At 38.9% G+C, this 119,680-nt stretch overlaps 2 protein-coding genes and 1 pseudogene across 2 annotated transcripts; 2 read left to right on the top strand and 1 right to left on the bottom strand.

The window, feature by feature from the left end:
* The first annotated feature begins 5,451 nt into the window (after positions 1-5,451).
* LOC148852954 (uncharacterized) lies at positions 5,452-10,213 on the top strand (annotated as a pseudogene).
* Positions 10,214-17,537: 7,324 nt separating this feature from the next.
* LOC148852953 (RING-H2 finger protein ATL58-like) lies at positions 17,538-33,972 on the bottom strand. The gene is made up of 3 exons (XM_088943713.1): positions 32,929-33,972; positions 32,724-32,809; positions 17,538-18,081 (listed from the first exon to the last, which is right to left on the bottom strand). Exons 1-3 carry the CDS (start codon positions 33,136-33,138, stop codon positions 17,652-17,654), a joined length of 726 nt encoding a protein of 241 aa, XP_088799839.1. The 5' UTR covers positions 33,139-33,972; the 3' UTR covers positions 17,538-17,651.
* Positions 33,973-49,323: 15,351 nt separating this feature from the next.
* On the top strand, positions 49,324-118,709 carry LOC148852952 (uncharacterized). Its single transcript, XM_088943711.1, has 5 exons — positions 49,324-49,915; positions 50,392-50,462; positions 60,443-60,548; positions 98,722-98,854; positions 118,363-118,709. The coding sequence occupies exons 1-5, from the start codon at positions 49,848-49,850 to the stop codon at positions 118,525-118,527; spliced, it is 543 nt and encodes a 180-aa protein (XP_088799837.1). The 5' UTR covers positions 49,324-49,847; the 3' UTR covers positions 118,528-118,709.
* Positions 118,710-119,680: the final 971 nt, after the last annotated feature.

Below are 119,680 nucleotides of genomic sequence, written 5' to 3'. Positions count from 1 at the left end.
ATCGGCAATAGATTATTTCTATCGAATGAGTAATGGATCCTTTTGCTTAATTAATGAAAATAATCATCACAGGAAATCACATAAAATATACAAATACTCATAAACAATGAACTGAACTAAAACCAATTAGATCTCACGATTTTATAGAACCAAAGCATCCCTAACCTTCAACCAGAAAATAAAATCTTACACACACTCCATGGGGAAATCGCAGCTTCCAGGTGAAGAGGGCGTATTCTGCTTCTTCCTCCTTGGTTGCTGATTGCTTTCTTGGAAGGTTGCTGCTATCTTGGATGATGATGCCCCCCTTGCTTGTCCGCCCCCTTATATATAGCCTTAGGAGGGGATTGTTTCTAGCTCCTCTTAGGAATTCTTTCTCCATTGGGAGTCCAATTCCCTAATAGATAATGCCTAGATTAAATCTAATCTATTCTTATCTCTAATTAGGAATTTTAACTAAGATAGACTCTAATTCTTTCTTTCTTTTTCTTTTTAGAAATACAGCAAGAAGTTGAATCTATTAAGACTCTTTGATGACTCATGTCTCTATCTCAGCCGAATCCTATTAGGATTGATGGAGTGGGCCCACTTCTTGGATGTTGAATTTGTGATAGTCTCCTCCAACGTGCTTGGCTTTGCTGCAAGGTTTCTTTTAGCCCAAATCATGATTTCCTACATAAAACCCAATAAAATTTATTAATTAATATTTCCTACATAAAACACAATAAAATCTACTAATTAATTTACTAATTAAATAAGAAAAAATACAAATAATATGGAAATTATGCACACTATCAAATCCCCCACACTTAGACCTTGCCCGTCCTCGGGCAAGACAAAACTTAAGCAAAAACGAGCAAATTATCCTACCAAACTTTAAACTCAACTTTCCTTTATCTTTTTCCACAAATATTCTAGGTTAACTATTGCAAACTGTTAAATCAACACAACCAAGTCATACACAACTCATCCATCAACCAATCCAATTTTTTCCACTACAAACTAGGCAGTAAACTAGGAAAAACATTTTTATCTTTTCTCTTTTTTTTTTTCTTTTTCTCTCCGAGGTGGAAGTGAGTGCATTTTATGCTCCATCTCACTTTTAGGATTACTTGGCCAGTAGGTGCATTTTATGCTCTATCCTACTGTTTGAATTGCTGGTTAGTAGGTGCATTTTATGCTCCATCCTACTATTGATTTGCTAGTTAGTAGGTGCATTTTATGCTCCATCCTACTATTGAATTGCTAGTTAGTAGGTGCATTTTATGCTCCATCCTATTATTGAGTTACTAGTTAGTAGGTGCATTTTATTCTCCATCCTACTAAGTTGTATCAACCCTATTTACTTAAACTTGAATTTAGGACTAGCTTAACTGGAAATGGCTTCAAATAAGTCATGTACTCACTAATCGTACCTCATTACTAGGTTCACAAGAATTTTCCCAAAATATTGTTTCAATTGATTTCAGAAGAGTTGAGTGTTTTTTTTTTTTGAACTGAATTAAAATACTACTTATCTAAAATCCTGAATCAAATCCCATACTCCCCCCCCCCCACACACACACTTAATATTTGTATTGTTCCTAATATGTTGAAAGCTTACAGAATTCAGTAGTATAAAGATAAGGGAGACTTCCCTGACTAGTGAGCTTTGATGTAATGGAAGGTGGGTGAGGAGAACTTAATCGGCGTTGAGCTCCTTTCTACTTCTTAAAACACTAGCATTCTGCTTAGGGTTGACTATGGTCTGGGAGGGTAGCTTTCCTGATCCTTGAGATTCCAATTGACTCACAACAGTTGCCAATTGGCTTTCATAAAACACTAGCATTCAGCCACGTCCGCCCACGTCTGAAGGCAAATGGGACTGGGCATTGGATGGTCGAGTGCTCGATGCCCCCAACACAAGCACTATACTGACCATTGGATCATTCCATTCTGGTATGTGTAAAAAGTAATCCACCAAATGTGGACTATACATGGATGAAACACACAACAATACTACTGTCATGCAAATCACAATTCTACACCTATCAGCCACATCCGCCTGCGTCTGAAGGAAAATGGGCCTAGGCTTTTGATGGTTGGGTACCCGATGCCCCCAACACAAGCACTATGCTGACCTTTGGGTCATTCCATTCGGGTATGTACAAAAAACAATCCACCAAATGTTGACTACACTAGGTTGAAACACACAACAATATTGTTGTCTTGCAAAACCACAATTCCACACCTATCAGTCGTGTTTGTTTGCATCCGAAGGCAAATGGGTCTGGGCTTCGGATGGTCGGGTGCCCAAGGCCCCTTGACACAAGCACGATACTGAACATTGGGTCATTCTATTCTAGTATGTGCATCCACACTAGGCTGAAACACACAAGAATACTGTTGTATTGCAAACCACACTTCCACACCTATCGGCTATGTACGCCCACATCCGAAGGCAAATGGGCCCGGGCTTCAGATTGCTAGTTGTCCGATGCCCCCAACACAAGCACTACGTTGACCATTGGGACATTCCATTCCGATATGTGCATCCACACTAAGATGAAACATAAATCGGTACTGGAATCACACAAACCACACTTCGACACCAATCAGCTGCATCCGTGTGCATTCAAAAAAAATGGGCCCGAGCTTTGGATGGTCGGATGCCTGATGCCCCCGACGCAAGCACTATGCTGACAATTGGGTCATTCCGTTCTGGTATTTGCAAAAAATAATCAACCAAATGTGGACTATACTAGGCTGAAACACACAACAATACTTCTATCATGCAAACCATAATTCCACACCTATTAATCGCGTCCGCTCATGTCTGAAGGCAAATGGGCCTAGGCTTTGGATGGTCGGGTGGCCAATGTCCCCAATACAAGCACTATGCTGACCATTGGGTCATTCAATTCTAGTATGTGCAAAAAATAATCCCCCAAATTTGGACTACACTCGGCTGTAACATACAACAATACTGTTGTCATGCAAACCACAATTCCACACCTATCAGCTGCGTCTGCCCATGTTCGAAGGAAAATGGGCCTGGGCTTCGGATGGCTATGTACCTGATGCCCCTGACTCAAGCACTATGCTAACGATTGGGACATTTCATTCTGGTAAGTGCAAAAAATAATCCACCAAATGTGGACTACACTAGGTTGAAACGCACAACAATACTATTGTCGTGCAAACCACAATTCCATACCTAACAACCGTGTCTTCCCGCGTTCGAAGTTAACTGGGCCCAGGCTTCGGATGGCCGAGTGCCTAATGCCCCTGACACAAGCACTACGCTGACCATTGGGACATTCCACTTTGGTATGTGAATTCACAATAGGATGAAAAACAAATCGTTACAGGTGGTATCATGCAAACCTAACTTCAATACCTATAGGCCGCGTTCGCACACATCCAAAGAAAAATAAGCAGGGGATCCATATGGACGGGTGCCCGATGCCCCTGACACAAGCACTATGCTGACCATTGATCATTCCATTCTAGTATGTGCAAAAAATAGCCCACCAAATGTGCACTACACTAGGCTGAAACACAACAATATTGTTGTCATGCAAACCACAATTCCACACCTATTAGCCGTGTCCGCCCTTGTCAGAAGGCAAATGGGCCCGGGATTTGAATGGCCGGGTGCATGTTGCCCCCGACACAAACACTATAAAGACCATTGGGTCATTCCATTCCAGTATGTGAAAAAAATAATCAACCAAACGTGGATTACACCAGGCTGAAACACAGAACAATACTACTATCATGCAAACCACAATTCCACACCTATCAGCCGCATTTGCCAACGTCCGAAGGCAAATGAGCCCGGGCTTTGGATGGCCAGGTGCCCGATGCCCCCAACACAAGCACTACGCTGACCATTGGGTCATTACATTCCGGTATGTGCAAAAAATAATCCACCAAATGTGGACTACACTAGGCTGAAACACACAATAATATTGTTGTCATGCAAAACCACAATTCCACACCTATCTGCTATGTCCGAAGGAAAATGGGCCTGGGCTTTGGATAGCCAGGTGCCAGATGACAAAAAGCATGAAAATGTATATCTAAAGTGTGCTCAATAATTGACATTTGTAAAATAAAGAGATTAAAAGTTATATTTTTCCATAATAATTTTATAAATGTTAGTTTTATTATTTATTCAATTTTTATGCTAGAAGGATTAAGAATTGAATGGAGGAAAGCCCAAACATATGTCCAAGAAACCCAAGCCCAAATTCCATGACCCAAGTATGAGTGCTGATTCGTTTCTCGTTTTACACTGAACATGGTCTAGTATTGTTGGCATATCTTTCTCTACGAATGTCAAAATTGGATGATTCTTGAAGGTATGGATAGCTACGAGATAGGGATACAATTCATCTATTGATAATTTTTCTAAATCAATCTCCATCAAGCTGACAATTGGGGGATAAGACGCAGGTCTGGGCTAAGCAGATTGAGGAGCCTAGTAGCACAGTAAAAATGGAAAAATCTAACCTAAAATGGGGACGACTTCCAGAGGTTGTTTTAGTATTTTTTTCTCAGTTGTTCACGAAGAGAAGAGGGGAGAATGATGTTCAAGCGCGGCTAAAGCTTCAGCAAGGCTAGGGAGGATCTTGATTGATGAATTTTACTTGTTATTTTACTTTGATTCCTTGAGAGATTTCAATGTTTAATTTTGTTCTTGAGATATTTCTTTTATTATTTTTATTTGATAAACCCAGAAGTTATATTCTTCAATTTCCATATAAGATTAGTCATTCTCTTTTTATGTGCAATTTGTTAGAAAATAATTGATTGGGTAGGTTTATTTCATGGGTTGATCCTTTACTACAATATTGTCAGTTTGACATATTGTCGTTCCTAAATAGCTTGCAAGATTAGAACATTATATTCTTCATTGAAAATTAATTTTCTTTGAACAAATGCTTTGTTCTTGTCATTGGTTTTTAAAGTTATATTTTCCAATTGCTTGTTTGGGATGTAAAACCTACAATTGAGTAATAAATAGGAATCAAAGTCGAGAACAGTTGAACAAACCGATCAAGTGAATCTTGAAGCCTTGTTCATCACAATACTACTTTTCATTCTTTAATCATTGTTACTTTTATTCAAATATTCATGTTCTTATTTTTCTTTTTAGAAAATCATTTTTTAGCTTATTTACTCTTAGCGATAACTCCTCTTGTTGGTTTAATTAGCTTCTTTGTGGTTTCGACACCTAAAGCTATGCATCAATGACCGCTTAGCCAAGGGTAATAATTTTTGGGCAAGACACAAAATTTGGCACCGTTGCCATGGAATCCAAACCAACAACTAAAGTTTGAACATTCTTTACTTCTCTTTTATTTCTTTTATTTGTTTTGTTTTCTTTAGTTTCATTTTATTTTCTTGGTCTCTTTTTTCTTTTCTTCTTTTTGTATGTTAAAAAAAATTAAGAGCTTAGGGTATATGAATAGACCAAGGGACAAAAGAGGGAAATTTGCTAGACATATACGAATAAACCCACCACCACTCCCTGAAGAAGAAGTAGCATCTACTTCATCTAGTTCTTCCTCTGATTCTAAAACCATGAGTCAACACGATGACAACTCAATTAGGTCTTTAAAAGACTACCTGCACTACACCCAAACAGCCACACCATCATGCATCATGTTCCCTCCGAATACACCACAATTTGAGTTCAAACTTGGAATCGTCCAACTCTTGCCTAATTTCCATGGTTTAGACAATGAGAATCCATATGAGCATATTAGGGAATTTGAAGAGGTAGTGGCCACCTTCCATTACCGAGTTGATATTACAGACATTGTTAGGTTGAAAAATTTCCCTTTTTCCCTGAAAGAAAGAGCTAATAGGTCACACATGGACTGGACCTAGTGCCACTGATAGTACTAATAGGTCACGTCCAACCGAGATTTACCATCTTAGAGAGGAAGACAACCTCAAATCCCAATTAGAAGTTGTAACTAGGGAACTTGATATCTTAAAGATGAGAAATAATAAAGTCACCCACATGATTGCCAGGGTAGAAACTCAAACTTCATGTTTTGTCTGTGGGGGATTGGATCACTTAGCTCAGGATTGCCCAGCCTAAGGTGAGATGAGAGAGGTTTATGAAGAACAACGTAATGCCTTAGGGATGTATAGGAAACCTTTCTCACCCTATTCAGAGACCTATAATCCTAGCTAGAGGAACCATCCAAATTTCATCTTGCACCTCAATATAATGTTGACTGAATAGGAATCCTTTAGAGGAAACACTTCAAGCATTTATGGAGGCACAAAATAAAACTAACCAAAAGTTTGAATCTGTTCTTATGCAGGTGGTTGAAGAGAACAATGATATCAAGAGCCAGATAACTAAGCTAACAAATGCTCTTATTGTACAAGAGAGAGGTAAAATTCCATCTCAGCCTCAGACCAATCCGAAGGGGGTACATAAGGTACAGGAATCCACCTCTGATCTGGAGAACATCAAAGGGGCCCATGCCATCACTACTCATAGTAGTAAGGTTTTAGATGGGCCTTTTCCGAATCCACCTTGCACAAATGTCACCACTCCATGTGAAACTAAAGATGCTCCCTCAAAAGAACCTGGAAATGATGTTATGATCCAAGTGCCTTTTCCCCAAGCTCTCAAATCTGGAGGAAAAATTTTAAACAACCAATGTGAGATTTTGGAACATTTGAAAGAAGTTAAGATTAATCTACCTTTGTTGCATGTGATTAAGTAAGTACTAGCTTATGCCAAGGTTATCAAGGATCTATGCACCATGAAAAGGAGACACCATGTCAAGAAAACTGCATTTCTGATAGAATAGGTAAGTGTAGCGATTGAGCAAAGAATGACGCCAAAGTACAAAGATCCAGGGTGCCCCACAATTGCCTACCATATTGGGACACAAGAGTTCGGCCAAGCTCTCTTGGACTTAGGAGAAAATGTAAATTTAATGCCTTATTCAGTTTACTTGCAATTAGGTCTTGGAGAGATAAAACCCACGTTCGTGGTGTTACAGCTGGCTGACCATTCTATTTGGAAACCGAGGGGGGGAAGTAGAAGATGTTTTGCTTCATATTGATAAATTCTTTATCCTATTGATTTTTTGGTTGTAGATACTCAATCTATGGTTGACAATGAGTCGAAGATTTCGCTTATTTTAGGAAGGTCATTCCTTGCTATAGCCGATGCTCTTATTAATTGTAGGAATGGTTTGATGAAGCTTTCATTTGGGAATATGATTCTTGAGGTGAACATTTTTCATATTGGGAAGCAGCTCTGAGACGAGGACGTGTGCAATCATACCTACATGATAGACTCTCTCATTGCAAAGTATCTTTAGTACTGAGCAGGATAAGATACATATTTTGAATCTTTAGAATATCTCCTCTGTGATTCTGATTTGAATTCTGAATTTTTGTTTTATCCTATTAATGATGTTTCTAATGTTTCTTCTATTTCTAGTCATATGCAAGATAAGTAGAAGAAGTTTTGGAAACCACACTTGGAGGAGTTGACACATGAAAGAGACTAGCTGAAGCCATCTTCAATGGATACACCTAAAGTAGAGTTATCCCCACTCCCTAAAGGATTAAAACATGCATTTTTTGGGCCAGGTGATACATTTCCTTTTATAATATCTTCTAAACTTAGTATTGAGCAGGATGAGACATTGATGAATCTGTTAAGAGAACATAAGGATGCACTAGGCTGGACCATGGCTAACATTAAAGGTATAAGCCCACTGATATGTTCCCATAGAATTCATTTAGAATAAGGAGCTATCCCACATAGAGACCCCCAAAGAAAATTGAACCCAATAATGAAAGAAGTTGTTAAAAATGATGTCTTAAAAGTGTTAGACACGAGAATCGTATATCCTATATCTGACAGTAAATGGGTTAGTGCTACACAGGTTGTGCCAAAGAAATCAGGGGTCACAGTAGTTGAAAATGAGGAAGGAGTTCTTGTTCCTACTAGGGTAGTGACTGGGTGGCGTATGTGCATTGACTAGGAGACTTAATGCAGCACCTAGAAAGATCATTTTCCATTGCCATTTATTGACCAAATCTTAGAACGTATGGCTGGCCATCATTTCTATTGCTTTTTTATAGTTCTTCAGGTTATTATCAGATTGAGATAGCCTTTAGAAGATCAAGATAAAACTATGTTTACATGTCCTTTTAGTACCAATGCTTTCCGTAGGATGCCATTTGGTTTATGTAATGCTCCAACTACTTTTCAACGTTCCATGCTTAGTGTGTTTTTTAATATGGTTGAAAAATGCATGGAAGTTTTTATGGATGATTTGATTATTTTTTGTGATTCTTTTGATTCATGCCTACTTAACTTGAAAGCAGTTTTGACTAGGTGTGAAGAAAAAGGACTTGTGCTTAACTGGGAGAAATGCCATTTCATGGTGACTTTAGATATTGTTTTGCGACATATCGTGTCTAAAAGGGGAATAGAGGTTAGCAAAGCCAAAATGGAGTTAATCTCTAAATTACTCACACCCAAAACGGTAAGAGATGTCCAGTCTTTTCTCGAACATGCTAGTTTTTACAAGAGGTTCATACAGAATTTTTCTTCTATAGCCTGACCATTATGTAACCTCCTAGTCAAAGATATTGAGTTCGATTGGACCCTAGAGTGTGAAGAAGCCTTTAGAACACTCATCACTAAGCTAACCACTACACCGAACATGCAGTCACCGGATTAGAACCTTCCATTTGAGACTATGTGTGATACTAGTAACTATGTTGTGGGAGTTGTTTTAGGCCTACGAAGGGATGGGAAGCCCTTTGTTATTTATTATGCTAGTAGAACTCTTAATAGTGCTCAAAGGAATTATTCTACAAATGAAAATGAGTTACTAACTGTTGTTTTTGCTTTAAATAAATTCCATGCTTATCTTACTGGTTCGCCTATTACTGTGTTTACTAACCATGCAGCTCTTAAGCACCTTCTTTCTAAGAAGGATTCTAAGGCTCGCTTGATTAGGTGGGTTTTGCTTTTGTAGGAATTTAATCTAACGATCAAGGATAAGAAGGGTGTTGAAAATGTAGTGGCTGATCACTTGTCTCGATTGGAGTTCAATAATTCTACTGATGATGGGCCACCCATTCGAGATGACTTCCCCAATGAGCATTTGTTCACCATTAGCCAATTAGCCAAGTGCCATGGTATGCCTACTTTGTTAACTACTTGGTTTCAGGTGAAGTTTTGTCAAATTGGAATGCACAAGATTAGCGCAAGTTCTTGGTTGAGGTAAGAAATTTTTATTGGGGTGATCCTTATTTGTTTAAGTATTTCCTTGACCAAATCATGAGGCCTTGTATTTCAGAAGGTGAGATTAATAGTGTCCTTAATTTCTGTCATTCTGAAGTTTGTAGTGGCCATTTTTTTATGAAGAAGACTACGGTAAAGGTTTTGCAAAGTGGTCTTTATTGGCATACTTTGTTTAAGGATACTAATGCTTTTTGTCGTTCTTGTGATAGGTGCCAGAAGCTAGGTACATTAACTCGTCGTCACGTGATGCCCCTTGACCCTTTTCTGGTTATCGAGATTTTTGATTGTTAGGGTATTAATTTCATAGGGCCATTTTCACCTTCTTTTGGCTATCTTTATATTCTTCTTGCTATTGACTATGTGTCTAAATGGGTTGAAGCTATGCCCTAACGTACTAATGATAATAAAATTGTTGTTAAGTTCTTATAAGAAAATGTGTTATCTAGGTATGGTATGCCACGTGTGACTATTAGTGATCAAGGGGCACATTTTTGTAATCGTTCTTTTGAAACTTTGATGCATAGGTACGACGTTACTCACAAGGTGTCAAATGCTTACGATCCACAAACCAATGGGCAAGCTGAGTTAGCAAATAGGGAGGTCAAGCAAATTTTGGAAAAGACGGTTAACCCGAACCGCAAAGATTAGTTTTTATGCCTTTCTGATGCATTTTGGGTGTACCATACTACTCACAAAACTATCCTTGGGATGTCGCCATACCAACTCATTTATGGGAAAACGTGGCATTTACCTATAGAGCTTGAGCATAAAGCTTATTGGGCTATTAAAGCACTTAATTTTGATTTAAATGTTGTAGGTATTCAAAGGAAGTTACAGTTGTCAGAGATAGAAGAACTGAGGAACGATGCATATGATAATTCTATGATCTACAAGGCTAGACTAAGAGTGGCTCGTGATAAATAGATCATAAGAATTTTGAGCCAAACCAATGGGTGCATCTTTATGATTCCCATTTGCATCTCCACCCAAGAAAGCTGAGATCTAGATGGACAGGTCCATTTGTGGTGAAGCGAGTCTTTCTCAACGGTGCTGTTGAGATTGAGGATCCAACCGATGGGAGAGTTTTCTGAGTTAATGGACAACGGTTGAAGCATTATGTGGAGAGGGTAGACCAACCTGAGGAGATCACTCTTGTAGCTTCGGTTTACAATGTTCAATCAAGTTCTATTTTTCTACACTACCACTTGTATTTTTCTTTTCTTTTATTAGTTTTTATGTTTCCTTCTTCTAGTTGATTAATTTGCAGGTCTAGTTTCAGCCCGTCACTCAGGTGTCCTCTATCCTTTGCTCTGTTATTTCTTTTATTTTTCTGCCAATGAGGACACTGTCTCGTTCAAGTTGCCAGGTGGTAGCATTGCATGCACATTTTATGCACACTTTTTATATACATTCTTCCTGTGTGAAAAAAAGACTACCAACACTTTGCTTATTGTTTTTATTTTGGTAGTTTTTGTGTGAATAAGTTTGTGTTGCATGTTTGAGAAGCTTATATTGGATTTTCTACTTTTCTATCTAAGTATGATTTCAAAATTGTTTTGTTTAAGTCACTTTTCTATCTTGACTATCAAAGAATAACTTCAAAAAACTTTTTGTGCACAATACTAAGCTTTGTGGTTAGATGGATGTTCAATATATATAGCCAAGAGAATTGTCATGTTTAAGTTCACATTTTTCAATACTCACACATCTTTTGTGAGTGAGTGAAGAATTGAGGAAACAACTTACGAACTTTCATTGATCTATTGAATTGGTTAGTTGTTGTTTAGAATGACATTACTTGGTTTAAGGAATGTTTGGATGATAAGCTGAAAGATGATATTAGTCAATTTCCAAAGAAAGAAAAAAAAAAAGGAGAGAGAAGGGAGCTAGTTCGTGTTATGTATGTGAAGCCTTTGGAATAACATGTGTTATATGAGAAACTCTGCACTTTCCCTACTTTGCAAAAAAAAAAAAAAAAAGAAAAAATTGAAGAAGAAGACTTAGTACAATAAAATCATCTGTCAATTCAGAAGATGAACTTCTTTTCTTGGGGAACAGTCTTTCTCACTAGGCTCTATTTCTATTTGTATTGCTTGCATATTTGACTGATTGGAATCCTGAAGCTAGTTTGTGGTAAGAATGGTGGAGTTCTAAACAACTAATTTTCCTATCTTCTGATCAATGTTCGTTTGTTTGTTTGTCCATAAATTTGGCCTTTTTCTTTGAGTGATTATCTGATTTCCAACTCCATGAGAGAAACCCTTTGCCCTAAAATAGTTACCTTTGAGGATATGGAGTTGAGGCTTTTACATTGATTAATTCTCAAGGCTATATGTATTGCGGTTTGTGCTATGAAGGTTTTGCTTAATTCACACACTTTCACTTTTGGAAAATAGAATTGAAGTAATCTTGATAGCATTTGTAGTCTTTTCTGACTTTTTTGTTTGAAATGCCTAGGTGGTTTTGTTAGATTTCTATTTAAGCTAATTGTCATGCTTTGTCTTTTTATTTGCGCTTAAAGTGCTCGGGATTAGCAATAAGCTGGTTGGGGGTTGTGACGAAAGCATGAAAATGTATATCTAAAGTGGGCTCAACAACTGACATTTGTAAAATAAAGAACTTAAAAGTAATATTTTTCCATAATAATCTTATAAATGTTAATTTTATTATTATGCAATTTTTATGATGGAATGATTAATAATTGAATGGGGGAAAGCCCAAACATATGTCCAAAAAACCTGAGCCCAAGTTCCATGACCCAAGTATGAGTGTTGATTCGTTTCCCGTTTTACACTGAATAGGGTCCAGTATTTTGGGCATATCTTTCTCTACAGATGTCGAAATTCGATGATTCTTGAAGATATGGATAGTTAAGAGATAGGGATACAATTCATCTGTTGATAATTTTTTCTAAATTAATCTCTGTCAATCCGAAAATTGGGGGATAAGACGCGGGTCTGGGCTGAGCAAATTGAGGAGCCTGGCAGCACAATAAAAAGGAAAAATCTGACCTAAAAGGGGGACGACTTCCAGATGTTGTTTTGGCATTTTTTCTCAGTCTTACACGAAGAGAAGAGGGGATAATGACGTCCAAGCGCGGCTAAAGCTTCAACAAGGCTAGGGAGGATCTTAATCAATGAGTGTTACTTGTTATTTTACTTTGATTCCTTGAGAGATTTCAATGATTAATTTTGTTCTTGAGAGATTTCTTTTATTATTTTTATTTGATAAACCCAGAAGTTATATTCTTCAATTTTCATATAAGATTAGTCATGCTCTTTTTATGTGCAATTTTTAGAAAATAATTGATTGGATAGATTTATTTTATGGGTTGATCCTTTACTACAATACTGTCAGTTTGATATATTGTTGTTCTTAGATAAATTGTAAGAATAGATCATTCTATTCTTCATTGAAAATTAATTTTCTCATAACAAATACTTGTGTTCTTGTCGTTGGTTTTTAAAGTTATATTTTCCAATTGCTTGTTTGGGATGTGAAACTTGCAACTGAGTAATAAATAGGAAAAAAGTCAAGAACAATTGAACAAATCGATCAAGTGAATCTCGAAGCCTTGTTCATCACAATACTACTTTTCATTCTTTAATCATTGCTATTTTTATTCGAATATTCTTATTCTTATTTTTAGTTTATTTATTCCTAGCAATAAACACTAGGCTGAAACACACAACAATACTACTGTCATGCAAACCACAATTTCACACCTATCAGTCGCGTCCGCTAGCATCCGAAGGCAAATGGGTCCGGGCTTCGGATGCCCAGGTGCCCAAGGTGCCTAACACAAGCACTATGCTGAACATTGGGCCATTCCATTCCGGTATGTGCATCCACACTAGGCTGAAACACACAACAATACTATTGTAATGCAAACCACACTTCCACACCTATTGGTCGCATCTGAAGGAAAATGGGCCCAGGCTTCGAATGGTCAAGTACCCGATGCCCCCAACACAAGCACTATGCTGACTATTGGGTCATTCCACTTTGGTATGTGCATCCACACAATGATGAAACACAAATCAGTAATGGTATCATGCAAGCCACACTTCGACACCTATCAGCCACGTCCACGCATGCCCAAAGGCAAATGAGCCCGGGCTTCGGATGGGTGCCCGATGCCCCTGACAAAAGCACTATGCTGACCATTGGGTCATTCCATTCCAGTATGTGCAAAAAATAATACTCCAAATGTGAACTACAATAGGCTGAAACACACAACAATACTACCATCATGCAAACCACACTTCCACACCTATCAGTCGCGTTCGCCCGCATCCAAAGGCAAATGGGCCCAGGCTTTGGATGGCTAGGTGCCCGATGCCCCTGACACAAGCACTATACTGACCATTGGGTCATTTCATTCTGGTATGTGCATCCACATTAGGATGAAACACAAATCAGTATTGGTATCACGCAAACCACACTTCCACACCTATCAGTCGTGTCTGCCCGCGTCCGAAGGAAAATGGGCCCAAGCTTCAAATGGTGGGGTGCCTGATGCCCCCGAAACAATCACTACACTGACCATTGGGTCTTTTCATTCCGGTATGAGCATCCACACTAAGATGAAACACAAATCGGTAATGGTATCACGCAAACCACACTTCGATGCCTATCTGTCGCATCCGCACGCGTCCGAAGACAAATGGGCCCGGGCTTCGAATGGGCGGGTGCCTAATGCCCCTGACACAAGCACTATACTAACCATTGGCTCATTCCATCTCAGTATGTGCATCCACACTAAGCTGAAACACACAACGGTACTGATCCCATGCATACCACACATCCACACCTATTGGTCGCGTCGACCTGCATCGAAAGGCAAATGGGCGTAGTCTTTGGATGGTCAGGTGCCCGAGGCCCCTGACACAAGCACTATAATGACCATTTGCTTATTCCATCTTGGTGTGTGCACAAAATAATCCACCAAATGTACACTACACTAGGTTGAAACACACAACGATACTGATCCCATGCAAATCACCCATCCACACCTATCAGCCGCGTTCGTCCATGTCCGAAGGCAAATGGGCCTAGGCTTCGGATGGTCGGGTGCTCAAGGCCCCTGACACAAGCACTGTAATGACCACTAGGTCATTTCATCTTGTTAAGTGCACAAAATAATCCACCAAATGTGGACTACAGTAAGCTGAAAAACACAACAATACTAAACCACACATACACACCTATCATATGTGTTTGCCCGCGTCCAAAGGCAAAAGGGCCCGGGGTTCGAGTGGTCTAGTCCCTGAGGCCCCCAGCACATGCACTAAATGTGGACTACACTAATTTTGATTTGATTTGTTGTTGTTGACTTGTTGTTAAGTCTACGTATGGATATATGTATTTAGGAAGATAAATCATTTATGGTGGAAGTGGATAAACATATTAACATAACACATAAAGACTAATCAAATAAAAATCTGGTAAATGTCGGACATGCGAGATTTATGAAAGGAGTTTAAGAAAGAAAGTACTTTTACAAAAACAAGTTTTCTTAAACAGATTACTGGCAAAATGTTTGAACCGAGATAAACATCCGATCATTTAGACATAGTCCGATCTGATTAATGGTGACTGCTTCCATCATTTCGTGTATCGATATTCCGTAAGCGTTCCACCTCGTCGCGCAATTGCAAAAACTCATGTCTCAAAGATATGTTGTCCTCACGTCCTCTAGTCTGGCCTCCCATTCAAGACAAATACGCTGGTACTCTTTAATGGCATTGAAATTTGCACCCTTTATGTTGACCCGCCAGCGTGATCGCAGATATTGGATGGCCACTCGGGCAGCCATTTCAATGGATGCATGGGAGTATCAGTTGTGTTCCCATAAAGCTTCTCACATCGCCCCACGCAGTCACAGTAACCACTGCGTAAAATTTGTTGCCCAAAGTATTTATGGTAAATCTTGGAGGTGGGAGGTGGCAAGCAACAGCAGTTCGCCTCAGGATATCAAGTAAGGATACTTGAACCTCAAAGGGTTCCTCCATTTGAAACTACAAAACAAAACAAATAAAAAAATTCTAAGAACATGTAAAAAGTGAGAGAAAATAGATACCTAACAAAAATGATATTAGTTTCATTAATAACTTAGAAAACAGGGGAAAAATTCTTGTCATTGCTCAATTACATAGAATAATAAAGATAAAAAAAAAAAAGAGAGAGAGAAAATGGAAAGAGTGACAACCAAGGAAGAAACAAAGAGAGTTAGAATCTTACATTGTGTGAACAACTTGGTTGTTCAAATGCTTCAAACGAGATCAAAATAAAGATAAAAAAATGAAGGGAAATGCAGGATTTACAGATAAAAATGACATAGTGCGAGGAAAGAAATATAGAATCTTATCTTGTCTTCCACTGCTCGAATGAAAAGGTTCGGTCTTCGGATGTCATGTATAAAATAGTGAGTAAAACCAGTAGAAAATAGTGAGTAAAAGTAGATGTTCGTCTCCTTCAAACAAATGCCGGTGAACGGAAGAAATCAAGAAGGAAGTTGGGAGGGGAGAGAAGATTAACGCCGTTGGGAGAGAGAAGATTAACCGCAGTGGGATGTTATGGGCATTCCTGGGTTTTTCTATTGAAGGGCCCATAGTCAATTGGGTATCAGGGGTATTTTGGGTATTTTAATAATACGATAGGACGTTGGACTGACGTGGGTGTGGGTTAGTGGAATTGACGGAAATTTGATTTTGCAGGGTATAAAAAATCAAAATTTGTAAAGTAATACAGTGCTGTTGGAAGTAAATTTTTATGCCCTGGGCGGTAAATTTTCCAAAATAAAAACACCTTTTTCTATACAAATTAAGCCCGTTTTCGGTTTTCCATAATGTGAATGTGTGGTTTCAAATTTATGGAAAATTTCCTTTTCTGCAGGACTTTTTTAAAAGCTAGCTAAAAAGAATGTTCCAGGATTCTGGAAGCAAACTGCCAGAATCTGCCTTTTATACCCTATAGACTTTATGCCAGGAGAATGAACTGTGACCGCACAACCCCTTGAATTGGTATATATGCCACTTCGTGACCCCAAGTCCCATTTGATAAATACAGCTCCCATAAAGTAAGAGGTTGAGATTTTTATCTTTATATCATAGTGGATGATAATGATGTTTGGTATGGCTTCCATTTATTTGATAAATGTACTTGATCTGTCTTCAAAGCTGAGAAAAAGTAGTAGATAAACATTTTTTTTACTGTAAGAACTAAGCATCACACAAGCAGAATAATAAATAAACACATTGGTTTACACATAAACCAAAACAAACGTTTGTTTGTTAAACATACTTACCAAATAGCACTTTGGCACAAACGTCCACATGACAATGATTTGACACCATTTATCAAATAAACAGAACCCCCAAACACCATCAAGGTTATCCATTGCATGCAAGATCTACTGCGGAAGTTGAAATAAAGAAAAACAAAGAACAGATTTTCCCTGTTTTGAAATTCAGTCTTAGAGAGTAGGGAAAACGCAACAACATTCACGAGTACCGCTAATTACCACCTAAGGGTTAAGAAACTTAAATTAGATTGATCAAATAAAACACATATTAGATTTAAAAAAGAAAAAAAAAGAACTGCTACAGGGTACATCAAACATAATTGAGATCAAAGAGACTCTGAAGTCTGAAGAACGAGGCTTAAAGACCGAGTTTGAGGGACGAGTATCCATGAGTTATTCAGCATGAACCGTTTGAGTGGTTGTACACTGATTAAGATTACCTTAACCTATGGGTCCCAATTCCAGTAGGGATCCCTTGATCATTCCTTGTGCATGTGCAACATGTACAAAGATGTGATCTTTGTGGCTCGCCCCAAAACATCTGGCAATCTACATACCACTCCCAAAATGGACGTGTGGGCAATGTTCTGGTCTCTGGAACAGGTAGCTGCAAGCTGCACTAATCAAAAGTTCAAAACCTAGAAAACATATATCTATCTTCTTTTTTTTTATCAATAACATCAACTTCATTAAATTAAGAGAAGAGAGGGAATAAGTATACAAAGGGGGAGATAAAATAACTTAGCTCCCCCAAAACAGAAAACACAGGGAATGCAAAGAAAAAAATTAAAAACTAGCCCAAAAAACAGCCTCCTTATTCACTCCTTGCTTGGCCAACCCATCCGTAAATGAGTTGGCACTCCTCTTCACCCAGCTGTACTGAAAACATGTATCTATCTATATATATGCATGGCCAATATGTACTTGTATATATAGATATACTGAGTACAAGCATGAGCTTCATTATTTTTACTATATATGATTGGTAACTTACAAGATTGAGCTTCAACTTCATTAAAATGATAACCTGATGTTACAAGTTACAACACTACACCTTCAAGGATGGATTGTCATGGCAGTATGTTCGACAGAACCACGAGTTTCAATAACAAGCGCAATTGATTGTTCGTTGCTGAACTCACATTCCTCGTGTTCTCTTCTGTTACCGGATAAGTTGTCTTCACTGCTACTACCAGAATGCTCCCTGTTCTCTCCTCTTCTCCCTCCTTCAGCTCCTCCCTGAGCAGATCTTCCATCCTCTGGGAATCCCTGATTGGTTTGTGCTTCATTGGCTTGCATTTCTCCATTGCTGTCAGAAGGATTAGTTCCTGTTTTAGCAGCGGGAAGGAGGGAGAGGCGGCAGAGAGGGCAGGTGGTGTGGATGGCTAGCCAATGGTCAATGCATTCCATGTGAAATGTGTGGCCGCATGCAGGTAGTTGTTGAAGCCTATCCTCAGCTTGGTAGTCCCCTAAGCATACTGAGCATCTGCAAAAGGAAAATGGATGTATGAAATTTTAAGCCAGGAGTAGGATAAAAACTCCAGTTTCAACATCAAGAATTATCAATTAACTTGTTCCAGTAAGGTAACTTGGAGTCAAAGAAATGGAGTGATTGATTTTTTTCTTCTCTGGGGCCCATGAGACCATTGAAATTGTATCTAGCAAGCTAGGAGATTCTTAGGCTTTTTTCCCACCTTTCTGTCCTAGGAAACTAGTTGATGGTTTTATATTTTACAAATCTAGGACAACTGAATTAGTGCACACAATAAAACCCTAATCAACACCCTGTTTTTTATTCATTTTTCATTTTGTCCCCTTTTATTCATATAAGACTATTGCAACAAGATCCACATCCCAATGTGGCATGTTCGTAGATTTGGTGACTTGGTGTTAAGTTTGGCATGCTAGATAGAGGACTGTTGCACTCTTCGTTTCCAGATTTTGGACCGGTGAAATCACTAGTCTGACAAATTCCTGATTCTTCGGAAGTAAGAAACACAATTCAGCATGCGTGCTCATTAGTGGCCAAACCATGGAAGTGGAAGTTTGAACTTTGAACAAGGATCAAATGATGTACGAGGGGTCCTTCATACAAGTATACACTTTCACCAGTTAATCAGTCCAGTATCTAGTTTTTCAGGCAGTAAGGCTCTTTTATGAACGAAATTCATGCAGTTATTCATCGAAAAAAAAGGAAAAGAAAAAGAAACGGAACAGTTATTCATCAAAAAAGAAAAAGAAAGAAAAAAAAAATCACATTTCAGGCACTATGGGACGGCATGGAAGTGATGAGCCACAATCTGACCATAGGATCTTGTTCTGATTTAGAAAATTGAGGTCCTCTTGTCAGAAAAAAAAAGGGACCTCTAGCTTGTTTTCTTTGCCATTTAAATAGTTCATCTTCCCTTTTCCACAAACATAGAGCTTGGCACACAGAGACCATTCTAATTAGGTATGTCCATCAAGCTTTACAGTGGTAACTTGGACATTAGGGTTATCAGATATTCCCATGAGTGAAACACCAGTCCCTGAGACAATCTTGAGATCACTATTAAAAGACATCTTTCAATAAAAGTTCTCCCTTTTAAACTAGAAATAGTTTCTAAAGAGCAAACAAAAGGGGGCAACAGCAACATATAACTTTCTGAGATGTTCCTACTGCACGCTAATCACCATAACATTCACACATGACACTGCATACCAACCACAGCAGATGCCAAGCCTTAAACAGCCTGAAAAAATAGAGCTGGACACTAAATATATTGAAGAAAAAATTTCACAGAACCTTCAATGCTCATCCAAATCATACAACAGTACTTTCAAATTCCTCCAAAAAGTCAGCAACCCAATTGGTACAACAATCGAATTCGTTATCTTGAGTCAAATCTATATTTTTCTCAAAAAAAATCATCAAAAATACCAAAACAGCCGCAAAATGGCATGATATCTACACCAGAATTCTTCTAAAATCACTCTTAAGGGGCAACCCAGTGCATGAAGCTCCCACCAATGTAGGGTCTGGGGAAGGACAGATGTATGCAGCCTTACCCCTGCACATACAGAGAAGCTGTTGCCAAGATTTGGACCCTGGTCACCCAGGTCACAATGGAGCAACCTAACTGTTGCACCAAGGCCCACCTTCTTCTAAAATCACTCTTGATAAAAAAATATATATATAGGGTTCTTTTTGTTGGGTGCATCAGCTGTCCATGAATTGGGATTTTCTCCTTACAAAGAGCTCCTCACACCGACCTCACAACACATCCCACCATGCATTGAGAACATCTCCCCATGAATAACAAAATACAAAGTTACAAACAATAGGATATGTTCCCAATGTGTGGCTAGGATGTGCTGTGAGGCTGGTGTGAGGAGCAGATCCAGACTCGCTGTCCATAGAGTCTTTTGGTATCATCTAATGACAATGAAAACATCAGCACAACAAGAAGTGTGTAGGGTTGACTAAGAAACTTGAATCTCTACTCTTACACCAACTGGAGAGTTTTGTTGATTAAATAGCTTGTTTAGAGAAGAAAAGAACAAAAAGAGGAAGAAATAAAGAGAGGTCTAAAACATTGGCTGCTAGCCCTTCTCATTAGACAATCCATCTGTGGGAAGGTAGGGTAAGGCAATAATGGAGGTCTAGCTGAAAGACGGTAGATGGCCCTGTGGAGGTGAAGGAGGAAGAGTTGCAGAGAGAGCTTAATGGAGGCTGTAATGGAGGTTGAGAACATAGTCTAGCAGAGCTTCCACAGGGAGAGGATAATTCATGCGTGAGGAGAGCCTTGAGTCTCTCTATTTACAGAGGAAAAGTCCCCCACAGAATAGGAAATCATGTAATATAAGAGGAAACTTTCCCTGAAGCGGGAAAAGTTTGTTATTTGGTTAGATCTGGGATAGAGAGGTCATGAGTAGTCTTTAGCCATGTGTCACTAGGAGATCCCAAGGTCTGCGTTCCCACCCTTCTCCTCGGGGTCCACACATGAGCACGAGCTCAGCTACAGCCTTGCTTCTAAAAGATTCTCATGCCTTAGACATTTGTCTGAAACATTAAAGCATTGGTTTATCATCACAGTTATTTTGGTGTGTTATACTGCTGCTCTGTGGTGCTCAGGTAATGCATTGTCACAGACCTTTGTGAGTACATTATCTGTAGTGCTTTGGTGATACGTCATCGCAGTGTAGAAGATTACTGCACTGATTCATTGAATCGTAGGATGTTAGTGTCTGCAGTAAGCTCAGCCATGTTCTGCAGTATGAAAATGATTTACGTCTCATGGAGAGTATTCATGTTTGTTGTGAAATAACCCGAGTGGGACTGTGCTGTAATTCACCAAACTTGGATTTGTGATAAAACGTGAGTTGTTGTGGTCACTTACTCAAGTGTCTACAACGCACTCTCCATGGGGTCTAAATCCATGTACTTACACCATCCATAACTACTACAAATAAATAAGGGCCAAGTGCTGAGCCTTGGTTAAGTCCCATTGTGACTGAAAATTCCTATGTCTCTCCCATAGGTGTTCTAACATTGATAGTTGCACCCTCGTGCATATCATTAATAAAGTCTAGGGCTGCAATTAGATCAGATTCACCACCATCTGAATCCAATTGGATTTGGGGGTCTCAAATTAGATTTTGATTTAATCTGACTCCGCTTTATTTTTAAATATAGAGAAAAAATAAAAATAAAAATAATTACTTTTTAACTTATATAATAAATTAATATAAATATGAAATATTGAATTTATTATATATTTATATATAACTTTATATGTTTTTATATGTATATGTATTAACAAAGAAAAATAGAAGAAATAAGGAAGAAGAAGAAGAGAGGAGAAAGAGAAGAGAAATATTGAAGAGTGAATCAGTTCTAGCGGCGCTATAATTTTTTATTATATAGTGACACTTAAAAAGAGGGAAAAAGACTCTTATGCCCTTGCAGCACTTACAGAACATAAATAGTATAAAAACTAAGCTATTTTAACACTCTCCCTCAAGTTGAGACATAGATGTCAATCATGCCCAACTTGTCACACAAATCATTATGCCGCATGTGATAGAGACCCTTAGTGAAAATGTTTGCAAGTTGTTCTTTTGAGCTGCCATAGGGAGTGCATACTTTTCCACTCATAACTTTTTCCCTACTAAAATGCTTGTCCACTTTAATATGTTTTGTCCTATCATAGAGGACTGGGTTGGCAGCAATGTTGATTGCAGTTTTGTTGTCCCAATAGAGTGACATAGGGCTGTTAACTGCAAACTTAGTTCACCTAACAGGTTCTTTATCCGCATGATCTCAGCAACTCCATGAGACATAGTTCTATATTTTGCTTCAGTGGACCTAGCCACCACACTTTATTTCTTACTTCTCCAAGTGAGTAAGTTTCCTCCCACAAAGGTACAATACCCACTAGTAGACTTTCTGTCATCGATTGCCCCTGCCTAATCAGTATTTGTATACACTTCAACTTTCTAATAACCATGTTTCTGGAATAACAAATCAGCCCCTGGGAACTTCTTGAGGTATCTAAAGCCATGTTTGGGAGTGCTTATGTTAAAAATAAGTGCTTATTGAATAAGTAGTTAAAAACAAGTGCTTATTCGAATAAGCACATATTTGCATTTGTCTCCCATTTTTTCAAGTGCTTATTTTAAAAAATAAACACTTATTTCATATTGGGCATTTGGTAGTCTTTTTTTTTATCAATCATTTGGTAGTCTTTCTCTTAGAGCTAAGATCTTGGCAGTTATGAAAGGTGTTTAGAAAGCTAAGGAAATGGGCGTCAGAAAACTCATAATTGAAGGGGACTCGGAGGTGGTAATAGGGTGGCTGAGGAAAGACAACTGCAGACTGGAAGTACAGCAATGAGAAAAGAAAGTTCAAGTGGCTGGTGCGGGAAATGCAAATCAGGTTGAGTTGGGTTAATAGATCAGCTAACTTTATAGCTGATGGGCTAGCTAAACAAGAGACTGAAAGGGATGTAATGTTTTGGGCTAAGTTGAAATCATTTTACTTCTTTTTTCCTTTCTTTTTTTGAGGAATTAAGCCTTCTTTGGAAGACAAGAGTGTTTGTCTTCCTTGATGTAACTATTCCTATCATATTTTAATGAAATTTATGAAGTTGTTATTGATAAAAAAAAAATCATTTGGTAGTCTTTTTCTCCAATAAGCACTTAAATAAGCATTTATAACTATTTTGTCCTTCATTTTCTTTCAAATTTTATGAAAGAACTTTTATAAAAATACTTTTACGGAAGCATTTTTACAAAAGTACTTTTATGAAAGCACTTTCGTAACAGTACTAAGTACTTTTATGAAAGCGCTTTTACAAAAGTACTTTATAAAAGCACTTTTATAAAAGTACTTTTACTAAAGCACTTTTATGAAAGTATTTTGATAAAAGTACTTTTATAAAAGTACTAGGAAAGCATTTTGATAAAAGTGCTTGTATAAAAGCACTTTTACGGAAGTAGCTTTATTATAGTACTTTTACGAAAGCACTTTAATAAAAGCACTTTTACAAAAGTACTTTTATAAAAGCACTTTTATAGAAGTACTTTTATAAAATTCAACTAGGGATAGTTTTATAAGTGGTATTTTAAAATTCAACTAGGGATAATTTTGGAAAAGAAAATTGAATAAGTGTTTATTGTATAAGCACTTAAAAAAAGCTAGAAATTTGGGTTTAAAAAATAAGCACTTATTTTGGGCTTATTTTCCAAACACCAATAAGTGCTTAATGGTGTGGTCTTGGCCCAAATAAGCACTCCCAAACATGGCCCAATGATCCTTTCTACAGCTTCAAAGTAGGAAGTCTTGGTATTATGCATGAACTAACTAAGGACACCCATAGCATAAGCAATGTCAATTCTGGTCATAGACAAATATAAGAGTCTCCCTACAAGTCTCTAGAACTTCACATCTTTCATAGCCTCCCCCTAACTGTCACCCAACTGATGATTAGGTTCAATGGATGAATCAATTGGTTTCTCTCCTAACTTGCCTGTGTCCTCTAATAGATCTAGTACGCATTCCCTTTGAGAAATAAAGATGCCCTTTTGAGAGTGGGGAACTTCAATCCCAAGGAAATAATGTAAGGGGCCTAGATCTTTCACCTCGAATTGAGTGGCTAAGAATTTCTTCAACTTTTGTGTTTTAGTCTTCTAATCTCTTGTGACCACTATATCACCAACATGATTAGAGTTGCAATTTTCCCTTCACCTTTCTTCACAAACAGAGTATGATTTGACTTTGTTTAAACCCCATTTGTTGTACAGCCAAGTGAAACTTACTAAACCAGCCTCGAGGTGATTTTTTTTTTTTTTTATGAATGCCTCGAGGTGACTGTTTCAACCCATATAATGATTTTTTAACCTGCACACCTTTTGACACAAAAACCCGAAGGTTGAGTCATGTACACCTCCTCCTCTAAGTCACCATTCAATTGCATTTTTTTATGTCTAATTAGTGAAGTTCCTAGTCAAGATTAGTTGCTAGTGAAAGGATGATTCTGATAATATTCATCTTGGCTACTAGAGCAAAGGTCTCTACATAATCTACTCCATACACCTGTGTTAAACCCTTTTGCCACCAATCTAGCCTTTTACCTTTCTACCATACCATCAACCCATTTCTTCATTGTGAATACCAAATTGCATCCCACTTGTTATTTTTCTTCAAGAAGATCCACCAACTCTCAAGTGTCATTCTTGTACAAGGCATTAATTTGATAATTTCTTCCTTCATTGCATCTGTCCGTTGAGGTATGGATAAAGCTTCCGCCACATTCTTAGGAATAGAAATGATGTCAATGGAGGAAAGGAAAACATGACATGATGGTGAAATATGATCATAAGACACAAAGTGATAGATAGGATGATTAGTAGTAGAAGATATAACACCCATTCTCTTAACAATGGGAACATCAAGATCATCAATAATAGGAGGATCAATATCAAGAGGACCAGTCATATCAATAGGAACAAGTGTTCCTAGTGGATAAGGTTCTACCTTTGGAGTTTGAAGATGTTGACAACATAGTTTTAGGTTCCATGGCTCTTAAACACTATTCGCTCTTGTAGTGACAAAGGAAGACCTGGAATGGAGGATCAAGAAGATGAGGTAATTGAAACTGAGTATGTTTCTCCTCAACCCTACTCTCCCATTGAGGAAAAACTGAGAAAAACAGTTGACTTTCAAAGAAAGATACATCCATGAAGACATAGTACATGCGTGAAGCAGAATCATAGCATTGGTAGCCCTTTTGAGACAAAGGGTAACCGAGAAAAATATAAAGGATAGCACGAGGATCAAGCTTACCACAAGTAGGAGACAAGTCATGAACAAAGCAACGACATCCAAAGACACGTTGGAATAGATGACAAAGGGGCCTTAGGAAACAACAATTGATGTGGGGCCTTATACTCTAGCAACGACGGTATACAATTGATGAATCTTCCTTGGTTACCCTTTGCTAGAGTCTTAGAAAAATGTACCACCCTTCTGCTTTTTTCAATTTTAATGAATTTTCCTTTTTATCCTTAAAAAGTGATATATGCAGCACACATAACAACATCCATCCAGAAGCGTTTCAGAACATGAATATGGAGTAATAAACCATGAGTAACTTCAAGAAGATGACAATTTTTGAGTTCCTAACCTAACCGGGCTCAATCCTGAGTATGATATAGTTAGACAGAATGTATTAGCTAAGGATGAATTTTCCTTTTTATCATACCACCCTTCTGCTTTTTTCAATTTTAATGAATTTTCCTTTTTATCCTTAAAAAGTGATATATGCAGCACACATAACAACATCCATCCAGAAGCGTTTCAGAACATGAATATGGAGTAATAAACCATGAGTAACTTCAAGAAGATGACAATTTTTGAGTTCCTAACCTAACCGGGCTCAATCCTGAGTATGATATAGTTAGACAGAATGTATTAGCTAAGGATGAGGTAAGCATTTCTCAGGCTTATTCTATGGTTAGTAGTGAGGAGAATGGAACACTTTGCTAATGCTGGGACGAAGTAGAAGGGTGGTACCAAGAGAAATGAAGTTTTGTGTGAATATTGCAAGAAGCCAAAGCACACAAAAGATACTTGTTGGAAGTTACATCTACAGCTCCTAACCCCCAGATTCAAGAATAATAGTAACAATGATAGAAAGAATGGGAATGGGAAAGGAGTAATGTAGCCACCTCCTCTGATGGTGAGAAGGGGCAATGTGATGAGAAGTCTGTAGGGCAATAGCTTGCAACTGCCAAGGCCGAATATGAGAAATATGGCTGCATCATAAGTCATTTGGAGTCTACTTCAACTTCCACTCCACCAAGTAACAGCTCCACCTCTACCTATGCTCACTCAGGCATTTGTGCTACTGCGAATCATGCCTCTATCTTAGGTAATTGTAGGATCCCCTAGATAATACATTTTGGTGCTTCCGACCATATGACTAGTGCTTCCACTTTATTCACTACTTACCAACTCTTATCTAGTCATGACAAAGTATCCCTTGCTAATGGTTCTATTGCCCCCATCTCAGGAAAGGGGCGCATCAGAACCTCATACTCCCTTACTTTGACTTTTGTGCTTCATGTACCTAAACTTAATACCAACCTACTTTCAATAAGTAATTTGACTATATCTAAGTGTAACCTTCTTTCCTTCTTATTGTGTTTTTCAAGACATGAAATCTCAGAAGGTGATTGGGATTGGCCATGAGGCGAATGGGATATATCTGTTAGACATGCCTGAACAGAGCCAAGTACTACCTCAAAAATCAGCTTTTGGATCTACAGTTTTAGAGTCAATTAGTTATGTCATGCTATGTAATTATCGTTTGGGTCATCTGTCTTTTTCTTCTTTAAAGCTTTTGTTTCTTGCACTATTTGAAGGAGTCAATCTGTTGAGTCTACATTGTGAATCTTGTGAGTTTTCAAAACATTGTAGAAACTCTTATCCAACAAGTAATAAAATATCCATTTTTCCTTTTAACATTGTGTGGGGGCTTACCATTTACCTTTCATGGGAGGTTATAAATATTTCATTTTGTTCATTGATGACATCTCTCGCTACACTTGGTTGTATCTTATGCATTCATGTGCTGAAATGCATAAACTTGTTCAATAGTTTCATGAATTTGTGCTTACCTAGTTTGACACCCAGATCAAAATATTTTGATTAGACAATGTTAAGGAATATTTTGAGAAGGATCTTGCCTCTTATTTTGAGAAGTTTGGAGTTGTTCACCAAAGATCTTGTCCCCGCACTTCAGAACAAAATGGGGTAGCACAGAGAAAGAATTGACACATTGGGGAAGTTGCTAAAAGCATCATTTTTGCTTCTTGTGTTTCTATAAGGTTTTGGGGTGATGTAGTGATGACACCTACGAAACCGTATGCCTTCCCGGGTTTTGGGGTTCTCCCTTCAATGTTCTCTTTCCAAACCTTGAAGTTTCCTCCATTCCTTTGAAAGTCTTTGGGTACACTTGCTATATTTATGTTCCTAGTTTCCAAAGACACAAGTTTGAACCCAAGTCTAGGAAGTGCATTTTTCTAGGGTATACCTCCACATAGAAGGGTTATTGTTGCTTTGATCCCAATAGTGGCACCCGGTTTGTTTCTATGGATGTCACTTTTGCAAAGTCAACCCCCTTTTATAGCCATTCTTTTAAGGGGGAGCCCTCCAGTGAGTTGTTTGCTTCTCCCCCACCTTTACCAGCTCTTGTTGACTCTTGTATTTGTCTTCCTTCAACTCCTTTGACTCCTGTGGTTGAATCTTCTGGCTCCTCCATTCCTGTACCTCCTCCTCTTCCTCCTAGTCCTCCTATGCTCACTACACCTCCTGTTCTTCAAAGGTGGTACCAACTACAAAGACTAAGGCATGGTCGCATGGACAGCTTGTTCCCTCATCTCCAAGTGAGATTCCAGAACTTCCAATCATTGAAGAGATGACAGGTCCTATAGAACCACAACCAGTACCCTCATTCCTAGACCTTGACCTACCCATTGTTGTAAGAAAAGGTAAAAGGAAATGTACTTTTCACTGCATTTCTAAACACCTTTCTTATAGTTTGTTGTCCCCTTCCTACTATTCCTTCTTAGCCTCCATTTCAGCCCAAACTGTCCCAAAGAATGTATCGGAAGCCTTATCCAAACCAGAATGGAGGAATGCTATGAGAACTGAGATAGAAGCATTTCATAAGAACAATACTTGGGATATTGTAGACTTACCTACTGGGAAGGATCCTGTTGGTTATAAATGGGTTTACACCATAAAACACCATGCCAATGGACAGATTGAGAGGTATAAAGACCCCTTATTGCCAAGGGGTATACTCAGGTCTAAGGTTCAAAATTTCAATACTAAACGCCCCATATTGGGTGTATCATATCAGTGGCTTAACAATACGCCCCTACAAAGGTGGTATCGGGGCCTAACTTGGTTCAAGGGGTAGACCAACCTTAAACTGACCCCCCTAAACTAGTTCCAAAGAAAAAAGAGGGAGAGCGAGCTTCGATACAGCCGATAGGCCAGTAGGGGCGTATTGTCCTGTATCGATATTTTAAACCTTGCTCAAGTCTATGGGATTATGGAAACCTTTTCTCCAATGGAAAAGATGACACCTGTGAGAGTTCTCTTGTCTTTGGCAGTAAATTATGATTGACCTCTTTACCAGTTTGATGTCAAAAATGCCTTCTTGAATGGTGACTTGACAGAAGAGGCATATATGTCCCTTCCCCCTGGAATGTATGGTAAGGAGATGCAAGGTAAGGTGTGTAAACTGAAGAAGTCTCTTTATGGACTCAAGTAGTCTCCTCGTGCTTGGTTCGATAGATTCAGGATTGCACTTATTCAGTTTGATTATACACAGACACAGTTAGATCACACTCTATTTGTGAAGAGGAGAGCTTCTCATGTTACCTTCCTCCTTGTGTATGTGGATGACATTGTTATCACAGGTAGTGATGCACAAGAAATTCATGATGTTAAATACTTCCTTAACTCTAAATTTGAGATTAAATATTTGGGGGAGTTGAGGTACTTCTTGAGCATTGAGGTTGCTAGGTCTAAAGAGGGACTTTTCATCTCCCAAAGGAAGTATGTGTTGGACCTTCTCACCGAGACTGGGAAGCTTGGTGCCAAGACTGCTTCCACTCCTATTAATGTGAATCATAAGCTCTCGGCTAATGATGGGGAGCTCTTGACTGATAGGGGAGTGTTTCAAAGATTGTTGGGGAAGCTTCTATACCTATGTATGACTCGGCCAGACATTTCCTATGCTATATGCATGCTCTTAGAGACACACATATGGTTGCTGCAAAAAGGGTGTTGTGTTATCTTAAGGGTACTCCTGGAAAAGGTATACTCTTTGCTAAGCATGGGCATATTAAATTAGAAGCGTATATAGATGCTGACTAGGCAGGCAGTATAGATAGCAGAAGATCCATATCGGGTTATTGTGCCATGGTGGCTAGAAATATTGTCTCCTGGAAGAGTAAGAAGTAGTCTATTGTTGCCCGATCTTCAGTTGGGGCAAAGTATAGGGCTAAGGCTCATGGGGTGTCGGAGTTGTTGTGGCTCAAATCTCACTTAGAAGAGATGGGAATTGATTATGATAGGTTGCTAATGTTATATTGTGATAATCAGGCTGCCATTAACATTGCTCATAACCCTGTTCAGCATGACAACCAAACACATTGAGGTAGACAAACACTTCATATGAGAGAGAGTGGCCTCTGGAGAAGTGTGCCTCCCTTTCATATCTTCAGAGGAACAACTAGCAAACATCTTGACCAAGGGAGTACCTAAGGAAAATTTCCAACACTATATAAGCAAGCTGGGCATGATTGACATCTATGCTCAGCTTGAGGGGGATTGTAGAGAGATTGGGCCTAATGGGCCTTATTTTGGTGGTTGAATGCAGTGTTTTAAAGGTGCAAGGCGCAAAAAAGGCGAAGGGGTCAATTTGCACTTCAAGCGCAAGGTGCAAGGCGAGGCGCGCACCTTTTTGAAGCAAGGTGCAAAAATACAAAAAGAAATGCTAAAAAATAAAAAAATAAAAAAAGTCAAAATTTTCAAAAAAAGCCAAAAAGTTCAAAAAAATAAAAGAAATATTAAACATAATATTAATAAAAAATATAAACTTAAATTTTAAAATAAGTGTTTTAAAAAACATATTATCTAAAATTAAAATACATAAACATAAGATGTAAAGCATATTCAAATGAGAATTTAAAAATAAAATCAAACATATAAAACATTTTCAAGCATGTAAAACCTCTAATCTCTTTTTTCACTCATTTGCATTACTTCAAGTACCTATTTAATGTAAACATATTACATTCTTGATTCTACAAGCCGCCTTTGTGCCACCCCCCGAAGCAAGCCCAAACAAGTCTACGTTAGGTCTTAAATTCTTAGTTTTCACACAAAAAATAATGATTTTGTAGTTTTAATTGCTTTTTAAGACTAATAAAATGTCTTAAACAAGTCCACATTACCACTGGTTTTCTTCTATAGAGAATCAACATGTAAAAAGTCTTTCAACAGAGGCTAATCGTCTCTTTGATCCTTCTACTTTTCTTTTGTAGAAGAAAAGGGGGAGAACCATGTGGAGATGCATAAGAGTGGAATTGATTTGGACCATTTGGGAAGATAGGAATGCAAGAATTTTCCTTGAGAAGGGAAGACACATGGGTGTAGTAAAACAACGTGTGTTGACTAGAGCAATCCATTAGTGTAATGACATCAAAAACAATCTTGGGAATTTAACTTTTAGTGGTCACTCTCCTCACCAGAGGTCTTCCTAGAATCTCATCAAGTCACCTTTACTAGATCCAGATCTGATGAGGCTGAGGAAAATATCAAAAATAGAGGAAATTTCCATCTGGAGGAGGGTACAATGTTTCCTTCAACACCAGTTTTTCAGCTTATCCTTTTATTTTGCAAAGAAGAAATCAACTACAGGCATAACTAAATATCCAAATGCAGACTCAATCCAGCTCAAAGATAGACTATAAGTTGGATCCAAAAGATTCTTGAATCCTCAGCCGATCAGGTAAAACTAAAATCCTGTCCACAATCATACTGCCAATGTCAGCACAAATCCTTTCAGCCCCCTCTCTCTTTCCATCAAACATTCTTCTATTTCTTTCCAAGCTCCCCAACAAATAGAAAAGGGAACAGAATTCAGAAAAGTTTTGCCTTCTTACTTCCATATAAATGTGGCTAATAAAAAAAAAATCTCTTTAGAACAGCCTGGTTGGATCAATTGAACCATGAATAATGAAAAGAAACCTCAAATGAAGGCTTCCAGTCTACAATGTACAAACAAGTGCCTGACGTCTTCTTAATTCTCACCAGACACAGACAGATCTCAAATGGACTATAATAAGAATGCTATCCAGTGCAGCTAACCATGCATATGCTCCACCCTTGTGGGAATAGCAATGGCTGCATATGGCATGATTATTAGGACCAATTAATAAGAGGCCACAAAAACTAAAGAGTGAAGAAACAGAAACCCTTGCCATGACTCCAGTAAGAAAAACAGCCCAAACTGATGGAGGTGCAGGTTGAATCTGACAAAGTCATGACACTCTGGAAAGCATGCATTGTCTTCTCCATCCAACTGTACAAAATGCCCATCTATTATCTTTTGAATTTGTATAACTTTCTTTTCATAATGACTAATGCCATTTTATTAAGAGGAATAGCCTTCGTACTTTAATGGTGTCACTTTTACAATGTTTTCTTAGGTCAATCCAATTTTTACATGAATCACCAAAATTTATCCTTTACACCCCATTACATAAAAGAGCTAAAAAGGTCAACTACAATTTCTACAAGGTCAAACCAATTTCATTTTCCATTTTTACCATTTAGAATTCTATTATACAGAAGGTAAAAAAAAGTAAACCAACAGTCAAGCCTACTGATATCTTCTTTACAATTCCGTACCAAACCAGTGCTCCCTTTCATCTTTTTTTTATGAGTTGTTCCCTTTCACCTTCTTCTCCAGTTTCCCAACCACAGATAACTACTTCCAATGGAAATTACGAAACCAAGCCAAAGGTAATTAAAGTCAAACTGATTTTCGAAACATACTTAAACATAAGACTCATAACCCAAGTTTAATTCCACCTTCTAATCAACCCTCTCTTAGCATAAATCTCATAAAACTTTCTCATGTTTTAATTTTTCAAGATGAAAGAAGTAAAGCAACAGATTAATGACATAATTAGTGCAAGCAATTGAGTATTATGAAAATCCAAACAAATAGCGAAAGAGAACAATGAATCTAAGCAAGGAAGCATCATAGAATCTAAACATATAAGTAATGAACAACACACTAATATATACTATATGATATTATGTATCGTAGAGCACAAATAGAAAACAAAATAAGATAAGGTGCACCCCTTGATTCTTCCTTTCCTAAGGGGATGTGCAACATTTATGTAAATACAGTGTGGCATAAAGGCAACCCCCAAGAAAACACCTTGCCTTGATAACTATGGTATCATGCTTAACATGTGTAAATGACCTTTATCTATCAAAAAATAATAATTATGGTATGATATGACTTTTGTATCTGCTATATATCTTTGTAAATCAAGGAAGGAGTAAAAGGAATATCCCCTTCCACAAGGGAAAAACAGTACATTATTAGCAAGATTGGTTACTGAAATAATTGAGGGAAGAAAATTAGCATATGGAGACAGTAATATAGCATTACAAGGACTAATCTCCTGAGTAATGAAAGAAGAAGAAGTAACTTGGTTTCTGGAAAGTGGAAACTACATGGGATAAAAACATTTCACTTATGTTGTTTACAACAACCAAAAGCACGAACTCTTGACATTAGATAGATCAATTATACAAACTTCGACAAAACTAGAGTAATTATAGGATTTCAAAATGAATTCGTTTGCACATCTTACTAATACTCCTTGATAATTATGATAAAACTGAAATAATATCACTGCACTTGGCTTCCAAGCGCTCACTAAATAAATCATCCATAGCATATGAGAATGTTGATAAAACTTCAAAAAACAAATTAAATTATCTAAGTTTAAACAAAGTGAGCAACATAGAACAATTACTCTTACTGTGTATCTCTGACTGAGAAGCTTTCCCGAAATATGATTATTGGAAGCATTTCCCTAAGTTCCTTAGTTAAGCCCGACTCGCATGACTGTGACACAGTGATGAGAAAGAAAAGTAGAAATAGAATATCATTAAAAGCCCGAAAGCATAGAGTTCATAAAGTCAACAAGTATAATAAACAGAACAAATTGATGGTAATAATCTTACTCTAGTGATGGCCCCTCTCTCCTGGTAGGATGTCCTCATTCGCAGAGATGTCCAATCTACCCTCCTTCGCCGAAGGTAGAACAAGTAGAACAAGAATAAAAGAATGAAAGTGAAGAAAATTGGTACAGAGAAGATAAAAGCTTGGTATAGTTTTAATTCAGCAGAAGCCGTAGAGCAACAACTAGGAGGATCTGGATAGCTATGAGACATCACCAACCTCTTTCAAGGACTCCAAATCCCATAAATTAAATAAATAAAAAATTTAAGAGCGATCCCTTCAATTCAACAAAACCAAGATCAGGAAAACAGAAAAAGAAACGGAAAAAAACTGCTCTAGTGTCGCTCAATCAAGCGAAAAGCAGATAACCCAAATTACGAAATGCAGAGAACACAAAACGTATGCACCAAGCTTAAAGAGGAGAAATACCCAAATCAGAAAACAGCAAAATAAGGAAAGCTGGAAAGACCTGATACCAGGGAAGGAGCCCTAGAAGAAAATCACTGAATCCCCAACCCCAGACCAACCAAAACACAGGAAGCAAAACAGAAAATAGAAAGAAATTAAACAAACGAGATTAATGAAAAATGCAGCAAGTTTGATTCCCCCAACACGAGAAGGATAAAAAAAAAAAACAAGAATGCAACACAATTCAGAAGCATGCAATTGCAAAATGTTTAGATGATAATGAAACCTGTCAAATTTGGGAACTGTAACAGAGATTTGAAAAATAAGAAAAGCATCAAATCCGGAGGCCCAAATTGAATGAGGTGAGGCTGCTAATGTCAAGAGAATAAAACTCGAAGCAAATTTACAGGTTTCCCCACATGGAAGCTGGCGACCCAGCAGGAAGTGTGACACCCAACCACGATGCCATTTTAGGGAGAATCCACTGACTTGTGAGAACGTGAGATGCCTTCTTGATGTTCTTTTTCTTTGCCTTTGTTGGGCTTTTTAACAGTAAGTTGGCACTTCAGGGTTGACAGTTTTACTGAAGAAGGCAAACAGAACATAAGCTCGGTTATAATTTGTGTCCGTCCATTCATGTTCAGTCTACTGATTACTGACTAAAGTGGAAGCTTGCATTGTTTACTGTTGTTTTTTTGTATCGACCAGAAAATACTTCTATATACTAGCGGGGTCCGTGCAATGCACGGGAAAATGTAATGTCCAATTTGATAATAAAAAGTATCAAAATGATATATTAATTGTTAACATTGAATTTGTCAAGGGAAGATAAAGCAACAAAAACTAATAAATATTATAAACAATGCAATATTGTTTAAAATAGTTAATCTTTCTTTTAATAATTTGTAACAAAAATAATTTAGTAATATAGTAATTTGGATTAACTATTAATATTCTTAACAAAAATAATAAATTATTAATAATTATTTTTTCATATTATTTATTAGTGTTACGTTTTATGACAAAAAAGATTAAAAGGATGCCCTAATTGTTGGCCACTGGAAAATTAATTTCAACAAATCTTGTTTCCTTTGAAGTATTTTTTTAATAGGTTTCAATTATTTTGCACTTTCAGTACAGTATTTTTTATTAATTTTCAGCAATTCCCAATAATTTTTAGTAATTTTTGCATTTTTCAATAGTTCTTCAACAATTTTCAGTTGTTTTTCAATAACCAAAATGTGCATTTTCATAATTACCATGGGTTTTCAGTATTTTTGTTTTCATTATGCTTCAGCATTTTTTCATTATTTTATGAGTAAATTTTGAATAATCTTTAGTACAACTTCAATAATTTCTAGTTGATTTTTAATAAATTTTCACCAGAAATTTCAGAAAAAAAGTAATTTAGTATTGAATTTTCAGTATTTTAATTAATTTTCAGTAATTTTTATTAATCTTTACTAACCTTTCAATCATTTTCACTTGATTTTCAATAAATTTCCACTTGAAAAATAATTTTTTTGTCTTTTCATTATTTTCTTAATGATTTTCAAATATTTTGTACTTTGGTGTTTTTAATATTTTCATTAATTGTTTGTCGTCTTTGCAATTTCGCTTATAGAAAATTCCAGTTAATTTTCAATAATTTTTAAATAAAACATTAATCAGAAAAATAATTTTCAGTTTATTTCCAATAATTACAAAAAATTGATTATATTATTTTCAGTATTTTCTAATTAAATTTCAAATTTTCAGAAATTTTAGTATTTTTTAATTATTCTCATTTGGGTAGAGCTGGTTCCCATCCAATCCAAATACTATTATTAAGAGCATGTTTGGCATGTCTTTTTGAGAAGATCTTCTGACATGCAAAAGAAGCATTGAACTTTTGCATGAATGCAAAAGTACATTTGGCAGAAGTGTATCTTTTTGCACGAGATTAAAACGTGAAAGACACGAAAAGTTTCATTTAAAGCTTTTCGAAATCAGCCCAAAATGGGTTTTTCGCGTTTTTTTGACATTTCATCTTTTAGAGGTTAAATCTTCTGCATATCAAACAGAAATAGATCAAAATTCAATCTTCCCGACTTGTAAACAACCAAAAGACTGTGCAAAAAGGCACACCAAACAAGTCCTAAAATAACCTATTGAATAATAATGATTGTAATTATTATAAATTTAAATTGATTGCAAATATAAATAAATGACATGTAATATATATACACGGGTCATGGCGGACCTGTACAATAAACCTCCCGCACAATCAGAATTCAGAAAACGCAATTCTACCCTCCTCCTCCTCCTCTCTCTCTTTCTTTCCTTACTTCTTACACGTAAACAAAAAGCTTGTTTCCAGCTAATCAAAGACACACGTTCTCTCTCTCTGCTAGATGGAAATGGAGATCTTCTCATTAACGAATTGTCTTTGCATGTATTGAAAACCGAGGACGGTCTTCATTTTCAACTCTCCTTTGGTATTTTTAATGTTTAGCTATTTTCTTGCGGTACCGTTAAATTTTCTGACGTTAAATCGGAATGATAAAATTGATTTTACGTTTTTAAAAATTATGTTTTTACACATCCTTAGTGAGGTAACGAGGGAACTGAACACACTCCTCCGATCTGGCCGTTGCTGTGAAACCTTCTCCTACTGTTACATGTAATCCGCGCAGGTGTGCCCACACCCCCTAAATGGACGAGAAAGAAACGATTTCTCGGAACAACACCCGGTTCCATCCTCGCCACCTCCATCTCTTCTTTGGCAATGGGAGTTTTTGTGTCGACCAGGCCAATTCGGCTTTAATGAAAATGAATCCTCTTATAGACCAGCACCAAGGCTGGAAAATGGGAAGCTTTCTAGAGTCTACAGCAGCCAGTGTCTAAGGCTTCTGGATCTCAGTTGGGTGGTCAGGAGAACAAAGAGGCCCGGTCTGAGACAGAAATGAGATCTGCAACTGCTGCTTCAGCTCTGGCTTCGGAGAGGACGCAAAAAACGTAGAACACGCAGAATGCCAGGTTGGGATGGCAAAGAAGAAGAGGCGGCATAGCTCAATGGAGGTGGGCTACCAGAATTCATAAAAAGCTTCTCTTTTTCCATGGGAGACTGAGCAGAATTACAGAAAAAGTGGAGGTGGGATCAAAGAAACAAGCCATGAATCCCCAAAATATTGAAGACACTGATGAAGAATCAATCAAACAACCAATGATAAAAAGTTTTTTCTCCTTGTTTCCAATAGCTCCTAAATGGGAGTTGATGAAGGAGGATTTAGCTCGATCTCGCAACAGGGAGATACGTGGACGTGACTCGACATAAGTGACAGCTCAACATCAACGGTCTGGCACGCGGACGTGACTCGACATAAGTAACAGCTCGACATCAGAATCCCTGGAATCAAAATCGAAATCCCTTAGAATCGGCACCAAAATGATTCATTACCCTCACCTATTTGGTTCAGACTGGAATTAGAATTAAAATCAAACTTGGTTGGAATGTATTCTCATTCCTATGTGATGGGGAGGGAATGGCCATTCCTTCATATGGGGAAATGCCATTCCCTAGGAATGGGAATGGGATTCCAATTCTATCCAACCAAAAAGTTTAAATCTCCATATATGTCCCTATTCCCACAAACCAAATGAACCCTAAGTGTCCTTTCTTATTCTAAATGACTTTTAAATTTAAATTAAGTGCTTTTTTTTTCACTTAAACATGTCTTTAAATTTAAGTGCATGGTTACTACATCCTCCATAGTTGTTGAATCATGGAGCAGGATGCCACCATACTCGTATGGACTGGACTTGATCTAGTATAGGAGAAAGTTTTCTCAAGGACAATGTCCTAGACACACCTAAGACAATAATTCCACTTATCTCCTTTTAATTATACTTTTCTAACATTGCTTGTTGTTTGTAGCTTTTTACTCTATTCTACAATTAAATTATTTTTTCTCAAATTTCACTTGATTTCTTACAACTATTTTACATTTTTATCCTCACCATATACACTTCCTACAAAACTTTAGAATTTTTGCCTTTTTTTTTTTTTCTCTTTCTTCCTTTGACCCTTGGATACTACTAAATTAGTAATACCCTATCCGAGCCTTTTATTCTCTTTCTCTCTCTATATATATATAATGTTTTGAAAAACATGTCAACATGTTTGTTTAATGCTATGGTTAATCAATTGTTTAATTCCTCATCGCTTTTAAAAATTTTGGAAAGTATGCTTAAGACTAAATACTTTACTGTGGATGTTAGGGACAAGGAATATGTTATTAATATCTTTTCACATGCATAAGCCTACTGTAGTGATAATTCTCGACATTCATACTCAACAAAAGCTCTGCTCAAGTTATTTCTACTTCAAGATATAATAGTTTCCATGTGTTAGTCCCTTAGGCTATGTTTGGAAGGAAAATGTAGGGAAAAGAAAGAAAAGGCAAGGAAACTTTTACAAACCTTGTATTAGTTTCTCTGTCTTTTCCTTATATTGGTAGAACGGAGGTAGGTATGAGTTTAGTCCATTGTAGAGATTCTTGCAATTTGATTATATCAAATCCTAATAAATGTTAAAGACTTTGTAGATTCCAGAACTTGACAACTTCTTCTTCTTGTACATGTCATTAGGTTTGAATTCTTAAGTCCATTTGAGGGAATAATCGCTATATCTACACACTTATATTTCATTCCATTAGTACTTGCAATTGTGTTGTCATCAAAACACGGATTAACACGTTATCCCTGAGGCGAGATGACCATCAACATTTATTGGTGCTCGTGTCAAAAAATATGTCTAGTCCTCATACCTAAGAGACAACATTGGTGCTATTTAAGGAAATGGTTACATTATGGTAAATTTGGAAACATAAGAACCAAGTGGTGATTGAAAACAATAGCCCAACCCAGTGTTTTCGAACTACCGTTGATCCGGACGGTTGGACCGTTCAGCATAAAAACTGTTCAGGCAATCGGCTCCATTTTTGCATAAGCCCAGAATCTAATAAAAAGTCCATTGAAAAAGTCAACAAAATGTTGACCTGGGCGATTGAACCATTGAACTGTTGACCCATTCAACGGTTTTTTACCGTATTTTATTTTTTAATTATTATTTTCTTTTTATTTTTTAAATTTTCTTATCAAAACGAGCCATCCATTCGAACCAGATGATAGGACCATTAACCCAGAAAACCAGTGACCAAAACGGTTCCGTTTCCAAGTCATTTTTTAAAACATTGGCCCAACCTTGGGGCTATTCTAAGGAAAATTCAGGACCAGCTAATATAATTGTATAACCATACTTCTTGTATGAGGCGTTTGTGCCTACAAGGAATCTAGTGACACTAGAATGGGGAGTTAGAATATCTAAAAAGCTCTACCTTGTAGGGTCATCAAAATACACAGATTCGATGGTGTGGTATCAAATCAAGGATTCAATATAAATAAAATAAAGGACTGTCAATTGGACTGGATTTGGTCCAATTCGATCCAGTCCAACATTGGTCATTTACAAATGGACTGGACCAAATCCAGTCCAAACCCTATACAAATCGGATCCAATCCAGTCCAATTGAAATGTAAATGGACCGGATTGGACCCAATCCAGTCCAAACTAAATGAAGTTTGAAATTTACATGAAAGCCCAAAAATATAAAACAAAATGTAGAAATATACTAAAATTTCCCCAATCAGGATTAGACCGTTTGTGAATAGACCCATTACTGCAATTGGACTTGGGCCATCTCTGTGAATCTATGTGGCTGGGCATGTACCACTTACCAGGAAAAACCTTGACAAGTGAGACTGATCGAACTTGTCTCAGACTCTCGAACTCCACAAATTCCCATCACGAGCCTCGCATTAAAGCCTTGCCTCTTGGTGCTTACTCTAAACTCTAAACGTTAGAAAGGTCCACTTCATCCTACATTGACTACTCTATCAGCTAATTAAACCACAAAGTTACAAGAAATAACCAACACTTACATCTAATAAAACATATATATACATATATATATATATATATATATATATATATATATATATATGATTCAATCCAAATTCAAGTTTTAGTCACCTATAAGCATAACATCAAGCTTACTGATAATCCATGCTCAAACAACATACTAAAAATAGCATTTTTTATGCAAAAGTTTTAATTCATCTTAAATAAAAAGCCTACAGTCTGTAATCATCCCAGATTCCCAGTGGGCTACTAGGCTTCCATTATTTGATGCAAAAGAGCATTTTGGTTCTAGGCACTAGGCAGCTCCTCTCATTGCTTCACCAGTCACTAGTCGCTCTCACCAGTTAGTTAGTCACATGAGGGATGCTAAATGTAGGTTGTTTTCTATTTTTCTATCAAAAGTAATAAACTCTGTTTCTCTGCACAAGCAACTACTAGCATGTAAGAAGTAGGTTACAAAATTCAATGGAGATGTAAAAGAAATATTGTGGGAAATCTGAACTAAGATTTAGAAGTGCTTCAATTAAAGAAAGGGTTCAGGTGCAGTAGTATTTTCTATTTTGTCACCCAACACAGAAATACAGGGATGGCAACATGAGCAGCTCCTAACCCTACCCTTCTTGTTATATTTAATAGAGATGTTACAAAATTGTTGGAGGCATCAAGTAAGTTCTATCAAGAATAGTGTTATAGAATCCAGTATTTCCATAAATGCTACTTTTATGGGAATACATATATTTATTATATGTATTTATTCAAAACATTTTTGTAGATATTTGTCCAAATCTTTAGGATTTCAGTTCAATCCAATATAGGACAACATATATTTATTAAAATCTATATGATACATTAAGGAAAACCCCCCTTGCTGTTATGAATATCAAGTCCCCACATACCAAACAGAAAGGGAATCAGTACAAAGAAACAAAAAATATTTCTGTCAATTAGATTCACAAAATAATTTTCTATCAGCAATAAAAACATGCATTTCATCAAGTAAAATGAAGGTGAAACAGTACATAGACGTACAAAGCCTTATTCTTGATCCTAAACATAGAATCAACAGGGAAGAAACAAGAAAATCTTGACATGCTTCGCATAGAACACATCAACCAGGAGGTATTGGTGGGACAGGCTTGCTAAACTGGTTGATAGGAATTTAAATCTGGCCAACTCATAATATCATGTAATTCTTAAGCTTTTTCTGATCCATGGGCTTTAGTCTCCTTGAACTCATAGTTAATCCTTATCTGTGTGGCCTTTGTTGGTTAAAGCCTAAGTTTGAAGCACAGGAAAGTGAGTTTGAAGCTTGGAGAATTACAATGACTTTAGTCTGCAGTGCAACTTTTTGCTGCTATCAAATCTTCAACCAAGTTCAAACACTAGCAGTTTCCAACTGTTTGCTACTAAGGCATGTATAAAGAATTTACATGAAAAAGAAGAAAATATTTCCCTGTTTTCATGACTGCATCATTTTCTTTGTTTTTGAGAAGTAAAATGATGCGGGTCCCACTTTAAAGCAAAGAAAATGAAGGCAAGTTGTTTGCCCTCAAAACTCAGTATGATGATATGGGATCCGTCATCCTCTAGATGATCAGTGATGGGGGCTCCAATTTGTCTTTATGTAATCAGTAATGCATAACATACACTTAGGCCCCGTTTACTTTTTGGTAAGTTACTTACTCAGATAAATGCAATTACTTGGGTAAATTTTTCCTAGGAAACACTTACTCGAGCAAGTGCATTTACCCATGTTCTTTTGTTTCTCATGTAAATAAGGCAATGGCCATTTTAGCCATAAAAATCCATTACTAAAAGGGGCATTTTTGTCCTATTTAAGTGATACCCCGGAAAACAAACTTTCCTTGGTCCCCACATAAATCTGAAAAAAGAACATAGAATTCTTAGTCAATAGGAGCCAAAATCCCATTGACCAACTTTCCTCCCTCTCAAAATCCAAAAAAAGAATGCCCCCTTAGTGACCAAGAGGTGTCTTCAATTTTTAAGGGTTTCAAGGGTTTTAACAAGCAATCTAAATGGGAAATTTCATCTGTTGTAAAACCAAGCAAGAATATAATTAAAAAACATAATATCAATTCATGTTAAAGTAAAGAACCTAATTGTCCAATTTCATTGGAACCTCTATAGCTTGCTGGGTATCAAAATGTCAAATATTTATAAGGATTAAAACAACTCTACGACTATAAATTGAATTATTCAAAATAAACCTAATGACCAAGACTAAAACCAAATATAAGAGGCTAGAGAAGAGAAAGAAATGAACAAGAGAGAAAATACCTGAATGAACCTAACAAACGCAGAGGTCAGAGGTCTAAGGAGCCTATTGCTCGAGAGAGAGAGAGAGAGAGAGATGTAAGAGAAAAAATGGACCAAAATACCACCAAGACTACCACCAGAGTGTTGTCACTGAGAGAAGGGGGAGTGTTGTCGTTGGAGAAAGTGAGAGGGCAAGAGAAAATAAACAATGATAAATCGCCGAAGAGAGAGAAATACCACTGAAACTACCATCGAAGTTAGGAGAATATCGCTAGAGTAAAACAAACTACCTCCGGAGTTTGTTCAATCTTTAGACTCTAAGGATGGGAGTGATGGAGGCGCCGAGCCCTAGCCTTCGAAAGTTTTCAAGCTTAAAACAAAATGAATGAACTAGCGGATTTGTTCAAACTAATTGGCTTTCTCCACTTTCGGTCCTTTTATGCATGAACGATAATGTTCAGACTGGTCTGAGTCCATATCATTTTTAGGACCATCTAGTCTGTCCATAAAACTTCTAATTCGGACGGTGTAAAATCCAAAACCGGTCCATTGACATCCCTGCAATTGGGAAGAATTTGTTGTGCTTCAAAGGCTTAAAACCCTGTGCTTCCTCAATGCCGGAAGTATTGGTAAATGCTTTTGACAAAGGTATCAGTTTGGTGATAGCTTAAGCATGGTAAAAGATTGGAGTTTACTAAGGTATTAGCCATGTCTATCATGAAGCTAATATAGCTACACGTGCTATAGCCAAGATTTCATTGCTAAAGCCATAATCTTAATGGAATGAGTGATGATTTCCCTAGATGTATTGAAACTATAGTGGAAAATGATGCTTTTAGTTGTATTGATCGAATTGGATGATGAATGAATTAGCCCATGTTTGGGAGTGCTTCTTTCCTAGTAAACTTGCTCGAGGAGAGAAGTAGGGCCTCTAAGATTTAATGGCTTTCCTCAATGTTTGCAATCGACCGTTGATCTGGTTGGTCGAACCGTTTGAACCACCACCTTGCCAAGATTCTGAGTCCTGTTCAGTCAAGACCCACTAGATGGTAAAAAATGTTGACTTGGTCAATGACTGTTCGACCCGTATGGTTTGACTAATGACTCGTTCAACCTAGTGACCGCTTCACGGGTTGCGCACTCAATACATGCAGACTTTAGGAGGCCATAACTTTGCACTCTAATGTTCAATTGGGGTTTTTATTTTTGATTTTGGGTAACTTTTCAAGATTTATGTGTCTTAAAGAGATGTAGGCACCTTGCCTGCTATTTTCACAAAAAAAAATCATTTTTGGCCTCAAATTGCAATTTTTAATATTTTTATAAATAAAAATTTTAAAAACTGAATTAAAAAACATAAATTAAGTATAAAATACTACATATAACATATCTAAAACATATTTATACATTATTTATTGCTAAAATGTATAGTGTATGTGTGTGTGTGTGTTTGTATATGCAATGACGTGGCACAGTCTAAACCGTTTGACCTAGTCGATTGAAACAGTGACCCACGCCCTAAAGACAAAACTGGTTTGGCCTCCGGGTCTATTTTTAAAACATTGGTTTTCCTAACAATGTATGAGGAAGCTTAGGGCCAAATGGTAAATAGAGATAAGGTTGTAATAAATAGGATTAATCAATTATTTTGCTAACTTCTTACGGGGGTCTTCATTGATAGGATGGGCTAAAATGTGTAAACCAATTTAGGGGGGGTGGCCTTGGAGTGAGATCTCTTTTCGATATTTCCAAGGTTTTTATCCTTAAATCTTGGTTCAAGCTCTTTCAAATAAGAAAAAGTAATTGGGCTGAGTTCATGCAAACAAAGCATGTAAAATCAACTCTATATGCTTTACTTGAGAAGTGAAGATGTTCGAAATATTGGAGCTCAAGTGTGTTGCTTTGTATCATTCTCAATGGATAATCGAGAGAGATAACATTTCATTTGGTATGACAATTGGATAGACCTCCCTACAAAAATATCCATTTTTTTAGAAGCTTTTTCATGATGCCATTCCTTTGGACATTATGGTTAGGTGTGTAGATCTCTTGCAAATTTGGGCATCTTAGAAAAAAGTTACCATTTATACAGTTCAATTCGGTCTCTACTATCCCTCGAGATCTTCAAACGCTTCTCGAGGAAGACTTTATGCATCTCCCCACCTTACGCATAAACTGATGTTTTATATTAAGAGTTTGTTTATTGTTTATATTTTGCTTTTGGGTAGGGTTGAATGGTTTAGGAAGCTTGAATCTGAAATGGTTTAGGAAGCTTGTTTATTGTTTTTAGGTGGTCACCCTTTCACTTGGAGTAAAGCTTATGGTTAAAAAAATATTCCAAAAGCACCCAAATAAGCTGGAATTGACATATGGTAAAAAGCCCAAAAAATACTTTTTCACCCAAAAAAGCCACTTAGGAAAAGTCAGAAATTTTGGACTTATTACTTAATAATAGGAGAATCACTTTTATAAAGAAAAAGCCTATTTAAAATGCCACACACACAAAAAAAAAAAAAAAAAACTTGGCAGTTGTTCATTTCTTATTTGAAAAACTCATTTGGAAAGAAAAACAATTCCCAAGCATCACTTTAGCCTAAGCACTTTGATTTCGAAGAAAGATGAAACTGTTAGAATGTATTGGGACCATCCATATACTATACTACTAGTGTAAAGGCACATTATTTTGCATGTATCCAAGTAAAGATGGATAGAAGTATTAGTATTAGTGTATTACCTTATGTGATATGTTACTTATATTTAACTTTTATGACCTACATTGGAGCCAAAGGCAAGGATTGACATTATATAATATGATAGATAATATATGATTAATAGATACAGAGCATGATATCATAAAATTAGTAACTTGTCAGGTGTTTTTTTATCAAATTTATGCGAGGTTTTTGATTGATTAAAGCCCCTATGGTGTTTTCAATAGCAAATTCACAAAGATAGCCATGCCACCCACCTCTCTTTTCTTCCTTTCTCCAAAACCCTCTTTGTTTTATCTCTTTCCCCTTCCCAGCCCTCTCCTTAATGCCACATCACCAGGGCTCCCCATTTTTCTTTCCCTTTCCCTTTTCACCCTTACTTCCCACTATATATTATTTTTCTCTTTTATGTGGAAAGTAACCACTTTCATTAGGAAACTCTACAAATTTTCCTTCTTTTTTTAGTTTTAAATTGTAATTGCCCAACCCCACTTCCTAGTATAGGTTACTTCCCTCTCTTATGTGGGAAGTTGCTACTTCTCATAGGACACTCATATGACAATAGGAAGCCAAGTCACTTCTGAACTGTTAGCATCCAATCTATCTATAGTCCAAGTCATGAGATTCATGCCTTTTTTAAAACTTTTCATTTGAGGTCTCTCAACCAACATGGATAACCAAAGTTGCTGGGAGGCTTTTGCTGCATTTGAGGAGTTCATCAAGCAAGAGTGATCATGGATTATGAGATTGGAAGATGTAGAGGAAGCTTTTGAGCTTTAAATCACATTCCTATAGAATAAGCATTGACAAAATATATATTTTCTCACAGATAATTGCTATTTATTAATGTCTTTTATTAATGGGCTGCTCATTTTCTCATAGATAATGGGCTACTTAACATCAGCCCATGCTTTGCATATGTTCCTATGATAGATAATGAATCTATATCTATTATGAGTGCGTTCTACAACATGAATTGAATTATTTTTCTTGTTGCAGTTCCAAAAACAAACCAAAACCATATTGTTTCATGTCTTGGTTGTGTGTATGTGTGTTTGTTTATTTCAAAATTGAAACCCAAAAATGTTCTTGAATATAGTTTTAAAAACATATTTTCTTATGATTATTCAACATCATGTTCCATATATCATACAATTTATGTACTAGAAAATTAGTTTTTGTTTTAAAAACCAATATTTTGATGGTTCCAAAATAACTTATTTTTCTCTATGAAAACAAAAATAGAGTTTAAGAACATGCTTTTGTTTTTGTTGATGTGGCGATTCCAAAAACAAATGAAAACAAAACCAATCATGTTATAGAATGCCTCTTATATAAAATGGATATTTGCTTTAGATTCCATACATATCATAAAGTTAAATCCAAATACCATATATCTTATACTAATCGGGACCCATGCAGTGCACATGCATTATTAAGGGAAATTGAGAGAAAAGGAACCTTATAATAGGTAGAGCAATTGATTATACATCTTGCTAATGTATTATGGTCTAACCACTTTGATTTAAACAGTTGGTCTATTCGTCCTCAACCCAAAGGCAAAAATGGTTCAGCCTTTGAATCCATTTTTAAAACACTTATTATTATTACTAAATGCATAAATAACAATGAATGCAAAAAATAGTAAAATTACTATTATTATTAATAATAAAATATTGATATAAAGAAAAAATTTCTCTATTTCAAGCCAATATGCTAGCACAGTTAATCAAAATTCTAAAGTATTTTGGTAACAACAGCTAAGCAAAATTCAAAATTTGAAGCAAAAAAATAGCACATGATTTCTAACAAAAACAAATAAACAATGACCCGAGTTCAGCAAGCAACTTGCCTAACTCTTCACACGACCTCTTCCTTAAGCGGGCTATTGTCTCTGACTTCCCCGGGATCACGACATCACGTCGGAAGAGTTGGTTATCACCTCACCCACTTTGGGCGCGACTGGATAAGCACTACCCGCTTACAGGAGTCCACCTCTAGGCGTGAAACCACCTTCGAACCAGACGGGCCAGAGATCTCGGATACCCTTCGTGAGCGTCATGACATTCTACACCTATATAGAGGCATCTCCCTCAATCAGAAGAGGTATGCGTAGATTAACTCTTACAACTCTCTAGCTCTCTCGCTTTTTAGCTCTTTCAAAACTCTTCGTTGACTTAAGCATTGGAGTGCCCACCTCGGGTAAAGCAACCCGGACACTCTGATCTCTTTCTTTGCATCTCAACTAGGCAATCTACTCAGTTTGGCGCCTGAGTTGTTTGCCAGCAGGGAACACCAGATTGCACACCATCAAGTATAAAAAATAAATAAATTAAAGCAGCAAATAGGTAATCTCAATTTCTCTCTTTCTTTGGGAGGTCCTTCTATTCAAATCCTAAATTGCTTAAATTAAACATAATTGGAACTACACCCTAAACAAAAGAAGAAGAGATGATGATTTATAAAAGCAACACAATCCCAAATCATTTTTAACAAACCTTCTAGGAGTTTGAACTGAAATATTAACGAAATATAAGGATAGCATACCTAACTTTGAGGTAGAGGCCAACATCATGGAGAGAGTTGGAAAAAATATAGAAACAAATTCAATACATGAAAAGAAAGAAAAATAAAGAAACATATAGTAGAAGGATCAAACAACCATTTGAAAGTCTATAGAAAGAAATTAATCCCATATGTGATAGAGGAGAACACTGCAAACCATGACAAATATACTCAAAGTTAGAACATAATGAGGACCTACCTTAGAGATTGGACCAAAGATGTCGAGGTCAAACTTTAAACATTGTAATACCAAAAAAGACAAAGAAAGGACAATATACGATTAGCAGATTCTAGAGAAACAAAAACATAGTTTAACTCTTTATAATTTGAGAAAGGAAAGAAAAGAAAAATTCATAGAGAAGCCGAAAAGGGGGAAAACGAGAAAAAAAGAAGAATATAAACCATAAAAATATGAGAGATGGTGAGCTCTAATGTGTGCATGGGCGCACACTTGCTATTTCACATGGGGTATTTAAAAGAGAGGAAAAGTCGTGTACCTGTCTTGAAGAACGACTTGAGCTTTGAGATGAAGCATGTGTCTTGGAGAAAGGATGACAAAACCCACTCTGTTTGCAAAATCCAAATGAAATCAGAAAATGGAAATGGAAAAAAAATCAAAATGAAGAAATTGGGAGTTGGAAGAAAAAATGATACTAAAACTAAGAGGTGGATGAAGGATTGAAAGCATAACTTAGAAAATTGGGAGTTGTGTACCTGTTTTGAAGAAATTATACTAAAACTAAGCATGTGTCTTGTGATCTCGCTTGGCTATAATTACATGGATTAAAAAAAAAGAAAATAAAAAATTTAAGGAATTAGGAAAGGGGTGGGAGAGAAAGAAGAGACATGGTACGTCCAATTTTATTATAACAATGAACAATTTAAAAAGGGTAGTTTGGACATTTTAAAAACTTTAAACAGTGAAATGATTTTTTTTTTCATAATTAATTGACAGAACATTAATAGAAGGGGGTTTTGTCTAACAGCTAAAGTTCAGGGGGGTCTTTGTCTCAAAAAAAAGTATAGGGGGACTTTGTCATACTACAAGAGGGGTCTTTGTAATTTACCCTATTATATATATATATAGATTGGGCTAATACTTGCTTTAATACTTTATACTTGCTTGCACTCTTCACAGAAATAAATATATTTAAAGTTGGGCTAAGTTGGATCGGGTTGATCATAGGGATGCAAAAAATGGATCGGGTCGGATTTGGATCGGGGTATATTCAAAAAACTGATACGATATTTTTCATATCAGATCCGATCCAATCGGATTTGATTTGAAATCGAATCGTAAACCAGATCTTCAGATCTGATCTGACTTGTTTTCTTTAAAAATTAATAAATTATTAAAAAATAAAATATATTAATCTAAATAAAGTAAAAACAAAAATACAAGTATTTTTTTAATTATTTCTGTCATATATATACATATTTTTATAAAAATAAATAATATAATAAAATTATAAAATATAATATAAAAATATTTATAAATAAATAACATATATATATATATATATTTACTAATAATAATACATATTAGTACTTATGACCTGACCATCGGATCGGATAGGTCCAAAAATCCGAATGGGGGTGATCTAAATTCGACTAAATAGGATCCAATCGAATTTTGATCCATTTGCACCCCCAATCATCAACCTGATCATCGGGTTAACCCAGCCCAAGCTGCACCGCGGTCCCAGCTCTTTCCTCTCATCAGATCTAGAAATGGCTACGGGGCGAGATTGGGGTCGGAGTGGGGCGAGGACTTCATTCCCATCCCCGACCTTAACCCGTATCCTGATCCCCATCCCTATCCCTTCCATCAAAACAATCCCTATCACAGATTCCACAGGGACAGGGTTGACGAGGTCGGGTACCCGCTGCCCGGTAGGGATAGGGACATCCCTAATCAGATCCGTGTTTTCTCCAACAATTCGAACGGGTTTACGGTTTACCTGACCGCAACGTGATTACGTGAAACGTGAACCACCTAACTACCTACCATCACATGTTCGTCCACGATGTTTGATGGTTTTGGTGGGACCACTTATTCACAGAAAATCAAAATCGAACATACAACAATTATCCGTACACCAGTAAGGAGTATTGATAAAGTCCATTGGATAGGATAAAGAATCTCTGTCCCACTATCTCATCGGAATCCATCATGATAGTTGGGTCATCTCTTATGAATAAAAGTTTACGATTATGAAGATGTTCTATATGCACGGCTGAAACATCTTGTGAGATCTGTGTGAGACGCGTCCTCTAAGCAGCAAATCCGAACTCAAGTGTGACGATACGGATAAATTTTGTTGTACGTATTAGAAAAGTATTTTATTGTGAGATGTTTCAGATGCACGGCTAAGCGTGTTGTAAGGTGTGTGTGAGACGCTCTTTGTACGGAGCATATTTGAAGATATGGAGCAGATAAAAAAGAATTCGAGTCCAACTGTCGAAGTGCTATCAATGCATATACGATTTGATTGGCATCTGTCATCACTACGAGGACAAGACAATCAGTTATCTATGAAATTTGAAACCAAAAGATTCTAATCCAACGGTTAACATTTTAGGAGTAAAATTAGAGCTGTAGTCTCTTAGCTGTTTAGACTTCAGAGCAAGAAAGAAGGTATCTCTTCCTTCTTCCTTCTCAGGCAATCCAACTACTCCCGTTCCATTACCAGACAAGCTCCATTCCTGCTTCTGCAAGTCTCTGCATCAGCAATTCGGGAGGAATCTTGTCTTGTTTGGGTTAAAAAAGAATTAAAGGAGAATAGCAAATATAAATTGAGACAACACATCAAAGAACGAACCCAGAACAAAATATCTGTCAGAGAACAGAAGTTCTAAAATGGGTTTTGGTTTTTGGTTGTCGAGTAAAATAGTTTTCTCTTGATCTTAAAAAAGGGGCTTCATCACAAAGGGTGTACTGTTTTCTCCTGCTCAGATCACTTGGTTCCTTGGTGGGTCTTCTTTGAGAATTCCAATCATGAAGATTCGGATGTTCCCATGGTTCAATAAGAAGGTCGTTGATCCTCTTGTGCAGATTCTTCGAAGGTAATCTTTAGGGCTGTGAAAGTCTCTGCTTGATCGAATTTGGTGCTATTTTGATCGTTTTACTTTCACTGCTTGAAGTAGAAAATTTTGTATTTATTTTCTCAGTTCTGATCGTGTATCTGCAAAATATTCTCTCTTTTGAAATGTAATCTTCTTGCAGTTTGAATAATTCTTTTCTCAAATTATTTACTTAGTTTCTAAATTCTGTATCTTCGCAGTTTTGAAGTGCTTATAAAATATTTTGTCATCTTCGTATTATAGATTTTTCAACTATTATGGAATCGCATAAGGAACTTTTCTAATGGTTTCAGGGGGAAGGTGTTCTGGTTTGTTTTCTTTCTCGTATAGTTTGATTGGTTAAGAAATTCAGTAATTTCTCACATGGCATCTACACTTTGGCAGCGATGAATTATTGTTATAGTTTCTACTTTGAGGATCGAACGTTCACTAATTTTTCTTCTAGCAATACTTTGCAGGGGGGCAGAACCGAAGCAATTGGCATTTTCTGTAGCTCTTGGACTTTCCTTGGGAGTTTTCCCCATCTGTGGTATGTTGTTTTTTTGAGAATTTGGGATTTTCCTTTTTCTTGCTATTAAGTTCTAATGTATATAACAAATTTCGCAACAATTTTATTGCATTAGAATCTAAAATGACTTCAATTAAACTACTTCAATTTGAAAGAGGTAACATGAATGCATTGTGACATCGATTATTTAAGGTGAACTTTAATCCCGCCAATCTGAAACCATCTAGTCATCTTGGGTTTTCTAAAAGGTGTAGAAGATCTAGATTTTGATCTTAGTGAATTTAATATGTCAGTTTTACATTTTAACTATAGGAAGGTCATAACCAAAAGAAGGTTCTTTACATTACTCTCCTCTTTCCTGTTTCAAAACTGAGGAAAGAAGAAATAAAAACAACAGTACGGATGCCAAAACAAACACAGGCATAAGTTAGCTTTGTACCATTGTTGTTTGCAAACCAAAATTATGATGTAAAGGACATCAGAAACACTTAAGCCAATTTAGTTTCTATATCATAATCATTGATGTAAAGCAATGTCAAATTTGCTTAGTTAGTTTTGAGGATTTATTGATCATGGTGATTCAAATGTGATCTGAGCTCCTCTCTTGTCAGGTTCTGAGACTGCTTTACTCTATGATAAATTAGAGATTAGGTGGAGCTCCATGTTGATGATAGGATGAATGTTTTTTTGGACCTGAGGGAGTTGTGGTTGGTGTGTTTGGAAGGGTTGAGCTATATGGGGGCTCAGAGATCTTGCATTACATAGTTTCCGCATTTTAAAAACTGATCCAGAGGCTGACCTGTTTTTTCTGGTGGCAGGTCCAGGCAGGTCAAACGGGTCACCCATGGCGTCATTGTATTCTATATATATATTGCATAAAATATATATTATTTTAGGTTTGATTTATATTTTTATTTTAGTTTTAAATTTTTTATAAATTAAGAAAACAAAAATTAAGCTTGGAGGCCCTCAAAAGGTGTTTTTTTGGCAAAATTACTGTGCCAAGATGCCTATGGTCCCTTTTGTTGCAAAGATAACAAGAAGTTACCCGAAATATAAAAAACCCTGATCTGACCACTGAGCACAAAGTTGTGGCTTCCAGAAATTTTTACACCTCTTCACTTTAGGTATTTATTTATTTATTTATTTTTTGTGTGGATGGGCTAGAATGATCCATAATTTTTTTTTCTTTTCTACCATCTAGAACATGAAAAAGGCATCCCAAGAGCTGGGGTCACAATTCTCCAACATCCTATCGGATGTTATGGCCTCTTGAAGTTTGCATATATATTATTTATTTGTAGGTTTAAATTTTTAATGACAAAAACTATATGTATATAGTTATATATGCAGAAAATAATACATTCATAAATACATAATTTTATAGATACCCCCACATACATAGATATAGGTGTTTTTAAAAAAGTTTAAACATTAAAATGAAAAAAAAAGCATATATTGTAATTTGTAACTTGTAATCTGCTGACTGGGTCAAACAGGTTTATGGTTCAACTGCCTAGGTCAGCAGGTTTCCATCCAAGTCAACAGTTTTTAAGTAATGTCTGGTTTAGGGTTAACCCAAACCGGAACCATGACCTAGTAACGGGTTGAATGGGCAGACTGTCCCTGGTCAATGACAGGTTGAAAAAACTGATGAGTGGATAAATACTGTGAAACATAAACATGATGAGTTATTGGAGCGATACAAGGGTAGGTGGTGGCATTAACTACCAAAAGACGCTTTCTCCCATTGCCCATATTAATTCTATTCAGGTTTTCTTATCAATTTCTGCAAATTTGTCCTGTTTCTTTATCATATATGTAAAAAATGCTTCTTACATAGAGTTCTACAGGAGGTGTAAATGAGAAATTCACTTGACATTAATTTATTGAATGCTAAAGTGAAAGTTTGTAGGCTTAAGAAATTACATAGGGCTTGGCCTGAGAGACTCAGTAGCGCTGTGAAATAATTTTATATAAAGTGAGTTGTCTGAAAGCAATGAGGTTCAGACCTATTTAGCAAGAAGTCAGAAATGAAGAAGAAAACATAGATGAAGAGAAGAGAAGAGAAGGGAAGAAGAGAGGAGGAAGAAAGAATAGAAGAAAAGGGTTCAGACTTTTTTAGTTTTCCGCCCCAAGTGCTATTTATATTAGGCCTATGATAAAAGAGGTAAAATGACAGGAATACCTCTGTCACTAGAAACAATAGAAAAGAATATTCTAACAGCAATATAATCAAAGGAAACATATGAAGAGGTGGGGCCACAAGCTGGTTAATCATTTTCTCTACACTCCCCCTCAAGTTGGGAAAATATATTTATCATTCCCAACTTGCTTAATTTTGTCTCAAGCTTGATTCTGTTGACTGCCTTGGTGAAGACATCAGCAAGCTGCATATTAGTGGCAACATAAGGAAGGCATACTTCTTGAGAAGCAACTTTCTCTTGGATGAAATGTCTGTCAAATTCAATGTGTTTGGTGCTACCATGCTGTATTGGGTTGTGAGCAATGTTAATGGCCGTCTGGTTATCACAATACAACATCAATGGCCTTTCAAACTCAATTCCCAATTCTTTAAGGAGAGATTTCAATATTTCAGCAACATCCCTATTTAGCAAGGAGAAGAGGAGAAGCCAGAAATGAAGAAGAAAACAGAGATGAAGAGAAGAGAAGGGAAGGGAAGAAGAGAGGAGGAAGAAAGAATAGAAGAAAAGGGTTCAGACTTTTTAGTCTGCCACCCCAAGTGCTATTTATATTAGGCTTATAATAAAAGAGGTACAATGACAGGAATACCCCTGTCACTAGAAACAACAGAAAAGAACATTATAACAGCAATATAATCAAAGGAAACATATGAAGAGGTGGGACCACAAGCTGGCCAATCATTTTTTCTACAAAGTGATACTGATCATACACTACTTGCAAGACACAATTCAGGAGAGGTTTAGAGACTAAAGATGTTACTTGGTAGTGAGCTTGAAATAAAGGACCTAAGAGAGTTACTAACAGTTACAATTAGCCAATATCCTTACTAAGGGTGTTTCACATGTTTGGTTGTTAGAGATGGGAAGAAAGTTGCATATGATTAATATCTTTGCTCCAGCTTCAGGGGGAGCATTGAGATATAGGAGTACTTCTTGTATTTTATCCTTCTAGAGTTAGATGTCTTTATTTTAGTTTATGAGGAGGGCATTGTGGACATTTTCCCTATTAATATGGTATCAAATGAAATGAATATTTTCAGAAAAGGAGGCCAATGGAAAAATGACTCAGCATTTACTAATCTCCTTTGGGTTTGTGTCTAGTATTTGGGAGGATGCAGGTGGAATCCTCCTTTCAAAGCTGTTTGACTGTCCATTCTATAGAATGCCAACAAAAAGAGGAATGGTACTATGGAGATGCATTAGGGCAGATATCCTGTGGGTACTGTGGGAGGAATGAAAACGATCTTTAAAGGGGAGTCAAGGATGAAAGAGATTCTGATGGAGAGCATAATGGTAAAAATCTTCATTGGGACAAATCCTTGGAGATATTTGGACCTTTTTCTATGGATGATTTTACAAGAGGATGGAGGGAGGTATTTCTGGTGGGTGGCAGTTGTGGGTGCTGGGGGGCTTGAAAGGGCATAGGTCTTGTTTGTTTGATGGTCAGGGTTTTATGGGGTTTTGTTTTGTATTGCTTTTGATTTCTTTTGCAAGGGTTTGGTTGATGAGAGGTCGGCTTGGGTGGGGTGGTTGGCCTGGCGGGGTTTTTACTTCAGTTGGGTCTCATTGGGTTGTTTCTTATCTCTCAGGTGATTGCTTATCACCTTCCTTGTATCTTCTTTTCGTTTAATAATTTTTTTTTTCTTTATCTTCAAGAAAAAAAAAGAAGATCATCAATGACAAGAGCAATGGAGGCCACTGACAACACCTCAGCTTAAGCTGAACTTTGATGGATGTAGTCTTGGGAACCCAGGACTATTATGAATAGGAGAAGCTTATGGAGATGCTATGGGAAACATTACTGAAATATTTACTGGAACAATTGGTATTGGAGACTCATTAAAGGCAGAGCTAATGGCTTGTTTTGCAAGGACTGAGTAGGAAAGAATTTGGGTCTAAGAAGTATAGTAGTGGAATGGTTGAACTGTTGAAGAATAATAGTCAGGACTTGTGGCAACATAGGTACAAAATGAGGGAGATAAAACAGCTATCGACAGAAAGAGAGGCCACTTATCATTTGGTAAGAATATCAGCAAATTGTCTAACTGATTCACTAGCTAAGCAAGGAACATGAACATCAATGGGACAACTATTCTAGGATCAACTGTAACATATCATTGTGTACATGTAGTATGGGGTTCTGGACATTTTCTTTTAGTTTTTTGGTACAGGTTCTGGGCACTTTGTAAAAGGGTATACAAACCTATGAGTTTGACTTTGTACATAAATGCTTTCTAATATCAATAAAATTTTCAGTATGCATAAAAAGGGGTATCAATGAAACACTTTCTTAAGGGATTGTGGAAGACACCTGATTCTCCTTGTGTTGTTCTCTTATTCCCTTCCCTCTCTCTTTCTCTTTCATTTATCTTCCTCTGTCTTCATAATCACAAGAGTATAAGCAGTTATATTTATTTTCTGATAAACTGAATGCACCCCATAAAAGTGGATTTCAATTTAGTTTAACCCCTGCACATTTTGACCATAGGCTTGCTAGAGATGAAACCTAACTTTTTTGAAGGATACCTGGATTTTCTTGGAGATTATAGGATTTGCTTATCTGAGTCTAAAATTTGCCTGATATTGACTTTCCATTTGGGGGTTTCTGGGCTTGGTAGCTATATTTTTCTTTTCCCCTATTTGTTTGTGTTGAAGTTCGACCTTCCCTAGAATTCTGTCTTGTTCGTTGACTGTAAAGTAAAATAAACAGCAAGAAGTAGGAGAGGAAAGAAGAAGGAAGAAAAAAGAGAAGGTCTGGTTCAAATTAGAGAAAAAGTCATCCCTAGATTCGGCCAGACCTGTTATTATATTATTAACTTATTGGAAAAGACTTAAGTGCCCTTATTTAAGTAAGAGGCACTCGAACTAACATAACAGTACACATCAACATTCTTAGCAAGTACAAAGACCGAAATACCCCTTCACTAACACCACTAACACTCCCCCTCAAGCTGGTGAGTATATATCATATAATCCCAGCTTGTTACATATGTAGTCCACTCTCCCCCGACTTAAACCTTTTGTAAACAAGTCTGCCCACTGGTTTCCCGTACTAACATATGCAGTTTCTATCACTCCATTCAGCACCTTCTCTCTCACAAAATGACAGTCAACTTCGATGTGCTTGGTTCTTTCATGAAACACCGGATTGGAAGGGATATAAACCGCTGCTTGATTGTCACAATAGAGCTTCATTGGAGTACTGATGTCATATCCTATCTCCTGTAGAAGGTTCCTTAGCCACACTAATTCACAAGCAGTATGTGCCATGGCCCTATATTCTGCTTCTGCACTGCTTCTTGCCACAACTGTTTGCTTCTTACTTTTCCACGTTACCGGGTTACCCTCCAGAAAGGTGCAATAGCCTGTGGTAGATCGTCTATCAGACATAGAACCTGCCCAATCAGCATCGGTGTACCCTTCTACTACCAGTTTTCCACCACTCCTATACAGCAAACCACAACCAGGAGCTCCTTTCAGATACCTCACAATCCTTAGCACTGCATTCCAATGTGGGACCAAAGGTTTCTGCATGAACTGACTCACCACACTAACCGCAAATGAAATATCTGGCCGAGTAATGGTTAGATAGTTTAGTTTGCCTACAAGTCGTCAGTATCTGCCAGGGTCTTCAAATACTTCACCTATATCACTACTCAGCCTCATATTTGTTTCCATAGGTGTCTCAGTTGGTTTAGTACCCAACAACCCTGTTTCTTCCAGTAAATCAAGCACATATTTCCCCTGACACAAATTAATGCCATGCTTAGATCTTGCTACCTCTATGCCCAAAAAGTATTTCAACTTGCCAAGGTCCTTTGTCTGAAAGTGTTCCTGTAGGAATGCCTTCAATCTGTCAATGCCCATTTTATCATTCCCAGTCACAACGATATCATCCACATACACCACCAATATTATTTTGCCTGCCGAAGAGTCAAGACTGAAGACAAAGTGATCAACTTGGCACTGTTTCATACCAAACTTCTTGACCACCTCACTTTACCTACCAAACCATGCTCGAGGGGACTGTTTAAGTCCATATATAGCCTTCTTAGGTCTGCATACCTTACCATCCTCCCCTTGAGCAACAAACCTTGGTGGTTGCTCCATGTAGACCTCCTCGAGCAAATCACCATGCAAAAATGCATTTTTGATATCTAGTTGATGTAGAGGCCAATCATACATAGCTGCAAGGGAGATGACGACGCGAACTGACCCTATCTTAGCAACCGGGGAGAATGTCTCTGTGTAGTCAATGCCATAGGTTTTGGAGTACCCTTTTGGTTACCAGCCGCGCCTTCAGGTGCTCAACACGACCATCTGGCAAGTACTTAACACTATACACCCACTTACAACCGACAGCCTGCTTCCCAGGAGGAAGAGCGGTGAGGTCCCAAGTGTGATTATGATGCAGAGTAGGGAGCTCTTCTTCCATGGCACGGCACCACTCTGGAGAGGTAAGGGCTTCCTGGACATCCTTAGGAACAACCACGGAGGATAACAAAGAGATGAACTGGCGATGGGAGGCAGAGAGGTGAGTAAGTGAAACAAAATTGGAAATAGGGTGAAGGGTGCAAGTACGTTTACCTTTTCGGAAGGCAATAGGAAGATCTAGGTTGGAGGCTGGTGTCGGAGCTGGAGCTGGATCTGTTGACAGTGATGAAGCTGGAGGAGTCGCAACCGGTACATGCAGGTGATGTGTATACACGTGACGAATGGGTGGACGGTCAACAGACGGTGGCACCGGAGGCAAGGACGTAGGCATGACTGGAACCAGAGGAGGTGGATCAGCCATAGGGAGAGGAAGAGGAGGTGGTGATGTGGAGGAAGTAGCATCACCGGACCCCACGAAGAACGGAGTAGACTCGAAGAATGTAACATCAGCACATACCAAGGAGCGACGAGAACTAGGATGATAACACTTGTACCCTTTCTGAGTTCGGGAATAGCCAAGGAAGATACACTTCAGGGAACGTGCATCTAACTTGTCAGTCCCGGGACCCAGATTATGAATGAAGCAGACACTCAAGTACCCGAGGAGAAAGCGGAAACGGAGACATGTTGGGGAATAAGACACTAAAAGGAGAACGACCATCAAGAATAGACATGGGCATCCGATTAATTGAGAAACAAGAGGTGAGCATTGCATCGCTCCAAAAGGTTTTGGGAACATTCATGTGGTGCATGAGGGAGCGTGCCGTTTCTACAAGATGTCGGTTCTTTCTCTCAGCAACCCCATTTTGTTGTGGAGTGTAGGTACATGAAGTTTGGTGTATAATGCCATATTGGTCCAAGTATTCTTGAAAAGATGAAGACAAGTATTTACGACCATTATCAGAACGGAAAATTTTGATGTGAATGGAAAATTTTTGGAAGATGGCAAATAATTCACTTCTTTCTTTCATTAAATAGAGCCACGTCATTCTTGAACAGTCATCAACAACCGAACCGAAAGTGATGATGCCAAATTAAATCTTTATTGGAGGTAGATAAGGATGACTCGTGTGTGACATGCATAACAGTGTGAGATGGTTTGCTGGTTTCTTCAAGGTAGTAGAGTCCATCCCTTTCTTTAGCAAGTCCAATCTTCTTCTCCGAAACCTGGTCCTGAAATACACAGTAAGAAGGAAAGAACACAACATTGCAGTTCACATCCTGGGTGAGTTTATATATAGAGATAAGGCTAGTGGATAACTTAGGAACATGAAGCACATTTTTAAGTAATAGGGATGGAGTAATTTGAATATTTCCAATCCCTGCCACTGTGGTGAAAGAACCATCAACAATAGAAATTTTTCTAATACTCCTATAGGGTGTATAGGTGAGAAAATGTAGTGAAGAGGGTGTAATGTGGTCAGTAGCTCCAGAATCAAGAATCCATGAAAAACACTAGTCGAGATATGTATAAAGACTCACCTGAGAGAGCAAGAGAGGTAGAACCATTTCCTGGTTTCAAGGATTTCAGGAAACTCCTTAGCCTTTCAATTTCTTCATCATTAAATGGCCCCTGACTTGAGTGTTCTTGCTGTGGGATTGTGGAGACATTATGGGCCTGTTGAAATGCTTTCGAAACTCCTTGATTTCCCCATTCCTTGTTGGATGTGGGAGGTTTCCCATGAAGTTTCCAGCAGCGATCTTTTGTGTTTCTGGGCTTCTTGCATGAGGTGCACCAGAGGTTATCGTTAGAGTCACGGGTGGTTGTGTCACGAGCCAAGTTGTGATTGTTCTCACCCTTTGAACCACTGTAATTTCCTCCCCTTGCCACCATGGCTGAGCCTTTGGGATCTTTAGGCTCAAGCATGATTCCACGATGGCTTTCCTCAGCTCTGACAAGGGCTATGACCATTCAATGGAGGCACTTCTTCTTTGCCGAGAATTTGTATTCGGACCTGACCAAATTCAGCATTCATTGCAACCAAAAGATCATACACCCTATCTCTTTCAATAAAATTCTTCAAGATCACAGCATCATCGAGGCACTTTGTCTCAAGGACCCGATAATGATCAAGCTCATGCCACAAATTTTGCAGCAGATTTGCATACTCTGTAACACTTCTGCTCCCTTGTTTTGCCGCCACTGTCTTCACTTTGACCTCATAGACACGAGCAGCGTCATGGGCTTTGGAATAGGTTTGTCGGACAACGTCCCAAATAGCCTTTGCAGAGGGAAGAAACATACAAGTATCGCTGATCTCGGGTGTCATTGAACTCCACAACCATGACATAATCATGGAGTCCTTTTCGTCCCAAGCGTCAAAATTTGACTCGCCCAGCTTTGGCTCTGTCCCAAGAAGGTGACTAATTTTTCCTTTTCCCTTCAAATATGTACGCACTAGTTGTGACCACTTCAAATAGTTCTGGCCATTCAGTCTATATGTTGCCTGAATATTCTGCAAATCACCGGTGTGAGGATGAGAATTCGTTGCTCCTTCATCGGTTTGGACGGGAGTACTTGTTACAGTCACGTCGGACATTGTTAATGGAGGAAGAATAAGGCCAGCAGGAAAGGAGAATAAAGAAGGGAAGAACTGGCCAGAATAAAGGAGAATAAAGAAACACTTCTGGTTACAAATCAACACTGAAGACCAGAAAAACACAGAGAAAAAACTGGCAATGAAGGCCGAAAAAAATTCTCAAGGTTGGCAAACCTAGAGCTCTGATACCATGTTTGAAATGGTAGAAAACTGATCTGCTTCATTCCATTGCCAATCGGCATATTTATACAGTAAGCTGCTGCAATAAATAGAAAAAAAACTTTCTAAATCAATCCCTATAATTAAGGGAATCAATCCCTATAATTAAGGGACTAATCAATCCCTATAATTAAGGGACTAACCTTTTTAATCCCCATATTTAAGGGATTATATTTTTCCACAATCCTAGGAATACATATTCACATAATTCTATTTTTACACAATTACCAAATATAAATGCTAACTACCAAATATACATCTACACCAGTAATCCCACGTTTTCCAACACTAAGCAATAATATTACTATTAGTAAAGTATGAGGAATCAAAATTGAATTTAATAAAATTGGCCTGGTAAGATCTTCCCTTTAATTTTCAATTGTAGTGTTTGTATCAAATGGTGATTTCTGGTTGAAGTTGAATTTTGTTGGATTTGTCAATCTTGTTTTGGTTTGTTGCAAAGTACAATGGTTTATACATGCAAAAACGAGAACCAAACAATTTCAGCATAGTTTATCTCTTGGGCATTTAGCCGGTGCAGTTTGAATGACTTATTTGTTTATAATTTGGTAGTTGGTTCTGAAATGAACTTGGCCATTTTCAGGGGTAACTGTGTTTCTTTGTGGGATGGCTATTACACTGCTTGGATCCCTCTGTCATGCTCCAAGTGTGATGCTTGCAAACTTTGTTGCTACTCCGATAGAGTTGAGGTAATTATATTATTGGCCCTTTTCATAAATCATCCGTTTCTCATTGTCGAATCAACTGTACTAAATGGATGAAGTGCCCATGTTTTTTTTTTTTGATAGTGAGGAATCATTTCATCGATATAAACAATAATGTACAAAGAGGAATAAAAGGGGTAAAGTTACCCCAAAAGAGTACAGAAATTACAGATGAGCCCTATATAGTTGTTCCCTATCAACCCTGTGCGTAGCTAGAGAATCTTCTAGTCCATTTGCCTCCCTTGGAACCCCTTGAAAAGTTACTGTCATTACCCTTAGTAACTGTTTGATTTTCTTAACCCCTTCTCAGTAGATCCAAACTGCCTTCTTTACATCTTTTAGCCAACTAATCACCAGTTGAGAGTTCCCTTCAACAACCAACCTTTCCAGATTTAACTCTTTTGCTATTTGAGCCCCATACAGGATAGCAACGAGTTTAGCTCTAATGAAATCTCCTAGACCAATAGGACCTGAGAAGATAGCTAATATATTTCCTTCTTTATCCCTAAAGACCCCCCAATGCCTGAAGGGTCTGGGTTATCGAGGCTGCTCCCATCAAAATTAAGTTTTATAAAGTTTTCCAAGGGTGGAGTGCAAGGTTTGATGATTTTCTCTTTCCTTATAGACGATTAATCTGTTTGTATTCAGTTCTGAAGAAAGAAGAGAAACAGGAAGAAAAGAAGCTTAGAAGAAATGGGCAGTTTATTTCTACAGCCCCCAAACGGTATTTTATATTAGGGCAATAAGAAAAGGATAAAATGACTAATCTGCCCCTGATTAGTAGGCAGTAAGGAAACATAAGAAAAATAGAATAAGACCAGGCCCATTAAGCCCAGAAAGGAAGTGACACAGATAATTTCATAACATAACATAAATAGGCCCAAGCCCACAATGCTAGGCTACCCAACACTCCCCCTTAAGCTGAACATAGATATCTATCATGCCCAACGTGCATAACAACTCCATAAATCTGAATTTTTTTTGATCATTAACTCTGAAAATATTTCATTAATTAGAAAACTTTAGGATACAACAAGAAGTTTTGATTTTGTGAAAGAAGTCGGCTTTAGTAAGCTGACCCGGGACAGAATTACAAATGTGCCCAAAACATGTGTTCTTTGAACCCCTTGCTTTGCTAAGCTATCTTCCAAACTGTTGGCAGGTCTCCTAACACATCGCACCTGGATTGACATGTTCCTTGACATGCATTTAAGTCTTTGGAAATCATTCTTCAACTACCATGTCACCTCTTCCCCTTTCTGCAGCCATTTTATCACAGTTTTTGAGTCTCCCTCGATGATCAGTCTATTAATACCCAACTCTTTATCCTTTTCAAATCTCAACTCCATATGCTGCAGCTAGAAACTCTGCCCTTGTCACATCACTGTAGAGACCCATAGGCTGTTTATCCTTTCTTACTGTTTATGTTCCTTTCTGTAATGGGCCTTATTCTGGGCCCATCCTTTCTATGTTATGTTCTTTGTAATTTCTTGCCCAGCTAAGGGCCTCTTTGTAATTATTTAAATTTAACTTAATAAAATAGTGTTAGGGTGTTAGAGAGAGGGTAAGGGTTCGAAACTCTCATACTCTAAACCCTTATTGCCACCATCTCCTTCTTCACCTTCTACTCTATGGAAGAAGTATTTTCTGCTGTTTTTTTTTCGATTTCTTTTGATTTCTGCATCTATTCTAAACAGTCCCACACTCTCAAGGACTGTTTTTCTTCTATCACCCTACTCCACAGGACCAGAGTACAGAGCAATAATGTTTCCATTTTCATCTCTAGTGGCCTCTCCAATGCTTGAAGGGCCTGGATTACTCACACAACTCCCATCAAAGTTCAGCTTTTTCCCACCATCTGTTGGAGGAGACCATGCCTCAAAAAGCTGTTGTAAGTCTCCAAACCCTAAAAAAGTCTTTGACCTTAAAAGCTGAAAACAACTATGTGCCACCCTCAATGTTATTGTTTTGACTAATGCTTCCTTACATTTTTCTTTTCCTTCAAATATTCTTGCATTTCTTTCCTCCCAAACATTCCAAAGTAGTGCTGCTCTAGTACACTTACATAGAATCCTACCCCTCCTTTTCATGCCACTAATACCATTATGGCTGAATAAACCTTTTAACCTGTTAGGAGAAGACCACCTGCTCCCAAAAAGGGAAGTAAACCAATTCCAAATAAAATTGACAAAAGGGCAAGATATTAGAAGGTGGAAAGCAGTCTCACCACTCAACTTACATAGGACACACCAGTTGGGGGACAAGCACCAATTTGGTCTTTTTCCTTTGAAGTACATCAAAGGTATTAATACAACCATGAAATGCTTCCCAACAAAAAACATTGGTTTTATGGGGAGTAGGATGGAACAAATTTCTTTGACTGGAAAAGGATGAGGAGAGGGAGTGGCAACCAATGATTGTAGAAGGGATTTACAAGAAAATTATCCATCAGAATTAGGACCCCAAATCCTAGAGTCTGACCCACCTTCTCCCAAGAATACTGAATTCAACAATCCTAACAGCTCGAACACTGTAAGAAGTTCATACTCTCTAAGGTTCCTATTAAAGCCAAAGTTCCAATTCAACCCTGGAAGGTGAGATGGTTAGCTTAGGAAATTTGAAATAGGCCTACCCTTGAACCTGGACAGATCACAAAGAGAAGGAAATTTCTCACCCAGAGGAGTATCCCCAATCCACACTTCCTCCCAAAATCTGATTTTACTACCAGAAGACAAGTTTTACCTGATATGATTTAGGAAGGTAGGGAGGACATCATGGATAGCCTTCCAGGGAGCAGCCAAGGTAGCCTTACAGAGACATCTAGCATCCCATCCGTTGCTCGACATGCCATGAATGCTTGCAACAACTTTGTGCCTTAATTTTTCATTTTCATTTGGAAACCTCCAAAGCCATTTGCAAAGCAGAGCCTGATTCTTCAGCCTAACATTACCAATTTCCAAACCCCCTTCCACCTATAACTTCCTCACCTTTTCTCATCTAACCAGATAATCCTTCTTTTTTTTTTCCCTGGCTCCCAAAGAAAATCCCTTATGATTTTTTTTTTCAATTTTCCTCACTATCCCTCATGGTTTTGTAAGTCCTTTAGTGAAAACAACAGCTAGCTGTTTTGTTGATGGCATGTAAGGAATACAGAGTTCTCAAGAAACAATCCTTTCACGTACTAAGTGTTAATCAATCTCGATGTGCTTTTTCCTATCATGCTGGATTGGGTTATTTGCAATATCGATTGCAGCCTGATTCACAATAGAGCTTGAGTGGTCTAGTTATATCTATCCCTAATTCTTTTAGGAGAATCCAAAGCCAAAGTAGTTCAACAACTCCATGAGCCATAGCTCTGTATTCAACTTCAGCATTTGATTTTGCCACAACAACTTGTTTCTTGCTTCTCCACATTACTAAATTTTCACCCACAAAGGTGCAATATCCAGACGTAGAGACTCCTATTTCCACGGGAATCAGCCCAAGCAGCCTCTGTGTATGCTTCGACTTCTATCTTGTCATTCTTCTTAAATAGTAACCCTTTCCTTGGACATGTCTTGAGATATCTCAAGATTCTCTCTACTGCTTTCATATGTGAGACTTGTGGAGCATGCATGAATTGGCTAACCACATGGACTGAATATGCAATGTCTGGCCTAGTGAGAGATAGAGACAACAATTTTTCAACTAACCATTGATGTCTTTCCTTGTTAGGATAAGGTTCCTCATCACCTTCTTGCAATCCATGATTTTGCTCTATGGGAGTATCAATAAGTTTGATTCCTAACTTCCTTGTCTCCTTTAGCAAGTCTAGAGCATACTTTCTCTGATAGATGTAAATCCCTTCCTTGGATCTAGCCACTCCTATTCCCAAGAAATATCTTAAGTGTCCTAAATCCTTTATTTCAAATTCTGAGGCTAAGAAACCTTTTAACTTCATAATCTCCTTTGCATAATTTCCAGTAACCACTATATCATCAACATAGACAATCATAGCTGTCAACGTTTTACCATTTCTCTTGTAGAACAATGCATGATATGCACCACTTTGTACCCTATATCCTTCATTGCTCTGCATAACCTCTCAAACCATGCTCTTGGGGATTATTTGAGCCCATACAAAGCCCTTTTGAGTTTACACACCTTTCCTCTCATATTGCATATTGGAGGAGGGTCCATATACACTTCTTCCTACAAGTCTCCATTTAGGAAGGTATTCTTGACATCCAATTGATGCAGTTCCCAAGAAGAATTGATTGCTAAAGAAAGTAACACTCTGATTGTATTTAATTTATCAATTGGAGAAAAAGTCTCCATGCAGTCAATACCTTCCTTTTGGGTGAACCCTTTTGCAACTAGTCTAGCTTTGTATCTTTCAATAGTGCCATCTTCCCTATGTTTGATTGTGTAAACCCACTTACACCCTATAGTGTTCTTTTCATTTGGTAGATCCACTAGCTCCCAAGTGTTTGCTTTCAATAATGCTCTCATTTCTTCATCCATAGCTTCCTTCCATTTGGGGTTAACAACAACCTTTGAGAACTTGGAAGGGGTAGAGACAAAAGACAAGGCACAAGCAAAAGAGTGATAGGTAGGAGACAAATGAGAATACGAGACAAGTCTATTTATAGGATGGAGAGTGTGGGATTGAATTGGTTTCCTCAAAGCAATAGGAAGATTGGGATCAAGACTAATGGATGTAGTGGGAGAAACCATACCTTGGTTGGCCTCAAGAGCATCCAATTGGTTGCAGTCATGAACTAGCAAGTCTCTCTTTCTTTTCCTTCGATAAACACTTACATCACAATGGTTAGGAGCAGTGGCTTCTTCATCAACTGGATAAGTAGGCTCAGTAGGCTCAGAAGGAATTAGATTAGGAGAAGCAATTGGAAGAGGAGTAGGGGTAGGAATAAAAGGATTAGCCTCCAAAGAAGTCTCTTTCACTCCACTAGTCTCCCGTTTAAGAGGATTTTGAGGAGGGTCAAGAAATGACTGGGACTCATAAAAATTTCCTTAGAATCCATCTTTGTCCTTTTAGGACCCTTGACATGAATGAAACACATACAACTAAAGACCTTTGGTGGTAAGGGAAAAATAGGTTAATCTAGACACAAAAGAGAGAATGGAGTTGTTAGCGTAGGGGTATTTTTGTCTTTATACCTAGATTAATGTTGCTGATTTGTAATGTTGTGTTAGAACCAGTGCTCTTTAAATAAGGGCACATATGTCTTTTCAATTATTTTTAATAATAAAAGTACTGTCTGGCCGACTGGGAGAATTGACTTGAGACTTCCAGTTCGAACCAGATTTTCTCCTTTCTCTCTTTCTCTATTTTTTCCACCTTTCTACCTTTTTCTACATAACCGATCTCAGACAGATAGAACTCCAAGGCAGGCCAAATCATAACATGGTATCAGAGCTACTTGAATCTGCCTAGATTTCTATTCTCTGCGCACCCTATCTAGGGTTTCTCTTGATTTCTGCATTCGACTGGAGATAAGGGAAAGGCCCGAAAAGGAGTGATCGCCCTCTTCCCTTGGAGGTTTCTATGCCTCCAGTCAGGTCTTGTGTGGTCGGTTGCTGTGGTTTCTATGATCGCCCTCCCCTAATTGATGAAGAATAGAGGGTCGATCTGTGTGGTGCAATGGCTGTCTTGTGTGGACTTATTTCCTGCTCATGTGGTTGTTCCTTCAGTGATAAGGTAAGAGACTTCTGTGCATGATATCTGTTATGGATCAAATAGGAAGTGTGTTAAGTGTGTTTCAGACCATATGCTAGGGTTTCAGACAGTAGTGTGCTAGGGTTTATGCTGGTTATTGTGTATTTCAAAGGAAGAGTTGTGATCATATAGTGGTGAGATTTCAGGTAGTCGTAGGGGTAGGGTTTGTGGTGTAAAGAACACACTTTTCAGCAACAACAAGTGCTGAAATCAGTGCGACAAGTGTGATCTAGTTGTGTGTAGTGTGCAGAATTCAGTGGTAATAGAATTCAGCAAGTGTGCAGAATCGGTGATAACAGAATGGGAGATAACAGTGATTGTAAACCTAATGTGATGGTGCCTACAGACTACCTGAATGTTCAGATGACCTCCATTAAACTAAATGGAGAGAATTATGTGCCTTGGGTTAAATCCGTCGAAGTCTTCCTGAAGGCAAAGAAGAAGGTAAAACACATAAGAGAGGAGAAACCCTCCACTGACTCTCACGAGTATGAAGACTGAGAGCAAGAGGATGCTCAAATCATCACATGGTTGTGGAATAGTATGGAACCCAGGATTAGTGTAAACTTCATTTTCTTGACACTGCCAAAGATGTGTGGGACCATGTGAAGAAATTGTATTCGGGTCAGGACAATACAACCAGAGTGTATTAGTTGTATCGAGAATACTTTAGTCTACAATAGGGCAATCAAAGTCTTGAGGAGTACTATGCCAGCATGAGAAACATACGTAATGAGTTGAATGTCTATCACCCTCTCACTTCTGATGTCAAGATCTAGCAACGATAGTGAGAACAACTTGATGTGACTAGATTTTTGGTGGGACTGAAGTCTGAATATGAACCAGTACGGGCTTAGATATTAGGAGGATCAACTCTCCCCTCCTTAGAAGAGGTATTTGCTCGACTCTATCGGATCTATTGAGAACTCTAATATCTCAAATAGATCTGCCTTTCTGTATCGAGAGACCGTGGTGCTAGAGGTGGAGCTCGGGGAGTTCAGTCTGGCCGTGGTGGTAGTAATGGTTCTGTGTATGGCCAAATTGGAAATCGTGGGCCTACTTGTAATTGTGGTGGTGGTCGTACTGGGGGCAGAGATTCAGGGGGAGCCCGTGGTAGAGGACGTGGCTCAGGTCCGAAGAAGTGCACTCATTGTGGTATGGATGGACATACCATTAACTATTGTTATGATCTGCATGGTCCACTCTCAACCTGGGCCAATCATGCCGTGACCAGTGACTCCAGTTCCGGCTTTAGACAGGAGAATCATTCATCTGATCAGATACCTCCTACGTCCACAGATGGTCCCGTGAAGGAGAAGGTGAGTGTTCCCCTGATGAATATGAGAGGTTTATCCAATCACAGCAGAACACGACGACTTTTGCTCACTCAGGTATGGCTTGTCTGGCATCCACACCCAATCCCTAGATCATTGACTCTAGAGCCTCCGATCACATGACTGGAACTCCAGGTGTGTTTTCTTCCTTATCTCATTGCTCAACATCACAATCTGTCACCCTTGCTAATGGTTCCACATCCTCAATTTGTGGTGTTGGTAATGTTGACCTAGACCCTGTATCCCTCTCCTCAGTTTTGTATGTTCCTAAATTGCCTTTTAATCTTATGTTTGTTAGTAAGCTGACCAAATCACTTAACTGCTCCATTACTTTTTATCCTTCTATGTGTGTTTTTCAGGATCTCAAGACGGGGATGAAGATTGGTGGAGGGCATGAAGCTGGTGGACTGTATTATCTTGATAGTGGTGGCAGAACTTCAACAGCTATCCAATCATCCCTTTCTTCTCTCTAGTGGTACTACCGATTTGGTCATCCGTCGCTAAAAGTTTTGAAGTCTTTGGTTCCGTCTTTGAGTCAACTTTCTGTTTTGGATTGTGAGTCGTGTCAGTTTGGGAAAGGGTTGATAACTATGTGTCGAGTCATTTTTCGTTAATTCATTCAGATGTTTGGGGTCCTTATAAGGTGTTGTCATATAATGGATACATATATTTTGTCATTTGTAGATGATTTTTCAAGGATGATGTGGCTCTATCTAATGAAAGAAAGAAGTGAATTGCTTACCATTTTTCAGAAATTTTATGCTGAGATTCGTAATCAATTTGGTACCCACATCAAAGTTTTCCGTTCTGATAATGGCCGTGAATATTTATCCTCATCATTTCAAGAATATCTGGGCCAACACGACATTATACATCAGACCTCATGTACCTACACCCCACAACAAAATGGGGTGGTTGAGAGAAGAATCGCCATCTTCTGGAAACCGCACGGTCCCTAATGCATCACATGCATGTTCCCAAACCCTTTTGGAGTGATGCAGTGCTTACCTCTTGCTTTCTGATTAATCGGATGCCCACGTTCATCCTTGATGGTCATTCTCCATTGACGGTCTTGTTTCCCACTTTGTCTCCGTTTCCTCTTACGCCTAGGGTATTTGGGTGTGTCTGCTTCGTCCATAATCTGGGTCCCGGGAATGACAAGTTCGATGTCCGTTCTCTTAAGTGCATCTTCCTTGGCTATTCTCGGACCCAGAAAGGGTATAGGTGTTACCATCCTAGTTCTCGACGGTCCTTTGTGTGTGTTGTGGTCACCTTCTTTGAGTCTACTCCGTTCTTTTTGGGGTCCGGTGATGCTTCATCCTCTTCATCACCTCCTCCTCTTCCACTTCCCATTGCCGACCCTCTTTCCCTTGTTCCAGTCGTGACCAAACCCTTGCCTCTGGTGCCACCACCTATTGAATGCCCACCCATTTGTCATGTGTATACACATCGCCCACGCGTACTGGCTACTACTCCTCTGGCTACATCTCCGTTGACAGATCCGACACCAGACCCGTACTCAGCATCTGAGCTTGATCTCCCCATTGCCTCGCGGAAAGGTAAATTATGTTTCACTCACTTGCACCCTTCATCCTATGTCTAATTATGTTTCACTCACTCACCTTTCCACCTCCCATTGCCAGTTTGTCACCTTGCTATCATCAGTTGTTGTCCCTAAGGATGTCTAGGAATCCCTTGCCTCTCTAGGGTGGTGCCGAGCGGTGGAAGAAGAACTCTCTGCCCTTCATCATAATCATACTTGGGACCTCACTGCTCTTCCTCTTGGGAAGCAAGCTGTTGGTTATAAATGGGTTTATATGGTTAAGTATCTGCCTGATGGTAGTGTTAAACGCCTGAAAGTGCGATTGGTTGCAAAAGGGTACTCCCAAACCTATGGTAGTGTTAAGTATCTGCAGGATCATTTTCAGACAAAGGATTTTGGTAAATTGGAATATTTCTTGGGGATAAAGGTAGCAAGATCCAAGTATGGTATTAATCTGTGCCAGAGAAAATATGTGCTTGATTTGTTGGAAGAAACAGGCTTGTTGGGTGCTAAACCAACTGAAACATCTATGGACACAAATACCAGGCTAAGCAATGATATGGGTGAAGTGTTTGAAGACCCTGGCAGATACCGACGACTTGTGGGTAAACTGAACTACCTAACCATTACTAGACCAGACATCTCATTTGCGGTTAGTGTGGTAAGCCAGTTCATGCAAAAACCTCTGATTCCTCATTGGAATGCAGTTCCGAGAATTGTGAGGTATTTAAAAGGGGCTCCAGGTTGCGGTCTGATATAGAAGAGTGGTGGAAAACTTGAAATAGAAGGGTATTCTGATGTTGGCTGGGCCGGTTCTATGTCTGATAGGCGGTCTACCACAGGCTATTGCACTTTTCTGGGAGGTAACCTGGTGACATGGAAAAGTAAGAAGCAGACGGTTGTGGCAAGAAGTAGTGCAGAAGCAGAATATAGGGCTATGGCGCACACCGCTTGTGAATTAGTGTGGCTAAGGAACCTTCTACAGGAAGTAGGGTACAACATCAACACTTCAATGAAGCTCTATTGTGACAATCAGGCTGCAATTCATATTTCCTCTAATCCGGTGTTTCATGAAAGAACCAAGCACATTGAAGTTGACTTATCACTTTGTGAGGGAGAAGGTGCTGAATGGAGAGCTAGACACTACGTATGTTAATACAGGAAGCCAGTGGGCAAAATAATATTGGTGTATGTGGATGATATCGTTGTGACTGGGAATGATAAAATGGGCATTGACAGAGGAAATATGTGCTTGATTTACTGGAAGAAATAGGGTTGTTGGGTACTAAACCGAATGAGACACCTATGGAAACAAATACGAGGCTGAGTAGTGATATAGGTGAAGTATTTGAAGACCCTGGCAGATACCAACGACTTATAGGCAAACTAAACTATCTAACCATTACTCGGCCAGATATTTCATTTGCAGTTAGTGTGGTGAGTCAGTTCATGCAGAAACCTTTGGTCCCACATTGGAATGCAGTGCTAAGGATTGTGAGGTATCTGAAAGGAGCTACTGGTCGTGGTTTGCTGTACAGGAGTGGTGGAAAACTGGTAGTAGAAGGGTACACCGATGCTGATTGGGCAGGTTCTATGTCTGATAGACGATCTACCACAGGCTATTGCACCTTTCTGGAGGGTAACCCGATAACTTGGAAAAGTAAGAAGCAAACAGTTGTGGCAAGAAGCAGTGCAGAAGCAGAATATAGGGCCATGGCACATACTGCTTGTGAATTAGTGTGGCTAAGGAACCTTCTACAGGAGATAGGATATGACATCAGTACTCCAATGAAGCTCTATTGTGACAATCAAGCAGCGGTTCATATCTCTTCCAATCCTGTGTTTCATGAAAGAACCAAGCACATCGAAGTTGACTATCATTTTGTGAGAGAGAAGGTGCTGAATGGAGTGATAGAAACTGCAATGTTAGTACGGGAAACCAGTGGGCAGACTTGTTTACAAAAGGCTTGAGTCGGGGAAGAGTGGACTACATATGTAACAAGCTGGGAGTATATGATATGTCCTCACCAGCTTGAGGGGGTGTGTTAGCGTAGGGGTATTTCTGTATTTATACCTAGATTAATGTTTTTGATTTGTAATGTTGTGTTAGAACCAGTGCTCCTTACTTAAATAAGGGCACATATGTCTTTTCAATTATTTTTAATAATAAAAGTATTGTCTGGCCGACTGGGAGAATTGACTTGAGACTTCCAGTTCGAACCAGATTTTCTCCTTTCTCTCTTTCTCTCTTTTTTCCACCTTTCTACCTCTTTCTACATAACCGATCTCAGACAGATAGAACTCCAAGGCAGGCCGAATCATAACAGGAGTTTTCATACCCAAAATTCTAGATGGCATTCTGTTTATGAGATAAGTTGCAATGATAACAACATGAGACCAGAATTTCTTTGGTACCTTGTTTTCAAACAAGAGAGCACGGGTAGTTTCTAGTAGACGTCTGTTTTTCTGCTCTACAATTCCATTCTGTTGTGGAGTGAAATTGCAAGAGGACTGATGTAATGGCTTTTTTTTGAAGATAAATAAAGAAGAAAATTTATTAGTGAAATAGAAAAAAGGAGGATGCAACCAGGTGATGTAATGTTCCCTTATCTTCAAAAAATACATTTAGAGAATTCTTGAAGTATTCACCCACATTGTCAAAACAAAATTGTTTAATCTTCTTTCCAAACTGAGTCTCAATCATCTTATAGAAGACCATGGTGATTCTAGGTACTTCCTCTCTTTCACCAAGTAATCCAAGTACAACTTGTAAAATGGGCAATAAAGTTGATAAAGTAGTGATAGCAATCCATTGAAATAATGAGTGAAGGACCCCACACATCAGAATGAACCAAATCAAAAGGAGCATTAACTTCATTACTAGAGCTTGGGTAGTTTGTTCTACAATGTTTGGACAATTGACACACTACACAAAACAAACTCTTAATTGACACATTTCAAACAACTTTGGAACATGACTCTTAACAAGGTAAAAGACAGATGATCCAATTTGGCATGCCAGAGATAGATGGTAGCACTAGACTCCTTGCATTCATTGATGTGACTTGTTAAAGCTTTAAGAGCTGAATAGATATATTCATTGAGGTAGTAGAGATTGCCAACCTCATGACCACTCCCAATCATTTGCCTCGCCAGTCGGTCTTGGAACAATGTGTAGGGAAAAAAGGTCACAATACAATCCAAGGTTTTGGTGATTTTAGAAACTAAAAGCAAATTAGTATTAAAGTTTGGAACATGCAAAGCAAATTTAAGAGAAAGATCCTTTCCAAGTTGGAGCAAGGTGCCAACCAGCTGGTTGGTAAGGTCACCTGTTGGTCGTAGCAGAGACTTGGAATCGAATTCTTCCTGTACCTGGGTTGGGGGATGGGCTACCCGCTACCCCTCGTTGTGTAGCCCTTCAGAAGATATCGGAAAAAAATATTGGTTTAAATAAAAAAAATCCTTTACAAGTTGGATATCCCCTTTCCCTAGATGTGTAAATCGGGTTGTGCTGGGTTGTCGGACACGAACTTGGACTGGCCTGGCACGGCTCGGCATGACGGTCCACAGGTCGTGCCAGATCCGTCACAATCATGCGGGCCGTGCTGGGCCTAGGGTTTTAGGTTCAGGGGCCGACATGGCATGGAACGGCTCACAACACGACCCATATATATAGTATATAATATTATATAAATTATAATTTTATAATAATATATAATATATAATATATAATATATTAATAAAATAAATATTTTTTTTAATTTTATTATACCAATTTATTTAATTATTGTATATATAAGCAATTGTAAACACGAAATTCATATAAAATTAAAAATTTAAGTTTTTTGTCAATTTGTTTTTAAATTAATATCTTTGGCCTGATGCATGGCTTGACTTGGCCCAAGGCTTGGCCCACGGGCCAGCTTGGCCCACGGCATGGCATGGCATGGCATGGCATGGCATGGCACGGGCCCTCATGGGCTTGGGCCGTGGGCCGTGCCGGGCCGACCCCCAAAATTTCACTGAGGAGGGCGACACGACCCAAAACAGCCCGCGGGCCAGCACGATATGGCCCGCATTTTGCGCGGACCTCTTGCGGGCCGTGCTGTGCCGGCTTGGCACGACCCACTTTACACCTCTACCTTTTCCATGAATAAGGGAAAGAGAGACATCAACAACTCTCACTTTATCTTGCCCAGAACCAAGATGATAAGATGAAAAATAGGAGGGATTATTTGTCATATGTTTGGGGGCGCTTGAATCAATGACCTAGGGGTCATTCTAATGAGGATGAATAGCACTAAGGGCAGAAGCCATAACTGTATTGGTAAAGGATGAAGAAGGAATAGTGGATTGTTTCAATCAAGCCGTAGCTCGATTGAGGATGTCTATTTGTGCTGTTGTAAACTCAAAGAAGCTATTTGAAGGAGTAGTTGTCTGTCCCACACAAGAAGAAGCACTCGGGGTGGTTGACTTTTGCACTCCATCCACCAAATTTGAACTTGCCACATGTCAATAAGATCCTTAGCCTTTATTCAGCTTTTTCTCCTTTCTAAGATCTGCTATTTTGATGTGAGGATGCAAGATCCATCAGGTATCTGTGGATGCTTCTCTCCCCCACAATGAGGATACTTCAGATTTCTTTTATCTCCCCCTTTCCGTCCTTTTTCAATGGCTGAAACAAGGGCTGAATGTTCACCCAGCTGTGGAGGGGCTTCTATCTTCATTTCTTTTCTCTGAATTTCCTCATTTCTAATCAAGTAGAATACATGCTGTAAAGAAGGAAGTTCATCTCTCCCCAAGATTTGAGAACTGATACTCTCATAAGAAGAGTTAAGTCCAGCAATGAATTTGAACACTCATTTCCTCAATTTGCTTTTGGTGCATTTCTTGGTCCTTAGAATTTTTTCAATCAAGAACAAGATGATGATCAAGTTCTTCCCAAAGCCCCTCAATAGTAGTAAAGTAGGTTGCAACTGATAAATTTCCTTGAGTCAAGGCTGCAATGTCTTGTGTCAGTCTAAAAACTCTTGCATTGTTTTTTCTCTGTCCACAATTGTTAGATAATTTCTCCCAAATCTTATGAGCTGTAGGGCAGTGTTGGACTGTCCTAACAATCTTTGCTGTCATGGTAGATAATAACCATGTCATAATCAATGCGTTTTTTCTGTCCAAGTCCCATATGTAGGTTCTTCCTTCTTAGGTTCTTTGACTTGTCCATTTATATATCCTAGTAAACCACAGCTTGTTATGTGAAGTTTTGCAGAAATGAACCACTCCTTGAAGTTGTATTCATCTAATTTTGCATTTGTCATTTGAAGATTAGGGAAGCTAGGGTTCTCTATGTTAAAAGAAACCCTCACTTGGCTGACTTTTCTTAGAGGTTACCTCACTAGAGTTTTTGGACATAATGAACTATTTCTGAAAAAACACTCCCAAAAGCACAACAGGACAATGTGAAGGGAACTTGGGCTGCAACACAAATTGAACACCTGGTCTGCTATCCTTGTTTTTCCCACCGGAAGGCACTTCTTGGTCTGCAACCAGTCACTGTTCAGATTCTAAACACTTGAAGTAGAAGGCAACAACCTGTACTTCACCTTCAGTCTGATGGGAGCCTCCAACCGAACATAAAGCTCCCAAAAAATGTCTGAAAATCTTCTTGGACCATACCTTCCTGCAGTTCACAGTCTTAACCTGCCTACTGCAAGTTACTCTAGTAGTTCAGAGAATACTCACAGCCTGTCTTGCCCTATTAGAGCATGACCAAGCCTCTTCTGGGTTCCCATGGATCTTCTCCCAGGGGAAAACACAAGGAAGCAACTGAGTTTTAGGGAACCGCGAGCAAAACTAGTGTTCCTTTAGCAACCCTAAATAAAAAAAAAAATAAAAGAAGTAGAATGGAACAGCAGGATATGAGATTTCGAATCAGTGAAGAAGATAGTATCAATGCTCTGATACCATGTTTCTATTCAGTTCTGAAGAAATACGAGAAACAAGAAGAAAATAAGCTTAGAAGAAATGGGCTGCTTATTTCTATAGCTCCCCAAACAGTCTTTTATATTAGGGCAACAAGAAAAGAATACAATGACTAATCTGCCCCTGATTAGTAGGCAGTAAGAAAACATATGAAAAACAGAATAACCCCAGAAAACAAGTAACACAGATAATTATCATAACGTAACATAAATAGGCCCAAGCCCACAATGCTAGGCTACACAACAGAAGCCACTTCCCTCCAATTTCTTTTTAAATCATCAAAAGTGTAGGATGAGAATAGGTCCAAAGATTTAACCCAGTGTATAACCCTTAATAAAATACAGTCCATAAGAGCTTCCAAGTGTCTTTCCTCTTCCTGAAAATTCTTGCATTTCTTCCATACTATCCAAAGTACAACACCCCTAGTGTACCTCCACCTTACTCTTCCTCTCTTCCTTGTCCGTTTGAAAGTTACACTTGCAAACAAACTCTCCAAGCTTGTAGATAGAGTCCACTTGCACCCAAAAAGAGAGAAGCACCAATTCCAAATAGAGATAAAAAAAGAATAGGAGATCAAAAAGTGTTCAGAAGTTTCACCATTTGCCTTACAGAGTATGAACCAGTTTGGGGACAAACACACATTTTTCCTTCTTTCTTGTAGTAAGTCCAGAGTGTTGGTTTTTCCATGATAAACCTTCCAACAGAAAGCCTATATTTTTAAAGGAACTGGTTACATCAAACCTCAAGCACTGAAAGGGAGGACCCTCTAGAAACAAGAGAAACCAAAGTCTAGAGAAAAGGAAGCACAAGAAAAAGAGCCTTTAGGGTCGGGGGTCCAAACTCTCATCAGAGTTGGGAGGGTCAACAATAACTGACTCTAGGATTTGAAGTAAATCAGTGACTAGGGAGCACTCAAAATCTCTTAACCCTCTTTTGAAATCCAAATCCCATGCTACCCCTTCAGACAAAGAAACAAAGGAGGAAATAGGCTCATTTTTTAACAAAGAGATGGCATAAAGAGAAGGGAAGGTATCTTTTAAAGTTGCATCTCCCACCCATAGGTCCTCCCAAAACAGAACTTTAGACCCCGAGTAAAGATCATAATTGATGAGATTATAAAAAAGAGGTAGGATTACATGAATAGCTTTACAGGAGAGGCCAAAGTTGCTTTGTTGGATAAACCAGCATCCCAACTATTCTGCATTAACCCATGTATACTTGTTATCACTTTATGCCATAGCTTCTCACTCTCCAAAGCTAGTCTCCACAATCATTTCCCTAACAACTTTTGATTCTTACAAGTCACATTACCTCTCCCTAGCCCACCTTGTTTCTTGCTTGTACAAGCTATTTCCTGTTTCACTTGGTGGTTCTTCCCTTCTTAAGGATCCCAAATAAAATCTCTCATTAGCTTCTCCAACAAGTCAGCTATTTTCTTAGGAATTCTAACACTGAAAGGTAGTATACTAGAAGATTTTCAAAGGTAGATTTGATCAGAATTATTCTCTGACCTAAAGAAATATAGTTACACTTCCAAGTTGCAAACCTTTTTTTCAAATGCTTTTTTATTATAGCCCAGCAAGCTTGGTAGAAATCCATGGTAAAACAATCTGTGCTAAGGGCCTTCTATCTATCCATGGAGAATATAAGAGTTCTTATTAGCCCATTCTTATGTTTAACTTATCTTGTAACTGGGCTTGTGTTAATGGGCCTGGGCCTAATCCTGTTTAATGATTTAAGTCATCTGGGTGTCCCATCACTAATCAGGGGCATCCCAGTAATTTCTTGTACCTTGTACCATATTCATCTATAAATAAAGGACTGATCGACTGGATAGAAAAGTTCGACATTCTCTTCAGTTCTGTGGTTCTCTTCTCCTCCTTGCTACTTCGAGTATAGCTCTTCAGATTACATGGTATCAGAGCATTAGCTCCTTCTTGGTTTCAGCAGGCGCACTCTTTTCTCTTGCTGTCCTTTCATCTTCTCTCTTCCTTTTCTGGGTTGCTGCAGTGAAGATCTAGGAGTGTAAGAGAGTAAAGCAAGTTCGAATCTAGGGTTTCTCTTGGTTGTAGGACTCAAGGGAAGTAAGACCCAGAAGTAGATGTCCTACTAGATTTGGAGTCAGCTTCGTCCCATGCATCAAATCTTGGATCTCCTTCCTTCGGTCCCGTCCCTAAGAGATGGCTAAGCTTTCCTTTTCCCTTTAAATAGGTTCGAACAAACTGAGACCACTTCAAATAATTTTTCCTGTTCAACCTATATGCTGCCTGAATGTTTTGCAGGTCGCCAGATGCTTGATGTGAGGAAACTTCTTCCGATTGTGCAGTGGTATTTGATACGGTGGCTTCTGACATATTGGGCGGGCTTCAAGAAAGAGAGAAAAACAGACAATGAAGGTCTGAAAAACTTAGTAAGGGTTGGCGATGAAGGCCTAAAGAATTAACTATAACGCTCCACCAAACTGAAGAGTGGATCGAAACCACTCAAAATCAAAACTGATCCAAACCAAACCAAAGAGATTCAGTAAATCTGCTCTGGGCAACACCAGATCTAAGATTTCAGACTGATCTGATGTCTCTACAAAGAGATCCAAGAAAAAGGATGAATCCGATGGCGCAGCAGTCCAGAAGAAGCAAAAACGTAGAGTTCAGATCTGTACCCGATCTCGAAGAAGAATCAAGGACACTCAAGAACCTCCCAAGTACTGTTAGAGTGTTCTTGAACCAGCAGCAGAGATCACCAAAGAGATACTATGTGTAGATTAAGTCGTGACCAGCTCTGATACCATGTGAAAATTTGAGAGAAAAAATGAATTGATTGTATTGTCCTGGAAGGAGCATATACACAGCTTTATATAGAATTACAGAGCTAACTTACAGGGTGATAAAATAGGAAACTAACTTTTCCTAAAAAACTAATTTCTATATCAGTGGGAATCTCCAATTAATATCCCATGATTCTAGGATATCCCATGATTCTAGGAAATTAAGTTTCCTAAACTGATGGACCTAAAATTATGGAGAATCAATCAGAGAGTCAATCTTCTACTTTCCAACAGTAAACTTTTGCATTTGTGCTTAACCAGATGCTCCAGACCTATCATCTCATATTGTGGTAAGCAAATTTATGCATCAGCCACAAAGATAACCTATTTGTAGCTGAGAGAATTTTGTTTTATGTGAAAGGAGAAAATGATAGATTGCCTTTGAATCAAGCTGTATATCTTAGGTAGATTTAATAAAATATTGAAACTGATCACCTTGAATCATTCTTTTCAAGTTTTTGGCCCACCTAGCTCCCATAAGACCAACCCATCCTACATCATTCCTTCTGCAGAAATCTTCCACATTCGAGTCTTACAATTCCATAAACTATTTTCAATAAAAAAACATATCATGTACTATATCCAGGCTTTATCTCCATGTCTGGTAACAGGATATGCCCCAACACCAAAATTATGAAGATAAAGACCAAGGATTTCTCAATATCAATGTCACATGACCACAAATAGCTACAGATTCCTTTGATACCAAAGAATGTCATAGGGGCAATTTTATAAGCCGAAGGGGCTGAACAGAAAAACTTAATGCTTTGTCTTTTAGAGATCAAGTTTTTAATGAGGTTGTGAGCTACTTAATGGCTGAAGTTGAACTGGGTTGATTACTATACCATAGAATATTTTATAATTTAATTGTTTTATCCATTAAAAGAAAGCAATAAGTCATTCAGCTTAATAATTTCAGCCATTATCAAATGACTCCTTAGTTTAAAAGTTAACACAGCATGATATGAAGAAAAAGCAATGTTCAATGGACACAAAGACAGAACCAACACTTATCCAGGAGGCTGACTCAGCAAGACAAATACACATGGACTAAGACATGTCTAAATACATGTATTTTTTACTGGTAACTTACACCTTAAATGCATGTATTACTCCATACACTTTGATTTCTAACATCTTGTACCTATAGAAAAAGATGTAACATATTTATTTTTTCTCTGTTACTTAGTAATGTTCTACAGAGAAAATGGTACTGATCATATGGATTAGTTGAACATTTTTTTATCAATAATTTCCCCTTAATTTTATTAATCTGTGAGAAACAACAATAAATATGTACAGTATAACTGATATAAGCAGTACCCAGCACACCCTCATGTCCTTTTATGTTCTTCCCACAGCCTAACCTTTTGGTTGATCCTTCTCTACATAACATCATTCCATCCCTGTATAGTTTAGTTGCTCACATACAGCGAACAAACAAGTAGAAAAAGGAAAATATTTAACAAAATGTGTCCCTTTAAGATTCCATGGTGTGTCAGTGAAATCTTTCTATCTAGCTATGTTAAAGGACCAGAAAGGATCAGATTATAAGGGTGGAGTCTGTGGGAACCCCATTCCACCTAGAGTGGAAGCTTTTGCTTGGCTGGTTGCCATGGACAGCATAACATGTGATCATCTGAAGAGCAGACGGTTTCATATGGCAAACTTTTGTGTCATGTGTAGTGCAGATGAAGAATCTGTTCTGCACTTATTTTCTACCTGCAAGACTGCAAGAATAATTTGGAGTTATTACACTTCTTTATTTGGGAAAAGTGCGATTCAGCCAAGCTCAGCAGCAGAAATTTTCTCCACCTGGCCAAGAATTGGGGGAGGTAGGAAAGCAGGGATAGTTTGGAGCTGCATCCCATTTGCTGTGTGCTGGACACTATGGAACGAAACGAACAGAAGGATTTTTGAAGACAAACTCAAGAACACATAAATTCTAGTAAACAGATCAGATTTGGGGGAAGTTCTGGAGTTTACTTGAGATTCAATGATGTATCTGTACCAGTCATAGTGTTGGACTGTACCTAGTTCAGTGAATGCTTAAGTTGTTCAAACGGGTGAAGGACAAGTGATGATCTCGGGTCGGTGCCTTCTCCCAAATGCTAAATCCTTAACAGCAAGACAAGGGACTGATTGTCAGAACCTTAGGGCTCCCATTTCACCTGTGGTCAGAGGGCACCATGCGCCTAATAGCAAAGGTGTGTGGAGGAGTTATGGTAGATTGTTTCTTGGGAGATCTGTATGCAGCATCCAATAAAATTGTAGGAGCAAAGTTCAAAGGTATTCCTAGAAGAATTGAGATTAATTCCAATGGAGGCTTGTACAATGCTTGGCTCGTCTCTTCTGTTGATGTCCACCATTGGAGAGAAGGTAGGAAGGAAGAAAATGATGAGGTGGAAAGCAGGATGTTACGTGGCGAATCAGGAGAGGATAGTTCAAAATTTCTGAATTCTTTCTCTAACAAGGAAGAAGAAGACCGGGGTTACCAAAAGTCACTGGCCTTCTTACTCATTCAGTTCCTCTCCCAAATAAAGCTAGTAGGACTTTCGCACAGGTGGTGTCAGAAGATAAAGGTTTGCAGAACCTAGGAGGGACAGGTGGAACACAGGCTTACAAAGGTGTAGGTGTAAGCTCTGCAGTTGATCTAGTGGAGGTTTTGAAAAGGCCAAGTGTGGACGGTCAAGGTTTGGATTGTGGACCGAATTGAAGTTTCAAATTGCTCAGGGACATGTGAGGAACTTAAGTTGGCACATGTGCAAGAACTTGTTGGGCCAGTGCTTGGGCAAAGTGTGGGTGGGCCTGGAGGTATTGGGTTGAAGGGGATCCCTAAGTTTTTTGGGCCCAAAAAAAACTCAAAGGAAGCTTCTCCTCCCCCTTCATGTGATGACTTAAAGTCCCACATGAGTGTGACCAAGTCTCCTGCTACTATAAACTGAAATTTGGGAGGAAATGACTTCATGGTGTGAGGAACAGACTCGAAAGGTCTCTTCTCCACCAAAACCGTGTATCAGATTCAAGATGACAATGTGTCAAATGTTGAAAATGAGAACTGGGTTAGTAGGGTGTGGAGAATAAATTGCTCTCCGAAGATTAGATTTTTCTTGTTTCTGGAACTCCAAAATAAACTGCTCACTAGGTGTAGACTTATAGATTGGGGGATGAGAAATGCTGCAGAATGTCCCTTCTGTGGAATAGAGGATAATACCCAACACATTTTCCTGCACTGTTAGGAGGTAAGAGGGGTGTGGACAAGCCTTGGCTTTGATAATCTGACCCCTACCAAGAATTAAGGTGTAATTGAGTGGTGGGATTGGGCTTTAACTAGCCAAACCTCGAGGGATCATCAACACTATATAGAGACCATCTGCACAGTGCTATGGAACATTTGGAAAAACAGGAACAACAAAATTTTTAATAATAAATTTGTGCCCTGCCAAACAATAGTAGATAAAGCTAAAAATGATTGCAGGGATTTCATTAAATCATCAGAATTACTAATCATGGATCCTTCGAATAAGGAAGTGGAGTTGCAGATCCAGTGGAACAAGCCTACCTACAGTGAGATCAAGATCAATTTCAACGCTTTGAGGAATACTGATAGGGAGGTGTGCAGTTGGGGTGATAGTTCATGGTTCGCTGGGAAGGATGCTGTGGGTTTTTTCCAAGGATATTGATTGGTGCTCTATAAACGAGGCCAAGGCTTGGGCAGCCATGGAGGCCCACAAGGTGGTTGTGAAGTTTGCTCAATCCAGATTATTATCGAAGGCAACTCCAAAATAGTGATTAATGGGCTTACAGGTAGAGAGGAACCTCCGTGGAATGTGAAAGCCCTCTTGACTGAGTGCAACAAAGTTGCCTTGCAGAACGAACTCACAGTGACTTACAACCATGTTCTACATGAAGCAAACTTCGCTGCTGATCTTTTGGCAAGCCTGGGTCACTCCATGTCAGTGTCTTGTGACAAATTACCTAACTTCATGCTGAACTAAATTTGTTTCTGTGATGTGTGGGGGTCATCTTACCCCACGTCATGGAGCTTTTAGTCTAATTTGTTTGTAGGTTTTGGTCTTTTGCTTGGTGTTGTTTTTGTTTCCCTTGTTTGATCCCTGTGTTATTATCAAAAAAAAAGAAAGAAATTTGGGTCTATTTTCTTCCTGTTCGAGACCTTCAGCCCATCCAGAACATGGGTTGTAAGCAGCAGTCCTCAAATGAAGCTTGGACTTGGAGATGGGTACCACGTAGGGCTGAATTTTCTTCCTCTGAGCCTGGTAATGCAAACCCCAGATTCAATCGAAATGGTGGCGTTAGGGATAGAGAAGAGGAAGATTTTCGCTGGGAAACTTATTCAGATGATAACAATTCATAGTCAAGTGCCGGTTCAAGTATTGGAAGTGTGGATTTGAATAAAAAAGAGAACACTCATGAGCTAAGGAGTTTCAACACAGACCACTTTCTGCCTGATGATGAAAGAATTGGTAACTCACAGCAAGTTAAAGCAAGGTTCATCAGGTGTATCGTATTATATCTTTTGACTCCTGATATGTCTACTTAAAGGGATTTTTTTAATAAATAAAGTATATAGAATTATAGTTTTATGAGATTGTGAACAAAAAAAAAAACTAAAAGATTAAAGGTGGTAGGTTCGAAGTATTGATACTTGAACCTTGAGTTGAAGGCCGATCTGAAGTTCCTTTGACATTTTGTCTTTCAAATATTCTTCAAGCTGGTATAGTGGTGCTCTCCCCTAATAGCAAAAAGGGAGGAGACTCTCTTCCATTTGGGGAGCTTATACAGGTTAATAGAGTGGTGGTACATGAACTAAATAAGAGCTAAACAGGGCTGTTTCAGGGAAGGACAAAAACTTTTTCTTGCCAACCAAACAGAGTAAAGTTTTTCCTGGTGACATTCCTCAACTTCATATAGTCACTGTTTTTGAGAAGAAGCTGGTTTGCAAGCAAACAAAGCATCTATCCATCTCCCCAAAGTCCCTCCAGGTAACCAGGTCCCTTCGGTTTTGCATACTGATGATCTTCCCTTGCCTGTTCAGGATTACCAGCTTTTCAGATGCCGGCAGAAACCCAACTACCTAGCACTGAGAAGGGAAAATTGATAGAGGTTGAGAGGGAGAATGGCGTCAAGGGCATAGATTTTAAGGATAGGGAGCAAGGTGAAAGAATTTGACAGATGATCTGCAATTGTTTTGAAGAGTTAAAACAGAAGGAAATGTGAGGAAGGATAGAAATTCCTCCTGGTGTTGAAGATGGTGAAATTAAAGGGAGCAGTGCTGAAAGTGAAGGAGAAGGAATGGCAGAGCAAGAGAAAGCAGAGGAATCCTTACCGAATTTTGCATAAAAAATGGGGATCCAAATTAAAGAAACAAAAAGATGTTTGAAAGAAAAAATAGGTAAAAAGTGAAAGAAGAGAAAGTGTAAGTACATGTAGTCTACCATCACCGGGATTGAGATGAGGATGCCAAAGGGAAACCATGTGGAGGAATCCCGACCGGGGCACCCTTGCAACGGTACAGAAACACTTCATTGAAGTAACGAAAGGCTCACACACTTGTGATGAGCACAGAAAGCCACCCAAGACATGCGATGGGCATAAAATGCCTTCTGAGACGTGATGAGCAACGAACAGCACCGCAGATTAGTAATGAATGTAAGATAACATCACATGTCTGCAACAATCCCAACACGATGGCAGTACCCCACGATGGGCATAAAAATGGCAGTTCATCCCATGATAAGCGGTAGAAGAAGTCCAAAACCAGTAATACTCACTTACGGGTGATCCACATCACAACACACTGTGACAGGGTGCCTCAAGGGTGATCAATGAGAAGGCCGAACATGCCATCCGAGCCGAGATCTTATCCATGACACATGGCTGCAAGAGAACCCCTAAGGGGGTGTAGCCAACACGTGCCATGCGAGAATCCTCGGGAAAAAAGGAAACTTTATTTCTAGAGGGTCTTGCTGGACACGTGGCAAAACCCCAATGGCGGTCCTTCATTACCAACATAAAGACAAAAATTCCCTTTCCTAATAAGAAAGGTCTTCTTTATAGATCCTTCTAGTAATAACTTCGGGATCCTCTCTATAAAAAGGGAGAGGGCACAATCCCCCGAGACGACTATTATCACTATCATCCAAAATTTCCCAAATGTCCTCAAAATACCAAGGCGTACTTGTAACCTCGGCTTATAACCTTGGGAGACCATCCCGTATCGCCTTACCACCACACTTACAAAAAGAAAAATCTATTGGAGTTGGAGAGGCTTAAGAGGGATGTAGAGAGTGATAAAGAGTTTAGTGCAAGAGGGGAAATGAGGAAAGGAACTCTTTAGAAGAGGACTGCAGCTAGGGTTATCAAAACCTGTTTTATCGTGAAGATTATTTCTTGGAATTTGAGAGGCTTGGGTAGTGTGAGGAAGAGGGCATTGATTAAAGATTTACTAAGAAAGGAGAAGCCCAATATTGTACTGATCTAAGAGTCAAAATTGATGGATGTAGATGGAAAATGGGTTCAGAGTTTTTAGAGGTAAAGGGGAATTAGTTGGGCTTTCTCCCCCTCATGGTGTGCTTCAAGAGGTATTATTACTCTATGGAATAATGAAATAGTTGAGTGTTTGGAGGATTGATTGGGAGGTACACAATCTTGGTGAAGCTAAAGAATGTAGAAGATGGATTCACCTAGGTGTCGACAAATATCTATGGCCAAACTCCTCCAGGGAGAGATCTGAATTTGGGAAAGAGAATTATGCTATTAGAGGTCTGTGGGAGGGTCCTTGGTGTTTGGAGAGAGACTTTAATGTCTTTAGATTAAACCAACAAACCAAACCAACCTATCACCACAAGTATGAGGAATTTCAATCTTTTCGTAAACCAATTTGAGTTAATGGAGAGTCCTCTACTCCAGGCTAGTTTCACTTAGTCCAATTTTCAAGCCTCCCCAACATGTTCTAAGTTGGATACATTTCTATTTTCTCTAGATTGGGAATCTCATTGCGGTGGGTTTATTATAGATCCTTACCTATAGTAACCTCAGACCATTGCCCAATTAGCGGAAGAGGTGGTGAGGGGAGGCCCTTCTCCCTTTCATTTTGAAAATATGTGGCTTACTCACCCAGATTTCTTATGTAGGGCAGAAAACTAGTGGAGAGAGGAGCTAGTGCATTTCAATTAGAAAGGAGGTAGGTTTCATAAAAGGCTACAAAGGTTGAAAGATAAAATAAAATAATGGAATACGGTTTGTTTTGGAAGGGTGAAAGAAAAGAAAGATTCTTTAGTGGTTGATTTGTTAGATAAGAAGAAAGATCAATCAGCTCTAAGCAAGGAGGATAAGTTCCAAAGTTGGAATTTGAAAAGAGAGTTAGAGGTTACTCTTTTTAAGGCAAGAGATTAATTGGAGACAGAAGTCAAGGTATAAGTGGATTAAAGAGGGAGATGGAAATACAAGTTTCTTTCATGTTGTGGCAAACGGAAGAAAGAAAATAAAAAATGTCTCCAAGCTAGTTAGAGATGGGGTATAGGTCACCAACCAAAAGGAAATAGCAAGTATTTTTGTTGAGAATTTCAAGTCAAACTTTAAGTGATCTCTAGAGGATTGGGCAAGTGGAAGGGTTAGATTGGCCTTCTTTATATGGGGCTTATTGAGGTTTTCTGGAAAGGAGGTATGATTTTGAAGAGATTAAGAATGTTATATGTAATCTGAAGAGCTATACTCGAAGTAGCAAGGAGGAGAAGAGAACCACAGAACTGAAGAGAATGTCGAACTTTTCTATCCAATCGACCAGTCCTTTATTTATAGATGAATATGGTACAAGGTACAAGAAATTACTGGGATGCCCCTGATTAGTGATGGGACACCCATATGACTTAAATCATTAAACAGGATTAGGCCCAGGCCCATTAACACAAGCCCAGTTACAAGATAAGTTAAACATAAGAATGGGCTAATAAGAACTCTTATCAGCCGACATCACTCTAACATTCTAACACTCCCCCTCAAGCTAAGCATGAATATCAATCATGTTTAGCTTGCCAAGTATGTCCCTGAACTTCGTTGATGCCAGCCCTTTAGTTAATACATCTGCAATCTGCATCTCTGATGGAGTATAAGGCACACAAAGTTCTCCTGAAATAATTCTCTCTCTGACAAAGTGTCGATCAATTTCAATATGTTTTGTCCTGTCATGCTGCACAGGATTGTTGGCAATGTTGATAGCAGCTTTATTATCACAATACAGCTTGAGAGGACCCTCAGTCTTGATACCAAGCTCATTAAGGAAAGTCTTGAGCCATAAGAGTTCAGCAACCCTGTGTGCCATAGCCCGGTATTCTGCTTCTGCACTTGATCTAGCCACAACATTCTGCTTCTTACTACGCCATGTGACTAGGTTTCCTCCCAAGAATGTACAGTAACCTGAGGTTGATTTTCTGTCTCCAACGGACCCAGCCCAATCAGCATCAGTGTAGGCTTCAATTTCAAGTCTGCTGTTTTTTCTGAATAGAATTCCTTTCCCTGGGCAAGTTTTCAAGTATCTGAGGATTCTTTCCACTGCTCTCATATGAGGGGCCTTTGGTGAGTGCATGAATTGACTGACAACATGCATTGCATAGGCAATATCTGGCCGAGTAAGGGATAAGTATATCAATTTTCCTACCAACTTTTGGTACCTTTCCTTATCACAGTATTCCTCACCCATTGATTCTTATAATCCATGGCTTGGTTCTATTGGAGTGTCTGCTGGCCTGCACCCCATCATGCCTGTTTCTTCTAGGAGATCTAGCACATACTTTCTTTGACATATGTAGATTCCTTCTCTTGATCTAGCAACTTCAATTCCAAGAAAGTATCTCAGATTTCCCAGGTCTTTGATCTCAAATTCTGAAGCTAAGAACTCCTTCAGCCTCTTCATCTCTTTCACATCATTTCCAGTAATCACCATATCATCCACATACACAATGAGTGCTGTAAGTTTGTCATCCTGTCTCCTTGTAAACAATGTATGATCTGCACTGCTCTGGGGAGATTGCTTCAAACCATATAATGCTTTCCTTAGTTTACATACCTTCTTTCCAACATCATATCCAGGTGGGGGTTCCATGAATACCTCTTCATGAAGATCACCATTTAGGAAGGCATTCTTCACATCCAGCTGATGAAGTTCCCAAGAGAATTTTGCTGCTAGTGACAGTAGAACCCTGATTGTGTTGAGCTTTGCTACTGGGGCAAAGGTTTCCTTGTAGTCAATTCCTTCCTTTTGTGTAAATCCCTTTGCCACAAGTCTGGCCTTGTACCTCTCAATTGACCCATCTTCCCTGTGCTTTACTGTGAATACCCACTTGCACCCAACAGTGCCTTTCCCTTCTGGCAGGTCCACCAATTCCCATGTCCTTGCTTTCATTAGGGCTTTCATCTCCTCATTCATGGCTTCTTTCCACCTTTGGATCAGATGCCGCCTCTGAATACCTGGAAGGGACACATACAGAGGAAAGGGCAGACACAAAGGAATGATAGGCAGGGGATAAGTGTGAGTAAGAAACATAATCGGCTATGGGATGCCGAGTGGTACAAGAACGAACAGGCTTACGGAGCAATAGGAAGATCCAAATCTGAATTGAGTGAATCAGAATTACCATGGATTGCAGAGACAGATTGATCTGAGTTCAACTGGTTGCAGTCATGAGGTTGAGGGGCCTTCTTCCTTCTACTGTATGTAAGTATCTCTTTTTCTTGTTTACTGGAACCTTCAGGAGCATCAGCCGAATCTGGAGAAGCAACTGGCACAGTGGAAGTCTCACTAGGTTGACCCGGAATGTTACAGCTAGTAGTAGTGGAAGGTGATGAAATGGGAACAAAAAAGAAGGGAGAATGAGAATCCTCTTCCAACCCACTACTCTCCCCCTGAAGAGGATTCTGAGAAGACTGGAAATAGGGTTGAGACTCAAAAAAGACTACATCCCTAGTGACATATTTTTTCTTGGAGATAGGATCATAACACTTATACCCCTTCTGCGTAGGAGAGTACCCCAAAAATATTCCCTTTGTAGCCTTAGGATCCAGCTTGGTCTTCTTTGGATCTTTCACATGTATGAAGCATGTACAACCAAAAACCCGTGGGGGAAGAGGAAATTCTGGAAGAGTGGGACACAAAACAGAGAAAGGGGTCTTCATACCTAGTACCTTAGATGGCATCCGATTTATCAGGTAAGATGCAGTAAGAACAGCTTGAGACCAATATTGCTTGGGCACATTGTGCTGGAAAAGAAGGGCTCGAGATGTCTCCAATAGATGCCTGTTCTTGCGCTCAGCGACCCCATTTTGCTGAGGGGTGCAAGCACATGATGATTGATGTAACATGCCTGCATCTTCCATGAATGAGTTCAGGGATCTTTCAAAGTATTCAACTGCATTGTCTGAACGGAATTGCTTGATCTTTTTATCAAATTGTGTTTCAACCATCTTGCAAAACATCATAGTTATCCGGGGAACTTCTTCACGTCCTTTCAATAGATAAATCCAAGTGCACCGAGAATAATGGTCAATAAAACTGATAAAGTAACGGAAGCCATCAATGGAAACAATGGGTGAAGGACCCCAAACATCAGAATGAACCAAATCAAAAGGGGCCTGAATTTCATTACTAGAAATTGGATACATTGATCTACATTGTTTTGACATTTGACACACATCACAAATTAAACTCTGACTCAGAATGCCCTTACATAATTCGGGAAACAACATTGCTAAGGAAGAAAAAGACAAATGACCTAGCCTAGCATGCCACAAGTGCAGCCTAGCTATTGACTCCACACTTTCCGGACTAGTAGTAGAAGCTTGCAAGGCTGAGCTGACATCTTCATCAAAATAGTAGAGGCCCCCATACTCATGACCACTCCCAATCGTTCTCCTCGTCAATCTGTCCTGGAAGGCACAATAAGAAGGAAAGAAAGTTATACTACAGTTCAAGTTTTTTGTAAGCTTTGAAACAGACAACAGATTTGAGGTAAGACTAGGAACATGTAGGACTGATTTAAGAGAGAGATCCTTGCTTAGGTCAACCACCCCCTTTCCAGAGATGGTGGAGAGGGACCCATCAGCTACTCTCATCTTATCCTGGCCAGACAACAGATGATATGTGGAGAATAAGGAGGACATATGTGTCATATGGTCAGTGGCTCCTGAATCAATCACCTAAGAGGTAGAATTAATGGAACTAGATGCACTAAATGCAGAGGTTGTACCTGATTTGGCAAGAGAGGTGGAAGCTAAAGAATTGTTCTTCAGACGGGCTAATGCCCGGATGAGAACCTCTACCTCACTAGCTGTGAAGCCCAAAGTACTTGGTCCAGAGGAGTCGGCAGCCTGCCTTGCGGTGGAAGATGACACTGTCTGAATACTCTGTGAGTTGTCACTACTGTTGTTGGTGGCAAGATTCCCACTTGCTGTGTGACCCTTATGTTGCCTTTTGTTCTTTCTCAGAGCAGCTGGCTTCAGATGAGGGTACAGGACCCAACATTTCTCCTTTGTGTGTTTCTCACCACCACAATGTGTACACTTGAGGGACTTCTTGTCTGAAAATCTATTCCCCTTAGTGGAGACTAAGGCTGAATGTTCTCCAGGTAGTTCTGTTGACTGTGTCTGGAAGTCAACTTGCATCTCCTTTCTCCTTATTTCTTCATTCCTCACCAGGTAGTAGACATGGTGAAGCTCAGGTAATTCATCTCTCACTAGAATCTGTGACCTTATACCTTCATATACAGGGTCAAGACTCGCCAGAAACTTGAAAGCTCTGCCCTCCTTAATCTGCTTATCATGCCTCCCCTTATCATTAGCATTTTCCCAATCCAAGATCAAATGGTGGTCAAGCTCTTCCCAAAGGCCTTCCAGTGTTGCAAAGTAGGTTGCCACGGACATGTCTCCTTGCCTTAGGGCTGCAATGTCTTGGTTCAGCCTGTAGATTCTAGCATTGTTCTTTTTCTGGCCATATGTCTTAGATACTTTCTCCCAAATTTTAGCAGCCGTGGGGAAGTGATGAACAGTTCTGGCCACCCTAGGAGTCATAGAGGCCAGCAACCAAGACATGACTGTGGCATTTTCCTTGTGCCACACGGTGTATTCAGGACTGCCAATTTCTGGTTGTTTCTTGTCTCCATCCAAATAGCCTGTGAGGTCACGAGAGGTAATGAACAGCATTGCTGAGACAGACCACTCTTTGAAGTTATACTCATCTAGCAGCACACTTGTAATCTGCAAGCTGTGCAGATTAGGGTTTTCCAGGTTTGAGGACCTTGTAATAGGTCTGTTATCTCTAGAGGAAACTTCACCGGATAGTGAGGACATCCTGACTTCAGTCCAAGAGTTGTTCACAGTACTATAGGTGATTCTGTTAAGGACTGGCCAAATTGGTCACTGTGTTCACAGTACGGGTACAGTAGCAAGTAGAGGTCTGTAACTGAACCAGTTCACAGTGTTGGTAAAAGTTTAAGGCTGCAACTGTGTGGTGCAAAAGTTGCCGCAGTTCTTGTAAAAGGTAAAGGTCTGTAACTGAACCAGTTCAGTCCAAGAGTAGGGCTGATAACCGACCTGAAGAAAATCTGTAACTGAAGTTGCCGCAGTTCTGTAAGAGTCTTGCTGATGCACTAAGACTGCAACTGTAGAAGCTGATGCACCGAAACTGCAACTGAAGTTGAAGGAGCTAAGTCTTTACCACTTGTTCTGATGCACCAAGACTGCAACTGAAGTTGAAGGAGCTAAGTCTTTACCACTTGTTCTGCACAAGTCTTGCTGGAGCACGAAGCTGCAGCTGTAGAGGAAGTTCTCCCCCTCTCGGCTAGTGCTAGGACTGCTGAATCAGCCCTCAACCAGGTCTGTCCTATACAGACCTCTCTTAGTAGCCCAATAGCTACTACTTGCTGGTGTTGATCATGTCATGGTTATGGAATTCAATGAACCCTGAAATCAGCGACACATGTATGTTTTTATACACGGCTAAAGAGATCTGGGATGCCGTCCGACAAACATATTCAAAAGCACGTGATGCAGCACAAGTGTACGAAATCAAAGTCAAGACTGGAGCAACTAAACAAGGCAGCAAGACAGTTACCGAGTATGCAAATTTACTGCAGAACCTATGGCAAGAACTCGATCATTATCGGTGCATTGAGACTAACTGTGCAGCGGATGCAGCAATCCTAAAGAGTTTTATCGAAAAAGATCACGTTTATGACTTTCTTGCAGGACTCAACGCAGAATTTGATCAAGTTAGGGTCCAGATTCTCGGCAAAGAAGAGGTACCATCTCTAAATGAAACTATTTCTCTGATTCGTGCTGAAGAAAGCCGTAGGGGGGTTATGCTTGAACCCCAAGTACTAGAAGGTTCAGCCATGACTACAAGGATGGAACAACCGAAAATACTGGAAGGAATGAAGACAGATTTGTCCTCTGCACGGGACAACAAGGAGTCTCTTTGGTGTACCTATTGCAAGAAACCAAGGCATACCAAAGAGAAGTGTTGGAAGCTGAATGGTAAACCATCGAATAGGGAATGGGGCTACCGAGGAGGACAACAGAAGAGTTGAAGTCAAGCTAACTTCACCACGAATCAGCCGAGCCAAGAAAAGCCTCCAAACAAGACCGAGTTCAATAAGGAGGAGATCAAAAAGTTAAGGGGGCTTCTGGGATCGTTGGAGAAACCTAGTGGTACAGGCTCTCTTGCAATCTCAGGTAAGTTTTCTATTCCTCATGGACTAAATGTCTCAAATGAACCTATTAGGGATTTATGGGTTATTGACTCAGGAGCCACAGATCACATGACTCACTCCTCACTACATTTTAGCTCTTATACCCCCTGCCCAAGCAATCGAAAAATAGCCATTGCAGACGGTTCCCTTACTACCGTAGCTGGCCTTGGGGATATCCATATTAATCCATCACTTACACTAAAAAGTGTCCTTCATGTTCCAAAATTGTCCACTAACCTGATATCCATCCAAAAACTCACCCATGACATGAACTGTAATGTGCTTTTCTATCCTTCTTACTGTATATTTCAGGACCAGGATTCGGGGAAGAGGATTGGACTTGCTAAGGAGAAGAATGGACTCTACTATCTTGAAGAATCATGCAAATCAAATATTGTCCAGGATAAATTATCCCTGTCATTCCTTTCATCATCCAACAAAGACACCATTTGGCTTCATCTCTTTAGACTAGGACATCCATCTTTTGGAATTCTGAAAACTATGTTTCCCTCCTTGTTTAAAGGATTGAGTGTTGAATATTTTCATTGTGATGTGTGTGAATTTGCAAAACACAAGTGTATGCCCTTTCCAATCAGTAACAAGAGAAGTTCAGTCCCATTCTTTTTGATCCATAGTGATAGATGGGGACCCTCCACAGTTCCAAATGTGTCTGGCTCACGATGGTTCATCTCTTTTATTGATGATTGCACTAGGGTCTCTTGGATCTTTCTTCTTAAATCTAAATCAGATGTAAGTAGTGTACTCCCAAATTTCCATAACATGATCCAAAATCAGTTTGGGGTCAGAATCAAAAGATTTAGATCGGATAATGCACGGGACTATTTCAACCAAACTTTATCCCCCATATTTTTAAAAGGAAGGGATTATTCATGAATCCTCCTGCATTAATACTCCACAACAAAATGGAGTAGCAGAAAGGAAGAATGGTCATCTACTAGCTGCAACTCGAGCCTTACTTTTCCACCAGCATGTTCCAAAATCCTATTGGGGGGAAGCTGTGCTTACAGCTGCATACATTATAAATCGATTACCTTCAAGGGTGTTGGGATTTAAAACACCAATGGAAACACTTTCTCAATTTTATCCCGATCTACGTACAACAAATAATCTCACCCCAAGAATCTTTGGATGCACTGCTTTTGTCCATGTTCATACCCATAATAGAGGGAAGTTAGATCCAAGAGCCGTCAAGTGTATTTTTGTGGGTTATGCATCCACCCAAAAGGGTTATAAGTGTTACCACCCACCTACTAAAAAATTCTGTCTATTGATGTCACTTTTGAAGAAAAAACACCATATTTCACTCAACCTTATCTTCAGGGGGAGTCCTTGTCATTCATTGAAGATAAGGACAGAGATTTGTTCCCGCTTGGTCTACCTACAGTTTCTCAGCACCCAAACTCTGCATCTATACCAGTTCAATCCGTATTTGCACCTATCGAACCACCTCAAACCAAACCAACTTCTTCACCCATTCATACCAGACCCATGACAGAGAATGATGAACTTTGTGACTATATGAGATTGCAGGTATATTCAAGAAGAAGAAACCAGGATCCTAATCTTGTGCAGGTTCAAGATTCAACTCCTAATCCTGAGAATGAGGTAAATACAGTTCCAGAAATTTCTTCTGAATTAGCATTTGACCAAGATCTTCCTATTGCCCTTAGGAAAGGCACAAGAGAATGCACTAAACATCCCTTATATCCCTTAGCAAATTTTGTGTCGTTTAAAAAATTCTCACCATCACATAGGAGTTTCCTAGTTAGTCTAAACACCATTCATATTCCTAATACTTTATTTGAGGCATTATCTAATGAGAAATGGAAAGATGCTATGAGAGAAGAGATGTAGGCTCTAGATAAGAATCAAACATGGGAAATTGTTGACCTACCACCAAGAAAATATCCCGTGGGCTGCAAGTGGGTTTTCACAGTAAAGTACAAGTCAGACGATTCTCTAGAAAGATACAAGGCAAGACTCGTGGCAAAGGGATATACACAAACCTATGGTGTTGACTATTAGGAGACATTCGCTCCAGTGGCTAAGATGAATACGATAAGAATTTTGTTGTCACTAGCAGCTAACTTCGACTGGTACTTGGAGCAATTTGATGTAAAGAATGCTTTTCTTCACGGTAATTTAGAGGAGGAGATATACATGGATATTCCTTTGGGCTTCAAAGGAAATCTAAAAGGAAATAAAGGTTACAGGTTGAAGAAAGCACTATATGGTCTCAAGCAACCACCTAGGGCGTGGTTTGGAAGATTTACTAAAGTTATGCTTGCCATCGGATACAAACAAAGTCAAGGAGATCATACACTCTTTATAAAGCATTCGGATGCAGGGGGAGTCACAGGTCTTCTGGTATATGTCGATGACATAATTGTGACAGGAAATGATGAAAAGGAGAAGGAAGCCTTGAGAAGATTCCTAGTCAGAGAATTCGAAATAAAAGAACTTGGGAGATTGAAGTATTTTCTAGGGATTGAAGTAGCTCATTCCAGAGAAGGCGTCTTTATCTCACAACAGAAATATGTAACAAATCTTTCAAGAGATACAGGAAAGTTAGCATGCAAACCTTCCTCCACACCGATTGAGCCAAATCACAAATTGGGAGAAGCAAATGAAGATCCAGCCGTGAATAGGGAAGTGTACCAAAGATTAGTAGGAAAACTTATATATCTTGCCCACACAAGGCCAGACATAGCATATGCCGTGAGCGTGGCTAGCCAGTTTATGCACAACTCGAAAGAGGTTCACCTACAAGCAGTCTATAGGATACTACATTACCTAAAGGCTAATCCTGGCAAAGGAATCTTGTTTAAAAGAAATGCTGGATTAACCTTAGAGGCATACACCGGTGCAGATTATGCAGGCTCTCCCATGGATAGGCGGTCCACTACAGGTTACTGTACGTTCCTTGGAGGAAATCTTGTGACATGGAGGAGTAAGAAGCAGAATGTGGTAATTAGATCAAGTGCGGAGGCAGAATTCAGGGCAATGGCTCAGGGAGTATGTGAATTACTATGGCTCAAGATAATTTTGGAAGACCTAAAGATCAGATGGGAAGGTCCAATGAGATTATTCTGTGACAACAAGTCAGCTATTAACATTGCTCACAATCCCGTCCAACATGACAGGACAAAGCACATTGAGATAGATAGGCATTTCATAAAGGAAAAGCTGGATAGCGGATTAATTTGCACTCCATATGTCTCAACGAATGGTCAACTTGCAGATGTGTTGACAAAAGGGCTTTGTAGTGTGGCATTCCAAGGACTTATCTCCAAGCTGGGAATGAAAGATGCATATTCACCAGCTTGAGGGGGAGTGTTGGAAAGTAGAAGATTGACTCTCTGATTTATTCTCCATAATTTTAGGTTCATCAGTTTAGGAAACTTAATTTCCTAGAATCATGGGATATTAATTGGAGAATCCCACTGATATAGAAATTAGTTTTTTAGGAAAAGTTAGTTTCCTATTTTATCACCCTGTAAGTTAGCTTTGTAATTCTATATAATGCTGTGTATATGCTCCTTCCAAGACAATACAATCAATTCATTTTTTCTCTCAAATTTTCACATTTACCACTAGGTCTCTGATACATATATGATTTGTATTAATTCACCTATATCATCACACAAAATTTATGATTTGGATTAATAGGAGTATTACCACACTTGATTCTCAATTTCTTGTTCCTTCAATAGATCCAACATATATTTCCTTTGTAATATAAAGAAACCCTTCTTGGACTCACCCACTTAAATTCCTATCAAATGTTTACAATTCCCCATATGTTTTATTTCAAAATTATCGGCCAAGAATTATTTTAGCTTGGTGGTCTCTGATGATTGGTGAATCATTCCTTATGAGTTATGACCACAATGTCATCAACGTACACATAAGATAGTCAAGAAGTTTCAACTCTTGAAAAATAAGGTATGATCTGCATGTCATTAGCTGAATTCCATTCGTTGTACAATTCCTCTAAACTTGTCAAAGTAGGCTCATGAAGATTGCTTCAGGTAATACATTTGACTTCTTTAACCTATAGTCTTCCCCTTGATTTCTAGGAATAGGTATTCCAGGTCATGGCTACATATATACTTCTTGAGGATCTCCATTAAGAAACCCATTCTTGACATCCAACTAACAAAGAGACAAAAATAACACACAACAAGTTGAATTCAACTTGACATCCACTAAGAACCCATTCTTTCGGGTGATTTCTCCACCTTTCTTGTACCTTCTTTTTTATGTTTAACGATAATTTATTTTATTATCAATAAAATGAGATAAATAACATCCCAGTTGAAATGAATACCTCAGAAATCAGCCAAGTCTTATATTTCTTAATTGATCCATGTACCCATTTACAACCTACTGGTTCTTTCCCTTGAAGAAGGTCAGCCAACTGCCAGGTGTATTCTTTATAAGAACTTGCATTTCCTGTAATCATATCCTTCCATTGAGGGTGAGACACAACCTTTGCAGCATTTTTAGGATTAGGGATAATTGAAATGGAAAACACAAAGGCGCTATAAGATGGAGATAAGGACCTGTAAGAAATTGAGAATATGAAGTAGTGGTAAGCCATCCTTTACCTTTGCAAAAGGCAATAGGAAAATAAGGATAGGGAGTTTCAGAAAGATCTGGTCTTGGTGGGACTAATGGAAACAAGAGGATTACCTTGATCACTTGAAGCAGAGGTCATAGATGTGGTGGATTGTCCGTAGAGATGGGTCAGGATCTGCAGCAAATAAGACATAAGACATGTGCAATGGGCTACGCAACCCAATCATGAGTGGAATGCCAGTGGTCCGTACAGTTTACAGATGCTTAGATTCTTAACATGTTTACTATTGATTGGGTTTTTAACCCATTGTACACGCTTTGTTTTTGATAGATCTTGAGTCCACAGGCATAACTTTCTATTCATTGTACTTTAGAGCCCTTGGAAGGCGTTTTTGACCTTGCTTCCTACTTTTTTGTAACACAGAAGATATGAAACTATTTCAGGAACTAAGGTGAAACTTTGGGAGGATTTATGGTGTGGAGATTAACCTCTCAATGTTTAAAAATAAGCCAATTGCTGAAATGGTTTCTTTTAGTAAGAGGTGTATTGCTTGGGATTTGGGGCTTAGAAGGGATTTAAGAGATTGAAATTTTGTGAGGTGACATCTTTATTAGAATCTCTTCAAGAGGCGCACCTGGTTGGCGGGGGGAGGGGGGGTGGGGTGGATGAGGCGATTTGGAGTCCTGGTATGGGGAGTACTTTTTTATGTACTTCTTTCTTCCAATCCTTTAATTTCTCCCTTGAAATAAACCAGTTCCGTATCAAAGCTTTGGAGTGGCCTAATTCCTCCAAAAGTGAAGTTGTTTCTTTGGGAGGCTGATAATTAAATTGTCGGTACCTGTGAAAGACTCCAACAAAAGCTGAAAAGCTGGTGCATGTCCCCTCATGTGTGTGTCCTTTGCTTGATGAATGGGGATAACAGTAACCATATTCTGTTTTATTGCCTCTTTGCTTCACTGGTATGGAATCATTTATTCAAGCTATGGAGTTGTTCAATACAAATATCACATGCAATACTCAAAGACAAAAAAATACTTTTGGCAATGTGTGCATGCAGCGGTGCTTTGGGGTTTGTGGAGTGAAATAAATGCAAGAATATTTGAAGAAAAATATTCAGCATTAGAATCAGTAATTGACTTGACTACAATTAGGGTGGGTCATTGGGCTATGGTGAGCAGTGAATTTAAAGGTGTGTCTCTAAATGACCTGTTGAGAGGATGGGAAGTAGTGGCTGGATTCCAATCCAAAGCTCAACATCAAAGAGAAGGGTGGATAGATCCCGTTTTGGGTAAGACAAAGTTCAACCTTGATGGCTGCAGTCTTGGGAATCTGGATGCTTTGGGAATGGGGGAGTGATAAGAGACCACAACAGCAATTTTCTAGGAAGTTTCTCAGGCTCAACAGGACAAGGAATTTTTATGGGCAGAATTGTTGGTCCTTCTTTAGAGTCTATAACTTATGAAAATGAGTGGTTTAGGGAAGGTGGAACTGGGGGAAGTTCCATGGAGATTTAGGCATCTGGTTAGACCTGTACAAACATAGGTACCGGTTTGAACAGCTCATTCAATTGCATACCTAGTAAGGGTGATCTTTTCCCACCCCACCTGGAAACTTTTGGACTTGGGCTAGGTTTTGTGTCTAGGCCCCAGCCGAGCCTGGGCCAGGCCTCACCCACAATATATTTTATAACATATATACATATGTTGATATAATAAAATATTAATTTTGAATGATTTCACGATATTAATTTTGAATGATTTCACAAGATTACCATTAAGATAATTTTCACACTTTTTTAGGACATTCTCAGAATATTTAATCAAGTACATTATGCAAGTTCACTCAGACAGGATTGAGTATGGGTTGTAGTGCTCCAATTGGAGACATTTTGGGGATAGTATGTGTTTTATTTATTTCTTTGGGTAATATAGAAATTGAATCCCAATCATAGTGGAGTTTTGGTTGTATCTTGGTCCTTTTTGACCCAGGCTGCATGTCAAAAAACTTGGTAGTGCTTGGTGTCTCAGGTTGTGAGTCACATCATCTTGCGGATCAGTCTTGTACTACTTTGCAGATTGTACTGAAAGAAAATAAAGTACCATATAAAATAATGCTATTTCCCTTTTTCATCCCTACCCCAAATCTTTAGAAACCTTTCAAGTTTAACCTCTTTTGAGTTTTATAGTTTACATGCATGCTAAACTTTTTTAATTTAATGGAATCTGTAATGCTATGGTTAATATTACTTTTGCAAAGCATGGAAACCTGCAAAACTGAGCAGGAAGAATTTGCTTTTCTTTCATACTTGGCAGATTGATGGGCATACAGTTCATAGCACAATCATTTCATATTCTGATTGTGGTTACTGTGTTTTTTTTTTTTTTTCTTTTTTCTAGTCTGGTGGTTCCCTTTCTGCGATTCGGTGAAGCCATTTCTGGTGGCCCTCATTTTCCATTAACCTCTGATGCATTGAAGAAAGTATTGACTGGTCATGCTTCACAGGATGTCCTACTCAGCATTGTCCATGCAGTAAGTGCCTGTGCTCTTTGTTTAAGAAATTGAACATCTTTTTCACAAGATCTAATTTTGATTCCCAAGCTATATTTTGGAATCTATATTTTCAGTGTCGCAGGCAAAATTAATCAATTACTATCAAAACTGAATTTCCACCATTTGTGGCTGTGTAGATGAATCTTATTTCATAGTTCCATTCTATCTAGTACCATGTCTGATTTTCTAGGATGAGCTTGAAACATCAAATCAGGATTTATTTAATATTATGGCATAAATCTTATCCAGTAAGAGAGATGATACTTACAAAAGTTTCATTAAAATAATGGTGCAGAACATGAATATCAGCAAAATCTATATATGAAAAACATCCCGGAGCCCTGTTTTTTGGACAATTTACCTCTGAGAACTGAAGTGTTTTGTTAGTCTGATAGAAGCCAACCTAACTAAAAGACAAATTCTGAACCATAACCAGAAAACAGAAGCCAACAACTTCATAAAAGTAAGGAATCAGTTGAACCCTGTATTCAGATGAGATGCTGGCAGTTTGTTGGGATTGACAGGCTAGGCAAACACATGCAGGTTGACTGTAACCAACCATTAATGTCTTCCACCGTAGAGAATCTCCGTATCAAAATTAAAATGGTCAAATTTACCATAGTTGTCTAATGGGTAATGGACTTAAATATACCCTGAGTTTTCATAAATTGACTTAAACTTACCGTGAGTTTTTCAAATAGACTTAAATATACACTGTGATCATAAAAAGACTTTTTTACCCTTCATTGTTCTTTAAATTTTGATCATTATTTATTATCCTTCATCCCTTCATTGTTCTTTAAATTTTGATCATCATTTATTATCCTTCATCATTCTTTAAATTTTCAAATTGACTTAAATCTATCTTTCTGGTTGCTGGCTTGCCTCCACCCATCCTACTGGTTGTTGTCCACTTTCTTGTTGTTTTCTTGTTACCCAAGTTGGAAGTTTCCACCATTCAGGCATTCACCTCTTGCATTCTTGATGCCGTCCAACCTTTGCTGCTTTCTTGAACTAGATCAGTTGCTAGTTGATGCCTCCCAATTTTGAAGTAAGCTCCTCTTTATCTATCATTCCTCCAGATTTGGACTTTTGAGTTTTGTTGTTTGTGTCCACGCTTTGCCAACTTGAAGTATCCAAAGATTTCTGGACCCAAATTACCTGGTTGAGGATGAGAACCTTTGAGTGGTTGTTGTTCCCCACCATATTTTCTAGCTGCTCACTTGTTTGATCGTTTGTGTTGTTCACTTTGCTTGTTGAAACAACTGTAATCATCTTTTTGAAATAACAAAGAAGCCTTGAATAAAGGGGGATAAATCACAGGATGAGAATGGGTTATTCTTTCCACACCATCTTAGCTTATTGTTGATTGTTTGTAACTGAACATTATGGCCTTATGGGTGGTAAAATCAAGAGAAGTTAAAGCTGCTTGAAACACCTCTCCACCAGCAAAAACAAAGTCCATTATTTTCAAAGATTTCTGTAACTGAAGATTATGGGTATTGTAAAGACTGTTTCCATTAAAGAAAGAAGAATATTGTTTTAAAAGAGTCAATTATTTTCAAAGGGTAAAATAGGATTTTTAAAATAATAAAACAGGTTAATGAGAAGGGACAAGAAATGAGGGTAAGTCCAGTGGGGACAGCATACAAGGTATATTTAAGTCAATATGCAAAACACAGGGTATGTTAAGTCAATTTATAAAAAATCAGGGTATGCTTAAGTCTTTTACCCTTGTCTAGTTTTGCATTTTTTGACAGTTGGGAAAGATATGGTAGTGAGATGGGTTTTTGTTGAGAGAGAGTGAGAGAGAGAGATGGAAAAGGTTAGGATAGCACAACTCATTCATTATTACTTGTACCACTATGTTTGAAAGAAGTCCAAATTTCCAATTATAATAACACCCTGGTTGAGCATCATGGATATTAATGACAGATAATCAACTATCTGTTTCCTCATTAAGGGAGTTCCAAAAACTAAACTTGTAAATATTCTTGGCAAGTTGAGCATCATGGATATTAATGCTCTACTTGTGGGGGAGTATAGCAATATAAGGCATCTGTAGTGGGAGTTTACTTTCGTCTTTTCATTTTGGATTCTATATTAACTTTAATAACTTCTAATAGTTATAAGTTAAATATTAATACCACATAATCCTTGATAAATTATTATGTTTTTTAAAAACAACTCTCACCAAAGTCTCAAAACACATTCTGGCTCATTTCTGTTTCCCACAACCCAAAGCTCAAATTAAGCTTATCCAAACTGAACCTTGGTTATGCCATGAACAAGTAAACTTTGTAGTTCGCAATTATGGGGATGTTTTGTTGGAAAAACAAATTTGCCAATTCCAATTTATAAAATTGCCACAGCATATGGTTCCCCTAAATCATGTGAAAAATCCCATTTGTTAAGAATCAGAAAATCAGTAGGGTAATTTATTAGTCCTGATTTTCATGATTTAGAGTGATGCACAAAGCTTTGAAAGATAGATTTAAGATTTCTTAATTGATTTTCGCATGGCACTGGCATGTCAATTCCAATAACGTGCAAACCAATAATTTTGTGACAGTTGCATGTTTTTTTAGAGAAATCACCACCTTGGCATAGAACCAGTCAGGGGACCGGTTTCCGGTTAAGCGGTTCACCCGTCCAGGTTGAACGGTTCGACCCGTGACATCATATATAAATTAAAAATAAAAAATATATTTATAAATAATACAAATAACATAAAATTAAAAAGAAAACAGAAAAAATACAGAAAATAAAACTATCTAAATAAAAAATAGTACAATTTAAAATACATAAAAAATATAAACATAAAATACAGAAAAATTCTAAAAAATACAGAAAAAACACAAAAAATAAAAAAAAATACAGAAAAAATAGCTTGAAATAAACCCTTAAACCTATATGTAAAAATCAGTGCAAAAAAACCATGATTTTGGGTTGTGAGAGATGTTTGGCTGAAGATTTTGAATTCGTTAAATGAAAGACCCCTTTGAGGAGGAAATTGATTTATTGAAAACAAAGATTGAGCAGCAAGACAAGTAGCCTGAAGAGACAAGCCGGAGCAAGCTAAAGAAGACAAGTGAAAGAAGACAAACTCACTATTCCTCATCGTCTTTTTTCTTAGCAAGGCACTTAAACCGGAACTCACCCATCTTGGTCTGGTGTTTTCCAAAAGAAAAAAAAAAGAGACAAACTCACTACAAACTCGTGAGTTTGGGTTGTGACTTGTGAGAGATGTTTGTCAGGTGCAAACTCGTAGGACAGCCGCTACAAACTCGTCGTCCGCCACTGCAAGTCGACCGCTACTGCAAACTCGCATGCCGCAACTCTTACTACTGGAGCTTGGAACTCTGTAAGTGCTGCAAACTCGCCGCTGCAAACTCACCGTCGCCGATAGCTGTTATTCGTCGTTGGTTGGTGTGTGTTGTCATCGGACGCCGGAGGTACTGGCTGCCGTAGGTGGTCAGTTGGGTATGAGGGTTGAGAGAAGGGAAGGGTTAGAATGAAAATGGGTTCTAACCCTAAAGGCATTCGATTTTGATTTGGGGATTCAAGTCATTTTATTTTTTGTTTTTTCTAATTAAAATTGTGAAAATAAAAAAAGGATAACCCGCGAACCGCTGCCCGAGTCGAACGGTTTAGTGGTCCGACTGCCCAGGTCAGCGGTTTTTTTGACTTTTCAACGTTTTTTTTCCAAAATTCTGGTTTCTAGTATAACCGGACCCGGGGGGCTGACCGGTTACCAGTTTTTCCGATCCGACCATTCGATCTGGTCCGGTTTTGAAAATCGTGCTTGGCATTATTTCCAAACATGTTTTCTATAATAAATCGGTGATTCCCCAATCCCTTCAGAACACTGATTCTTGAGGAAATGATTTTGAAATATCAATTCTATGAAACACGTTTTCTTAAATAAATCTACGTTGATTATCAAAAAAAAGATTCTATCAAACATGTAGAGAACAGTGATGTGAGCCCCACAGCTGTGGTCCCACTCTGTTCGTAGGGTAGAATGTAGCTAGTCACAGCTGTGGTTATTTTTCTGTTATGTTATCTCTAGTTTCAGTTTTATATTGTTTGTTATTTGTTAGCAGTTATGATGTAAACACCAAGGGCAGATATGTCCTTTCATGTAACTAGCATAACCTATATATACTAACTTAAAGTGGCAGCGGCAGAATATTGACATTCTGTTCTTCTCCTAAAATTCTGTGTTCTATTGCTCTTCCACCACTCTTTCCTCTACATCTTCTTCACATTCTCTTCTCATCGAACCTGAAATCTCTTAGTGATCAAGACTGAATAGCAGTCTTGACAATCTACATGGTATCAAAGCCAAGTTAAGGTTTTTCATGTGAGTCTAATACCATCCGACCACATGAGAATCTCCTAGGACTGAAAGCTGAAGAGGAGGAGTTCGCAGACTGATTCTTGGAGATCGCTAGAGGTACTAGCAGCTATTGGAAACTTGCTAGGGTTGTAGAGTGTTGGTGGTCAGGAAGGATCAGAGAAGACTAGGGTTCAGGTAACCCTAGAAGGCAGCGAACTATTTTTCCTTGTAAGTTGTTACTTTTTTAACAAAAGTTCTTTCAGAGAAGATAGGTTGGACCTATCTGGAGGGGAAGGCCGAACCATTCTAGCTCTTCCTCTCTTCGATTTCCTAGGGTTTTACAGACCCTGAACCGAACTGTGTTCTCTCTACTCTAGGGTTTGAAAATGATCTGCGGCGAGCCCTAGTGGTTGACTGAACCCTGTGATCTACCTAGAGCTACTCTTAAGTTGATTGGTAGGTCCGATCAGATTCTAGGGTTTCTTATTACTGCAAGCTCATCTATTCAGTTTGGACTGTGCGACTGAATTGCTTCCTTTTAGGACTGATTAAAACCCTAACTTTCCCTAGCATATCAGTTTTGTTTTAAAGCTGTTCTCAGAGTTCTAAGGGGGTTAGAGATCTACGGACAACTACTGCTGTGTTGGCTAGTTGGTTTCAGATCAGAATTACTTTGGTTTTGTGCACATACACTGACAATACAGATCAGGCCTATACTGTTTTGATTGTGATTGGTGACTCAAGTACTGTTTTTGAGACTCGACAAAAATGGAGTCTAAGATTCAGGCAGAAGGCAATCTTGGGAACAGCAGTTATGGTGGTGTTTCTGAGATGGGTGGTCAGATTACGACCGCAAAGTTTGATGGATCAAACTATTTGGAATGGGCCCAATCAGCCATGATGGCTATTGGTGGAAGAGGTAAATTAGGGTACCTCCTGGGAGATATGAAAGAACCTTCTAAGGGAGACCCGACATATACCAAGTGGATGCAAGAAAACTACTTGGTTATGACATGGCTGTGTAATTTTATGCAGCCTCATATTAGCCGGAACTATTTGTGGGAAAAGACAGCCAAGGAGATATGGGATGTTATGAAAGAAACTTACTCCCAACCCCTTAATGTTGTCAGAGCATATACATTGAAATGTGAAGTGAACACCCTTAAAAAAGGAGAGAAACTGGTATCAGTCTACTTCTCTACCTTGAAGTCCCTGTGGCATGAGATTGATCACTTAGAGACTCTTGAGTGGGAGAGTTCCAAAGATACTTAGACCCATAGAAAGCACATTGAGACAAACAAAGTGTTTGAGTTATTGGCGGGACTGAACCCAGAATATGATATTGTGAGGCAATAGATTTTGACTAGAGACAGTGTGACTCTCTCTCAAGCCTACTCATTTGTACACAGTGAAGAAACCAGAAGGAAGGTTATGATGCAACCCGTATCAGCCTTTGTAGCGGCTACACCCAAATTAGGGGGTGATTCAGAGAAGGACAGGAGGAAGGAAGACAAGAAGGATGTAGTATGTGAACATTGTAAGAAACCCAAACATACAAAAGAGACATGTTGGAAACTGCATCCTCACTTAGTTCCTGTGAAGTTAAGAAACGAGAAGGGCACTGCTCATGTAGCCATTAACACTGATTCAGCATCCTCATCTGGCACAAAAGGAACATCTTTGGAGACCTTAGCTGCAGTTCGGGCTGCCCTAATATAGCTAGAAAAGGAGGTAGGAAATTCAGCTCAGCCACCACAGCCTCCATCAGCCCCTGTCACATCTGCCTTCGCCCATTCAGGTACTCGAGCTTCAACCTATCATGCCTCAGCTCTAGGTACTACTGAGCCTTGTTGGGTAATAGACTCAGGTGCATCTGATCACATGACTAGCTTGCCTTCACTGTTTACAATTTACCATTTGTCTTCTGGTAGAGATAAGGTATCTATTGCTGATGGCTCCCTAGTTCCTATTTTTGGGAAGGGTGACATCAAGCTTTCAGATACTATGTCCCTATCATCTGTTTTGCATGTGCCTAAGCTTGATACTAACCTTCTTTCAGTCAGTAGTATTACCAAGCATATGAACTACTCAGTAACCTTCTTCCCTGACCAATGTGTTTTTCAGGACTTGGAGACGCAGAAGGTGATTGGGACTGACCGTGAGACGAATGGGACCTATTTGCTTGGGGAGCGGTTCCGTCAGGGAGAGTCAGTAGAGAAGTTATCTTTTGTTTCTCAGAGTGTGAGTCCGGTTATGCTTTGGCATAACCGATTAGGTCATTTGTCTTTTCTATCTTTGCAGAGTTTGTTTCCTACTTTATTTGAGTCTATTGAGTTGTCTCAACTACAGTGTGAAAAGTTGTGAGTTTGCTAAGCATTGTAGAAAGCCTTATTTATTGAGTAATAAAGAGAGTGATAATTCTTTTGATATTGTGCATACTGACGTTTGGGGGACTTATCATATCCCTTTCATGGGTGGTTACAGATATTTTTTGTTATTTGTTGATGACCATACCCGGTTTTCTTGGGTTTATCTGATGCGTTCACGAGATGAGGTACCTTCCCTGACCCAAAATTTTCACCAAATGATTCTAACTCAGTTTGATGCCAAGATCAAAGTTCTTCGATTTGATAACGCAAAGGAATACTTTGCCAAATCATTGACATCTTATCTTCTTCATCATGGGGTTATCCACCAGAGTTCTTGCCCTCATACACCTCAGCAGAATGGAGTTGCCGAGAGGAAGAATAGGCACATTTTGGAAGTGGCTAGAAGCCTCATGTTTACTTCCAATGTCCCTATTCGCTTCTGGGGGGATGCTATCCTCATGGCGGTATAACTTATTAATCGGGTCCCTTCTAGGGTCCTTGATATGCGATCTCCTTTTTCGCTTCTACACCCACGTAAGGACTTGTTTTCTATTCCCCTTAAGACATTTGGTTGCACTTGCTTTGTTCAGCTTCTCGGACCCCATCCCTCCAAGTTCGAACCCAAAGCCTCCAAATGCATCTTCCTTGGTTATGCACAAACTCAAAAGGGTTATTGTTGTTATGATCCTGTCTCCGGGAGGAAGTTTGTCTCTATGGATGTCACTTTCTTTGAGGGGACACCCTATTATCCTCGGGTTGCCCCTCAGGGGGAGAGTAGTGAGAGTGGGGGTTTGAGTTCTTGTCTTCAGGGGGAGAGCAGTGAGAGTGGGGCAGTTCCTTTACCTATTCCTTTGGGTGATGAGAACCGCAATGGTGAGGGTGGTCAGAGGGATCAGGAGTTGAGGGAAAGCTGCAATGGTGAGGGTGGTCAGCGGGATCAGGTGTTGAGGGTTTATCACAGGCAGTGCAGGCAGGTTGATCCTGATCATCAGCAGTCCAGACCAGTTCCAATCTCATCTGCGGCTCCAGGTCTAGATACTTCAGTCCCAGAGCCCATAGAGATTTCCCCTATAGATGATCTTGACCTTCCAATTGCAGTCCGTAAAGGGAAACGACATTGTATCACATCCACAACCCACTGTATTTCCCACTTTTTATCCTATGATCGTCTATCTCCTACCTACAGGTCATACCTTAGCTCCATTTCCAATGTCTCTATTCCAAGAACAGTGCAAGAAGCCCTATCCGTCCCTGAATGGAAAGATGCAATGCAAGTTGAGATAGATGCTCTGTTGAAGAACAACACCTGGGAGGTAGTTGATTTGCCAAAAGGAAAGAAACCAGTTGGATGCAGATGGGTATTTACGGTGAAGCATAATGCAGATGGATCTATTGAGAGGTACAAAGCTTGGTTAGTTGCAAGAGGGTTTACATAGACTTATGGCATAGATTACTTGGAGACATTTGCACCGGTAGCCAAGATAACTACTATTCGAGTTCTTTTGTCTCTTGTAGCAAGTCACACCTGGCCTTTATACCAAATGGACGTGAAAAATGCCTTTCTGAATGGAGATCTGCAAGAAGAAGTTTACATGTGTTTGCCTCCTGGATTCTATGATGCAGAAGTAGGTAAGAAGGTCTGCCGGCTCAACAAGGCTTTGTATGGTTTGAAACAGTCACCTAGGGCTTGGTTCGATAGATTCAGACTAGCACTTGTGAAGTTTGGATATGTACAGGCCCAGTCAGATCATACCCTATTCATCAAGAGGGTGGAGTCCTCTTCGACACTATTGGCAGTATATGTTGATGATATTGTGGTCACAGGGAATGATAGCCATGAGATTGAGTCTCTTAAACAGCTTCTTCACCAAGAATTTGAGGTGAAGGACCTTGGTGTACTTCGGTATTTTTTGGGTATTGAGGTTGCTAGATCCAAACAGGGGATCTTTATATCTCAGAGGAAATATGCCCTAGACCTGTTGGCAGAAACTGGAAAGTTAGGTGTTAAGCCTGCAGATACACCAATTGAACAGAATCTCAGGATTAGTGCCGAGAGTGGGGAGCTTCTGGAAGACAAAGTTATGTTCCAGCAACTGGTAGGAAAGCTCCTATATCTCTGCCTCACTCGGCCAAATATTACCTATGCTATTAGTGTTGTCAGCCAATACATGCATTCTCCTAGAACCACACATCTTCTTGCGACAGAAAGAATCTTAGCTTACTTGAAGAGATGCCCAGGTAGGGGCATACTTTTCAAGAACAACAACCACATGAAGGTGGAGGTTTATACTGATGCAGATTGGGCTGGGAGTGTTGATAACAGAAGGTCTACCTCGGGATATTGTGCCCTTGTGGGAGGAAACCTTGTCTCCTGGAGAAGTAAGAAACAAAGTGTTGTCTCCTGGTCAAGTGCTGAAGCAGAATACAGGTCCATGGCCAATGGAGTGGTTGAAATCCTATGGCTAAGATCTCTACTTGAGGAGTTGGGTATTGAGTATGAGAAGCCCCTGATGCTGTAATGTGATAATCAAGTCGCCATTAATATAGCATATAATCCAGTACAGCATGACAGAACCAAACAAGTTGAAGTTGACCGTCATTTTGTGCGAGAGAGGGTCTCATCTCAAGAAGTATGCCTCCCTTACATCACATCCAGTATGCAACTAGCAGACATTCTTACTAAAGCCGTATCAAGAAAGAAGCTAGAGGCGGATCTATCCAAGTTGGGAATGATGAACATATGCTCCCAACTTGAGGGGGAGTGTAGAGAACAGTGATGTGGGTCCCACAGCTGTGGTCCCACTCTGTCCATAGGGTAGAATGTAGCTAGTCACAGCTGTGGTTATTTTTCTGTTCTGTTATCTCTAGTTTCAGTTTTATATTGTTTGTTATTTGTTAGCAGTTATGATGTAAACACCAAGGGCAGATATGTCCTTTCATGTAACTAGCATAACCTATATATACTAACTTAAAGTGGCGGCGGCAGAATATTGACATTCTGTTCTTCTCCTAAAATTCTGTGTTCTATTGCTCTTCCACCACTCTTTCCTCTACATCTTCTTCACATTCTCTTCTCATCGAACCTGAAATCTCTTAGTGATCAAGACTGAATATCAGTCTTGACAATCTACAAAACAGATTTATTCAATTACTTTTACTCCATGATTTTGTAATCAAGTTGCTCACTGTCTTGCCAAATTCTCTTATTTGTCCATTTATTGTAACTTGGTCATGCCCACCTGATTTCCTGATTCCTTTATTTGGAATCTCATGTAACTAAGTGATTTGTTGAATGGACTAGCCTCCAGGCACCATGTCAAAATAATATATATATCAACCAAACAGCCACTATTTGTTATATACATGCCCATTAGTGGGCCCATGTATCATGTAAGAGAGATTATTAGGGGTGTTGGGCTATGCATGGAATAGGTGTCACGTAGGATGGTTAGTTGAATTTTTTTTATGTAAATAGTAGAAATCTGTTGAATTAAAAAATATGAAAGAAAGTAGTTTCTTGAAGAGAGAAGGAAGAGAGGAGAAGCAGAGAAGAAGAGAAGTTGAAAGAAAAGAGAGCTATGATCTGGCTGCCCCCTTCACTTATTATTTATACTAAAATAATAGAACAGTACAAAGACAACTATGCCCTTATAGGGCGACAAAACATAAAACAACATATATAACACTCAAAAACGTAATCAAATTTGGACTCACATAACTACTGTGGTCCCCACCTCCTATCTAACAACTAACATAAAATATCTACTTAGAAAAACATCATAAAACTAATTAATCTTCAACACTCCCTCTCAAGTTGGGAGTAAATGTCACACATTCCCAACTTGTGTATATCATGTTCAAACTTGTTCCTTGCCACCCCTTTAGTGAGAACATCATCGAGCTGCAACTCTGAAGAGACATAAGGCAAACAAACTTCTCCGGTTGTTACCCTTTCTCTTATAAAGTGTCTATCAACTTCAATGTGTTTTATCCTATCATGCTGAATTGGATTGTGGGCAATATTGATTGCAGCCTGATTGTCACAGTATAACATCATAGGTTTCTCTGCTTTCACCCCAATCTCACTCAAAAGAGATCTAACCCAAAGAAGTTCTGATACACCATGAGCCATGGATCTATACTCGGCCTCTGCACTTGACCTTGCCACAACCGCTTACTTCTTACTCTTCTAGGAGATCAAGTTTCCACCTACAAAGGTACGCACTCCTGATGTAGACCTCCTGTCATCTAAGCATCCTGCCCAGTCTGCATCTGTATAGGATTCTAGCTTCAGATTTTCATGATTTGAGAAAAGAATGCCTCTGCCAGGGTGCTTTTTCAGATATGCAAATATTCACTCAATAGCTTCCCAGTGCTGAACCCAAGGTGCATGCATGTACTGACTCACAACACTGACAACATAAGAAATATCTGGTATTGTCATACACAAATACAGCAGTCGGCCCACCATTCTTTGATATCTCCCCACATCCTTTACCAACTCACCATCCACACCATTAATTCTGTGATTTGGATCAATAAGAGTGTCTGCTGGTTTGGTCCCCAGCTTCCCAGTCTCTCGCGGTAGGTCAAGTACATACTTTCTCTGTGAAATGAAGATCCCATGCTTGGATCTTGCAACTTCAATCCCTAAGAAGTATTTGAGCTCACCAAGATCTCTTATCTCAAATTCTTGTTGTAATGATTTTTTGAGATCATCAATCTCCTCCAGATCATTTCCTGTTACCACTATATCATCCACATACACAATCAGAATTGACACCAAAGCATCTCTCCTCTTCACAAAGAGGGTGTGATCAGACTGTGTCTGTGTGTATCCAAAACGGATGACTGCCCCTCTGAACCTGTCAAACCAAGCCCTAGATGACTGTTTCAGTCCATATAGAGATTTTCTGAATCTACACACCTTTCCTTTACCAATATTTTCATAAAAGCCTGCTGGAATGTCCATATATACCTTCTTCTGTAAGTCACCATTGAGGAAAGCATTTTTGACATCAAGCTGGAACAAAGGCCATGAATAGGTGGCTGTAAGAGATAAAAGGATACGAACTGAACTCATCTTAGCTACTGGTGCAAAGGTTTCTTGATAATCATCTTAGCTACTGCTAGAGATAAAAGTATACCTTTTTGCTACCAACCTTTGCCTTGTACCTCTCTATCTTGCCATCGGTCTTATACTTCACTGTGAATACCCATCGACATCCGACCGTCTCCTTGTCTGGGAGGAGATCAACTATTTCCCAAGTTTGGTTTTTGACCAAAGCATCCATCTCATCTTGCATGGCTGTTTTCCACTCAGGTTTGGAGAGAGCCTTAGTAACATTCTTGGGTATAGACACAAAATCTAGGGAAGAAAGAAAAACACGGTAGGAGGGTGATAAGGCATTGTAGGAAAGATGGTGTGAAATGTAGTGGGTTGTACACTTTCTCTTCCCCTTACGAAGTGCAATGGGAAGATCAAGGTCAGTGGGATCAGCTGCAACAATGGTGTTAGGGACAAAAACATTATCATCAAAAAACATAATAGGCTCAGGATCAAGAGGAATACGTAGAACTGTATCTACCGAATCTGGAGTTTCAGAAGGACTGACAGAGAGTGGTGTGGGTCGAGGATGTGTGGAGTTAACCATCATCTGCCGGCACTGATATTGCTGTGAGGCTGCCCGTAGTGGCTCAGGTAATGAAATTGGAGGTGCAAGTGCTGGCTGAACTGATGGAGCAGGTGGTGGCTGAATTGATGGAAGCACCACAGAAACAGGAAGAGGAACAGATTGTGAGTTCTCTCCAAAACTCTCCCCCTAAGGAGAACCACTCGAGAAGAAGAATGCTGATTCAAAAATGGTAACATCCATAGTGACAAATCTGCTCCTCGACACTGGGTCATAACAGCAATACCCCTTTTGGTTCTGAGCATACCCAAGAAAAACACATTTCTGGGCCTTAGGATCCAATTTCTTGCGATGAGGGCCAAGAATGTGAACAAAAGAAACACAACCAAAAACCTTCAGAGGTATATGAAATATCTCTCCATCTGAATAAACAAGGCTAAGTGGCACCTTAAACCCCAAAGTTCGTGAAGGAGCACGGTTAATCACATGTATGGCTGTAAGAACTACATCTCCGTAGAACTTCACAAGAACTGAAGCACACACCATAAGACTCCTTGCCACCTCCACAATGTGTCTGTTTTTGCTCTCAGCAACTCCATTCTATTGCAGTGTATATGCACAACTGCTTTGATGAACTACACCATGTTCTAAGAGATACGTGGTTAGGTCATTCTCAAAGTACTCTTTGGCATTATCTGATTTAAAAGCCTTAGTTCTCACTCCAAATTGTGTGAGAACCATAAGGTGGAATTGTCGTACTAAGTTAGGAACCTCATCACGTGATCTCATCAAATATATCCAAGAATATCGTGTATAATCATCCACAAACAAGAGAAAGTAACGGAATCCTCCCACGGAAGGGATTTGATATGGCCCCAATACATCAATGTGAACAATATTAAAAGCATAAGTACTTCTTTTATTACTTGGTTTAAAAGACTGTCTACAATGCTTTCCTAACTGACAACTCTCACTCCAAAGTAGATAATTGAATAGACTCAAACAACTTTGGGAAAAGACATTTCAAAGAACTAAAAAAAAGATGTCCCAAGTGATTGTACCAAAGCATAATCTGGTTTACTGACTCTAACCCACTACTACTGCTACTGCTAACATGATGGCCCTGATCTCTCGGAATCTCATCCAGAAGGTAGACTCCATTCACCTCACGGCCACTCCCAATCATCTTCTTTGACTCTAGATCCTACAAAACACAATTACCAGGAAGAAAGGTCACAGAACAATTCAAATCTTTTGTCAAAGAACTAACAGACAGTAGGTTGGTATGAAGTCTAGGGACATGTAAAACAGAGGATAGAGTTATATCATTGGTCACTCTGTCCCCTTCCCAGCAATGGGCACATGTGAACCATCTACTGTAGAGCACAACTGATAGGAACTGAAAATGATAGGGGCATTAGTCATATGCTCAGATGCTCCTAAGTCTATAATCTAGGGAGGTCCCTCCTTACCTAAAGTGGATGTAAGATTCACAGTTGCATATGAACTACCTGTATGTGCAAAGGAAGTGGTGTAGTTGGCTCCTGCATTCTGCTGTCCATCTGGAAGGTTAGAGTTGGGTGAATCTTTCTTACTCATAAGTTGTCCAAACCTCTTCAATTCTATTCTCACCATTGCTATTGCAATGGATTCCCAATCAGTTTGGGAGAGAGGGGCTGAAGTGTTAGACAGTTTTGTATGCCCTTAGCTTCAATCAAAATTGATGTACTTTATGAGTTTATTGTAAATGAATAAAAGTACATATTTGATTCATGTTCCCTTGGTATGTTTCTGTGTATTACCCTTAAACTGGACACTTATTGAGACTCGTGTTAGTTTTGAATGTTCACAGCCAGTGGGTCGGTCTAGGGAGACCCATCCTGACAAGGCTGACACTGTGGTGCCACCAAGTCGGTTGGGGTGGCTTGTCTCAGCTACCGGGGTGAGACCCTAGGCACATACAGTGTGGGATTAATTGAATCTTTGAACTGGACCAGATTTCCAGTATTGCCCTGGACCTTGAAGATTGATGGGCAAAACTAGAAAGTTACACCCGACCCCTAGACTCGATTATGATACTACACTAGGTGTCGGATCGGGCTGTCTTTGATGTACCAATCAGTGAGATCCTTAGCGGGGGTCAAAACCTAGGTATGTTGGGACAATCCGAGAATTCATCTGAGTGGGTGATCATAGTGATAGGATCAGCCCCTTTGTCGGACAAAGGTAATGATCGGGGATGCACTCTCACTGTTGGAAACCAAGACTGCCGGCAGCCGATTTCAACCGTTGAAATTTGTTTTTGCGAAGTATATTTTATATGAGATATAAAAGTATATACATTATGGTTTCTAAAATGTTTGCAAAATGTTTTAATTCCCGGGATCCATATAAGTGGAGAGTGCAACACTGTTCCTTGCAGCCGAGGGAGAGGTCCTCTCTTGTCGGGCAGTGTATGATCATTATGGGCTGAGAGGTTAAGTGTAAGACCATTGAGGATAATACCTGATGGGCTAATCTTGCATCTGCCCACAGTCCCTTGGTGTTACAAGGTGGCTTGGCCCAGGGACCACTTAGGGTAAGTGTTGGGCCCATAGAGCCCATTTGATGGGTTTCAGGGGGTGCACTGTCTTTAACAGTGTATTCGACTAGGCCTTGTAACAAAGGCTGGGCCGAACCCATGTGGCTGATGTATAGATCAATGTTTGGGTCCCACGCCATACAAGGAAGCCCAACTGGGCAGCAGTTAGGAAGGTTAAGTGAGCACATAAGCTTAATGGGCCTAAAGCCCATTTCGAACTGGGCTATTAATTTAGTTAATTAAAGGGGCGAATTCTGAGATGGATTAGCAGTTAGGATAGGGTCTTAATCCTATCCACTCAGAGAGTCCAGATCTGAATGTGATTCAGATCTAGAAACCTCCTAATAAGATTAGGATAAAGCTAATCTAATCTGCAGATAAGATAAGGGTTTATCCTTATTATTAGAAGAGAAGGCTGATCCAAATATGATTTGGATAAGCACCTCCTAATGGGATTAGGAGCTGATCTTTTCAAGTTAACAAAAGGAAGGAGGGGGCGGCAGCCTAGAGAGAGAGACCAAGAAACACATCAGATCCTCTTTAGTGCTGAAATCAAGAAGAGAGAATTCTGCACCCTGCGAATACTCTCTTGCCGCCACTCTGCTCTTGCCGCCCTGTTTGCCAGTTCGATCTCCAGCTGTGGGAGAAGTCAAGATTGGATCTTGACATCAATTCTTTGAGAAAGGATTGAAAAGGAAGCTGTGCTCACGTTCCATCCTGCTGTTTCTTGCGAAGGACAGAGTTCTTGGGGAAGAACACTGCTGATTCTGCTCCATCCTGCACTACGCCATCTTCAGTGGGAGCAGTCTTTGGATCCTTCCTTGGGCGTGAACACCTTCGTTGGGAGATATTGCTTCTCCGTATCAGGTATCATTCTCTCCCATTCCTTTTGGTTCAGATCTGGTTCAGTTTAAGGTTCAAGATTTATCATTGAAAATATGATTTTCTAAATAGGGAATATGATTCCCAGTTGAAGGGAAAGAAAAATTTTTGAAATTCGCCCCTTATTCCGCAATCTTTGGGTGTCCATGTGATGGATCTCTCATTCCCTTCATGAAGAGTCTCCTATAGTGGCTACATTTGCATTTCCCTTCTTGTTTCTTATCCGAGCAGGCATTAGATTTGGATGAAGCTTCCAGCAAGTGTCCCTAGTATGCTTAGGCTTCTTGCAATAATCACACATTAAGTCCTTCTTATCTTCCCTTCTAGTCTCACTACTCCCCCTGTCTCCATTCGGCTTAGGTTTTGTTGTACCAACCTTAGCCGATTGGTCAATCCTAGGTTGTCTCAGCATTATATTCCTCCTACTCTCCTCTCCAGAGATAAAAGCATAGCCCTGAGAGAGTGTCACACCCTCCCTAGAAAGAATATGCTGCCTAGCAATGTCAAATTCAGGGTTCAGCCCTGCCAAGAACTCAAAAACCCTATTCCTCTCTACCAGTTTGTGATAAGTTGCTGCATCATTTACACTTTCCCATACCACAGTTTCTAAGTGATCTATTTCCTGCCATAGGGTTTTCAGCATGGAGAAATACGTAGCAAGAGGTTTTTCTCCCTGTTTCATACTTATCACCTGATTTCTTAACTGATAGGCTTTGGCTTCATTTTGCTTCTGAGAGTAGGTTTCAGTCACTCAATCCCAAATTTCCTTAGCAGTATTAGCCCATAGGAATTTTTTTTTGCAATATGAGGTAATATAGAATTACACAGCCAGGACATTACCATGTAATTCTCTTGCACCTATCGGGAAGAGTCTGTATCAGGTTTATTCTCCTCCCCAATGAGATGCCCTAATTTTCCACGGGCACCAATAGCCATCTTAGCTGATTGTGCCCACTTCAAATAATTTGTACCATCAAGTTTTACTGTAGTAATTATCTCAGACCCAAAAATATCACTACTGCCTCCAACACCCAGTCCCATAGTACCGGTAGATTTCATCTCGATATTCCAACTCTCGATTTTACTTCAAACAGTTCAACAGTAAGAAAAAATTGATTGGAGACCTTCAAAAAATAATTTAGTACCACACACACAAAAACCAACCCTTCCAGAAGAAGAAAACCCTAGTTGGAGGGAAATCTCTCTCCTCCCCACGCCTCCCAACAGAGAGAAAAGTGAATCGATCACTCTGGGAGGCCTAGAAAATTTTAGAAACCAAACCACCCTCTTCAGAAAATCAAAAGAAAACTAACAATACTTGGGCGCCCAAGATCAGATAAAAAACAAAGAGTCCAACTTTTCTGGGACTCTTCCCCGTACTCCAGTTTCCTGATTTTGATGTTGAACAGTAAATCACCTTCCTGATGTCTAGATCTCACCAAGAACTCCAAGAACAGGGCAATCTATAGCAAATCGATCTGCCTTTTACTATTTCATGCAATCGGTTGATCTAGGGCTGCATGAGAATGCTTCAAGAAACCCTAGCCGATGCTCTGATACCAAGTAGAAATCTGCTGAATTAAAAAATATGAAAGAAAGTAGTTTCTTGAAGAGAGAAGGAAGAGAGAAGGAGAAGAAGAGAAGAAGAGAAGTTGAAAGAAAAGAGAGCTATGATCTGGCCACCCCCTTCACTTATTATTTATACTAAATTAATAGAACAGTACAAAGACAACTATGCCCTTATGGGGTGGCAAAACATAAAACAACATATATCACTCAAAGAACATAATAAAATTTGGACTCACATAACTACTGTGGTCTCCACCTCCTATCTAACAACTAACATAAAACATCTACTCAAAAAAACATCATAAAACTAATTAATCTTCAACATAAATAAATCATGTCAGTGGGTTGTTTGAGTCAATTATCTTGTTATGGGCTTAGTAGAGTTGCAGTGGGCCACGTAAAGTATGTGTTGTGTGTGTGTGTGTGTGTTTATGAAAGTTGTGGGTCATGGAAAGTTGGGTTTATTTACATAAAACACTCGACTAACAATCCTAAGCGGTACCTATTTCCATTCAAAGCCCAACACCCCTAACATCTTTCTTCCATGATACATGGGCACATAACATCATATGCCAGGAACATTACAATTATTGTTTTGTTCAGAAACAGTTATAAAAAACAACTCAGTTGCCATTTTCATCACTAACGTCATCGTATCAACTTTTATTTGAAAATATTTTCTCAAGAGTTTTGTACTTGCCATCCTGTTTAAGTATTCTAACTGGCGCTAACCACTGGAAGACTCTGAAGTTGGTAAGAGTAATATGAGTTACGTTCATGGTTGCATTGTCCTGGACAACCTAGTCTTATCCTAAACAGTTGGAACTGAAAACTTCAACTTATTTTTCCAGTTAAAATATTCTGCTCCTACGTTATTTATCTCATTCATTTAAACTGTTAAGCATTATCTAAACTGCCATTCCTTAGCGTTTTCATGTTTATTTGTTTTACATGACTCAAAATCAAAATAAAAATCAATTTCTTATGTTATCAATGATTGCCGTTATCTATGTGCGAAATGGCCTTTGATCAGGTAGAATGGAAAAGAAGATTTTGTGTTATCAACCTCTAATGGGTTAGGATAAAGCTTTTCCTGTGCTTATGTTAAGTCAAGTTGCTCTTAATTTATATTTTTAAGCATCAATTTGCTGTCCCTAATCCATGAACACTCATTTGGGTAGGGGGAAGCAAAGGTCTTAACTGCTGTCAAGGCTTTTCCTATAGGCAGGTCAATATTGCAAAAAATGCATCTGGACGCAAACATTTGTTTTTAGCCAAACTGACTTTAACTCAGTGGGCTACATTCTCTTGGATCTCGCCCAGATGTTAAACCAGGACAAATGGATTTATTATATAATAGAATTTTAGAAAAATATAAGAAGTTACTATTAAATTTTTGCAACTGTTGAAAGTTAAATCTAGTATGTATAACCGGAGTATATTTGGATTTTATTTTGGCTGCTAGGCAATCAACCAAGACTGGAGCACTTTGCCTTTCTTGATTGGACAGATTTTATTTTGGCCAGATGCTTATTATTATTATTATTATTATTATTATTATTATTATTATTATTATTATTGTTGTTGTTGTTGTTGTTGTTGTTGTTGTTGTTGTTGTTGTGTATTGTTATTGTTATTGTTGTGTTGGAAGGTTTGGCTTCTTATATGGGCATTCAACAAACATTTGAATTTTAGTTGTATTGAAACACGGTTGAGTAACAAGTCCAATACAAAGTCAAAGTACTAACAGAAATAAAGAATTCAAACTTTAAAACTAAAAGAACCAATTCGAACAGAGATGTAATTCAAACTCATTAACAGCTGTAAAATAAAAAGAAAATTCAAACTCATTGACTTCCCAGAGTCTTATCTTTTGCAGCTTCTTATCTATCTTTTGTTTTATTATATTCAGAATAATATCCTTGAAATTCCACTCACTTTCATTTTTCAAAATCATGAAAAACAAGCAAATTGTATTGTACCAACCCTTAATCAAATGGTGGCTAAAAAACATGAAAATGTTACTAATCTTTCTGCGTCAATATGTAGTTTTTAATCATGAATATCTTATTTGAAGAAAATCATAATTTGGTATCTTTACATCTCTGCAGTTGTTAGGGTGGCTTGTTGCAGCACCTTTCATTTTGACCATACTGTATGTGATATTTCTTCCAATTTTCAAGTACCTGGTTCCAAAGTTCAGTACCCTCCCTTCAAGCCCTAGCAAGCCACTGATTTCCCATACAGATGTCCGGCTTAAGGTAAGAGATGTCTAACATCTCCTTAACTTTCTTCTTTCTACAACCCAAAGATGGAATGGGTCATTGTGTTCTAACAATTGTACATAAACTTTATACTGAGATCAATGCTGTATAAATAGATTGCAACTCTGTTCCTGGGGCGATGGTTCTATTGAAATCTCTATACCAAGTCGGGAATAGTTGGTGTTTTTATTTCATATTATGTTTTTATTCAATGGTTTAGAAGAAATTAATTTGCTCATAGAGATTTCAGCATGCACATGCATGTTCAACGGTTAAAGTTACGTAGCCAGTTCTTAATTAACCCAATTTAGAGAAGGGTAATGTTTAAAGTGTGGATAAGATATGCCCGATACAGGGCATATTGTGGGCCGGGTGGAATGGCCTAAACTGACACCATGCATGCATAAGTCTCTATTGGTTGATATAGACTATTTTTCTTTTGAATTTCAAATTATAAATGTAGTGATGTGGGGTGACCCAATCCAGCCCATTTGAGGACGAGCGCCAGATCTGGGAGTGAGATCCGCTACAGCAGGGGTTACCCTGCGCCACTCATACGGAGCCAATCATGGGGCGCCCATGCATCCCATAGAGCTCTCTGGCTGCCCCCGTACGACACCCATCTCAGGCGTTCATCTCCACCTACCTCCAGACAGCTCAAGTATAAATAGGGGTGCCCCCCTCTAGGTAAGAGGATGGATCCATTTTACAACCTTATAGTCTGAACTTGGAATTGGGCTCACAGATCAGATCCTGGTTCCCCTCTTCGTACCTCGTACTAACTTGATCGCCGAAGACTTCATCTCGGGTTCTCACCCGAGACCTCTAACACATTTTGTCTTGTAGTACCTCAGATACTTGCCTTCGGCTTCTTCAAGTCTTCAGAGCCCTTTCCGCCTCAGCTCGCATACCTTGACCTCGGTATAAAACTCCTCGCACTCTTGAAGCCTTTGGCCAACCCTTTGGAGTCTAGGGGCGAAATTACTTTGTTGTAGTCGGCCATCTTGAGCATCAACAACTATTATTCTATTATTGTGGCATTCGACCCATTAAATTCCACCATTTGTGTTTCATTAACTTTGATTTTACCCATCCTTTACGCCCCATTAATTGTGGTTTTTTTAAATTTCAAGTTTCAAATTTTAAATGCCATCATTTAATTAAT

The sequence above is a fragment of the Nelumbo lutea genome, chromosome 5, assembly GCF_056320005.1.
Source record: "Nelumbo lutea isolate HS-2025 chromosome 5, American lotus-T2T, whole genome shotgun sequence".
NCBI classification, from domain to species: domain Eukaryota; kingdom Viridiplantae; phylum Streptophyta; class Magnoliopsida; order Proteales; family Nelumbonaceae; genus Nelumbo; species Nelumbo lutea.
This window is presented reverse-complemented; position numbering and strand designations above follow the sequence as displayed.

What these genes read in the sequence shown, in the direction of transcription:
- LOC148852953 (XM_088943713.1), bottom strand. Translation starts at nt 33,138, where the DNA reads ATGTCTCATAGCTATCCAGATCCTCCTAGTTGTTGCTCTACGGCTTCT. An exon ending in AGAGAGGGGCCATCACTAGA is followed by an intron (nt 32,810 to 32,928) that starts GTAAGATTATTA and finishes ACTGTGTCACAG; the next exon opens with TCATGCGAGTCGGGCTTAAC. An exon ending in TTCTCAGTCAGAGATACACA is followed by an intron (nt 18,082 to 32,723) that starts GTAAGAGTAATT and finishes TTCCTTTTGCAG; the next exon opens with ATGCTCAGTATGCTTAGGGG.
- LOC148852952 (XM_088943711.1), top strand. Translation starts at nt 49,848, where the DNA reads ATGAAGATTCGGATGTTCCCATGGTTCAATAAGAAGGTCGTTGATCCT. An exon ending in CTTGTGCAGATTCTTCGAAG is followed by an intron (nt 49,916 to 50,391) that starts GTAATCTTTAGG and finishes AATACTTTGCAG; the next exon opens with GGGGGCAGAACCGAAGCAAT. An exon ending in GGGAGTTTTCCCCATCTGTG is followed by an intron (nt 50,463 to 60,442) that starts GTATGTTGTTTT and finishes GGCCATTTTCAG; the next exon opens with GGGTAACTGTGTTTCTTTGT.